The 144,179-nt window shown below is 39.7% G+C and overlaps 5 protein-coding genes across 5 annotated transcripts; 2 read left to right on the forward strand and 3 right to left on the reverse strand.

Annotated features, from left to right (window-relative positions):
* The first annotated feature begins 1,343 nt into the window (after positions 1 to 1,343).
* Positions 1,344 to 11,499, forward strand: LOC124287020 (cell wall protein DAN4-like). Its single transcript, XM_046723479.1, has 3 exons — positions 1,344 to 1,558; positions 3,896 to 4,155; positions 10,290 to 11,499. The coding sequence occupies exons 2-3, from the start codon at positions 4,014 to 4,016 to the stop codon at positions 10,541 to 10,543; spliced, it is 396 nt and encodes a 131-aa protein (XP_046579435.1). The 5' UTR covers positions 1,344 to 1,558; positions 3,896 to 4,013; the 3' UTR covers positions 10,544 to 11,499.
* A 4,093-nt stretch (positions 11,500 to 15,592) lies between these two features.
* On the reverse strand, positions 15,593 to 27,237 carry LOC124287029 (mucin-5AC-like). Its single transcript, XM_046723493.1, has 7 exons — positions 27,170 to 27,237; positions 25,430 to 25,472; positions 23,680 to 23,839; positions 21,669 to 21,886; positions 20,590 to 20,847; positions 19,257 to 20,087; positions 15,593 to 16,268 (listed from the first exon to the last, which is right to left on the reverse strand). The coding sequence occupies exons 1-7, from the start codon at positions 27,224 to 27,226 to the stop codon at positions 16,087 to 16,089; spliced, it is 1,749 nt and encodes a 582-aa protein (XP_046579449.1). The 5' UTR covers positions 27,227 to 27,237; the 3' UTR covers positions 15,593 to 16,086.
* A 13,284-nt stretch (positions 27,238 to 40,521) lies between these two features.
* On the reverse strand, positions 40,522 to 67,385 carry LOC124286964 (putative sodium-coupled neutral amino acid transporter 7). The gene is given in 11 exon segments (XM_046723424.1): positions 40,522 to 41,163; positions 41,166 to 41,246; positions 42,196 to 42,395; positions 43,430 to 43,689; positions 44,734 to 44,791; positions 46,482 to 46,507; positions 46,509 to 46,575; positions 50,569 to 50,710; positions 53,430 to 53,628; positions 56,301 to 56,422; positions 67,124 to 67,385. Coding segments are annotated over 11 exon segments (1,389 nt in total). The 5' UTR covers positions 67,236 to 67,385; the 3' UTR covers positions 40,522 to 41,041.
* A 226-nt stretch (positions 67,386 to 67,611) lies between these two features.
* LOC124286973 (E3 ubiquitin-protein ligase ZNRF2-like) lies at positions 67,612 to 93,513 on the forward strand. The gene is given in 5 exon segments (XM_046723435.1): positions 67,612 to 68,070; positions 85,266 to 85,361; positions 88,437 to 88,459; positions 88,461 to 88,543; positions 90,321 to 93,513. Coding segments are annotated over 5 exon segments (573 nt in total). The 5' UTR covers positions 67,612 to 67,757; the 3' UTR covers positions 90,379 to 93,513.
* Positions 93,514 to 116,137: 22,624 nt separating this feature from the next.
* On the reverse strand, positions 116,138 to 122,759 carry LOC124286980. The gene is made up of 7 exons (XM_046723446.1): positions 122,656 to 122,759; positions 121,932 to 122,044; positions 120,942 to 120,980; positions 120,145 to 120,183; positions 119,253 to 119,405; positions 118,237 to 118,323; positions 116,138 to 116,651 (listed from the first exon to the last, which is right to left on the reverse strand). Exons 5-7 carry the CDS (start codon positions 119,365 to 119,367, stop codon positions 116,341 to 116,343), a joined length of 513 nt encoding a protein of 170 aa, XP_046579402.1. The 5' UTR covers positions 119,368 to 119,405; positions 120,145 to 120,183; positions 120,942 to 120,980; positions 121,932 to 122,044; positions 122,656 to 122,759; the 3' UTR covers positions 116,138 to 116,340.
* Positions 122,760 to 144,179: the final 21,420 nt, after the last annotated feature.

Here is a 144,179-nt window from a genome sequence, read left to right on the forward strand (position 1 = left end):
AGAGTATATTCTTACTCCTTCATCAGGTAAAATGAAAAAATACATGTAAAACCTACAAAAGTGATCATATGAATGGTGAACATGTAACCAAGATACATCGCGTGGATGCAAATTTATCAACTCGATTCTAACGCGATGCTAATGTTAAAACGTCCACATTGGCAAACCGACCTGACTGTGGTATTAGTTTCGCGGCACGCCCCAACTTGCGATATGCGAGACGGGACCCAGCTTACTTCCGGACCAGATTGCCGGTGACATGCGTATATTCATGAACTAGTTCTGGTTCGAAATTGCGCGACCGCCAAATATGACTTTACTAGACCGGACTAAGTGTACAACCATTTTGGCTGTCACAGCTCTTGACAGTCGTAATAATTTGGGGATGGTTAGATCGGAAATTTGTTATTCCTGCAAGGAGTCGGTTCCTTACTGTCAACTGTCAACCATGAGATCATTCGAAAAGGTATAAACCGTTGTTTGTCAGCGAAGTGCCGTGACCTACTTACGGGCCCTATTACTGTATGGTAACCACCTACTACAACTGCAAATTCATTTACATATGAAACGTTATACTCATTCTTGGTTACCCACAGAAACAGACTCCTCCGGGTGTACAGGCAAATGATATCTGTGAAGGTTTTATGAATGGACCACTGAAAATCAGTGATGACACCAGGCGTTTGCCAAAGGGGTCAACATGTCCTGCCCTACCGGTAACATCCGGCATTCACCAAGTTTGCATAAAAACTTAGCATTTCTTGCCTGACGCAGTAGTACCTCTGCCATTCCATGGTTGCCGATAAAGAAACCAGACAATCCAGTTTAATGATTTTTGAACTACGGATGCTGAGTAAGATATTCCGATGCTCATAAGAGGTGATGGAGTGAGTTTAGTTTACGCCACCCTTAACAATATTTCATCAATATCACAGCGGGGACACCAGAAATGGGCTTCATACATTGTACCCATGTGGGGACTCGAACCCGGTCTTCTGCGTGAAGAGCGGCGCTTTACCCACTAGGATACCCCACCACCCTACTCATAAGGGAAAAAAACATATTGGAAATAGATTCATTTCACAACACAGTTGGTGCATGTCAGTATTAACGTCTTCACCATTTGAAACATCTGGCAGATCTGGCCTGGCTCAGCGCACCTGATTGCCACCCCACCTGGGTACAATGTGTGAAGCCCATTTCTGGTGTCCCCCGCCCTGATATTGCTGGAATGTTGCTAAAACGGCGTAATACTACACTCACTCATTGATTGCGATCCTTCACAAGCAGAACATAATCTGAAGTTCCAAAGACGTTTTATGTTTCGTTAATTTCAGGAAAGGACCCATGTGGACCGGACTTCATTACGTCAAGTCGGTAACCGGAGGGGAGTTTCAGTGGTCGGACTGTCAGTCCGTGAATGAGTCTGTACCGTGGTTGACCGGGCAGCCCAGTGACCAGGAAGTATCGAGCTGCGTCACAGTGGGCTGGAAAATGTTCATGACGCGGACACACAACTGCAGCTCTCACTTCGTGTTTGTTTGCCAGAGAATAAACGGTACGGGTTTAGTGCTTTCGTAACTACTCGTGTCATTCCGGCAAGCCGGATGGCGACTCGTACCCCTCCCGTGGCTATGTTCACGACTGGGCCTTGTCTAAGCGCAGACGGGCACGGAGATGAACATATACTATTCACACTTTGCTAAGGATCAAATCATTGATTCAACAGAAAAGTATGATGTCGGGTCTACTTTGGTTTAAATATCTAAGCCATTGTAAGCATGGATCCTAGGTTTCAGTATGTCATTGCATCTTGTGGCTACGATACCTGCTATTGACAGGTGTTGTGTACATGTCAATGACTCGTTCCATGATTTGCAAAATGGTTGATTGGTGCCATGGTTACTCATGGATAAAGTGCATAAGTTTAGGTTAAAGTGGCTGTTTGCCTAAAGAGGGGTTACCATATCATTATTTATCTAGTTTTAAATGGATGCAATTTCAAAATATAAATCTATGTTTAAGTAAAGTTAGGACTTTTTGTGATCCTCAGCAAAGTTTGTGTAGTATAGTCTAGGACTATTTCCAAGGAAGGATAACTCTGAATTTCCAAACATGGCTACTCCTAGAAAACAACAATTAATTTATAATACAACACGAAAGTCACTTTAAGTAAGTTTCTAACAAATATCAGTAACAAGATAATTTTATAGCCACGGAAATAATAATGGGAATTGATAATCGCAAAGAAACCATAACAGTTTCATTATGGTGTATTAGTGAACTATTTTTCTGTTTACTGAATCCAACCCGATGCGCAAACTGAACGGTTTATCCTCACTGTGCACAGGTAGATGGCGACGAATCCCAGTACATGATAGAAGGTGTACTATGTGTAACCTAAATGATATTGGTGACGAATTTCATTATTTATCTATATGTCCCAAATTAGAATTAGGAAGAGAAAAATATATCCAGAAGTATTATTATATTAGACCAAATATGTATAAAATGAATATCCTATTTAACAGCAAGAAACTAGGGACTTTAAGAAAACTTTCAATTTTTTGTACAATAATTATGGCTTTACTTAAGAAATAATTTCAATAACTTAATATGTAACTAGCTCGATGTACATTGCACCTATCATACCGTTTGTATATACTTTTATGTTGTTTATAAATGTAAATATTATTTATGTACCTCTTATGCTGCAGTTTGCAGCCTGAGTGAATAAAAGTTTAAGTTCAGCCTGTAGAGGATTAGGGATTAGTGGTGTTGTTATAAGGAAAGGGATCGTCTCATGAACTCATGGCGAGAGATTCCAAACTGATAGGATTGTCAGACTGATATCAACACACCAATTTTCCATGTTCATTTAATGTCGTTATAACATGTGACCTTGTGTCACATGTTTATACTGATACAGTCCCCAGTAATCCCTTTGTGTTGCTATTTGACATGCCTGATTGCTTCAGTAATTTGTGCATGCACTACGAGGAGACCCAACTGAACGAATGCACATAGCATAATGGATTTTCGATTAATACATCTATTTGTACGGAATCCTAGAGTGAATATTGTCGCGCTTTTGCCCTCACAAAAGCAAAAGAAATACTGTCCAAATTCATCGAACGCGATAATTCGACTTTTTAGGCCATTTCTTGCATTGTAGCGCTTTGAATACTGTTTTATTTAACCCAATAGGTGTGAAAGCGACAACGCGACATTTGCGGAGTAAGCACGTATGAAGAGTTGACGAATTGTCGCCCCACCTAAAATATGTGAAAAAAGGGTCCAAATGCGTGATAACGCGACATATTCATGATAACGCATTGACGCGGTTCAGCTAATGTTGACACTTCTGGTTTGTTTATGCAAAGGAGATGCGACAACGCGACAATGTCCCTTCAAGATTCCATATACAGTGACAGCGACAACGTAATGGTAGGTGTCACTTCCGGTACGAAACTTTGTTTCTGAAATGCGTCGAGAGCATTTATCATGAAGAGAGGTAAAATGAAAATGTGGCTTAGTCGCAAGCACGAAGACTATGGTCATGGGTTCGAATCTCGGTTTGGGATACTGTTTTAAACAGCCTAAACCCGAGCTATCTCAGCCACCTGGTCAAGATCCTGGTTGTACTTCAGCAACCCCATGCTTGTCGGAAGAGGCGACTAACGGGACTGGGTGGTCAGGCACGCTGTCCTGGCTGATGCATGTCATTGGATCCCAATTGCGTAGATCGATGCTCATGATGTTGTTCACTGGATTGTCTGGTCCAGACTCGATTATTAACAGACCACCACCGCCAAATAGCTGGAAGATTGTTGACTGCGGCGTTGACAATGGCAAACAAACAAACAAACCTCATCATCATTTCTGTTGTTTATAGGTGATTGTTCCTACACCGGCTTCAAAGACAAAATTTGTGATACAAGAGAAAAGAAGAGTTATTTTAGAGGGAAAACTCAGCCGAGGCGAATGTATGGACCGGTGCAGCATGGACAAAAATGGTTCCGACCTGTGCTGGAGCCTTCGAGCGAGATAAGACTAGTAGCAATTGCACGTTAATCTTCTCACCGAGTCCATACGTCTGTGAGTCCCAGGTTCCTCAGGATGACACTGAAACTGCAGCCAGAAACTGTTTGGAGTGTAAGTTGACCTCCTTCCCTATAGAAATTATAAAATATATTTATAAAACTAAATAGGGATGTATGGTAAAGATGGCGGTGTGCTGAGACCTTGCTGACTTAGGGCCATCTGATACGCGGTGCTGGTCAATCAGGACTGACTTTCTTCGTTTATATCTGCCCTTTGGATAAGGTAGTCAGGCTTTGGTTGAGCACTCTTGAATGAAGCCTTTGAATGGTATTTAGAAGTGATGCGCATAAAAGATGAGATGAGATTTATGGATGTCAATTTCGTGATTATTAGGAACACGACGTTACGGAGTATATCCTTCATTCACCCAATGAGTGAGTGAGTTTAGTTTTACGCTGTTTTAGCAATATTCCAGCAATTTCACGGCGGGGGACACCAGAAATGGGCTTCATACACATTGTGCCCATGTGGGGACTCGAACCCGGGTCTTCGGTCTGACGAGCCAACGCTTTAACCACTAGGCTACCCCATGAAGGAGTACATGTAAGAATATGTTCCGAAACATAAAGATAAAGAAAATAAAGAACTTGAGAATCCATAAACTTCAATGAGTCTAATTTCTCTTCCGATTAAATATTGTTGTTCCTGAATTTTGTCAAAAGCTGCCTGTATTCTTTTTCTGTGTCCCTCCACCCTAAATGTTTTATATATTTATAAAAATATCTCAAAATATCTCAGTTATCCTGGCTTGTGGAATTTTACAGAAAATATTCCTACCCGCGCGCACACATAAAAAATCAAGTTCATGAATAATTATCTAAAAAAAACCCCTCAACAATTCTTTCCGAAGCAAAGTAACTCATAGATAGCTTAAATGTTTTGACCATTTCATTCAAAACATAAATATTTCATGCAACAAGTTAAACAATTATTGAAAAAACTTTCGTGCTTCCTGGCGTTGAAATGACAAACACATAAAACATACGGATGACTTTAAAAGCACACGTGATAAGTTGCAGGGACAGTGAACATCTTTTCCATTACCACTTTCTTACTGACACTATCGAGAAAATGTAAGAAATAACACATATGTTTCCTTTAAGTATAAAATGAGGAAAATGTTGAATTGCGCTTCCTATTCATTGAGGTGTTGAATGCAGTAAGGGACATACCAGTATTTTCCTTTTTTTAAAATGTAGATTCATTGTTTTGATTAAGAAAATATCTGTTTTGAAGGTGCAGCAGAAAACATATCCACACAAAATCTCATGATCACTTACTGATTTCGTCGTAGCATATGATAATCTGTTCACGTCTCACTTATTGAGACAGTTGTAGCATGTGATAATCTGTTCCTGTCTCACTTATTGGAGACAGCTGTAGCATGTGACAATCTGTTCCTGTCTCACTGAGACAGTTGTAGCATGTGATAATCTGTTCCTGTCTCACTTACAGAGACAACTGTAGCATGTGATCATCTGTTCCTGTCTCACTTACAGAGACAGTTGTAGCATGTGATCATCTGTTCCTGTCTCACTATTTGTGAGACAGTTGTAGCATGTGATCATCTGTTCCTGTCAAAAACTGGAGACAGTTGTAGCAGGCATGTGATCATCTGTTCCTGTCTCACTTATTGAGACAGTTGTAGCATGTGATCATCTGTTCCTGTCTCACTTACTGACACAGTTGTAACATGTGATAATCTGTTCCTGTCGCACTTACTGAGACAGTTGTAGCATGTGATCACCTGTTCATGTCTCACTTACTGAGACATTTGTAGCATGTGATCATCTGTTCCTGTCTCACTTATAGAGACAGTTATAGCATGTGATCATCTGTTCCTGTCTCACTTACAGAGACAGTTGTAGCATGTGATCATCTGTTCCTGACTCACTTACAGAGACAGTTGTAACATGTGATAATCTGTTCCTGTCGCACTTACTGAGACAGTTGTAGCATGTGATCACCTGTTCCTGTCTCACTTACTGAGACATTTGTAGCATGTGATCATCTGTTCCTGTCTCACTTACAGAGACAGTTGTAGCATGTGATCATCTGTTCCTGTCTCACTTATTGAGACAGTTGTAGCATGTGATCATCTGTTCCTGTCTCACTTACTGAGACAGTTGTAGCATGTGATCATCTGTTCCTGTCTCACTTACAGAGACAGTTGTAGCATGTGATCATCTGTTCCTGTCTCACTTACAGAGACAGTTGTAGCATGTGATCATCTGTTCCTGACTCACTTACTGAGACAGTTGTAACATGTGATCATCTGTTCCTGTCTCACTTACTGAGACAGTTGTAACATGTGATAATCTGTTCCTGTCGCACTTACAGAGACAGTTGTAGCATGTGATCATCTGTTCCTGTCTCACTTACAGAGACAGTTGTAGCATGTGATCATCTGTTCCTGACTCACTTACTGAGACAGTTGTAACATGTGATCATCTGTTCCTGTCTCACTTACTGACACAGTTGTAACATGTGATAATCTGTTCCTGTCGCACTTACTGAGACAGTTGTAGCATGTGATCACTTGTTCCTGTCTCACTTACTGAGACATTTGTAGCATGTGATCATCTGTTCCTGTCTCACTTACAGAGACAGTTGTAGCATGTGATCATCTGTTCCTGTCTCACTTACAGAGACAGTTGTAGCATGTGATCATCTGTTCCTGTCTCACTTACAGACACAGTTGTAGCATGTGATCATCTGTTCCTGTCTCACTTACAGAGACAGTTGTAGCATGTGATCATCTGTTCCTGTCTCACTTACAGAGACAGTTGTAGCATGTGATCATCTGTTCCTGTCTCACTTACAGAGACAGTTGTAGCATGTGATCATCTGTTCCTGTCTCACTTACAGAGACAGTTGTAGCATGTGATCATCTGTTCGTAACTCACTTACTGAGACAATTGTAGCATGTGATCATCTGTTCCTGTCTCACTTACAGAGACAGTTGTAGCATGTGATCATCTGTTCCTGTCTCACTTATTGGACAGTTGTAGCATGTGATCATCTGTTCCTGTCTCACTTACTTGGACAGTTGTAGCATGTGATCATCTGTTCCTGTCTCACTTACTGTTACTGAAAAAGTTGTAGCGTGTGATCACCTGTTCCTGTCTCACTTTACTGAAACACTTGTAGCTTGTGATCATCTGTTCCTGACTCACTTACAGAGTCAGTTGTAGCGTGTGATCACCTGTTCCTGTCTCACTTACTGAGACAGTTGTAGCATGTGATCACCTATTCCTGACTCACTTACTGAGACAGTTGTAGCATGTGATCATCTGTTCCTGTCTCACTTATAGAGACAGTTGTAGCATGTGATCATCTGTTCCTGTCTCACTTATTGAGACAGTTGTAGCATGTGATCATCTGTTCGTAACTCACTTACTTGGACAGTTGTAGCATGTGATAATCTGTTCCTGTCTCACTTATTGAGACAGTTGTAGCATGTGATCATCTGTTCCTGTCTCACTTATTGAGACAGTTGTAGCATGTGATCATCTGTTCCTGTCTCACTTATTGAAACATTTGTAGCATGTGATCATCTGTTCCTGTCTGTCTCACTTACTGAGACAGCTGTAGGATGTGATCATCTGTTCCTGTCTCACTTATAGAGACAGTTGTAGCATGTGATCATCTGTTCCTGTCTCACTTACAGAGACATTTGTATCATGTGATCATCTGTTCCTGTCTCACTTATTGAGACAGTTGTAGCATGTGATCATCTGTTCCTGTCTCACTTACTTGGACAGTTGTAGCGTGTGATCATCTGTTCCTGTCTCACTTACTGTTACTGAAAAGTTGTAGCGTGTGATCACCTGTTCCTGTCTCACTTACTGAAAACACTTGTAGCGTGTGATCACCTGTTCCTGTCTCACTTACTGAGACAGTTGTAGCATGTGATCACCTATTCCTGACTCCACTTACTGAGACAGTTGTAGCATGTGATCATCTGTTCCTGTCTCACTTACTTAAACAGTTGTTGCGTGTGATCACCTGTTCCTGTCTCACTTACTGAGACAGTTGTAGCATGTGATCATCTGTTCCTGTCTCACTTACTTGGACAGTTGTAGCATGTGATCATCTGTTCCTGTCTCACTTACTGTTACTGAAAAAGTTGTAGCGTGTGATCACCTGTTCCTGTCTCAATTTACTGAAACACTTGTAGCTTGTGATCATCTGTTCCTGACTCACTTACAGAGTCAGCTTGTAGCGTGTGATCACCTGTTCCTGTCTCACTTACTGAGACAGTTGTAGCATGTGATCACCTGTTCCTGACTCACTTACTGAGACAGTTGTAGCATGTGATCATCTGTTCCTGTCTCACTTATAGAGACAGTTGTAGCATGTGATCATCAGTTCCTGTCTCACTTACAGAGACAGTTGTAGCATGTGATCATCTGTTCCTGTCTCACTTATTGAGACAGTTGTAGCATGTGATCATCTGTTCATGTCTCACTTACTTGGACAGTTGTAGCATGTGATCATCTGTTCCTGTCTCACTTATTGAGACAGTTGTAGCATGTGATCATCTGTTCCTGTCTCACTTACTTGGACAGTTGTAGCATGTGATCATCTGTTCCTGTCTCACTTACAGAGACAGTTGTAGCATGTGATAATCTGTTCCTGTCTCACTTACTGAGACAGTTGTAGCATGTGATCATCTGTTCCTGTCTCACTTACTGAGACAGTTGTAACATGTGATCATCTGTTCCTGTCTCACTTACTTGACAGTTGTAGCGTGTGATCATCTGTTCCTGTCTCACTTACTGGAGACATTTGTAGCATGTGATCATCTGTTCCTGTCTCACTTACAGAGACATTTGTAGCATGTGATCATCTGTTCCTGTCTCACTTTACAGAGACAGTTGTAGCATGTGATCATCTGTTCCTGTCTCACTTACAGAGACAGTTGTAGCATGTGATCATCTGTTCCTGTCTCACTTATTGAGACAGCTGTAGCATGTGATCATCTGTTCCTGTCTCACTTACTTGGACAGTTGTAGCGTGTGATCATCTGTTCCTGTCTCACTTACTGAGACAGTTGTAGCATCATGTGATCATCTGTTCCTGTCTCACTTACTGTTACTGAAAAAGTTGTAGCATGTGATCATCTGTTCCTGTCTCACTTATTGAGACAGTTGTAGCATGTGATCATCTGTTCCTGTCTCACTTATTGAGACAGTTGTAGCATGTGATCATCTGTTCCTGACTCACTTACTTGGACAGTTGTAGCGTGTGATCATCCTGTTCCTGTCTCACTTACTGTTACTGAAAAAAGTTGTAAGCATGATCACCTGTTCCTGTCTCACAGATCTTACTGAAACACTTGTAGGTTGTGATCATCTGTTCCTGACTCACTTACAGAGTCAGTTGTAGCGTGTGATCACCTGTTCCTGTCTCACTTACTGAGACAGTTGTAGCATGTGATCACCTATTCCTGATCTCACTTACTGAGACAGTTGTAGCATGTGATCATCTGTTCCTGTCTCAATTCTACTTAAACAGTTGTTGCGTGTGATCACCTGTTCCTGTCGCACTTACTGAGACAGTTGTAGCATGTGATCATCTGTTCTGTAACCTCTCACTTACAGAGTCAAGTTGTAGCGTGTGATCACCTGTTCCTGTCTCACTTACTAAGACCCTTGTAGCATGTAATCATCTGTTCCTGTTTCACTTACTGAGACAGTTGTAGCGGCGTGTGATACCCTGTTCCTGTCTCACTTTACTAAGACACTTGTAGCATGTAATCATCTGTTCCCTGTTTCACTTACTGAGACAGTTGTAGCGTGTGATCATCTGTTCCTGACTCACTTACAGAGTCAGTTGTAGCGTGTGATCACCTGTTCCTGTCTCACTTACTAAGACACTTGTAGCATGTAATCATCTGTTCCTGTTTCACTTACTGAGACAGTTGTAGCGTGTGATCATCTGTTCCTGACTCACTTACAGAGTCAGTTGTAGCGTGTGATCACCTGTTCCTGTCTCACTTACTAAGACACTTGTAGCATGTAATCATCTGTTCCTGTTTCACTTACTGAGACAGTTGTAGCGTGTGATCATCTGTTCCTGTTTCACTTACTGAGACAGTTGTAGCGTGTGATCAACTGTCCATGTCTCACTTTACTGAGACTGTTGTAGCGTGTCCTCATGGAATTCTTTGTTTGTTGTAGTTTCGGACATCACTGGGAAAAAAGAAAAGATCGTTGAATCAGATGCTCCTGTTTCTGCTTGTGTATCAACCGTCAAAGCAACAACACCTGCAACAACAGCGGCAACTACAACGGAGCCATTAACAACAACATCTATAACAACACCCACTACAACAGAAGCAGATTCAACACAATCAACGACATCGTCAACGGGCGGGGTGGAATCAACTCACACAGAGGCGTCTTTGGTTACAAATAATGACAACAACTTCTGAATCACCTGCCGTGGCGACTGCCGCTACATCTGCAACTACAACTACACCTTCAACTGCAACTACGACTGCAAGTGACACCGACACGCCGGCATCTATCCCCGTTTCTTCAACAATTTCAACGGCTCCATTTTCAAGTAATGCGACCGGAGGAGTCTTCCTCGTCTGCTCTCGACACTTTCCTGTCTCTGTCTTGAAGCAGCTCTAACCAGTTCCAGATCTGCCTCTACCCCGACAGTTACCTCCCCTGGTAGGTATGTCTACGAAGTGTGTGTGGCGGTACAGACGTTCACCGTTGCAGAAAGAAAGAAGCGAACAGACGACATTGTTACTGACCTGACCCTGGACAAGAAGAACCTCCTCCTCGTATCGGAGGAAGAAGTCCAGCGCTGAAGACGAACGCCCGTCTGCCCAGAGCGTGGGCGGAGGCGTAGCCATCATGCTGCTCGTTACGGCAGCTCTCATCATCATCCTGCCTGACTGCGGTAGTATCTTGATGCATCTGGTGCACGTCCACAAGAGGAAGCAGCTTGTCCCTGCACAGCAGTAGGCTTCTGTTCTGAAGGAGGCTCTTCCGAATACAACGCCGGTGTAACTCTCGTAGGGTGTTAACATTTAACCTTCCGACTCAAGTGGGTGTGGATCTCGGTGTAGGTGTTTAAATGTGTTGATGGTCCAAAAATAGTTTTTGGCATAACCTTTCAGACGGAAAATAATTTTTGTAGCGGAGACTAAAAATATTCTTTCAGGAAAAGAAAAAAGGCCAAGGTTATTTGATCATAGTGCTGTTACCACCTGTGCTGTGTAATGGCCTCAAACCATCGAACAACGTTGATGTCTAACTTACATACAGGATACTTTCCTTATATACATGACATCCCATTATATAAACTAAACGAAAAAAAACGTTACCCTCCTTCCTTAATGACGGAGGTACATATCTTCAGCTGGCGTTGTGATGCGTGGACGTCCACTTCTTGGTCTGTCTACGGGGACCCCAGTCTGTCTGAAGCTCTGAATAAGTGTTATAACCGCCGCGATACGGTGGTGGCATCCGAGGGCGTTGGCAAATAGCATTGTATGTCGACCCCATCTGCACCAACCGAATGGCTTTTCTCTCTCCTCAGCTATTACTCATGGCATACTTCTCGTGCTTGTGTATCATATCATCTTTTCTAGGCTCTCTCATACCCTATAGAATTATTCTACATGTGAAAATGGATGCAAATACTGCTTGAATATTTCTGCGTTTTGGCGATTGATATTGCTATGTGTAAACAGAAAATGGAAAAAATGTTACTTTTCAAGCAACAATGTTAACAAAAGATAATTGTAGAAGTTCCTAAACATTTTTCACAGTATCAAAGACACGTTTTACTTGTATTCAAAATGCAAATCAGCAGAAAATGATTTAAAAGACTGAAACCATAGCAATGATTATTTTACAATTTTACACATTCTACAAAGGTTGTTTCTTGTTTTAATAGTTGAAAATGGTGATTTTAAATGGTTTATCTTTGTCCCAAAGCAGAATTTTATTTCATCCTTTCTTTTGGACATCTAAATTACTGTTATTGGTTTATTTCGGCATGGACGAAAATAGGACAATTTAATTCTTTTGAAAAGATGTATTTCACCTATGAGATGAATTTGATAATTTATTTTCGTGATTTGCATAAAGTTGTGTTGTTAAGCTTTCTTGTAAACTTATACCTTCTACCATATCTTAGATAGTTCTTAAGTAATTCATAAAGGTAGAAGGGTAACGTTTCTTTTAGCGTCTAGTGTATACATCTTTATTATTTTCCTGGACAACAAAAACAGAGATACAAAGTGCTTGGCAAAGAAAGATTTACTTCTACGTTTGATGGTAAAATGAAACAGAAATGGATATTCGATGGCGATGTGTTGGACATGGGTATCATAGGCCATGTTACATGCATCATTCTTTTGTACAGCATGATATTTTCTATAACGAACGGCACTTGTAACGATCGGGTGGTCCGGCACGCTGACAGGGTTGCCACAAGTCATCGTAACCCAATTGCATAGATCGATGCTCATGTTGTTGATCCCTGGATTGCCTGTTCCAGACTTGATTATTTACAGACCGCCGCCATATAGTTGGAATATTGCTGAGTGCGGCGTAAAACTAAACTCACTCAATCACTATAACGAGGGAGAATGTGTCGTCAGTAACTAGACACATCATATCGGATGAGCTGGGTTGGTTTGTCGAACCTGGGACTTGAATAGCGTACGCTTTACCCACAAAACTACCCACCGGCAATTTCGTGGATATTTCGTTGTATATACATTCATCGACGTTAATACTGATGTATTAACTGAATCATGTGCTTGTCCTTTATTGCGTTATCTTATTGCGCTTATCAAGCTGTCCACGCTTGTACTACGTGTACTTCAAGTATGCAGGGCAAGTACTCCAAATATGAATGTGAAGTACTCCAACATCTCCATCTCATAAGTCGCTGCCTCCGTGGTGTAGTGGTTAGAGCGTCCGCTCGGAGAGCGGAAGGTCGCGGGTTCGATCCCCAGCTGCGTCATACCAAACAACGTTATATATAGTACTTGTTGGTCTCTGCCTGGCGCTCGGTACAAATGGGTACAACAAGAACTGGTCGGCTCGGAGTCAGTATAATGTGTCTGAGTGGGGTATTCATTCTTAACTGCGGCATGGTATCTCATTGAGCTAGCACTATAGAACCAGCTTAAGTTTGGACTAGTACAAGCAGCCACACATACACACGCATGCACGTCGCCATATGAGCGAAATATTCTTAAGTACGACGTTAAACCCCATTTCACCTCACCTCACCTGATAAGTGCCGTATCAGTGTACACACCATTATGTCTTCTGCATATCATGACTGATGTAATTAAATGCTTCATTCAGAATTAAATAGTGTTTAATTCGCTATTCGACTTGTTTAATATGCAGCAGGCTATACAGTCCCGTTTCTGAATGGTATTATGTATTGACAGTTTTCGGCCATGGGATACGTGGCAACTTACACATGTCAGTGAGTGAGTGAGTTTAGTTTTACGCCGCCCTCAGCACTCAATAATCGAGTCTGGACCAGAGAATCCAGTGGTCAACAGCATGAGAATCGATCTGCGCAATTGGGAACCGATGACAACACATGTCAGAGAGGTACGTACACAAAGTCCGTGATCTAGACAACCACCTTGTCGGACTTCCTTTTGTGGAAGTCGTGGTGGCGGAGTGGGTTAGATTGTTGACTGTGTGCTGGTGATTTGGTGATGTATCGATATAACAGTAATGGAATGTCTTCTATTGGAAACAAACAAAGCAAAACGAAAAATACAGTCGAGTTAAATACCATCATACAAATTATTTATTTATATTATTAGGACCTTGTTTGCTGGCGGTCGTTAACGCAGCTTTGTTCGTGCGTTATATATATCAGATCAGTGAGCATGAAACGTGTTTCTTGTTTTACACCGCACTCGGCAACATTCCAGCTGCATGGCGGCGGTCTGTAAATAATCGGGTCTGGACCAGACAATCCAGTGATCAACAACATGAGCATCGATCTGCGCAATTGGAATACGATGACATGTGTTGACTAAGTCAGCGAGCCGTTAGTCGCCTCTTCCGACAAGCATTGGATGTTGAAGATCATTTCTGACCCCCGGATCTTCACGGGGTGACGCAGCACAGAGAGAAGCAAGAAATTTGCACATCCGTACCAAATGTGTTTCACAACTTGTTTATATGGTAAAGCTGGAACTAAACAGTCAACAGGGAGTGAGTCCGTACGAGAACTATGAGGGAAACCAACAAGCATTATAGAAATGAGATGTACCGTATTTCCTCTATTAAGCGCCGGGCCTCTAATAACCGCCGGGGATAAAGCAGTGCTTTAAGAAATAAGCGCCGGGTCTCTAATAACCGCCGGGTATAGACCTTTGCATTTTTCGCAAATGTATTCTCCCTTGGTCTAAAAAATAAGTATATTAAGGAATGGTCCCATAAATCATAACTTCATGTACTCATCCCCGCTTTTAAAAATACAGGGTATTTTAATAAGCGCCGGGTCTGAGGTCCGTTGAAAAATAAGCGCAGAGGGCGCTTATTAGAGGAAATACGGTAATTAACAATTGTATTCTCAATTTATATGAGGAGCAGTGCCGTTCGTCACCACTCGCCACTTTCCGTAAATTCTAAGAAGATGGCTCATTCGTAACTAACTATCCTCTTCAATGACCTACAAGAAGACTCGTACCTGTATAGTACGCCATTATTGCCAAGAATCGTGGCAAACCAATCAAATCTAAAATAGTAAAATGTGAAATGAGTCAAGTACTAGTTTTTAGTGATTATCGATTTTCATTATTATTTCCGTGAATATAATAACATTATCTTGTTAATGTTATTTGTTAACGACATATATAAGAAACTTACCTGAAGTGACTTTCGTGTTGTATTATAAGTTTCTAGGAGTAGTCATGTTTGGAAATTCTGAGTTATCTTTCCTTGGAAATAGTCCCAGACTCTTTCACCCCATGTGCGTTTAGACAAGATCCAGTCGTGAACATGGCCACGAGCGGGTACGAGTCGCCATCCGGCTTGCCGGAATGACATGAGTAGTTGGAATGGAAGATCGGCATTCGGTTGGTCCCGGAATAACACGAGTTGGTCACGAATGACGATGACATGTGTCAACCAAATCAGCCATCATGACCACATGGATCCCGTTAGTCGCCTCTTACGACAAGCATGGGTTGCTGAAGACCAATTCTAACCCGGATCTGTAAGGGCTCAGCGGTGACTATCGTTACTGTATTTTACCCAAGCGAAATCGTATTCTTTTGTTTGTAAATGTGATGTATTATCTCATAAGAGCTTACATAAAGCTGGTATTGGTAAAATATACAGGGGGCGGTGGGGTAGCCTAGTGGTTAAAGCGTTCGCTGGTCACGCTGAAGACGCGGGTTCGATTCCCCACATGGTTACAGTGTGTGAAGCCCATTTCTGGTGTCCCCGCCGTGATATTGCTAAAAGCGGCGTAAAACAACCATACACTCTCACTAAAATATACAGGGAAGGTTGGGTTCATTATTGTTTGTCTGCAATCTCGACCCAGTCTGATTAAACAAAATCAAACGTTATGTCATATGGGACACAGTCAGGCATGCATGATGGCGAGATTCTCAAACAAACACACACAAAATTAATATAAACATCACAACATTTAGGGTTAAATGGCAAATGTTTGCAACGACCTCTTCCAACCATGTTTCCGGTAGTGCAACACGGGTATCAACTGGGAAAGAACTTGATTTTATGCAATATCATCATTCCATTTCTGCTAACGGAAAAACCCGATTGGAACTGAGTGTCATCATTAAACAGTAAGATGGCGGCGATCACCTTGTGGACCTCTTAGTTGAAGTTTCTACGCAAGGTTTACATTTTAGGCCAGGTACGCAGCTCGAAAACACCCTGGTGAGATCAGCCACAAGGGACGAAAAGAAGGGAAAATATGAGGAGGGTGGCTCCCCTACTCCCAGAGACTTGGCTGATGGGCGGTCATCACCGGCACTTTCATGTTTCCGTCGATACGCCGAGAGGCTCCGTTTGTCCAAGAGAAGGTATTCATAGAGGTCGTTAAAGACTGTACACTTCCGGTTGTGTTGATGCTGAGACACATGCAACTGCATATGGCATTTGCACGTGACGTCACTGAAACAGACGTCAGAGATTATTGAATGCAATAGGTATAAACTATTGACGTAAACAACGCGTCTTATATATTTTGGATGTGTAAAGAAAAATTGGTACATTCACAATAACTTACTTCCTGCCAGTAAAAAAAATGTATGCGTTGAAAAGTTGTTCTGTGACGTCACAATCAAATTGCATCACTAATCTCGGGCACCGAAGTACTCAATACACCAGTTATTTCAGAAATACACGATGACGTTTTAGGGTGCATGCACACTACGTCCGATTTTCTATGCGATGCTTTGCGTTGCGTTTTTCCGCTCACACTGCATGCGTTTTCCTATTGCGTTACTATCGTATACCATTGTACACTAAAATACTCATTATACATAAATAATCCTTCATATTGATCAACATCAATTATTTACATCTGTATGTTTGGCAAAGAAGTTAAACATATTAAACGTATGCTTTCTAAAGAGAAAATGCAACACAAATGTTGTTCTCGGTCATGTTATGAATAGTAGCTGCACCATGTCAATGAAAAAGAATTACGCTAACATTGTCTGTGAAGCGTATATCATTGGGAAATACCCCCAAACTGTAGCAAAATAATGACGACACAAATGAAATCCCATGCGATTTCAATGCGATGCGATGCGATGAAAGTAGGTGCAGCAGCTAATTTCATCGCATCGGATCGTATCGCATTGACGCATCTGTTGTACGCGGTCATAGTAAAATGCACGGTGTGCGTTTTTAACGTATCGCGTGCATCCTTAACGTTATGATATGATACTGTATTTTATTGCACTGTACATGGGGTTAGAGCAAACTGTATATATTTTCTAAGATGTCAAATTTCGTACTTACCGACGAATATTCTAAGGCAGAAAGCAAACAGAAAAACGACGATGCTACCGAGTTAGTTGCCCTGTAGGAGACTGTACTTCTGGCAATGACAACTGACATTCATGTACGTACAACCTATGGGAAGTGATTTTTAAACGCCTGTGATGGTAAACATACTAATTGTATCCGTTTGTTTTAAACACTACAGCTTTGGCGACACCAAGAATGAATAAACTGTGACACATGTTTTGATTGTTACAAACAAAATAGTGATTTTCAGTTGATTTCTACGAATTATACCATGTTTACTGGATGCGTATTTGACTTTTATTCGTGTTTATTCGTCTGCTAAACAAATACAAATCAAAACGACATAAGAAATAGACGATTGGCCATTCTCTCTCAGAATTGATGTTCAATCGAGTTGTAAACGTTGATTGACTCCTGTTGCTTGTGCTTTGATCGCTAATGGGCACTCAGGTCCGATCGTCTGTTACGCTCGGCGAAATTTTGTCTGTAACAACTGATCAGCCTGGCCACCATTAGGGGATATGGGTTTGCGTTTCAAAATGTGAAGTCATTCGTAACTACTCGCCTATTTCCGTGACCTACAAGACACTTGTACCTGTATAGTACGCCATTATTGCCAAGAATCGTGGCAAAACCAATCAAATCGCCCGTAGGAAAATGTAGAAATGAGTCAAATAGTTTCTTTGTGATATTCGATTTTCATTATTGTTTCCGTGATTAACGACATAGGAAAAGTACCTAAAGTGACTTTCTTGTTATATCATACATTTCCATTCGCCACCACTCGCACCTTTCCGTAACCTCCAAGAAGACTCGTTGATTATTAAACCCTCTTCAGATATATGATTGAAAATATAAGGTGAACCTCTGGTAATAATTACGCCAGAATATGTATGTTTTGCTCTGTTGCTCTTTTTAGTTGTACCAAGGAGGTTTAATTCTTTAGAATAAAGCAAAAACACAAACAGCAACACAATGTATGAGTACTTTGCGGTGATATTAAGTGCCATTGGAATCAAACAGGAATAGAGTTATCGTTCCTGTTTGAAAGGAGTTCTGATGTTCCTGCGCCTAAAACACGAGTTGGTCATGAAATCCTTCCAGAAGGGCACGACATTCGTGACCAACTCGTCTTATTCAGGACAAGCCAACGATCTTCTTGGAGGTTACGGAAAGGGGCGAGTGACTGGTGACGATTGAGGGTTAATTTTCTAAATAAGCACGAGTCGCTATTCGGCTTGTCCCGGAATAACACGAGTTGGTCACGAATATGAAATATGGCATTTCTAGCTGTAGCCATCTTTGGAAATTCAGAGTTATCTTTCCTTTGAAATAGTCGTGAACATGGCCACGAGAGGGCTGCGTTATGTCAACAAACGCACGTGCGTGCATTTGAATCTCTCACCGTCAGTCGCATGATTCTTATTAAAAACTTCATAATAGCCAGTGAAAAATCTTTTAGCTACGCGTTCTTTGTACATTCAAAATGACGATATATATTTTCATGATTCTTTAAACAATGCCATAATGCCATAAACGATTTTAAGTATTATTTTATCAAAGCACCGCGCTTCATTTACGCGTTCTGATTGGTTTGTCGTATTTTCGCACATAACAAGTATCGAGTGGGGACGAGTCTCTCTGGAGGTTACGGAAAGGGCGCGAGTGATGACGAATGGAGAGGGTACTATCGCCATCCGGCTTCGCCGGAATGACACGAGGGTTACGAATGAATGAAGTGTCAATTATAACGCCAGAAACAGGGGTAATCATCATGATGTCAAGTCCGTACAGGCAACCGACCGACTATTACTTGAGGGGCGGTGGGTAGCCTTGTGGTTAAAGCGTCCGCTCGTCACGCCGAAGACCCGGGTTTCCGATTCCCATATGGGTACACTATGTGAAGTATACGTTTTGTGTACCCGGCCGTGATATTACTAGAATATTGCTAACAGCAGTGTAAACCCAGCCATGCTCACTCACATTTACTTGTGTAGGTGATGTTTATAAGACGATGACTGCTAACTGGCTGCGTAAAACACACCGTTGAGAATATTAAGTGGTCGATCGATTCATTTCAATACACTATATATTTCAACAAAAACGACAAAACGTAAATCCTACCAGTTTCATTCGGAGCACCTTGAGATACACCAGGAGTAGGCATGCTTGAAAGAACAGTTGTGGTAGGCGTGGAATTCGTGGAACTGGTGGGGGAGGCAGAGAAGGCTGTAGTGCTTGTGTCTGGAGAGGATCTTCCTGTGGTGGTTGTGTCAGAAGATGTTACTGTTGTGCTTGTGTCAGGAGTGGATGTCGTTGTGGTGCTTGTGTCAGAAGAGGATCTTCCTGTGGTGCTTGTGTCAGAAGAGGATGTCGTTGTGGTGGTTGTGTCAGGAGAGGATGTCGTTGTTGTGCTTGTGTCAGGAGAGGATCTTCCTGTGGTGCTTGTGTCAGAAGAGGATGTCGTTGTTGTGCTTGTGTCAGGAGAGGATGTCGTTGTGGTGGTTGTGTCAGGAGAGGATCTCGTTGTGGTGCTTGTCTCAGGAAAGGATCTTCCTGTTGTGCTTGTGTCAGGAGAGGATCTCGTTGTGGTGGTTGTGTCAGGAGAGGATGTCGTTGTTGTGCTTGTGTCAGGAGAGGATCTCGTTGTGGTGCTTGTCTCAGGAAAGGGTCTTCCTGTCGTGCTTGTGTCAGAAGAGGATCTCGTTGTGGTGCTTGTTCTAGGAGCGGAACTGGCTGTAGCGCTTTGGTCAGATATGGAAGTGACCATAGTGCTTGTGTCAGGACTGGACATATATGTAATGGTCGAGAAAGAAGGAGGGGTTGCGATGGTGTCCTTGTCCAAAGACGTAGTGAACGTCGTAGTAGCTGTACCGGATGATGTCGATTCAGGACACGTCAGCAAAGGATCATCGATTTCGCTATCCTCAGCACCTACCAGACTTACTCTACTGACTGAAACAGAATGTAAGTCCAAATAGGTTGACAAAAACCTTTCTTGAACACCGAAGTGATGTGATTGAGAGTGAATTATGGTTTTCGCCGCTTTTAGCAATATTTCATCATTATCACGGCGGGGATGCTAGAAATGAACATCATTCATTGTACGAATCTGAGAAATCGAACCCGTGAGTTCGGTGTGACAGCGAACGCATTAACCACTAGCCTGCTCCACTGCCCCCATAGTCCATGCTGTATGTTATAATGGAAAGAACTGATTTAACGTAATTCCCACACGCATGTTACCGCTGAGGTACCAGATGACTTCCGTGATCACGATAGTGTTAGGCGACACAACTCGCTATGTGGAGTTGCGTCACTTAGTCGTACCAGGATCCGGTGGTTAATCGTGTGTTCTAAAACCAGATTGTGAGGATTACGAAGCCTGGTTTGACTACAACTGTTCTCTTGGAAGTGGAATCGCATCACAAACTGTGTTGAAAGAAGAATAACTTACAATTGAAACATCTTCTTAGTCCTAAGATACATTTCTCATTTCGTTCGACGTCGTTCTCGCAGAAATAAGGATTCGAACCAAATATCAGTTGGCATGTGTTGTAGTCACGGTGGAATATATAGGCCCAACACACATTGCCGCCATTTACTTCTGTATTACACAGTTCCTCACAGTCTACCAATGTTGTCGCATTCACGCTCTTCTTTGGAACATCCAAACTGCATGTCTGTTCTTCTTTCAACTCGTATGTGCACGTCCCTGTAATAAAGTGAGTGAGTTTAGTTTTACGTCGCTTTTAACAACACTCTAGCAATATCAAGCTTTACTAGTGGAGTTTACTGGTGGTGTTTACTAGTGGTGCTTACTGGTGGTGTTTACTAGTGGAGTTTACTGGTGGTGTTTACTAGTGGTGCTTACTGGTGGTGTTTACTAGTGGTGCTTACTGGTGGTGTTTACTAGTGGTGCTTACTGGTGGTGTTTACTAGTGGCGTTTACTGGTGGTGTTTACTAGTGGAGTTTACTGGTGGTGTTTACTAGTGGTGCTTACTGGTGGTGTTTACTAGTGGTGCTTACCGATGGTGTTTACAGGTGTAATGTACCGGTGGTGTTTACTAGTGCAAATTACTGGTGGTGTTTACTAGTGCAAATTACCGGTGGTGTTTACTAGTGCAGTTTACCGGTGTTGTTTACAGCTGTGGTGCTTACTGGTGCTGTTTACTAGTGTTTACTGGTGGTGTTTACGGTGCAAATTACTGGTGGTGTTTACTAAACGCAAATTACCGGTGGTGTTTACTGGTGCTTACTGGTGGTGTTTACTAGTGGGTGTTTGCTGGTGGTGTTTACGTGTTCAAATTACCGGTGGTGTTTACCAGTGGTGTTTACGGGTGCAAATTACAACGGTGGTGCTTTACCGGCGGTAATTACCGGTGATGTTTATCCCGGTACCGGTTTACAGAATAATTATTGTTCTTTATAGTATATATCATTTTCGTGGTAAAACTGAAATATTGGCGCAAATATCCCACTCACTAAATTGATATTATGTTCAAATGAGATAGTAAGAAATGTGACGCTCATACCTTGAGATTTGGCACATAGGATCTCCAGACCCTTCCAGCAACTTTCCGTGTACCATGTGAGGAATCTTTCTGATAACAGCACACATAGTTTGTTACTGGTTGATAACGGTTTCGAGTTCCAGTTGGTCCAATCAGACTGCAGTGGTTGACAATTCGACCAATAGTATCCATTTGTGCTATCCAGGCCCCGTAAATGCAAGCCAATCCACATGTCGCTTCTGTTTCAGAAAGGAAAATTAGTTTAATTTGTAATAACCTTTCAACTGAAAATTACCAGATGTGCTCGAAAGGAAAATTAATCCTTACCATAAGGTCTTGTAACGAGCGAGTTTGGGTTTCATGCCGCTTTAAGCAATATTCCAGCAATGTCACGGCTGGGGACACTAGAAATGGGGCTTCACACATTGTACCCACGTTGGGAATCGAACCCGGGCCATCGGCGTGACGAGCGGACGCTTAACCATTAGGCTACTCCACCTCACCTGGCGCTTGTAACGGCAAATACTAGCTTCAAGGTATATAGTGCATCTGCCAGGGTCTTGGGACTTATTTCATGTAATGGTCTTTTGGGTGTGTCCAGATGTAGGATATACATTGTACTTCGTTTGTTTACACTCGGGGATCAAGAGAACAATTATCCCCTGTGTTTTGTATGACCAGATGCACTGTATACATTGTGCTACGTTTCAAAACCAAACCGAAACATGAGTCTCATGAACTAATTCAGACAGTGACCAACTTTTCAGCTGACCCAAATTTTCTCGTGTGAAAGTGAAAAGAGACTCTACAAACAACTATAGTTGCACGACATTCCAATTCCTTGTTTCATAAGAAAATGGTATCTACAAATTAATTTTAATTGTAATCTTTAAAAAAGTATATATTTTATGACGAGGTTTACGCAGCATGATTTTAACTAAGACGTCACAGACTGTTCCTGTTTGAAGAGGTCTCAAAATGATTCATAATTCATCTGGCTGACTGGTAACACTTATTGTGTGTTCCTTGCGCTTATTGAGTGTATTTTGTAACGAACAAAGTGATTTGATATAATATCAAGGTCGTACAAGACCGTCCAAATTCTCTAGCGGCAGAGCCTCGTTTTGAGATTCCACGATTTCCAGATTTCCGTTTGTCAGAGCACGCTCTACGACAGAGCACGACGTGTTTGCAAGGATTAGAAGGAACGTAGTGGTGAAATATATAAGTGATTAGATGTATCAAATAATACTGATTAATATTTATATATCCAGTTGAATGAGTTAGTCTCAAAATTCTGGACCGGTTATTGTACTAAGTTGCGCAATAGGACGGAACCCAATCAGCAGGAGACTGTTGTGTAATCAATGTTTTGACTTGTTGGGGTGTGTCCAGGTGTACCGTATACATTGTGCTGCGTATATACGTTAAGTCTATTATCTTCTTTGAGAGGAATTTTATAAGTTGTAAAACCCAAGTTCTATGAAGGAAAACCAAGTTCTACGGATAGTCAACTTCTGTATTGCGATGAGTGCGACGTTTCGGTGTAGGTGCTAACACGGAAACGTCGCACTCATTGAAATAAAGAAGTTGACTATCCATAGAACATGGTTTCCCTTCATAGAACTTGGTTTCCCTTCATAGAACTTGGTTTCCCTTCATAGAACTTAGTATCCCTTCATAGAACTTGGTTTCCCTTCATAGAACTTGGTTTCCCCTTCATAGAACTTAGTTTCCCTTCATAGAACTTGGTTTCCCTTCATAGAACTTAGTTTCCCTTCATAGAACTTGGTTTCCCTTCATAGAACTTGATTTCCCTTCATACAACTTAGTTTCCCTTCATACAACTTGGATTTCCTTGTAGGTGCTAACACGGAAACATCACACTCATTGCAATAGAAGTTGACTATCCACAGAACTTGGTTTTCCTTCAAGCCTATTATCCTACATCCAGTTGTCAAAGACGTGCGAGGATATGCCATGTGTCTTTCACACGTTATTAAAACATATCATCATTGTTATCGACACTTACCCGAACTGTAAAACAGAGTGCATCTGAACTAAAACATTCTGCATAGTTTGATCCAGGACGTTGAGAAGGCTCCCGTAGCCCTTCCCACACAGCGCCAAGCCTGTGTTCCACGAGTACTCTTCCTGAATCAGGGTCAATGACGTCATGAACATCGTTGGAGCTGGCGAGTTAAAGACACGGCATCGGTGAAACAGGACGGTGAATATACATCACTGACTCGAAGTGTTCGATATCCTCGAGTTATCCGTAGTACGAGACAAACAGGAACTTGGGGGTTTCTTAGAGACAGAATATGGTACTGTCACTGTGACAATTCAGATACACAGCCCGGGAAGAGAAAGAATACATCCAATTCGTTGTTTGAAATGAAATCTAACATGAAATGGTCGTTCCATAGTGATGTTTTCGATACGGGTATAATTGTTGTATTTTGGACATTGCACTATTTCGGCGTCACTTTTCAGCTTAATATCGTTTGAAATTTTATCTTCATATCCATTTTTCAACCGTATCTTTGTTTCGCCTGTGTGATTATCTAATCTCTGAACGGAAGAGTCAACTACCACAAAACAAATTTTTCAATGGTACTAACGAATCTATTTTTCCAGTAATTTCTGGAACGAAGTGAACTATATAGAGTAGTGAGTGAGTTTAGTTTTACGCCGCACTCAGCAATATTCAAGCTACATGGCGGCGGTCTGTAAATAATCGAGTTTGGACAAGACAATCCAGTGATCAACAGCATGAGCATCGTTCTACGTAATTAGGAAACGATGATATGTGTCAACCAAGTCAGCGAGCCTAACCACCCGATCCCGTTAGTCACCTCTTCCAACAAGCATGGGTTACTGAAGATCAATTCTAACCCGGATCTTCACGGGTCTTATACAAAGTAAACTACGGTTATAACGAAGTCAAAGGGGCTTTATTGCTTTATTACTGTATTTCGTTATACGCATTTCGGCCAGAATATACAACAAGTCGTCGGGAAAAAGTTCGATATATCCGTCAGTTGGCTATGAGAGTGTTCGTTATAAACATAGTTTATGGTATGGGGATAAGTAAGCTATCGAGAACGTTTTGGGCAGCCACGAGGCAACTTCGGGACATAACATCTCTGACATCATCTTCAAATAATGTTTTATTGGTGTGAAACACAGAACTTGTAACTCAAAACCTTTAAAGTGCTTGTCATATTCTAGTTCATTAGGGGCGGTGGGGTAGCCTAGTGGTTAAAGCGTCCGCTCGTCAAGCCGAAGACCCGGGTTCGAATCCCCACATGGGCACAATGTGTGAAGCCCATTTCTGGTGTCCCCCGCCGTGATATTGCTGGAATATTGCTAAAAGCGGCGTAAAACCATACTCACTCACTCACTCTAGTTCATTAACAACGAAGTTCATAAATGCAGTATGCTTTGTTCCACAATGCTGTTGTTATAGCAACGTCTTTGAGTGGCATTATTAGAGTGTATGCTTCACTACTACAGTAAAGGATAAGGATGTGTAAGTTACGCGTTTACATTAGTGAGTGAGTGAGTATGGTTTTCCGCCGCTTTAAGCAATATTCCAGCAATATTACGGCGGGGGACACCAGAAATAGGCTTCGCACATTGATACCCATGTGGGAATCGAACCTGGGTCTTCGGCGTGACGACCGAACGCTTTAACCACTAGGCTACCCCACCGCCCCCTGTATGCCGCCCCTCGTATTTATTAAAGGACGCTGCACGTTACTGTTACCAATAGTTACCTGTGTCGGCACTCCCTGGACACAGGCCGATTAGGAGCACGACCTGCAGGGTAAAATAGTATAGTACAGTATAACGTAAGAGTAATATCATAAACATTCAGAGCCTTATACAAATAGGGGCATGGACGTGTGCTGGGATTTTGTTTAGAGACACAAAACTATCGTTCACTGCTTCAAAACGTTTTGCTCAAAGAAAGTTTCCTGTTTCCAAATAAACAAAATGTGTCTTCGCACAGACAAAAGTTTACTCGAGATAAACAAAATGTGTCTCCAAAGAAATAAAACCTGACGCAAATTCTAAAAAATGTGTCTCCAAATAGGCAAAACGCGTCTCCAAATAACAAAACCTGTCTCCATAAGAAACAAAAATCCAGATTTCACACGTATGGAATGATACTGCTTGTCCCATATTGCATACTACAAAGTGCAGAATACCACATATACCACATACTGCATACGGTGTGCGAATTAGCCACTAGCCTGCTAGCCTGTGGCTAGTAAAAATCCAGTCGGGCCAGTAAATCTCCACCGTGACTGGCCCGACTGGCTAATGAATATTCGTGGGGTCATTTTGTAAATATATCACGCTCTCCGGTCTACGATGCAGCAACATCGGATCCAAAGACTAATTCGTCCCATGCCGGGACGATGTCGCGCAGTTCTGAAAGCCAAATGTGGGCACATAAGGTACTGACTTCAGCGCCACCAAACGTCTGTATGTGACCCACTAACTGACTTTTCTCGAGCTCTAATCAAACAGTGGTACTGTGACATTTCCCAAGTGAAATCTCTTTGAATTACATTTGCCATTAAATTCCATACGATGAATAAAAATAAAGACTAAATTGCAGTCAAAAATCGTGTATGAGTTTCTTTTTTGAGAGAGTATATTTAAACTTTGCCTGATCTTCAATTTTAAGCCTATTAAGTCAAACCTACACCCGTGTGTCGTACAAACCTGTGCTTTATGAGTGCCACTCTGGTATTCAAGATCAAACAGTGAGCCATCCTAATAGTTCCTAACCTAACAGGTGGCAGAGGTCGAAGTCCTCGACAGTATACAACAACACCGTGGTGAGGACAGAGCCTTGTTTCCCGCCATTTGAGATCCTGATTTCGCAGACGGCTCTCCGTCCGACATTACTTCTTATGTCATGACGCGTGAAGCAAATGGATCAGTTTGTGAACTTCGCCGGGCAACCCAGTTTCTAAAATGCGACACACAGTGACTCTTTGTTGATCGTGTCGAATGACTGTTTTCAGAATACCTTTGTCGAATGCCTACGTCAGGTTCCGTTTGGATGTCTCATGTTTGATCTTCGTCGTCTCAGAGCCAAAATCTCTGAAGAAACTCGTCACAGAAGCATTATTTGCTAACGACTGCGCCCTGATAACCCACCAGGAAAATCATCTTCAGACTATTGTCAACCAATTCTAAAAGGCGTCCAGGCTTCCCCTGTACAAAATAACATAAGCCCTTAGACTGTCGTAGGTCCTTGCTAAATTATCAAGTCACGGTCATCTCAGCGCTAAAGTCGCTTTGTACATGGGCACAATGCAGCTGGCCTTTAAGGGTGGAACCGTGACTGAATTGGTAATATTTAAGCAAAATGTGTCTTTAAGAGTACCAGGGAAAACTAGCTTTGGTAAAAATAATTTTTTGACAAGCCTGGCATTGTCTGAATAATACCAAATTGGTAAACACAATATACCCTGGAGGAAGTGATGCTTTTCACTTACCATCAGGGTTTGGTACAGGATAGTGCAGCATGACGATATCGTCCAGCATTTCACCATACTGTCGTATTTCTCAGCTCTGTACTGCCTTCCCACACTGTTTAATCTGACATCCGATGATTAGACTTCTGAGATTCACTTTAATCGATCTCAACATTTATCTTATACCGTAAAGCACCAATTAAACTCCAGATGAATTGATGTATGTCTGGAATACACTGTGTTAACCAAAGCAGAATTCGACCATAACGTCACGCTTTTGATTTTGACAATGAATTCATACACATATATCGTCGAGAAAATAAGATATTGACTCTGAGGTCGTATCAACTGAGAAAACATTCGCAGTCCACAGACTGAGCATCAGAGACAATGCATGGTAAAAAGACATTGTAGGGGACGAGTTGGAATCAATAGGCAGAACGGATGTGTTTTAAACGTATCACGAACTTCAAGTTATGTCAATGTTGATGGAAAATGTTATTTGTCTGCGTAGCTACTGATATCACTGAGTGTTACACACATAAACCATACTGTCGGACGACTCCAAATGTGGATCAATTATTTGCTGATACTTGGTGAAAACCATAGACCACGTTTCAAAATGTAAGATGCCTGCACTTGAACATACGTGCTTTCTGTGAAAATAGTTTGCATGCATTGTAGATATAGATTTGAAATGGTTCGTATGGAATCCTAGAAAGGACATTATCGCGTTGTTGCATTGTTGCATTGTCTCGCTTTGCTTAATGTTGACACTCTTTACTTCTTTTGTCAGGGCAACAATGAGACAAATCGACAATGTCCCTTCTAGGATTCCATAGCTTTGACAAAGTTTTTACACGATACAAGATGGCCGGGATATTGACAGTCATTGCTACAGAAGTCACTTCGCCATGGGAATTCTGAATTAGAATTGGTCCCAAGTATGATTTTCGTAAGAGGCGACATGATGGATCGGGTAGTTCAGCTCGCAGACGTGGGGCGTGGGGCGTATAACAACGCATATACACAAGCAACAACATACACATACAGACAGACAGACAGACCAGGTAATCAGGGGCAGTGGGTGGAATGGGTTATTGCTAAAACGGCGTAAAACCATACTCACTCGCTTTTATGACGTGACATACCTTAAGCCAAAGTCGTCAAGCTCATATCTCTTAAATGCCCCCTATGTCATAGGTAAGGAGTGACGACAGTCGTAGTGTTCAGTCTACTGTAACTCTATGTCATGGGTAAGGAGTGACGACAGTCGTAGTGTTCAGTCTACTGTAACTCTATGTCATAGGTAAGGAGTCACGACAGTCGTAGTGTTCAGTCTACTGTAACTCTATGTCATGGGTAAGGAGTCACGACAGTCGTAGTATTCAGTCTACTGTAACTCCATGTCATAGGTAAGGAGTGACCACAGTCGTAGTGTTCAGTCTACTGTAACTCTATGTCATGGGTAAGGAGTCACGACAGTTGTAGTGTTCAGTCTACTGTAACTCTATGTCATGGGTAAGGAGTCACGACAGTCGTAGTGTTCAGTCTACTGTGACTCTATGTCATAGGTAAGGAGTGACCACAGTCGTAGTGTTCGGTCTACTGTAACTCTATGTCATGGGTAAGGAGTGACGACAGTCGCAGTGTTCAGTCTACTGTAACTCCATGTCGTGGGTAAGGAGTGACCACAGTCGTAGTGTTTAGTCTACTGTAACTCTGTGTCATGGGTAAGGAGTCACGACAGTCGTAGTGTTCAGTCTACTGTAACTCTATGTCATGGGTAAGGAGTCACGACAGTCGTGGTGTTCAGTCTGCTGTGACTCTATGTCATAGGTAAGGAGTCACGACAGTCGTAGTGTTCAGTCTACTGTAACTCTATGTCATGGGTAAGGAGTCACCACAGTCGTAGTGTTCAGTCTACTGTGACTCTATGTCATAGGTAAGGAGTCACGACAGTCGTAGTGTTCAGTCTACTGTAACTCTATGTCATGGTCAAAAGGAGTCACGACAGTCGTAGTATTCAGTCTACTGTAACTCTATGTCATGGGTAAGGAGTGACGACAGTCGTAGTGTTCAGTCTACTGTAACTCTATGTCATGGGTAAGGAGTGACCACAGTCGTAGAGTTCAGTCTACTGTAACTCTATGTCATGGGTAAGGAGTGACCACAGTCGTAGAGTTCAGTCTACTGTAACTCTATGTCATGGGTAAGGAGTCACGACAGTCGTAGTATTCAGTCTACTGTAACTCTATGTCATGGGTAAGGAGTGACGACAGTCGTAGTGTTCAGTCTACTGTAACTCTATGTCATGGGTAAGGAGTGACCACAGTCGTAGAGTTCAGTCTACTGTAACTCTATGTCATGGGTAAGGAGTCACGACAGTCGTAGTGTTCAGTCTACTGTAACTCTATGTCATGGGTAAGGAGTCACGACAGTCGTGGTGTTCAGTCTGCTGTAACTCTATGTCATGGGTAAGGAGTGACGACAGTCGTAGTGTTTAGTCTACTGTAACTCCATGTCATAGGTAAGGAGTCACGACAGTCGTAGTGTTCAGTCTACTGTAACTCCATGTCATAGGTAAGGAGTCACGACAGTCGTAGTGTTCAGTCTACTGTAACTCTATGTCATGGGTAAGGAGTCACGACAGTCGTAGTGTTCAGTCTACTGTAACTCTATGTCATGGGTAAGGAGTGACGACAGTCGTAGTGTTTAGTCTACTGTAACTCCATGTCATAGGTAAGGAGTCACGACAGTCGTAGTGTTCAGTCTACTGTAACTCCATGTCATAGGTAAGGAGTCACGACAGTCGTAGTGTTCAGTCTACTGTAACTCCATGTTATAGGTAAGGGGTGACCACAGTCGTAGTGTTTAGCCTCACGTAACTCTACGTTATAAGTAAGGTGTTACTACAAGTCTAAGTAATGCTGGGAGGTTATTTTAAACAAGGCTTTTTCCCGTTTCGACCACATTCCCAGGTAACCTTTATATGTTTGGTCTATTCCTATTCCATTATGCTTTAATTATAAATGAATTATAATCCATTTCCCATTGAAAGTAAGAATTACAGTATTATTTACTCTGATCAATGTTAACTTTACAAAATGTTTTGCGTCATTGCGAGGTTGAGCTTATAATTCCTTCATCTTTATATTCCCAGTAAATGTATGAATACCTTCTCCATCGGCAGTCGTAGTGTTCAGTCTACTGTAACTCTATGTCATGTTCAAACAGTGACCACAGTCGTAGTGTTCGTTCTACTGTAACTCTATGTCATGTTCAAAGAGTGACCACAGTCGTAGTGTTCAGTCTACTGTAACTCTGTGTCATGTTCAAAGAGTGACCACAGTCGTAGTGTTCGGTCTACTGTAACTCTATGTCATGTTCAAACAGTGACCACAGTCGTAGTGTTCGGTCTACTGTAACTCTATGTCATGTTCAAACAGTGACCACAGTCGTAGTGTTCGTTCTACTGTAACTCTATGTCATGTTCAAAGAGTGACCACAGTTGTAGTGTTCGGTCTACTGTAACTCTATGTCATGTTCAAACAGTGACCACAGTCGTAGTGTTAATAGTCTGTTTGCAGTGAAAACGTACCGATGAATTTCACTTTAAACAAAAAAGTATGTGCATGACAATTTGAAACTATGATCGTTTGTTAAACAACTTTTATCCTAAGTTGAATAAAATTCTGAGATTTTAATGCTCAATTGGCAAGGTAAAGTCATGAGGATTCGCAATCTTAATTTCACTTTATTTGATTTACCTTTTTTGTTTAAAATGAAATTCATCGGTATGTTTTCACAGACTATAGCATGAGTGACTCTATGTCATGGTTAAGGCGTGACGACAGTCGTAGATTGTAACTCCTGCATCTTTATGCATACCTTCCTGATTGGAGCTAGCCTGGTGTTATCTGAAATAACAGTTTACTAATTTTTACAGCATGACGCTGTCATGAATTTTTAATTAAAAAAATGATTTAAGTAGAATTTACACGTTGGTGTTGCACAACGTCATTTTGTCAATATTCAAAAGAGCAGATATTAAATAACGGTTAGCGTTCAATGCTCACAATAATACATGTCTATTCTAGTGGTAAATTTACAAAAGTTCACGTAGCTGTATTCCAGATTCCTCACCGATCTGGAAAAGTCTTCAGTTTCGATGTAGTGTTCAATAAATATTTGCTCGCAGAAGATGCTATTTCAGATTTGAAGTGTGGAAGTGTACATCCCACTTGGGTGTTGCATCAATCGATACGTTTCTCATGAAATCACCTTCTTCCAACTTCTGATACTGAGTTGGTAAGTATTTGTCTATTAATACTATGGCTACAGATACACAGTGTGGTAAAAACGGAGAGTAAAAACAGTTTCGATTTTTGCTGAACCTGTGGTATACGTGTCACAGGCAATATTTGTTGGGATTAGGTTCAGGCAATATTTGTTGGGTGTAGGTTCAGGCAATATTTGTTGGGATTAGGTTCAGGCAATATTTGTTGGGATTAGGTTCAGGCAATATTTGTTGGGTGTAGGTTCAGGCAATATTTGTTGGGATTAGGTTCAGGCAATATTTGTTGGGATTAGGTTCAGGCAATATTTGTTGGGATTAGGTTCAGGCAATATTTGTTGGGTGTAGGTTCAGGCAATATTTGTTGGGATTAGGTTCAGGCAATATTTGTTGGGATTAGGTTCAGGCAATATTTGTTGGGTGTAGGTTCAGGCAATATTTGTTGGGAGTAGGTTCAGGCAATATTTGTTGTGAGTAGGTTCAGGCAATATTTGTTGTGAGTAGGTTCAGGCAATATTTGTTGTGAGTAGGTTCAGGCAATATTTGTTGGGATTAGGTTCAGGCAATATTTGTTGGGATTAGGTTCAGGCAATATTTGTTGGGAGTAGGTTCAGGCAATATTTGTTGGGATTAGGTTCAGGCAATATTTGTTGGGATTAGGTTCAGGCAATATTTGTTGGGTGTAGGTTCAGGCAATATTTGTTGGGAGTAGGTTCAGGCAATATTTGTTGGGAGTAGGTTCAGGCAATATTTGTGGGAGTAGGTTCAGGCAATATTTGTTGTGAGTAGGTTCAGGCAATATTTGTTGGGAGTAGGTTCAGGCAATATTTGTTGGGAGTAGGTTCAGGCAATATTTGTTGGGAGTAGGTTCAGGCAATATTTGTTGGGTGTAGGTTCAGGCAATATTTGTTGGGATTAGGTTCAGGCAATATTTGTTGGGATTAGGTTCAGGCAATATTTGTTGGGATTAGGTTCAGGCAATATTTGTAGGAATGTTTGTAGGAGTTAGGTTCAGGCAATATGTTGTTGTGTGTAGGTTCAGGCAATATTTGTTGGGATTAGGTTCAGGCAATATTTGTTGTGAGTAGGTTCAGGCAATATTTGTTGGGATTAGGTTCAGGCAATATTTGTTGTAGGTTCAGGCAATATTTGTATTAGGTTCAGGCAATATTTGTTGTGTAGGTTCAGGCAATATTTGTTGGGTGTAGGTTCAGGCAATATTTGTTGGGATGTAGGTTCAGGCAATATTTGTGGGATTAGGTTCAATATTTGGCAATATTTGTTAGGGAGTTAGGTTCAGGCAATATTTGTAGGGTGTAGAGTAGGTTCAGGCGATATTTGTTGTGAGGGTGTAGGTTAGGTTCAGGCAATATTTGTTGGGATTAGGTTCAGGCAATATTTGTTGGCAATGATTAGGTTCAGGCAATATTTGTTGGGATTAGGTTCAGGCAATATTTGTTGGGTGTAGGTTCAGGCAATATTTGTTTGGAGTAGGTTCAGGCAATATTTGTTGTGAGTAGGTTCAGGCAATATTTGCTGGGAGTAGGTTTAGGCAATATTTGTAGGGAGTAGGTTCAGGCAATATTTGTTGGGTGTAGGTTCAGGCAATATTTGTAGGGAGTAGGTTCAGGCAATATTTGTAGGGAGTAGGTTTAGGCAATATTTGTAGGGAGTAGGTTCAGGCAATATTTGTAGGGATTAGGTTCAGGCAATATTTGTTGGGAGTAGGTTCAGGCAATATTTGCTGGGATTAGGTTTAGGCAATATTTGTAGGGAGTAGGTTCAAGCAATTTTGTTGGGAATAGGTTCAGGTTCAGGTTCTTTTATGCAATGTGCCCCACACTGACTTCCCAAATCACCACTTGTCACTTTCCGTAACCTCAAAGAAGACTCTCGATGCTTGTTATGTGCGAAAATGCGACAAACCAATCATAACGCGCGTACTGATTGCGGTGTTTGGGTAAAAATAATCCCGAGTATTTAAATCGTTTATGGTATTATGTCATTGTTATGTCAAAACATGAAAAATATATATCGTCATATTGAAAGTACAAAGAACGTAGCTAACAGAACTGTGGTCTCACCTTAGACAAATGAGTTTGTTCAAAATTGCCTATGTTCACCCAGCAGAAAATGGGTACCCGGTGGGATGAGTCATGTGACTATAACCTTCTAGCGCCTAACAGACAGCTTGGGTTATCTGGGGTAATAATGTGCTGTTCTATTCATTGTTAGCGCTATGAGCATACCTGGTGTGGAGTTTGGCGCTATATAAATGGACACACTAATATTATTATGAGTAGTAGTAGTAGTCTTTAGTGAGGATGATGCCATAGACGGGGATGGATTCAAATACACGAATGTGCGTTTGTTTACATAACGGCTCTCAAGGGTCCAATTGAGTGTATTTCTGACGATTTTGCGGGCTTGTTTTGGAGATTGTACGTGCGCTTTCAAACATTTTTAGGAAATATGTACTCTTAAAAACTTTAGGGGAACTTCATTTACAAATTATGATTGAAAAAATTGGGAGATATATCGGTGAGGTGAGGTGGAATTGGGTTTAACGTCGTGCTTGAGAATATTTCGCTCATATGACGACGTGCATGCGTGTGTATGTGCGGCTGCTTGTACTAGCCCAGACTGAAGCTGGTTTTATAGTGCTAGCCCACTGAGATACCATGCCGCAGTGAAGCATGAATACCCCACTCAGACACATTATACTGACTCCGAGCCGACCAGTCCTTGTAGTACTCATTAATGCCAAGCGCCAGGCAGGGACTAACAAGTACCATATTTTACGGTCTTTTGGTATGACGCGGTCGGGGATCGAACCCGCGACCTTCCGCTCTCCGGGCGGACGCTCTAACCACTACACCACGGAGGCGGTCCGGGAGATATATCAGAGTAAAACAATGTTGATATGATAATAATGAATCTTTTGATAGTGGATCACCACTTGCACTCTTAAAATATGAGTGGTGTATGATGTGAAATTTGCATGTGTACGATTTTCATTCAGTGATTCCACCACGAAGGGTCAGACATTCATTCAGACGAAGAGGCATACTGCGAGTCTGTTCCATTCTTCATGAAGAGCACGGCCAAGTTCATCCAGCGAAGTCGGCGGCCTTTGACGTTGACGCAAACGTCTCCCTATCATATCCCAGACGTTTTCCATGAGGGATAAATCAGGGCTCATTGCTTGCCATGGCAAACGATAGATGTTGTGTTGCTGGAGGTGATTATTAGCGACACGTGCACGGTGAGCACGGGCGTTGTCATCCTGAAAGAAGAAATGACGACCGAAATGCCTAGCAAATGGGACAACAAAGGGTGTCAGTATGTTGCCCCGGTAGTACTGCCCTGTGACCCTTCCGTGTACAACATGAAGAGGGAGGGGTTCGGTCATTTGAACTGTTGTTCTCGACCATGAATGGCTATTAAGTTTAGTTTTGGTTGTCTGGTGTTTTTACTCAAAACATTTTCATTAGGTTCTACAAGAAAACAACGTGTTTGCTAGGAATATTGGATATTCTGAAAAACGTATGACTTTTTCAGTTTTTTTGCTATTACACAAAGTATTGATAAGGGTTATGCGAGTATGTGTAAAATGATTCAGGTCAAAGACCTGGTTTCCGGATGTTGGTAGATGTAGAGTTGTATTTTTAGCGTGTTTGTATAGTAAAAGTAGCTGAATCTTAGACCTGCGTTTCTAGGACGGATGTGGGTATATGTGAAAGTACGTGAACCTTAGACCTGTGTTTCTAGGACGGATGTGGGTATATGTGAAAGTACGTGAATCTTAGACCTGTGTTTCTAGGACGGATGTGGGTATATGTGAAAGTACGTGAACCTTAGACCTGTGTTTCTAGGGCGGATGTGGGTATATGTGAAAGTACGTGAACCTTAGACCTGTTTCTAGGACGGATGTGGGTATATGTGAAAGTACGTGAATCTTAGACCTGTGTTTCGAGGACGGATGTGGGTATATGTGAAAGTACGTGAACCTTAGACCTGTGTTTTGTAGGACGGATGTGGGTATATGTGAAAGTACGTGAATCTTAGACCTGTGTTTCGAGGACGGATGTGGGTATATGTGAAAGTACGTGAATCTTAGACCTGTGTTTCTAGGGTGCATGTGTATATACCTCGGTATGTGAAAGTACTGGGATCGTAGACCTCCGTTTTGTGTGTGAGTGTGGGTATATGTGAAAATACGTGGGTCGTTGACCTGCCTCTCTAGGGTGGATGTGTATATACCCCGGTATGTGAAAGTACTGGGATCGTAGACCTCCGTTTTGTGTGTGAGTGTGGGTATATGTGAAAGTACGTGGGTCGTTGACCTGCCTCTCTAGGGTGGATGTGTATATACCCCGGTATGTGAAAGTACTGGGATCGTAGACCTCCGGTTTTTGTGTGTGAGTGTGGGTATATGTGAAAGTACGTGGGTCGTTGACCTGGGGTGCATGTGTATATACCCCGGTATGTGAAAGTACTTGGATCGTAGACCTCCGTTTTGTGTGTGAGTGTGGGTATATGTGAAAATACGTGGGTCGTTGACCTGCCTCTCTCTAGGGTGGATGTGTATATACCCCGGTATGTGAAAGTACTGGGATCGTAGACCTCCGTTTTGTGTGTGAGTGTGGGTATACGTGAAAGTACGTGGGTCGTTGACCTGCCTCTCTAGGGTGGATGTGTATATACCCCGGTATGTGAAAGTACTGGGATCGTAGACCTCCGTTTTGTGTGTGAGTGTGGGTATATGTGAAAGTTCGTGGGTCGTTGACCTGCCTCTCTAGGGTGGATGTGTATATACCCCGGTATGTGAAAGTACTGGGATCGTAGACCTCCGTTTTGTGTGTGAGTGTGGGTATATGTGAAAGTACGTGGGTCGTTGACCTGCCTCTCTAGGGTACATGTGTATATACCCCGGTATGTGAAAGTACTGGGATCGTAGACCTCCGTTTTGTGTGTGAGTGTGGGTATATGTGAAAGTACGTGGGTCGATGACCTGCCTCTCTAGGGTGGATGTGTATATACCCCGGTATGTGAAAGTACTAGGATCGTAGACCTCCGTTTTGTGTGTGAGTGTGGGTATATGTGAAAGTACGTGGGTCGTTGACCTGCCTCTCTAGGGTGCATGTGTATATACCCCGGTATGTGAAAGTACTGGCATCGTAGACCTGCGTTTCTTGAGTGAATGCCGGTATTTGCGAAAGTACGTGAATCTCTAGGGCGGAATAGGGTATATGTGGGATGTGGGTATATGTGAAAGTACGTGGAAAATAGATCTGTGTTTCTATGATGGATGTTGGCCCAGGTCAGGAGAAACCCAACTGAAGAATGGTGTAAGTAGCGAATGCTGAACGTGTTTGGTGTGCCGTATTCGCTCCATTAAATGCTGACCTCTGTGCATAACAGGGACGTTTTCTTGCAAAATACCCGTTGTGTGACTTGAACTTAAGAGTAGATAAGGTAATACGATGCCTTTGCCACTGTACCAACGTTAAACAGAACATGTACAGATGCCATGCTTGCGCAAAATTAAGACATCCTGGAACAAATATGGTACGTCACTTTAAACTGTGATTTAGCGCCGTCATCAAGGTTACACTGAATATGGAACTGGTGGAACAACTAATACAAACAGTAAAAGAAACATATAAAAAGAGTATTTTATTTCGAGACATCATGGTATAAATATGTAAATAGAAACAAAAATGTTAACCTCTGGACTCAGTCGCTGGATTGCCAGATGGACGTTACCATGTTGCAAGCGCCAGTTTAGGTAGAAGGTACTGTACGCTTGTGTGTTGAGAGGACACGAGAGAACTCTTCGTTATAGATTTTATTGGTACACCGAACACGCGCCAATCCGCGCAACCAGGCCAAACAAAAAGGGAGAGTTAGGAAGGGGAGATAATTCTCTTTCTCATAACACTGCCAAGCAAACCTGCATGGGCGAAGGCTGGACGTAGTGAGGTGTTATTGCGAGACCATGACACCCAATGATAGCGCATGATTATAATCATATGTGAGAAGATGACTGCTGTGTCCATTCAATTTGCATGACTCAGTGAGTGAGTGAGTAGTTTGGCTTTTTGAAAGCAATATTCCAGCAACATCGCGGCGGGGGACACCAGAAATGCCTTCAAATGGGCTTCCATGTGGGGAATCGAACCCAGGTCTTTGACACAAGGAACGCTTTAACCACTAGGCTTCCCTAACGCTCTGAGGCTATTCCAATGAGACAAGCAATATTTGGCTGGGGACTTTTGATTTTCGATCCACTATTTATCAAACAATGTTTAAATCAAATCTGAACATACTTCTAGATAGGCAGGTAACATCACACTCAAAAGACCTGAAACTAATCGGTTTTATGTTAATTAAAAGGACAAGTATACAATAGGTACATCAAGATAGCTGAGGCAATATTTCAATAATAAATGATGTTGTGTAAACTGATGTGAATTAAACAAAATGATTTGAAGGTGTATATTCTGTGACAGATAATCTATGTACATATTGAGTATTGCAGTATAATCTCTTGAGCCTGAACAAACAACAAAAAGCTACATACTATCATTCTTTTGATAGGATATTATCATCTGTCAGTAATAAACACAACATGTCAAGTCAAGTGTATTTCTAAATATGACATCTGAATATCCCCAGAAAAAGTTGAATACAAAATATCAAGCAAGATTCTTGCAGATATAGACAGGAAGAATCAGTTCCTCTCACAGAAAACAGAAACAAATCCTGAAATTTTCTCAGTATGAGGTTTATTTGTTTATGCAACTCATATGAAAAATGGTAATGACTTTGTAGCTTCCGAACAAAAAATATTTTTAAGGTTTTATTATGAGTCTCGGGTACTGAAGTGATTTTATGAATGGATGCTTTGGGTTGACAATGCTTTTGATGGGTATTTTAGTTATGTCACTGAGCTTTGGTTTGAAGTTGTGATGTAGGTCAGCAATGTTAACCATTTTGCTGCAACCAACAAGCATGAAAAGACAACGAAATACAAGGAGGAATATGTGCAATAACCCTTATAGCAGAGATGGTGGAACTGACTAAGGGAGGTAACTCTGCACTGTGGATATGGACTGCATACTGTTAATGCAGAAGATGGCTTTTAAAGGATCAATACAGACATATCACAGCATCTAAAACTATTTGCCATTCTATTTATATATCACAAAATGTACGGAAAATCTGCCATTATCCAATTTCTCAGATTTCAGAGTGAGTAGAACACCCACTGTTGTCAACAGTTCCAGTTATATCACAGAATGTCAAACTTGATATGGAAGAAACGACTAAAGTGATGCACTTCTCAGATGCTTACTGAATATGTTGCTTCCAAACATAGAAAATTAATGAGGCAGAAGTGGGATTCGAACCATGAATCATAGATTTCAAGGGAGGCAACTCTGTATAGCGATAGAGCTTCATACATGTTATGCATGTGCCTATAATTTCCATAAACGTTATTCTGCCAAATAAGGCTTGAAACAACATGTTAATCTTGCTAGTGTTGGGAATGGGTTAAAATCTCATAATTGATGATTGCTTCATTACAACCGATCAATCATCGAAAATAATTGGTTAGCGTCATTTATGAATTTTTCCTGGTTATTTTTGTTAATGCACAAAAACATAAAGAAAAAAACATGTAGTTCTTTGGAGGTTTTTTGGGCAATTTTCACATCTTTAAAGGATGACTAGTATGTTAGGAACATAAACTTCCTGATGTCAAGATAAATTCAATCATGACTTGGAACAAGCTTTTGAAATGTAACTGACAAAACCAACCTAGTGAAAAATATTGTTAATGCTAAAAGTGTTCCAGAATTGTTTGTGTTCGATTATGAGAAAACATGATCGATTGCTTGGTCGTTTAGTCACTGCGACCAATTTCGATTATTTCAATTAATCGGACCACCACTAAATCTTGCTTCATGTAACAATTGTTATACATTGAGAATTCATACTTCCACATAAATTGGCAACAACAATTGTGTTCGTTATTTGTTACCATGGTAATCTGGATTAAAAATGTGTCTATCACACTGAGATCAATGGCTAAAGGTTGACTTTAAATACACCAGATAACTCCATATATTCCACATCTAAACTGATATTCAAAAGAAAGTACACACCTCATTCTTTGGTAAAATATTTTAAAAATTATTAAAAACAGCATTAATATTTAAAAAGTGTTTTGATTCTGCCTACATTCTGCAAACATTGTGCAAGTGTTTCCAAAAAAACACAATATTGTACCTAATTACAACACTGCTTGCAAAATATTAATGTTTTGGGGGGTATAGTAGCAAAACACCAGGTGTGTACACTCTTATGTAGGTCAGTATATTTAGTGAGTCGAGTTGAACCATCTTATACAATGTATTTCAGTAATATTATTGTGTGTCCTAGGTTATTTTTTAAGGAAAACCTGAAGTCATGCAGGTCTGCGACTTTTACCACAGTGGTGAAACCCTTGAGCACTGTGAGACTGAAGCTGACAAAACAAGTAGCATGATTTATATAATCAGGCATTCCATTGCAGGTTCCAGTCTCTCTAAGGGAAGTAACTCTGCACAACAAACAACAGTAGCTTGAAGGACTGTGCCCTCCAGAATCCCATCCACCAACCACAACCTCAACACCATATCTATTGCTACCCGTGAAGGTCTGGGTTAGAATGAATCTTCAGTAACCCATGCATGTTGTAAGAGGCGACTAATCGGTGGTCAGGCTCACTGACTTGGTTGACACATGTCATCGGACTGTCTGGTCCAGACTCCATTATTTACAGTGAGTGAGTGAGTGAGTGAGTGAGTGAGTTTAATTTTACGCCACACTCAGCAATATTCCAGCTATATGGCGGCGATCTGTAAATAATAAGAGTCTGGACCAGACAATCCAGTGATCAACAGTATGAGCATCGATCTGCGCAACTGGGAACCGATGACATGTGTCAACCAAGTCAGCGAGCCTGACCACCCGATCCCGTTAGTCGCCTCTTACGACAAGCATAATTGCCTTTTGTGGCAAGCATGGGTTGCTGAAGACCTATTCTACCCCGGATCTTCTTCTTCACGGGTCCGATGTTTACAGACCTCTGCCAAATAGATGGACTATTGCTGAGTGTGGTGTAAAACTAAACTCAATCACCCATATCTATTGCTTGGCTTGTCTGTAGATATAGCTGTGTTACTGCATGCATCTACGTCCAATTTTTGTCCTTAGCACTCAACACAAACTGGCAAGGCAGAATTTCTGACTTGTTTACATGGCCATACTGGTGATTCTACAAGCATTCGTAGGAGATCCATTTCATACTTTGGAATAACTACCATTAATGGCAACATGATGGGTCGAAGTTTTCTCTTTGAGAAGGTCAACACCTGATGACTTCTGAAGGTCAACGCTTGATGACCTCTGAAGGTCAAAGCTTGATGACCTCTGAAGGGCAACACGTGAACTTTGATTTGTCAGGCTTTATACCACCAGGGGCAAGGTCCTTCATTAGGGCCTGAGTAAAGGTCAAACCAAAGATAAATGCTGACCTCAGAAGGTCAACATGTGAACTTTGATTTGTCAGGCTTTATGCCACCAGGGGCAAGGTCCTTCATTAGGGCCTGAGTAAAGGTCAAACCAAAGATAAATGCTCCCAAGGTGATGAAAAAGCAGGAAAAGTATAGGAAAACTTGTACTTCCGCTGTTCTTCAACTGATGTAGACTCTGCTAGTCGACTATGTGATGTCTTCAACAGGCACATTCCTGAAAACAGACATGATAATTTTAATCCATGTAAAGGAATTTGAATTACCAGCAATATTCTCAAAGTTAAATTCAGAAATGATTCACACAAAATGCACCTGATCCTACTCTGACCATAATTACAGTTTTTGCTGAAATACCAGGTTTTCTGACAATAACAATGAGGTTCTTTGAGAGTCATTTTAGAAGTTGTGAAGATGAAGGAAAACCAAGTTCTATGGATAGTCAACATTTTTACTGCAATGAGTGTGACATGTCAGTGTAGGTACTTACACCGTTATCAAGCAAGTTGTCATCACTTGATTGATAACGGTGTTAAAAGCTACACGAAAACTGTCGTTGCAATAAACAAGTTGACTGTCCATAGAACTTGGTTTTCCTTCAATAACAATGAGATTTGACGCATCTTTCAAGCAGAACATTTATAAATTTTACAGGCGAAGAAAGTCTGACCATGCCATTCTCAAAAGTCAGCTCTGAAACATGGATACACTGGGAACACTTATTCCTTATATCACCACGATACTGTTTTCAAGTTGCTGCAATTATTTAAGGTATTCTTAACATCTTTCGCAAAATAAAATAAACAAGCCATAATTTATGGATAACTTCTTCACGATACTGTGATAGAAATATTTTGGACAGATCCTTACAAGCACTTCTCTGGACATTCCCTGGGACATCAGGAAATGTCTCCTTAAGCATCCTGTTTATATGGGCCATAACATGATTAGCTGCCCTACCTGGGTATATACTGATTATGTGTACTCTGAGCATCTGTATAGCCACTCTAATGTTGGGTATAAATGATATCATCAACATAGTATGTCATGATGCCCTACCTGGGAATATAAAGATGAAGACTGCTGGCAGAGCTCCGAGCATCTGTATAGCCACTCCGATGTTGGGTATAAATGATATATCAACATAGTATGTCATGATGCCCTACCTGGGAATATAAAGATGAAGACTGCTGCCAGAGCTCCGAGCATCTGTATAACCACTCCAATGTTGGGTATAAGTACAGCGAGCACTACCGTCAACACGAACCAGATAACAGTCGTAATGATGCGTCGCATTCTCTCCCCTTGAGCAAGATCTTCTGGAGGTATTTTTCTGACACAGATCCAGATGGACTCAAATGCTGCCCTGCAAATAAAATACAATCAATCAGTTCCTATTCCGATACAAAACAGTTTGCCACACCATTTTAGTTTTTATATTTTCACTGCTCGATTGTTAATGTTGTGATTTCAGGCCAACATATACATAGCATAGACCATGATACTATGTACATATACACCAATATATCAATGCCTGGCAAGTACAGTGAAATACCACTGTGTCAGTGTTGAAGGGACCGTCATAATACTTTGATTTATACGAGAGCTGACAAAACTGAAAAACAAACTTATCATACATTTACCAATAGACATGAAAATTAATAATATAGAACATATGTGATAAACAAATAACACGAAATTGACATAAATGATCAATATTATTTGTATGATGGATCATTAGAGTGAGACTTAATCGCAACTCATTCCATGTCTGCCAGTGGTGTCCTTCCATGTCTGAACTCAAAGTAGTGGTACCTGTGAAGGTTCGTGTTAGAATTGATCTTCAGTAACCCATGCTTGCCGTAAGAGGCGACTAACGGGATCGGGTGGTCAGGCTCGCTGACTTGGTTGACACATGTCATCGGTTCCCAATTGTGCAGATCGATGCTCATACTGTTGATCACTGGACTGCCTGGTCCAGACTCTATTATTTACAGACCGCCGCCATATAGCTGGAATATTGCTGGGTGCGGCATAAAACTAAACTCACTCACTCACTAAAAGTAGTTGAGATGTCTGGATTGTGTAGCAGGTTAACTGAATTGGGATGAATGATGAGTCAAGGCAAGATTGTCTTCAGTTTAACTACATGTTTGAGACACTACAGCAATATTCTAGCTATATGGCGGCGGTCTGTAAATAATCGAGTCTGGACCAGACAATCCAGTGATTGGGAACCGATGACATGTGTCAGCCAAGTCAGCGAGCCTGGACACCCGATCCCATTAGTCGCCTTTTACGACAAGTGGGTTGATATAAAGAAATGCTATGCCTAAATGGCTAGTTGACTGTCATCAGCTGAATGTTTCATATCAGGCTACGATAAGTGATGATGCAAACCTTCCACAAAACAGTAGAATCGGATATGTTGTGTAGGTCTTAATGGCTATGAACACCACCGCAACAATCACGGGTATATCAGGCTTGAAGGACAGCAATATGTCGCTGGTGACGCTCTGACCAAACTGGAGGTATCCTAGTGCCGCTGTCACTGTATAGCTGATCACGCAGAGTAACATCGCCACGGAGATGGTCTTTGCGAACTCCTTCACATTTCTCTTCTCCATACAGGAGTAAATAGGTATAATACTGACATGGCACTGTGAAGAGTAAGAAATTTCAATTACATATCCAGTGTTGGAAACACATAATAAACGTCAAGAATCTTTGACTAATGGGGAAAGTTACATATCTGAGGACTCTAAAACCCTCCAAGGCCCACTTGCACAAAACAGTCTTAGTGCTACAATTATTGTGAATTCAAAAGAGTGATGTTAGGCTTTGTCTACAATCACCATCCACCTGCACAAAGTGATTGTAGGCTAAGATCATTGCAAGTTACAATTGAGAGTTAAATTAGTTACAATTTGCCTGGACCAAACTACAGTTGTCAGAATTGTCTGTGAATAATTTTGAAAAAATGAAGTTCACATCAGGGTCTGTTTCACAAAAATAATGTAATTGCTTGTATATTTTGTTAAAACTGTATGATTTGCATAACACTTTAACAATATGGAGAATGCATCACAGATTTAATGTAAGAAACATTAATTACCAATTGCAGCAGACTGAGTTTGGTTTTACGCCGCTTTTAGCAATATTTCAGCAACATCACAGCGGGGGGCACCAGAAATGGGCTTCACACATTGTACTCATGTGGGGATTCGAACCCGGGTCTTCGGCGTGACGAGCCAACGCTTTGACCACAAGGCTACCCCACAGCCCCCAACTGCAGCAGAGAACCACGTACCTATTGAGAGGATTACCATGAGTACCATTCCTATGGAAGAAGTATGAAACAACGTACCTTCTGGAGTTTAGAAAAATCTCACCCAAATTGATACGCATTAAACAATGTGCCACTGACAACCATTGCCAGATTATACATATACATGCTATAGGGAAATATTATTACTGGGTTACTTTTTATATTTTTCATAAATATCATGTCACTAAATCTAGAACCAAATTAAGGAATGTATTATTCATATTTCAATATTTTCATGGAAGGGTAGGTATTTCCCTGGTTGTAACATCAAACTCACAGTTCCGAAGTTACGACAGGAAGATGAGTCCCTAGAATGTGACATCTAAGGGGAGATAACTTTTCCTGTACTAATCAACTGTTCTGAGGTTTGACTTACCTGATATGCAAAACATATAGTTGGTACAACAAGGAAGACGTCCATCCAGGAATCAGGTCTGTAAAAAAGGACCACATACAATTTCTTTAATACAACTGTTCGATTACAAGTAATCGATTGAATGTTTTAACAGATGTCACTGTAATATGCAGCTACATCAATGCAGTTTAAACAAGCATTGTCACTAAGGTGACATAATCCCCCGCCGCAAATGATCAAATCAAACTTATAAAGTAATGAAAGTTTAAGTTAAATGTCAACAAAAACATGACCAGTCAACCTCTCTTGATATCATGCTCTTTAGGTGTTCAAACACACACATATTTTCAAGACTGACTTTGACCATGACATGAATGTCATAGTGTATGAAATATGCAAAAATAGTACTAAAGAAATTGCTTTTTGAAAAACATTTAAGGGAAGTCTTTGAAGAAAATCCAGTGAACCGTTCTTGAAATATCTTGCTGACAATTCAGATCAACATGCTGAAATCTTCAAAGTGTTTCTGTGACCTTGAAAATTAAGTGAAGGTCACCAAAATTGACTTGGCCCTGCGCCTTCCCTGGATGACGCTTGGTGTCAAATATGAAGAAACTCGAGCGAATGGTTCTTGAGGTATCTCATTGACAAGCATAAGCTGTAGGTTAATATGCTGAAATCTTCAAAATGTATCTGTGACCTTGAAAATTAAGTGAAGGTCACCAAACTTGACTGGGCCCTGCGCCTTTCCTAGATAAAGCTTGGTTTTAAATATGAAGACAATCCAGGGAACGGTTCTTGAGATAGCTTAACATGCAGGTAAAACGTTACAGTCCCCTTGTGACCTTGAAATGAAGGTCAAGGTCACCGAACCTGACTTGAACCTTTCTTATACTGTGATGAACCTAGGTACCAAATATGAAAAGAATCTAGTGAACGGTTCTTAAGATATTCCAATTCGTACGTATGTTACGGACAGACGGACTGAGCCTATTACTATATCCCCTGCTTCACGCTAAATGTGTGGCGGGGGATAATAAGTGAATCTGCGTCAGACAAATAAGGCACTGAATATGAGCAGGAACACACTCCCTCAGGGATGAATTTGACCACTAAATTCTCCTTGATAACAAACTATGACCAGCAACATGGTGCTCAAAGGGTTTCGGACATGTGAACACAACTCTACACTATATTACATGATGCCCTGTGTTAAACAAAATAGACATCCCTTACACAGGACTTTATCATAAAATGGATTGTTTGAACTGACAATGTCTATTTTTAGCCAGTGGTCTATGCATTTAAAAGGATTCAAGAGTTATCTCCCTTTTGCATTTCATATGTTGTTACTTCCAGTGTCTATTCAAGATGCAACTTTCACCTTGCACCTTGCATAGAAAATGGGAGGTTCTCCAAACACTGAAAAAATACAAGAACTGATATATTATGACCAGTGGGTAATATCCCTGTGTACAGTAACTAATAATTATGCAGTCAATTTTCCCACAATGCCCTCTTCCCATTTACATCAGTGTATGAAATATGCCAAAAAAGCCAGCCAGACATCAGGGCTGGTAACTTCAAAATGTTACCAGCCCAAAATGGATTTAACCAGACCAAAAAGTGAATTTAATCAGATGTATGGGACATGTAAAAATTTTACCTTGCCATCGGACTGGCTAGCTGTAAATTTAGACCGTCCGTCAGAAATCTAGACTGCTCTGACGTGCCTTATTTCATACACTGCTTACATATAAAATACTTACGTTGTCTTCACGCTCTCAGGGGGGATCATGAGGGAGAAAGTACTTCACGGTTACCATGACAACAACATAAACAATCCCAACTACGCCAACAAAACTGAAACAGATAAATAGAAGATGTAATAGTTTTCAACCAGCATTAGTCTATAGTATAGTAGGATAATAGATGTTATTACCGGTAATTATAGTCTATAGTGACAGTAACACTGCAATCCAATAAATATCATCATGATCTGGGAATCTGGGACCCAAACATGGATAAAATGAACAATAATCCTCAGGCTGTTGAGTAACTTGTGCACAAAACCTATTCATACAGTACCAATATGAAACTGGTTCAAAAAACACATGAACTTTGTATTGACTTTGTTTGGACAAAAACAAGCAGTTTCCAATCCAAGGCTATGTCTGAATTTGTATCATGATTTAAATATATTCATGAACAAGAATGGCATTCAGAACTGTCCGAACCGCCTCCGTGGTGTAGTGGTTAGAGCGTCCGCCCAGAGAGTGGAAGGTCGCGGGTTCGATCCCCGACCGCGTCATACCAAAAGACGTTAAACTATGGTACTTGTTGGTCCCTGCCTGGCGCTCGGCATTAATGGGTACAACAAGGACTGGTCGGCTCGGGGTCAGTCACAATGTGCCTGAGTGGGGTATTCATGCTTCACTGCAGCATGGTATCTCAGTGGGCTAGCACTATAAAACCAGCCTAAGTCTGGGCTAGTACAAGCAGCCGCACATACACATACACACGCATGCACGTCGTCATATGAGCGAAATATTCTCAAGCACGACGATAAACCCAATTTCACCTCACCTCAGAACTGTCCAAAAATTTAACTTTTGAGTTGAACTATAAATATTAACAATGACATAATATACTGCACTCTCCCGTGACGGCTGCAGTTCTCTTACACTCGATAATAATTGGGAAGATATAATATTCCTCTGTAACAAGGATATATTGAGAACAAATACCATTTTCTGTAAATTTGTAAGTTATAATAATCTAAGGCATAAAAATGTATGTAGAAGATAGTATGTACATCTAACATTGTCTGAGTTTAACCTATTGTTGTCATCACGCCATGCTGAAACCATGAACAAACTTAAAACCTTTTGCTGTTTACATTCCCTGCCATGAATGTAAGAAGCAGAGTAATATCATCTGTGGTCCAGAGTCCCGATCCACAAAGTGTTTGTAGCTACGACATTCATAAGCCTATGGTAAACAATAGAGTTACGACAGGTAGAAACATTACAAACCCTTTGTGGATAGGGATCCTGTATATTTAAAGGTACAATGGGTCAATGGCCATAAGTATGTAATTAATAATAACAAATATTGATATGGTAATGACAGTGAGCGAGTTTAGTTTAATCCCACTTTGAACCATATTTCAGATATCTCGCATTAATGACATGATAGTGGGACCTGAAGTGATCCTAGACACTACCATTTTCATGAAACTCACAAATATGGTGCGACAACCACACAAACAAAACTTGGGTGAACTGGGTTTCGAACCAGTGATCATGGATTTCTAGCACACTTTCTGGCACACTTTAAAAAACAATGGGTACAATGTATGAAGCCCATTTCTGGTGTCCCCCGCCGTGATGTTGCCGGAATATTGCTAAAAGCGGCGTAAAACCAAACTCAGTCAGTTAAAAAACAAAGGTACACAATTCATATAAAGTATACATTCATTTGGGAAATGATTTCAAATGAGGCAATTCAAGGAGAATAGTATTGCAATAGTTGGTCGCAATAGGCTATCGTTATCACAATAGTTGTTTCCTCCACAATGGTCACCACTACAATCCAGTGTAACAAATGACTAGTACCTCATTTCTTGTGTCCCCCACCTCGCTAAATGAGGCGTTAAACTAAACTCACTCACAATCATATCTTAAGAACCACATAATTGTATTTTCAGCAAAATTCCTACAACAAAAGTGTTTGAAACCAAAGTAAGAAGCAAAGACAAGAGGACCTGGCAATCAAAATGGTTGTAAATCAAAGATGTTATTTGGATGGGTGGGAATTTGGAGAAAACTGTAATTCGTTTAATTTTATTTGGTGAAAATTGTTAGTGGGTGATTATAAATTCAATTGTTGATCTGGGAGTGTGCTGGCCTGAACACATTCACAATTACTAGTAACTGCAGTGTACAAGGTATCTTCCCATAAGTCTCAGACCTCCCAAAAGACAGACCGCTTGAAACAACACATTTTATGGTTGGTTGCATAAGGCTTAATTAAGCTGTACCCTTGATAATAATGGTATGTGCCCAGATAAAAAAAGATAACATTAGGTATTAACTATAGTTTTATCAATTCATGTAATGAATTATGTTTTTTTACATTAAGACATATTGCATCAACATATATGTACATCAACATATACTTGCCAGATCGTATTTACTTGTGAATATTATCAAAAACAATAATTTATATACATGTACCTATCAAACATATGAGACCAAGCCGTAAGTCCCAAAACATCAAAGTCAATTTAGCTCTACAAAACTTTTAATCGTAGTATATTTGTTATTTTTAATAATGGCTAAGACTCAGCATAATCGCCAGCAGCTGAAGGGATGGTGTAAATCCATCTACAGTCCGTTTGAGTCAGAAACGGACCGATAAATTGCAAATTTTATCATTGTACAAAATTGCCACATAAATATAAATAGTACACATGAAAGGGACAGCCAGGTGTGCGAGAAAGGATGGAGACGGCACAGCACAGGCTAATGAATCAATAACTTGGTGGGCACTTGTGCAATGATGCTTCTCTAACACCTGGCTGTCCCTTTCTCTGCACTCCTCCCTCATAACAAATAGTGAACTGTGTCAAAATTTTAATGATAGTTTCTTAAAGAACTTTTTTGGTGGAGTCCGGAAAATTTTCAATTATATGAAAGCTGTTGGGTATTAGTAAATGATAAACATGTGTACTATTTATATTTATGTGGCAATTTTGTACAATGAACAAATTTGCAATTTATCGGTCCGTTTCTGACTCAAACGGACTGTAGGGTCCATGCAGGTAGCAAAAGTACTGTACACATGTATGTCCCATGGACCTAGTATGGTGATCTACCTTCATTTGTTGGTGATCTGATTTTATTTTGTACTGCCTATACTGATTTAATTTTATGATAGCGTACTAGTGTTAAATATATATCTGTGATGCTCTAGTATTTTTACTGTCCTTCAATGACAGCTTTTTATGCTCTAAATTTATTGATTTTAATATTGATATAAATTAACTTGTTCTCGTCACGATATGGCTGAAATATCGCCGATGTGACGCTAAATATTAACTCACTCATTCACTATGAGACCAAGCACCATATTATTTTACATCACATGTTTGTCAGTGCACAGACAAGAAATACTCTAGAAGTACCTGGGACGCACGTTTCTATACTCTGCTCTTCTTAGGCCAGCTCATTAATTAAATAGGGGTGGACAGCATGGCTCAGCTAATTATTGTACTCATTGAGTCTGTCTTATGGGAGGTCTGTCTTATGGGAGGTCTGTCTTTTGGGAGGTCTGTCACTTTGGAGTGAACCGTGTACAACCTAATTAACACAGCAATTAATTAGGCTATATGAGCCTGCTGGTGTCACCACCTACCTACCTGATATTGATATGTACTACTCTGCCTCAAAATGTCATACAAATTTATTATCAAAATATTCTGAATTTAGCTAAGACACATTTCATCCCACAAAAATTGTTAAGAAATTGTTAGCTCTGTTTTTGCATGTTTATTTCTGTGATTTTGGAAAACAATGAAAAATGCCGGCCATCTTGAAAATGTCTGCCAAAATTACATTTAGCTGTACATGTGGGATGTCCATCACATGATTTCATGTAGTATGAACATCAGGCGATTTGAAAATCAGAATAGAAAATTGTCCCTCGATTTGGTAGTCAAACATATAAATCAACGGTGTGGCTCATGGACTATTACCCTAATCTGCCAACTATGATCTGCTTTCTGTTCGGTAGATTGGTAACATACACCTATGAGTGTATGACTACAACAAACACAAAAAAACTGCAGCATACCTGGCATATTTGAGAAAGTCGATCCTCCGGGGGAAACAGAGGGGAAGGATGAATAGGAATGACGTAACAACAACACAGAAAATTCTGTTCATGTAGATTGGCTGCTCTTCACAGTATAGTTCCTTGGCAACGAAAAGGAAAACTGAAAGAGAAGAGAGTGATCTCCCCTTAGCACACATACCTTTGGTCTGTTTCCTTTAATGAACTATTCAACATGAACAGTGTGCATCATGCTTTTTTACATCTGATACATGGAGATTTCTACAAGTGCTTTTGCTCATTAGATAATTTATTAAACAACTCGTAAGATATTGGTATCCTTCCTACAGGCATGTCTGCAGTAATAGATACAGATAATAAAACTGCATCATTTCAGCAATGAATCAACATATTTTTTGTCTGTTTCATGATCACAGTGGTGCAATAATACATAACACAATGTCCATTTGTGACGTTATCCTGCCTACTGCTTACAACTCATAACTAGTGCGACCCTCCACATAAATGTTTCCGTCATACCTGTAGACTATCTAGTTCGTGAATTTTTAATAGAAACTAGATAACACCTAACATTGATAAAAAACTCCAAAAAGATAACATTCGACATACATGTGAGTTTGACCGCAGCACGCATTAAACTTATCAATAAATTACATTCAGGTAAGTAGTCTTATCTAATCTGATCTGAGGTCATCAACATAGAGTGACCAATCACAGACCTGGAATTCAATTTCAATGTTAAATACTGGTTATCTCACATCGGTTTCTCACCCACAGGTTTGTAAGAAAACTACATCTGAAGAATGTGAATCAAATGTATCAACCAACATTTCGTCCAACAAGTCAATTTTAATCAGAGAGAAACCTTCTCCTACACACACATTGATCAACCTTGTGATGACCAGAGTTACCTCTTTTTAATTTACATTTTTCATCAGGGCTCGAAAAATTAAAAACTCTGCACTCCCCCTGTAGGGCAAGTAATATGAACTTTCCACTCGTCCTTCTAAAATTGTACTTTCCCTATAGATCATGCATCACAATGAATATAAATTTAATTTATTTTATTTCAAAATGTTTGCTTGGAAAAAAACTACAATAAACATTACTTACTTTGCCTTCTGTACAAAATCTTTGACCAAATTGAATTCATTCACCATTTAAGACAGCTGAACTTCAAGGAAAAAGAAAATGTTACCTCTGGGTCAGAAAAGGTACTCGTGCTCTACTGGACAGGGGCAGTAGGTCCTCTAGGGCGAAAGCATATTATATTTTTCACTTGCCAATGAGAAACACATTTTACTCGTCAATCACTGAGCAGAGTCTACTGAGTGGAATTTTTTTTCAGCCCTGCTCATGTTCCAGGTGAACTTTTATGATCACGGAATCACTCCATCCCCCAGCACATACACATGAACTCCACCTCCCCCTCTCCTACTGCCCTCATATTTTTATTCATTACCTACGAGGGCGAAAAATATAGGGGTTAATATTTTCCATACAATGCCCTTGGGCAAAATATTACTTTGTCATGGTGACAATGCTATGACGTCACTTTTCTTCTATGACGTTCTGTTCTACATGCCGCGACCGCGGGTAGCCAGCCTATGTTTGAAAGTAGATTTGGGTTTATTTTGCTCAATTTGACGACTTCGGTAATAAATAGAACATTATATTCATGCCCATATCACACTAGGGCCTAAATATCAGTATATCCCTTGCTCTCGCTTGGGAAATACCAACATTTAGGCACTCGTGTTCATAAACATAGTATGACATGGGCACTCATATAATATCCTCTATATCTTGACACAGGTAGAGTGAAGAGTAGAGATTTATCTCCTTCATATATACAGTCTTCCAACTGGCAGCCTTTCATAAACAGAAAGTTATCTTCCTTGTACATTCAAAGGCAGCATCCTTGTGGTTATCTGATAAACTTGGTATCCAAATCTGATAAATATGCAAATTAGGTCAATACACGAACTTATTGACACTTTCACAAAACTCCATACACGCCATGCAAATCCTAAAACGTTAATACTTCATTAATGATGTTGTTGCGAGTTTAAAGGTGGTTTCCAATGCATGGACGAACATGATGCATGAATGACCTTCACCTTGTTGCACCGCTAAGTATTCTTACACGAATGCTCGATTCTCTTCATATAAATTCATGAACGATTTGCATCTTTTTTTTAAAGTAATTTTAAGAATGACATATAATAAAGAGATTATTTACCTTATCTGTTTGGAAACACACTCGGTTAATAATCTCTATGTAAACATTTATACCCAATTCACTAAAGTACTGTCAGGAATAGACAGTTGTTACTCTGTATCCCTAAAATTTACACAATTGCAAATAGCATATGATGAAATATCCCACATAAACCTAACTCGGTGTTCAGTGGGATGAGTAATAGCATCAATGACATCCCCCCTTTCAAATAATTTTTAAACCACGTTTTTAAACGTTTCCATGTACAACATTATCGACAACCAACCAAATATTTGTTGCTGTGTATGCTCGTTTCTTAGATAATGCAATCAAATGTACAATGTATTTAAAACAACAGTATGACATATCCCATCAAGAAAACGGCACATTGCAGAATGGACCTGTCCTAAGATATGATTCTGTATTCAGATTTTGGCTCAGGTACTATTCTGTATACAGGGCCTTGATTTTGGAAGCTCTCTTAGCGCCAAGATAGGCGTAAATTAACATTAACTTAAGACTATCTTAGCACTAAGAGGGCTTAGAAAACCTTGGCCAAGAAATGTACCTGGGCTACATTGCTCTGCTGAAGACGATGACCCCATCAGCTATACTGAGAGTTACCGCCCCTTGCACTTACATTCCTCCCACTGGTCTCCTATGATGATGAGGAAAGTGATGCAAGTCCCGAAACAGTACACCAGCAGCGTAAAGGCGGACGCTAGTTGTGCTTTCCTTCCACATGCTGACAGCATGACGTCCTGGTATGTGGCGCTGTGATTCAGGTCCGAGATGTATGCCAGGACAAAGATGGCCATCACAACAAATGCCATCATTATCTGAAATGAACAGTGAGTGAGTAAGTGTGAGTGAGTGAGTGAGTAAATGTGAGTGGGCGAGTGAGTAAATGTGAGTGGGTGAGTGAGTGAGGTTTCATGCTTCCCCATGTCTCCCCAATTATCGTCATTTGAATATGAAAATTTAGCAACCTTTCTATAAACTATTGTATAATAATATTAAATAATAATAATTATTGATTTGTATAACGCCTTCCTTCCAACTTGTGCTCCTCAGTGGCGCTTAAAAGTTTCTGATCAGTATACCAACTTTGGATTAAAAATTGAAGTTGTAGGCATCATTGAAGAGGAAAGTTTTCAAAAGGCTACAAATGATGAGTAGGTCTCTGCACTCTTGATCTGTTCTGGCAGGTGATTCCACAAAGTGGAGCCTTCACAGAGAATGCTCTGTCACCCATTTTGCTGTTTGTGTGTGTATAGTGTCCAAAGTGAAACCCTTAGATGCAAATCTATTCTAAATAAATCACAAGCAGGTTGCACCCATGTCCCATTGATGCACAAACTTGTTTGATCAATAACATCTCAGATCAGGTTGAGTCACGATTTTAATTACTCCATGAAGTACATCTGTAAAACATAAACGTAACATGTGCGTACCTAAGTACCTCCAGGTTGATGTCAAGCCCAAGAAGCATGACAAATTACACGTATCACAGCACTTACATATATGCTGGAGTAAAGGTTAGAGGTAGTGAGTGTATTTAAAGATCACTGTTGTGTGGAAAACTAACATAACATATGAAATTGGGATTACACTTTTTTAGTAAAGTACATATTCTTGTACTGTTTGGGTTGAGTCCCATCCAGGATTTGAGCCCACACCCAGAGTCAGGCACCTCATCGCCAGCACACAAAGTCAGCTGCCTAACCCGCTCAGCCACCACAACTTCCACAAAAATGGAAGTCAGACAACTGGTAGTCTAGACTGCGGACTTTGTCTACCCTTCTGATAAGTGTAAACATCTGAATTTTGTTTACATGCACTTTTCAAAAATTTCTTGTAGTGCAGTATTGCATGTAAACATATCTATGTCAATCTCTGAAGGTATATCTTAAATATCAACAAAGGGTATTATATTTGGGATTACACTTTCTCAGTCAAGTACAGATTCTAGTACATTTGACCACTTTCTAAATGTCAGTGTGTATTCATAGCTTTCGGCTGTGGGAGACGTGGAAATTTACACTTATCAGAGGGGTAGACTAAGTCTGTGGTCTACACTACCTGTTGTCCGACTTCCATTTTTGTGGAAGTCGCGGTGGCTGAATGGGTTAGATGGCTGACTTTGTGCGCTGACGATAAGGTGTCTGACTCTGAGGGTGGGGGTTCGAATCACGGATGGGACTCAACCTGATAAAAACACTAGAATCTGTACTTTACTGAGAAAGTGTAATCCCAAATATAACACGTGCTACATTTGACTACTTTCTAAATGGCATTGTGTATTCATCAACAAAGGGTTCTAAAATTGTATATAGTTAGAAGTTTACTGACCAGAGCACAGTTTCTTCCTTATTCAGCTTTTTAAATTTAGGCTGACCTTGTCTTTGTGCAGCGTTTGGAATACTTGCCTGCCTGATCGCCCAGGACGGGTTATTTTAAACACGGACTGCCCAATTCTCAAATTCACCTGTCGACGGTTGGGGTTAAAATTTGGACATGCATATGTTGTGGGAAGGTAAGTTTTGGTCAGGGCTGGCAAGTTTTACATCTAACCATCCCTGTGGTCTGGCTGACATTTTTGGGAGTTTCATACCCTGCTTTGCAAGGCTCCATTATTCACTGTCCAATACTTACTGTCTGGATAATGATGGCAATGAGGACACCTCTGCTCCCCAATACTTACTGTCTGGATAATGATGGCATTGATACCCCCAGCTCCCCAATACTTACTGTCTGGATAATGATGGCAATGAGGACGCCCCAGCTCCCCAATACTTACTGTCTGGATACTCCCAATACTTACTGTCTGGATAATGATGGCAATGAGGACGCCCCAGCTCCCCCCAGCTCCCAATACTTACTGTCTGGATAATGATGGCAATGAGGACACCCCAGCTCCCCAATACTTACTGTCTGGATAATGATGGCAATGAGGACACCCCAGCTCCCCAATACTTACTGTCTGGATAATGATGGCAATGAGGACGCCCCAGCTCCCCAATACTTACTGTCTGGATAATGATGGCAATGAGGACACCCCAGCTCCCCAATACTTACTGTCTGGATAATGATGGCAATGAGGACACCCCAGCTCCCCAATACTTACTGTCTGGATAATGATGGCAATGAGGACACCCCAGCTCCCCAATACTTACTGTCTGGATAATGATGGCAATGAGGACACCCAGCTCCCCAATACTTACTGTCTGGATAATGATGGCAATGAGGACACCCCAGCTCCCCAATACTTACTGTCTGGATAATGATGGCAATGAGGACGTAGCTCCCAATACTTACTGTCTGGATAATGATGGCAATGAGGGACCCCAGCTCCCCAATACTTACTGTCTGGATAATGATGGCAATGAGGACGCCCCAGCTCCCCAATACTTACTGTCTGGATAATGATGGCAATGAGGATGCCCAGCTCCCCAATACTTACTGTCTGGATAATGATGGCAATGAGGATGCCCAGCTCCCCAATACTTACTGTCTGGATAATGATGGCAATGAGGACGCCCCCGGCCTGGTCATACGCCTGAGGGAAGTTGAGCAGTCCCGCCCCCAAGGCTGCATTGACCACCAGGAACGCAGAGGAAAACCAGGACGACCCTGAGAAGAAACCAAAATAGAGTAAACATTTCTTTAGCATACATCTAACATTTCCAGTTCCTTGCCAACTAAGACAAAATTTTTACATACTTACTATTCATAACTGAAATCTAGAATGCTTCATTTAGACAATATACACGTCAGATATTGTCAAAATTTCCATGCTTGATGTTTATTGAATGACAGTATATGTAATATTCTACTGCAGTCGGTAATTATGTTAATAAAAAGTATGTGGATTTTAAAGAACTTTTCTCTGAAGCTATTGCAACGGATATGAATTATTCATACAATATATATCTGGTTGGTTGATCAGTAATGAAAACAATGGTTTGGAATATCAAAGGGTTACAGCATCAATGTGGTTCAGTCCTTTACAATATCACACGCTTCACTGGTTCAGTGAGATACTTGTTACAGGGAAAACTTGACATGTGCTGTGGAGTAGAGTGAACCCTCATCATTCTGGACACCAGTCTTCCCAATGAAATCATCAGGATTAATTAATTTTGGATAAAGGAATCAAGGTATGTAGGTGTCGCTTTGTGTTTTGGGGAAGTAATGCCACACTAAGCAATATTCTAGACGATCTAGTATTCGAGATTGTGAGCAACGATCCTTCACGGTATTATAATAATTGGACACTCATATAGTGCTTAACTCCACACCACAGGGACATGTTCTAAGCATGGTACAACCTGACGGACATTTTTCCCCCAGATAACCCAAGCTGCCTGTGAGGTGCTAGAAGGTTAATAGTCTTATGACTTATACCACCGGGTACCCATTTTCTGCAATGATCAAAGGCAATGGTATGACATGCATTCATCCACGGAACCAAAGTGACAACATCATCGATATTTCTTCCTTTTTTACGACATTCCCAACATATCTAAAAATTGGGAATTCCAGATTAACAGGTGTCCAGACTAGTGCTGTTCCACTGTAACTCCTTGTTTCTCACCTCTCACTTCCAGCTTAATTTGCTGGGGGCCTATTCTAACCCAAAGTCCCTTTACTAGCATTCCCAGCAATTCATGCCTAGAATTTAGTGGAAAGTGGGTATTCCAGATTACTGGGTGTCCTGACTAATGAGGTTCACTGTTATAAAAGGGAGGTTCTGTTTTCTGAAGCATCGCTGCCAATCAGTGAGGGAGATTGTGACTGAAGTGAACGAGTGAGTGAGTATAATGTGCTAGTGTAGGAAAGAGTGAGTAAGTTTAGTTTTACGCCACACTCAGCAATATTCCAGCTATATGGCGGCAGTCTGTAAATAATCGAGTCTGGACCAGACAATCCAGTGATCAACAGTGTAGGAAAGAAGAAAACCAAACTCTTGGCCTGAATTAATCACTTATATTAAACTAATTAATTTTTCTTGCTTAGACCTGCAACTTCTTCAATTAACAAATGAAAAGAAATCATAATGTTTATGAATAATAATGTTAACTTGAAATGCTTGTAATTATCAACTGCATGTATCATCATACTGCATGTATTATCATACTGCACGTAACCATTAACTGAATATATGTTGTCATACCAACAATCGCTGATTTATATCAAACTGAAACACAAGCCAAACAAATGGACAGCTTACTGGACTATAAACATCACATTAAGGACAGACCATCATTGCAATAACCTGTGCATATATAATAAATGACTCATAAATCGCTCTTGCATAGTGAGTGAGTGAGGGAGTGAGCATAGTTTTATGCCGCTTTTAGCAATATTCCAGCAATATTACGGCAGGGACACCAGAAATGGGCTTCACACATTGTACCCATGTGGGGAATCAAACACGGTCTTCAGCGTGACGAGCAATAGCTTTAACGACTAGGCTACCCCACCGCCCCTCAAAATATATCTCTATTGCATAGGTATGGTGCTGACAGGCCCAGAAACATAATCTGGGTGAATCAGATTCAAACCCCAGGTTATTGGTTACTGGCATGCCAAAGGGAGGTAACCCTGCACAGCAAATCAGGGAGCTTTAGTTGTTACTAAGAGTTCACTTGTGCACCAACATACTGACTGAATGTACTGATAGTGAATGAATGATAAATACTGAACATGAAAGGATGAACATTAGAACATATCGTGATCAAGTCATTTCCATAAAAAAAAAGGATTTACCTGATATATATCATTATCAGAGACCGGGGTGGTAGGGTAGTCTAGTGGTTAAAACATTCACTTGTCATGCCAGAGACCTGGGTTCAATTCCCCACATGGGTATAATGTGTTAAGCCCATTTCTGGTGTCCCCCGCTGTAATGTTGCTAAAAGCAGCGTAAATCCACCCTCACTCACTCATCAGAGAACGTATTATCAGCATAGTATATACAAATATTAAAAAATTTGTCAAAAGCAGCTGCACGTCAGTTACAATTCATATTCAGGCATGGATGAGTATGGATAATTGGGGTTGGCTAAACATGCTAAAAAGTTCCTCAATTGGAAAAATAGTCAATGGGAAGAATTATTAATGACTATTGACATGAAAGTTTGTGTCATAGACAGGGTTTTACATGACGCGATTCCTGCGTATTTGACGCAACAGTTTGGTAAAAGACTCTCAAAATATTATCATACGAGTGAAGCTTCACACAAGTTTTATGAGTGACCCTCAGAATTCAGTTCAATAAAATCTATTTGATAAGCAAACAATGATAGTTTTAAGGCCGAGAGACGCGTATATGGGGCAAATTAATCAGCTCCTCACAGCAAGTGACGTGTTTATGGGGCAGGTAGTTGGCAGTTTCTCACAGTGAGAGCCACATATATCCATCAACAGAAAGCACCTCTTATTCAGCGAGAGACGCACATGTGTGTTGTACTTTTAAAAATCGCACTGTACCTATTATATCAACCAATTTAGTACCACTGAGCAAATATCAGTTTTTTCTTACGAGAGATGCTACCTTTAGTGTCAATCAGAAGAAGTATTTAAATTGTTTTGATAACAATGCTAATCATTATCATAGGCTTGTACAGCGTTTGGCCAATGAACACATGTCGGCAAGAAAGGGGATTATGATGTTTTTACAGAGGTAAGTGTCTGGTACTCTTCATTGGGAATGGATACTAAAATACTTCGTGTGCACATTGATTGAATTAGATGTAATGGTTTAGAGGTCACTGAAGATTATATTTTCTTCAACTTCCTAATAAATAGGAAACAATATACGAAATTTCAAGGACATACAAAAAATACAAACACAATAGAATAGTTTGAATTTACTTTTTAGGTATTATTACGTTGTCATGTTTCATATACTGAAACATAATGTATAAACACAAGTAATTATACATCCAAGCTCGAATAGAGTAGACATAATTTAACTTACTAACTTAAAGCTTGCTGAATTGTAACTAGTTATTTTCCATAATCTAAAGTTGATTATGTTACCTAATGGAATATAAAGTGATAAGTCACGCCTTTGCATCGAATATATATAAATGTCAATGTTATTACAACAATGAAATCTTTTACTACGTTTGTTATAAAACACAGTAAGTTGGTAATTCAAAAAATTCTCACACATGGACAGAAGTAATATCATAAGTTATTACATCTAAACCATACAAAGGTATTTCAAGCATTTTTGTTCAAGCTGTTGAAAGTTTCATGTTGATTTGAATTGTCAGTTTTCTATGCAATTTACATGAGCATTGTGTAAAACGTTTGTATTTGATCTCTGTAATTATCAAATCCGGTGTAATTATCACGTGTATCAATGAACTCAGTCTCTATTGATCCATCGTCAATAAAAGCAGGATAGTATATCAGTTACGGTATCGATACACATGCGTATAATCATTCAATCAGATTACAGTAATGAGATAATTGAACACCTCTTTCAGCCTTGAAATAACAGCCTCCGGTAGAATGCATATGTAGTTACGTCCTTGTTGAAAGGTTTGTCCCGTGACAAGTGTAAAAAAACAGATGCGCTGTTATATCATTGGACAACTTGCTTTATGGAGTCATGCCCCTCTCGGTAATGTTTATGCATGCATGCACATCTGTAATCTCATGAACCTCGTTTGCATTCAGCATAAATATAGGCACCTTCATAAATATTTGGGGTGTGGGTGTGTGTGTGTGTCAACTGCAAGTTTATACACTATAATAATTCAGTATAGTGTCATTTCGTGAATTCTGTAATACATGTACTTTAGTTTGTACATTCGTATCAAGGTGAAGATTATATTTACATGTACAGCAAATCATTATGTTTAATGTACTAGTTGTGTGCATAAAATGTATATGAAAATAAATACTATCTCTACTCAATGGTTGGATTTCACACGCTTTGTTTTACTTATCGAAAAACACTAAAATGAGGACAAATAAACTCACCAAAGTGTCTATCTACTCCTATTTGTCTTATGTGTATATTTCAAACATCGTTACCGGTGTGTGTGTTTAAAATACACAAACTGTTACATGATAGCTTGAGTTGATAAAGCCGAAACCCAGCATATCGACTGGTCAAAGATATAGCCAATAATCAATCTCCATCCAAGCTGTTGAGTAACCAAACGTGCTCTTCAGAAATTTCGCCCATGCCCCATTACCTGTCCTTTCCTCTGTGACAGGTATCTCATGATACGATTGGTCACCGATAACATATGACCAGCCACTATATTGAACAGTTGAGATACCGAACGTTCTATTCGGGAAATTTGATGAGACCCTATCACGTGACTCTTTGTCTTATGTCTATACATTCTTTTATATGTATGTTTGTATGGTCACGTATGTTTTCTGCATTAAATCTAGATGGAACAAAGTGCCAAGCTATGAATGTGCTCTATGTTAGTCACAGACTAGCATAATAGTACTTTCATTAAAATAATTCGTATGCACTCGGCAAAAACGCTATTTTCGTCGAAGATTATAAAGTATGTAAGTAAATCCTCTCTACAGAATGTCATTGTCATAGATGTTTTGTAAAATTAAACCTCACACAATGATATGAGAGAGAGAATTTGTTTATGTGTGTCTAATCTCTTACATACAAAGAACACATGCATATGTTGATAAAATATAAATGTACAAGCCGCCAAAGGTCTATAAGAGAAACTTGCAATAAAATTACATAAAACTTTGCAATACAGATATGTATTCACACCTGCTTTCTTTCAACATATATCTTTACGACACAATTAAACAATCAGGACTTGTTTGTACGACTAGACAGTTTCCTGTCATCCCGAATCGGTGTCCTCCCATTACGCAGACAGCCAGTTCACAGACACCTTAAAACAACAACATTTACGGTTCAGTGAACAGATTATCTACTACCAGTTACCTACATGTTATAATGGAATAGTCCAAATATAAACACATGAACAAACTGAAGCTATATTATTTATTTTGAAAGATGGACGAAAAGACAGTAATTTGAATTTTTATTGCTGCAATATAAAAACAGTTTATTTATTAACAGGTTATTTATTTTCATAAACATTTCGGTTTAACCTTCTAGTCTAACGGGAGTCGGCATCATCATTTTGAAAACATTAGCTTAGCTATTAGAAATTGCGACACTGTTGTATCGTATAAATCAAATATAGATAAATGTGAACCGAAAAATATTATTCATTTGGAATAAAGAAGTTATATGTTTGGCACACAATATTAAGATATATGACGAAAGTGCACTTAGTTACGATTTATTTAGAATAAATATTTAAAATATGTCAATGTGGCCATGGATGTGAGAATGTTTTTCATTACCTTCTTGACTGTCCATTGTATACTACTCAAAGACATAAAGTGTTACAATCTTTAGAAAGTATTGTTGAAATTAGAACACTGATTGGTATTAATCATTATCTAACATGGCAATGCAGGTGTCTCATTTACTGCAAATAAGAATGTTTTCAAATATGTACATATCTATATTTCTCCAACAAAACGTTTTCTCAGTTATCTTCTGTTGTACATATGCTATTATTGGGAGGGGACTCTATCAATAAACACAATCAAACCTCTCAGTGACAAACCTGTTTTTATATTAGATAGTAATTGATAGTAAAATCAATTTTGAGAAGAGAAATCATTTAATCACAACAAAGTTCTATTTACCCACAATCAAATTTGTCAGTAACGAACCTGTTTCAGGCTCACCCTGCTCTACTCACTAGACAGTGGACTGTTCCATTATACCCGTAGGTGTTACCCTAATTAACCTTCTAGTTCAGTGTCTGTCAATTGGGTGTCTGTCCAATGGGTGTCTGTCAAATGGGAGATAACCGGGAAATCAGGTGTGATTAGCACTAATTAGTCTCGGCACAGCGAGTGGGCAATCAGCGAGGGGTTCCAGGGGTTGAGTAGTGAGATGGTTCTCGGGCTTAATGAGTTAAATTAGATATTTCTTTCAATTCATGGTAATAACTGTATGCTACAATGAATAAATAACAAGCACGATTATTTGTTCAGCTAATAATAATAACACTGGATTTTGTTATGACTGAATTGAACATTGAAAAAAATACTATTTATTAACTACCAGTAGCATTTAAATGCAATACAATACAACACAAACCAACAAAGGGTTGCTTTTTGAGATCACTCAAAACTCTTTTTTGTTCAGACTACCAAATATTGAAAATGACTCCCCAAAATAAACACTGTGAGTCACCGTGACGCTCTTTTTTTCAAAGTCTGTGTAAAACCCTATATAGATGATAACTTACTTGAACTATTGTAATGAAATAAGGTTTTAATTTACCAAAACAGTTTTGTGCCAAGGCGGAATACAATTATTGCTTTGTAATCCAAGCACAAGCGTGTCACTGCTCACCAGTGACGTGAAACATATTGATTTCTTTAGCACATTTTTTAATTTCTGCTCAAAGTTACTTTCCAGTTTGTATAAATAATCGATGATATTTTTATAATGTTTATAGAGAATAGTGAGTGAGTATGATATTACCGCTTTTAGCAATATTCCTGCAATATCAAGGCAGGGGACACCAGAAATGGGCTTTACACATTGTGCCCGTGTGGGGAATCGGGTGACCGGACAAAATCCAAACTGACAAAATCCACCCCCAAATTGCCACCCCGGACAAAATCCACCCCAAAATTGCCACCCCGGACAAAATCCACCCCAAAATTGCCACCCCGGACAAAATCCACCTCTTCTTAACCAAAAAATGGACAAAATCCACCCTTCTCAAATTGCTATTGTTAAAAGTTTTAGTGTGTCCTGATCTTTGATCAAGTTGTTTTTCTCAAGCATTGCAAGCATTGTTTTGATAGCATTTACGTTTTCCTAATTGGCTGTTGTTCCTAGATGTTGTTTCAAACATTAAAGGCTTCTCCATTTGTCACATTTTGATCACCGTCTCCGAGGACCTTGAGCCACTGGTTGACTACTTCGACAAGACGTACGTCACAGGCACCTACCGCCAGATTCACCACCCAGGACAGGCGTCACTGCGTTTCCGCCGCATCAAGCCGATGTATCCTCCACAAGTTTGGAACGTCCATGAGATCACTCTTGAGGGTGGTTCTCGAACAAACAATGTGTGCGAAGGTTGGAACCAGCGTTTAAGAAACTGATAGGACAATCCCACCCTACTCCCCCGTGACTCATCGACTGTCTGAGAAAAGACAACGGTCTTGCGTGTACAGCCATCTACAGGTCCGAAAGAGGCCAGCCCCCTAAGAAGAGAACCAGAACAACCACCAAACGTCTCCAAGAACGCCTTGAAGGTCTGTGCAAGACCTACGCAGCGAAGGAAAGACACTCGAGGACTTTCTCCACGGCGTCGGCCGTTGTTTGCGTTGTTGAAATGTGGCAAGATGTTTAGTCATAGATATGTCTGAATGTGTGAAAATATAAGCTGTTGTAATATTTATATATGTATTGATGCATGAATGATCCATAAATGTGAAATGTGAAAATGTGCAATTGTCATATTGATATATGCAAAAATGTGCTTACATATGTATTTTGGTTGTTTTTGTTATCGATTATGAATGACTGATATGAATAAAATTAATTTCTGTGACTAAACATGTCATTAGTTTGTTTTTTCTTAGGGTGGAATTTATTAGGGGTGGATTTGTCCTAGGTTGCAATTTTGGGGTGGATTTTGTCCGGGTGGATTTTGTCCTGGATTCGGGGAATCGAACCCGGGTCTTCGGCGTGACGAGCGGACACTTGAACCACTAGGCTACCCCATCACACCTAAAAGATAATAAAACCAGATACAACAAGCCAATGAAAACCGAATATCATGAATCATTCAGTCTAACAGTGTATACTGTATTAAAGGTTGTGATCACAACTAATTTGAAGAATCATGCAAGAACTATTCTTTTAACCTGCCATATATTAACAAAACAATAACATCATCAACATTTGCTGACTGAAATAAAGTATGTAACTTCAAAAAACAATTCTGTTACAGTCATTTGAAAATATTAATGTGAAACTGTGCACAAAGAAATATGTTGCATCAAATATGGCCAATATAAAGAATTAGAATTATTTGGGATGAAAACAGTCAGATACACGCAAGTACTGAGTGAAAGAGAGAACTTACAAAAAACCTCTCTGTGTTTATTTGAAGATTAAAAATATTTGGGTGTTGAAAGTTTCAAGATGAATAATATAGGCTTTCTAAAAATATGATTTCTTGAAATAAAATTGTAGAACAAGTTAAAAATTTCTAATTTGTATTCTCACTAGTAAGGGTTTGTTTTTTTCTTCACACAAACAATGGTAAAATATATTTCTTTTCATACCTCATTGAAACGTCAGTTTGAACGAGAAGGACAATTTGACACATGCCTTCATTTTGACAGTGTTGTTCACATAGCTCTGCTGTCCTGGTTTTTACAAGCAGCTTTTCAAGACATAGTTGGTAGATGAATTGTTCTCTAAATTCATCATTATCATTGATAACTTTCATCTACTGATAAAATTATGTGATCACAGTTACTTTTGTGTTGGAGAATATTTCTCAGTGCTCAGCCAGTAATGGCTGCTTTATCTAAACTCAGGGTTAAAATCCTTATCAACTGGTTCACCAGGTCAACAATTTTATCAGAATGTCATATTACTCTCTCATAATACAGCTCGCTGTATATCGCTGTGCAGGACATTTGCATATGCCACACTGTAGTGTAAATAGCTCTTGAAGGACATATATATCATCCATTATAAAACATATTTTAAAACATTCCGCAAGGAAGATAATGGGTAAATAATATCGCAATATTTTGAAGTGTCATGATATTCTAACACCAACACCACTTGTGTAAGCATGTTACACATACAAAAATGTTTCAACGCTTATTTCACAAATAGCATAACCATGACAAACGACACAAATCTCACATATTTTAAAAAGAGATACTTATGCTTTTTGATGATTATCCTAGTAGATGCTTCACTTATAGGTGAGGTGTCCTGAACTACACTTATGAATAAGTTCCTTCATATTAATCCAGGAAACAGCTATCTCTAACCAGTGTATGAAATAAGGCCCGTCCGAACGCCTGAGACGGGCTAGATTTTTTTTGGATTTTTTTGGGATTTTCCATATTTCATGTACAGGCAAACATGTATGGATAAGTTTCATAATAATACAATGGTATATGTATACATGTATGAAAATGTACAGACAGTCTGGATTATCTTCCAAGTAATAGATGTAATGTTGACCAATGTTGAAAAAACAATTGATGTTTCTGAGGGACAGTCTAAATTTACAGCTAGCCAGTCCAATGGTCTGGTAAAAAATTAGATGTTCCATACATCTGAGTAAATTCACAATATCTTGGTGTCTGGTCTGGTTAAATCCATTTCGGCTGGTAACATTTTGAAGTTACCAGCCCTGATGTCTGGCTGGGTTTGGGGCTTATTTCATACACTGCTCTAACCCTTCAATGATGATCAATCAGGTTTAAGATTGAACGTATTGTCTCAGTACAAAATATATTAACTACATAAGGTCCATGTTCACTATGTATAGTCTATTACCTGTCCGGTAACAACTACTGAACTAGACAAGTATGTATGCTGTTGAGTCTTTTATGACTAGCATATCTATTCAAACAAGTATAATTTATTATATTGTAATGGGTGTTTATACAGCTATGAAAATATTTATTCCATTACAACTCAGTCTCTCTTTTGTGTGGCATATTTGAAACAAATCAGCTAGAAATCTGAGAAAAGTTCAGCCAAATTGAGCATGGTTTAAAAATGAATGTGAACAAGGTGATTACTTCCCTTACACTGATAGTTATGCTAAATGCGTGATGAAGAAAGATGGGAGATGTATATGGGCGAAGGACTTTGTGCTTTGGTCATATGAAACACAACTGCTGGACTTTCCATTTGGATAATTAAAAAAAATAAAATTTCATAAAGCTTGGAAAATTTACCATGCTTGGAATCAGCTTCTGTTGAAATTAAACATTCATTACTAAGCAATGTACTCAATGTAGATCTAACAAGTAAGATGTAAACATGATAAATTAACCAATACCTTAAATAAATAAAAATTTAGAATATAATATATATTTCTGTATTTAGAGTTAATTGTTTGTCTCTGTCCAAGTGTGACACGAACGAACGGTAGTTTAATTGAAATCCCGTCTACATGATCTACATACACATTCGTATTATCTGTAATGCTTGTTACAACATGAACAAAACTAAACCTTTGATAATTGCAGGTGCATCTTTCCCCTTTCTTCCCGTCAGCAACCCAACTTCTTCCTCGTCTTGGGAAACGACTAGTTCGTCAGCTATATCAGATGCTTGGAGAGACATGGTTAGGCTATTCAAAAACCGAAATATTACGTTCACAATTGTTAAACCTTAATCATAAACATAAAATGTCAAATCCATCATGTTTATGTTTTGCATGGCGTAGAATGTTGCATCCGCCATGATTAAGTCATGTGACTGAAAGTGTAAGCGATAAATATTTTAGTTGAAAAGAACCAATAAAATAATAAAATATCCTATGAAACAGCCTAAACATATTCATAGTAATGTTAAGGTGATATAATTTCCATCAAAGATGCAGATTTTTATCAGATAACAGTCATTTGAAACAGACATCATTTATGCCCTTGTGTTGTCTTTCAATGGTTTACATAGGTCACATGACAAAACTACGTCACTTTTGTGTTGGTTCCCTGACGCAAAACAAGGAAGAAAAGATGGCGGATAGAAATAGAAAGAGATCAAATCATGTATTTATGTTGCAAGTTTAGAGTTTTGCCAGTCGCAATCTTTGATTCCAACCCATGAAATTTGAAGACGGAAGTGTCAGTGTATTGAAAAACCATGGGCCTGAAGCTTAGTACGCACAATCAGCCCCGTATGAGAACATACTCTGGGAGCAGCCCTGCTGGCACCAGTTCGGCCACAGGGGATTTAGCCATGGGTCGATCAGGGGGTGCTGCCGCCCGTGCCCGTGCCAGAAGTCTCGGAAGCTTCCAATCCCCTGGTCATTCGGGTGCTTTGACTATACCAACATCAAACGGCGCCGCTCACAGAAGCAATTCGCCCGATTCTGATTCTAGCTCACCTGAAGAAGGGGGACCCTTCGGCCGCGCGTTTGCTCACTCCCTACCCGTGCATTTGTTTGCTTTACAAGGTATGTATACCCCATTTGTGTTTAGTTTCTGTTATAAAATGTGCTGTTTTAGTTTCATGACAACTGCAGCTGTGGGTAAACCTTTAACTTTAACGCGCACCTGTCGAGGAAACACCAGGTTTGACTATGTAATTTGTGCTTGATCATTGTATGAACTCACGTCAGGATTGTTTACATGAATGTTTTTGTCCCGCGATCAGCCACGTGGATCAAAGGTCATGTGATGACAACACGCCACCGAGGGTAGCAGAATATGGAGCTGACTTTACCCACCTCTGCAACCGCATCAGATGTGATGCATATTTATTTCTGTCACAGCTGATCAGCTGATCTCCCCACGTGTTCAAAACAAACAGTGTTATTGCACTTCTGTTTAGTGTGTAATATAGAATTTGTGCAAAATATTGACATGAAAACAGTCTTAGAAGTTTTTAGAATATGGGTCATTTTTGGGGAAGGCAAATTAAGTCATCGTTATCTTTATACAGTTAATTATATGCTACAATATCATAATTACTATCACTATTATGTCATTCGTTGGTTTCACTGGGTACAATGTGTTAAGCCCATTTCTGGTGTCCCCCGCCGTGATATTGCTGGAATATTGCTAAAAGCGGCGTAAAACTAAACTCAGTCAGTCAGTCGTTGGTTTAGAGTGCATTTACACTATCGATAAACATACGACCGAACCGGAAACATGCCAGTGGATATCTTTCAGTTTCACACGCTCTGCGCATGCGCACAGCGAGTTGAAAAGTAATGTGAAACCAACGAATGCTGATAACTTGTATAATTCTTGATACATTGTCGGCTCATGACTTGTATGGCAAAGTGTTTGACGGATTCATTTTTCACTGATTAGTAGCCAATACATTGCTTATGGATTTGATACTAATGATAGGAACATGACGAAAGCTTGAACTCTGTACGCTATTACACAACGTCCCCTATAGCTTGGTTGGAACTGCTTTGAATTGCTTATGATGATACATGAAGGGAAGATTCCCATGTTTGTTTGCTAATGAATGAACCATTCGTTATCTTTGCATCTTTGAGGTCTTGGATTGGTGCCAGATCTAATGGTGATGTGATTGACTGCAGAATACCCCCACCATCAGTCACTTCCACATGCAGTGGAAATTGTTGAATGAACAGGGCTCGAAAATTCCACTCGTCCGCTTGTATTCACGAGTAAAATTTATTTCGGGCAAGTGAAAAACATAATTTGCTTGTCCTAGAGGACGAGTACGTTTTCTGACCCAAAAGTAACATTTTTCTATTTCCTTGAAGTTAGCTATCTTAAATGGTGAAAGAATTCAATTTGGTCAAAGATTTTGTACGGAAGACAAAATAAGTAATGTTTATTGTAGTTTTATTCCAAGCAAACATTTTGAAATAAAATAATTTAAAATTATATTCATTGTGATGCATGATCTATAGGGCAAATACAATTCTAGAAGGATGAGTGGAAAGTTCATTTAACTCGGCCTATAGGGCGAGTGCAGATTTTTGAATTTTTCGAGCCCTGATGAAGACCCTGGCCAAGCTTGATTATGGTTTGAATATTTTAGATTGATAGTGCCCAAAACTCAGTGTATTTCCACATACAGCAGAATCTTCTCAAGACAAGATACTGACCATTCTGTCTTTCTGTTATGACCAAAACAAGTTCGTGGTCTTGAATGCTATGTAAATATTTTATGCTTGTCAGAAGAGGCAACTCATCTTGACAGTCTCAACTACCCAGATAGCATTCGGATGTTGGCCCAACGTTGGCAATGTTGGTAAAACCATTGCCAATGTTGGGCCAACGTGTGAATGCTATCTTGGTAACAGAATTGGTTTTGCTGTCTTGGTTGCTGCATGTTGATCCATGGATCGATGCTCATGATGTCAATCAGTTGATTGTCTGGTCCAAGACTCTATTATTTACAGACCACCGTCATATGAGTGGAATATTGCTGAGTGCAGTGTTAAACAATAGAACTGCAACGATTCACCCAGACCTCGATTCATTTCGATTTTCGATAATGGACCCTTTCGATAATTTTCCATTCGATTCTTCATACAAGTAAAAACATTCGATTTCATTTAACTCTTAGAGTCAGCTTTTTTAGCGTGAAATCCATCGTCAACTTGGCGATGCCTACCAACAACAGTTTGTATTGGATAATTAGCCCGATGTCAACCAATCACATTTCGCCTTATTTCAGTGCTCGAAACTGCTCAAATTGGAGTCAAAATTACGTTCTGGCTGTGTGGAAATAATTTAAATAGGTATTCAAATATTGAATCGAAATAGTGATAATGGTTATCGAAAATCAAAACTAAGGTGTCAGATTCGATTTTCAGTGAATCGAACCGAATCGTTGAAGCCCTATTTAACAAGAAGCTGGCGAAGATTGACATTTTCCTGCTATTACATTTATGAAGTGGGATCACATGTGATTTTTAAGAGAAATATAAATACTATTATTACCCATTGGGTTAGAAATAACAAAACTATAAAGGATATTTATCATAGTAGAGTGGGAAATTCTGAATGTGTCTGTAAACAACAAATACCGGTAAACAAGCAAACAATAAGATAACTTTCACACCCACAAATCTTCAAAACAGTTTCATTGTAACACAACTTTCACACCCATAAATCTTCAAAACAGTTTCATAGTAACACAACTTTCACACCCACAAATCTTCAAAACAGTTTCATTGTAACACAACTTTCACACCAAAACACAAATCTTCAAAACAGTTTCATTGTAACACAACTTTCACAGTAAAAATCTTCAAAACAGTTTCATTGTAACACAACTTTCACATCTTCAAAACAGTTTCATTGTAACACAACTTTCACACTCATTCACAACTTTCAGTTTATATTCAAAACAGTTCCAGTTTATTGCCATTTTTGTCCTTTCACACTGTCTTTCATTCACCTTAAAAGGACCACAAAGACTAAGAAAAAACTATAAATACACTATGCCATTCAACTGAGAATAAGGTTTTATGCTTTCAGCCTTTGCTACTGACTCTTCCATTGGTTGATAACACATTCATATGACATGACTGGAGTAGGTTGTGTGATATTCAGTGTCAACCACAGCTTTAACTCACTCCATGATCCTTTCCTCCCCACTGACACATCTCCTCAGGTGGGACATGATCCACCAGTAACAGCAGGCTGTACTCATCCATAATCTGAAATCTGCTGAGTGAAGGTTTTTCCTCTTCCAGTTCCACTTGTGAGAGATAAATATTTCTAACTGATGGAGGACGTTTTTTTTTCAGTAATCTGCATTAGTAACACATGATTAATTTTTCTGAATTGAATATCAATGTAGGTACCATACAGATGAATAAATGGCCATCAACAACCTGGGCATGTTTTAAGATGAAAGTTCTCACAAGATCAGCCAAATGTTACATTTGGCAGGACGGTTCATTCATATTGGTCCCTTCTAGTAAGTCGTAACTACTTGCTTCAGTTTGGTCCCTCTTCCAATAAGTCGTAATTGGCTTGAGATGAGTTCTTCTTAAATTCGGTGGGGTAGCTAAGTGGTTACAGTATTCGCAGTGACCACATTACTGTCATGTCAAATATGTAAGAGTTGACTGTTTTCCTGTCTGACTTGGATATATTCCGTTTTGCAAATCTCACTTTGGTAGATAACACCCCAATTACAGTAAAACACTCCTATTTGAAGGGGGCAGGGTAAAACTAAAGTCACTCACTCACTCACTCATTTACTCCTTTATATAAAGTCACATACATGTATATTTGATTCAAGTGATAGAAAATAATGAATTGAATTCATGAAGGGATCTGGTACAATTCACGGAATATGCAAGTGATTTGTAACTGCCCTATTCAATTATGGTTGTATTTGACATATTCAGCTCCGAAAGTATGGAAAACACATAGGAGTGTAACGATACGGCGATATAGTATCGTATCCCGATACAAGGCCCCGATACATCGACTTGAAGGACATGTATCGCAATACATACGATACATTATAAATAATCTTTAAGTTCCATGGATAGGCGGGCGGGGAAACACTATGAACATGATGAACAGGAAGTAAATCTCTAATCTTATAAAGAAATCTTTAACCTTGTTTTCAGTTTGTGTGTTGCCTGTTGGAGCAAGTCTGAAGTATAGCGAATTCATCCAATTTAACCACGTTCCAATTTAATATCAATCATAATGATCATTATCCTGAAGAATCACAGGTGGCCCAGTTGTCCAAGTTGCTGTAGTTTGCTATACAGAGTTGCCTCCCTTTGACAAGCCATGCACCTAAAGGGTTCATGGGTTCCAATCCTTGTTTTCTCAAGTCATGTTTCTAGTTTTGTCAGGACCATACATTTGCTCATGGCTTTCAAACACTTAGGACATAAACATACTGATTTGGAAAATCAGAGGTATATATCATAATTATGCTAGCTGTAAATTTTATGTAAAACTGAACATGTAGCGTGAGATTTTGAGTAAAAAGTTTAGAGCTATTATGATTTCGTTATATACCTCTGATTTTCCAACACAGTATGTTTATTTCCATTCTACCATAACTGCATGATTAAGAATAAAAAAAAGAATAAAAAAATACATACTGTGTTGGAAAATCAGAGGTATATAACGTGATTATATACCTCTGAATGACTTTGATTAACCAATCACAATCCAGTATTTACTGAAATCATGGTAGAATGGTAAATAAACATGAGCCCTTCATCACTTCTGGTTTTCCACAATATAACGTATAAATAACAGCAGCATTTAACCTCTGTTCGATGTTTAATACTTATAGTAGGACTGCATGGTATTACTTGTATATCACACTACGCCTTTCAAATGATACCTGTTACAATGTATTTTCTCAGAACTGGTATATAGGGTAATAAAAATATATGAAATTTTGTGATTATCTCTAAAGTTTAAGTTAACATCTACACAGACTTTCATTCACACTAAAGTTTTTCCATTGTAATTAATTGACAGAACAGTATACTTTACATACCAGGGATAGAAATACTTTTTTTTCTAAGTGTGCCTTAGGGCACCAGGTAAATATTTTAGGTGTGCCTTTCAGAAATCAGGTGTGCACACATGTTTTTAGAATAAATGACTGTAGCAAAGATGATGATCTTTTGAAATTTATTGTCAGAAAACAACAAATGTAACCAGTTTTCGGTTATCACTGATATGTCTTCTGTTTAAGATGGCTTTCTTATGTTTCATTTGTTCTGCTTTCCCAGCACCTTTAATTGCTAAGAATTGTGTGAGAGGTTCACTTTTTTCAATATATCTAACATACACAATTTCCTCTTCAATAACTGAACTATCAGTACTCCCAACACTCTAAATGAAAAAACAACCAGATTTCTTTACATGAACCATCATAATTCCAGTGATTTCCTGGGCGATAAAGTCAATAAATGATTTTACTTGGTTGTCATTTGCATAAGTGTTTCTGTTTGGTTATTAAGTGACTAAAGGTGTGTTATGTCTTAGGCGTGCCATAAGGACCCTGAGAACATTTTTTATCCGTGCCATTTCGATATTTACCGTGCCATGGCATGCTAATATATGGGGTATTTCGAACCCTGCATACAATATATTTTATGAAAAAGAAAATGCAATACCCCAAAATGAAATCTTAATTTGAGATTTCTGATATCACAACCATGAATCGATGACATTTACTTTCAGGGCTTTAGCATGTAGAAAATAGGCTCTGCATGTACAATCAATGTCACTCACTGTCAATCACTTTAGCTCCCACCCAATATATCACAATACTTATGATCTCAGTAGCGCAATGTATTGCAATATGACTTATTTGCCAATAGCCCTGATAACATTTACATTGGAATGTACATTGGAATGTAATCTTTGAAACATAAAAACAGGAAACATATTGATATTGCACTTACTTTTTTCCCCCCTGGTATGTGAGATGCGTCATCCCTGGTATGGTCTTGTAGTAGCACTTCCATCGTCTTCCCCTCCATTCTGAGGATCAGGACGTCACAAGTATCCCCATAAGTGTCAACATGATATTAGACCCACTTTGCAAACTCTGTTCAATTTTAAAACAGCAGACAGTCTGGTAAAAAATTTACGGAAAACTGCTGATGTTGAGGCACAGTGATTTGTTTGAAGTGGTACAAGAACTTGTTGGACGTAATTTACATGTCTCATTTTATCACCCTTGCATATTCTCTAGATAAACACACTTGTCATCGATTCCCAATTGCGTAGATCGATGCTCATACTTTTAATCACTCGATTGTCTGGTCAAGACTCGATTATTGACAGACCACCTCTATATAGCTGGAATGTTGCTGACTGTGATTTTAACCAACATCCAAACCAATCCAAACCATAGATTAACTGATATTTAAATTGCATTGATTTCTCGTCACTTGTTTGCATATGACACGGCACAAGACCATTGAGTGACGTGTGTTAATTACACTCGACACTGTAGGGATTTGTCATGGACTTCCCTCACCTGTGGGATCTCACCACAGGTAAATAGCGACTGTTCACAAGAAACAGTCCTTATTACGTCCACATGTAGATGAGAGACTTCTGTAGCACACATCTGTAGTGCATAAATAACCATGAGCACATTTTATTCTCTTGTAAAGTCGTCACAAACATATGGTAATTTGACAGACCTGTGATTAAAGTACCATGTTTTTTAAGATTTCAAAAGAGACAAAATGGATGGAACTGAACAGATGCCGAAAAGGTATAACAGTAAAATTTCAACAATAACTGAAATGCCAGAATGAAATGCCACACAGTAATGCGATACTATGGACATTATGATTCAACCGCATTGAGATAAGACCTTTCACTCCACTATCAATGATGAATCCTTTCCTCATCAAGTCAAAATGAAACATATGTAATATTTGGGATTACACTTTCTTAGTAAGGTACAGATTCTTGTACTTTTTGAGTTGAGTCCAATCCGGGATTCGAACCCACGCCCTCAGAGTCAGGCACCTAATTGCCAGCATACAAAGTCAGCCGGCTAACCCGCTCTGCCACCGCGACTCCCACAAAAATGGAAGTTAGACAACTGGTAGTCTAGACACTCTGATAAGTGTAAATTGGCTCGGCTCCCACGGCCAAAAGCTATGATTAAACAATGTCATTTAGAAAGTGGTCAAATGTAACATATGTTATATTTGGTATTACACTTTCTTAGTAAAGTACAGATTCTTGTTTCGATTCTTGTGGGATGGGACGGGACTGAACCCAAAAGTACAAGAATCTGTACTTTACTAAGAAAGTGTAATACCAAATATAACATATGTTACATTTGACCACTTTCTAAATGACCTTGTGTAATCAAGTCAAAATAAAGATGAGCAAATTTGCAGGACCTCCTTTCAGAAATCTATATCTTTTCAAAAGGAAACCCACTTTGACATACCCTTTATCGTGGAAAGGATGAACCTCAGTAAACCAATATACCATTAATACATATTGTGGAAAGAGTGAACCTCAATAAACCAATATACCGATAATATGTATTGCGGAAAGAGTGAACCTCAATAAACCAATATACCATTAATACATATTGTAGAAAGAATGAACCTCAATAAACCAATATACCGATAATACGTATTGCGGAAAGAATGAACCTCAGTAAACCAATATACCATTAATACATATTGCGGAAAGAGTGAACCAATATACCGATAATATGTATTGCGGAAAGAGTGAACCAATATACCGATAATATGTATTGCGGAAAGAGTGAACCTCAGTAAACCAATATACCATTACTACATATTGTAGAAAGAGTGAACCTCAATAAACCAATATACCGATAATATGTATTGTGGAAAGAATGAACCTCAGTAAACCAATATACCGATAATACATATTGTGGAAAGAGTGAACCTCAATAAACCAATATACCCATAATACATATTGCGGAAAGAATGAACCTCAATAAACCAATATACCCATAATACATATTGTGGAAAGAGTGAACCTCAGTAAACCAATATACCATTAATACATATTGCGGAAAGAATGAACCTCAGTAAACCAATATACCATTAATACATATTGCGGAAAGAATGAACCTCAATAAACCAATATACCATTAATACAAATTGTAGAAAGAGTGAACCTCAATAAACCAATATACCCATAATACGTATTGTGGAAAGAATGAACCTCAGTAAACCAATATACCGATAATACGTATTGTTGAAAGAGTGAACCTCAATAAACCAATATACCCATAATACGTATTGCGGAAAGAATGAACCTCAGTAAACCAATATACCATTACTACATATTGCGGAAAGAGTGAACCTCAATAAACCAATATACCGATAATATGTATTGTGGAATGAATGAACCTCAGTAAACCAATATACCATTACTACATATAGTGGAAAGAGTGAACCTCAATAAACCAATATACCGATAATATGTATTGTGGAAAGAATGAACCTCAGTAAACCAATACAGTGAAGCCTCGTTAATCCGGACGGTTGCGTTTCTCAGTAAATTCTACTGGACTACTGAATCAAGACCCAAGTTGATTCCCTAAGAATTACAAAAACGACACGAATCTGGATAAAACAAATAAGCATTTAATGTAAAGCTTAATTCATCACATCAATAATTTTACCGAGTGACATCCGCATGTTGATCCCACGTGTCTGATCACGTCCTTCCTCAGCACAGGTGAGGTAATGTCTAACAAGCGATCTATTGTAGTATGCCTTGAATGTCCGAATTATTCCTGCATCCATCGGTTGAATATGAGACGTGGTATTTGGTCACATTTCTCAAAGTTAGCGAAGCACACTTGTGACTTGCAGCATTGTCGTGAAAAGCAAAATCACTTTTAGTCCACGTGACCGATCTGTCTGTCAAAGTACATTAACCAATCACAAAACAGCTCACTTGTCATCCACGCCTCTGTATTGTGGTGTCAATCAAAGTGTAAATGTACAGTATCTTCAGTCGGGAGCTTTTATGTCTAATTAAAACAACAACCCAGTTGGCCAGTTAATTAAAGTAAACATCGCCGGGCGGTGTTGTTACGGTTCGTGAACACGACTTATAGCGTCCGGACTGTGAAGCAATTTACTGTTTATTTTACTGATTGGTGACAGCTACTTACCGTCCGGTTCCGGAAACCGAATTTCCGGATTATCGAGGCAAATTATATAGGCATAGATTGGTAACAAGCTGAAATCGCCCGGGAGGCGAGACATCCGGATTATCGGAGTCCAGACTAACGGGGCTTCACTGTATATCATTACTACATATAGTGGAAAGAGTGAACCTCAATAAACCAATATACCATTACTACATATAGTGGAAAGAGTGAACCTCAATAAACCAATATACCGATAATATGTATTGTGGAAAGAATGAACCTCAGTAAACCAATATACCATTACTACATATAGTGGAAAGAGTGAACCTCAATAAACTAATATACTGATAATACGTATTGTGGAAAGAATGAACCTCAGTAAACCAATCAATATACCGATAATACGTATTGTGGAAAGAATGAACCTCAGTAAACCAATATACCGATAATACGTATTGTGGAAAGAATGAACCTCAGTAAACCAATATACTGATAATACGTATTGTGGTAAGAATGAACCTCAATAAACCAATATACTGATAATACTGCACACCCTTTATGATCTAGAGATAATGACTGAAGAATATACTGTGTTTCTATGACGTATTGTTGAACATTTCATAAGGACCAAGCCTCTGTATTTGACGGAAGGTTTTGTCCTTAGGAAATGTTGAGCTGTGTATCATCTCATGAATCAGGGGTGGCAATAACTTTAAAATTGCTTTAAAATCGGTTATATTTTTGGTAAATAAACGTCAACCAATCAAATGTCATGGTATCAATTGCACTATAATCTGAAGTACCTATGTAATTTTGCCTAACCGGTCTGTTGTACTTGGCAGACATGTCATTCACCACTCAAACGCGTCAATAACAACCAAGTTCTTCCACATAATTATATTTCATCTGAAATTACAGCTTTGCTACCCAAATCTGAAAGAATCACCAAATCTTTAACTTATGTATGGTAGTAGATCAGGTCTTTATAAACTAATGTAAGGAAATCTGTGTTGCAATTTGGGGAATATGCTAACCTCTCATATTGATACGCTGTGCGATACGGTATATATCCTGCTACCCAGTTCACGCAATGTTTTGCATGAAATCCTAGCAGGAAGATGTTGCTCTGATTCAGCAGATGTTTAACTTGCATGAGTAACGTTAGTTAATGATTTTATGCAGTCAAAAAAATCAGTTTGTTTCATGATATGCTGTAAGATCAAGCTGCTGCTAGTACATGCAGTTGTCAGTTATGTACCGCAAAAAGTATAATTAATATTAGCTACAAATAATGTACTGTGCCGATGTGAAAGTGAAGCTTGGGATACGAGTCTGAGTGGAGCCGGCTTTGGTGCAGATCTTGTTGGTAGTAGCAAATATTCAAATAATACTAATCGATGCAAAATTAATGAATTCATGAATCAGTACATCAGAGAATCATGGTAACACAATTAGCAATAGTTAGCTACCTTTGTTGGTAGCCCAAAGCGTGGGTCGTGTTGAAGTTAATCCCATGATCAGTGAAGTTATGTCACCATGAATGATATTTCTGAATATTTAACTAGAATGGTGTGTTTGTGCTGACACATATTTGCTTTTAAGTATTCATTGCTATTTGTCGTCCCTTCAGGTGTGAATAGATCAAAGATGATATGTAAATTCTGATTAGTAATTCATAAACTTGATAAATACACTTGAATGAATTATTCCCATAGTAGTAATATTTTAAAGGATTGGAAGACATTAGCGTAAGGATTTGAAGCTGATATATGTTGTATGACTCACTATGGTGAGTGAGTGAGTTGGGTTTCATTGCTTTTTACGCCGCTTTTAGCAATATTCCGGCTATTTCATGGCGGGGACACCAGAAATGGGCTTCAAACATTGTACCCTTGTAGGAAATCGAACCCGGGTCTTTGGCGTGAGGAGTGAGGAGTGGCTTTACAGGGATTTACATGGAGTCCTGTATTTGAGGCTCCCTGGGACTCATACTCGTAATTTTCAGGGGTCCTGGACAACAAAATCGGGGTCCCAGACACTTAAATATTATTATTAATACTGTTATTGTATTGTGTATCATGATCATCACATTGTTACAGTAATTAAATTGCAAAATACCATTACCCAGCTAGTAGCAAACTCAGTGATAACTTATTGTCACTTGATTGGAAATTTTACAAACAGTACTTGGACTTTTTCTGAGTCCCTGTGGATGCGCTAATAAATTTTGTTGCGTCCATTGTCAATTTTTTATGTGTATGGGATGCAGGAATTCACATCCTGTGAACCCCTGGCTTTAACCATTAGGCTACTCCACCGCCCTCACAATTATCATGATTATATGATAGTGTGTCAGCTTGATCATGTTGATGTGCTGAGACAACATCAACTGAGGCTTGCGCAGATCGATGCTCATGGTGTTGATCACTGGATTGTCTGGTCTAGACTCGATTCTTTACACACCGCCGCCATATAGCTAAAATATTGCTAAGTAAAACAAAACTCACTCACTCACTCACTCAACTGATGCAGTTTTCAGACATGTCTGGGTTTGGTGAAGCTCATGAGCAAACAAAGAAGTTGAAACAGAATTCGAACCAGAATCATGGGTACCTAGCATATATATGTAAATTATATGCATCCTTCTTCAATTCATTTGAGTATAAATGTGGTATTTTGTATACAGTATATTCCTTGTTGTGTCAGTTGATTGTCGATACTGCTGTTGCTAGGATATGATGGTTTAGGGTTCCCTATTCATGACTATTTTTGTCTGACACGTCTTTTTCAATGTGGAGCATCACATCTTGTGTCTTACAAGTCTAAATCATGCCGAGTTTCATTAGTCTTTCTGTCTTGAACGTGCTTAACAACTTCGGAGGTAGCTTAGTTTGCTTAGCAGTAGAAACATTTGTTTGACAGGCATGTGAAAGACCCATTTGGATTTTTAAGGAGAGAGATTTCATTGGAAAAAGTATGTTGTCCTCAATAAAAGAAATTTTGAAAGTAGTTTTAAAAGAAAATAATGTGTCTGTCATCAAATACACATTATTGTAAGCTGGTATTTTTTATGATATTTAGTCTCATAGTTTTGTTGTTGTTTTTATAAATCTGGTTTTTACAGGTATAGATGAATAAAACATCTTGTATCCATACAAAGTGTGTAAACAAGTGGATAACACTAAGATATTGCTTTAAAACTATAGGATAGATACACTTCTCTGATATGGGAATATAAGGACTGCACAGTATTACCGATATACTGATATATCGCAATACGCTTTTCAAACGATACGTATTGCAATATTTTTTCTGAGAACCGGTATAGCAGGCCATTTCTTCCCCGGTCTAAACTTTCCCCGATGAGAATCTGGCATAGGCTAAACTTTCCCCTGGGAGGTTTTGTCCTAGGATATTCTTACCCCGGGGAAAGTTTGGGCTAGGCTAAAGTTTTCCCTCCTAGGCCAAACTTTCCCCCCTGTTTAAACTAGGATATTTTGTTCTGTTTTCTATGAAAAGTGGGAATATTCTGGCCTACCTAGGCCACTTCTTCCCCACCTTTGTTTTTATATCAAAAGGGGGAGATTCTGGCCTACCTAGGCTACTTCTTCCCCACCCTTGTTCTCATATCAAAGGGGGAGATTCTGGCTTAGCTAGGCTACTTCTTCCCCACCCTTGTTCTCATATCAAAGGGGGAGATTCTGGCTTAGCTAGGCTACTTCTTCCCCACCCTTGTTCTCATATCAAAGGGGGAGATTCTGGCTTAGCTAGGCTACTATCACCCTTGTTTCCATATCAAAGGGGAGATTCTGGCTTAGCTAGGCTACTTCTTCCCCACCCTTGTTTCCTTATCAAAAGGGGGAGATTCTGGCTTAGCTAGGCTACTTTTCCCCACCCTTGTTTCCATATCAAAAGGGGGAGATTCTGGCCTAGCTAGGCTACTTCTTCCCCACCCTTGTTTCCATATCAAAAGGGGGAGATTCTGGCCTACCTAGGCTAATTCTTCCCCACCCTTGTTTCCATATCAAAAGGGGGAGATTCTGGCCTAGCTAGGCTACTTCTTCCCCACCTTGCTCTTATAAACCGACAGAAGTCTTGATTTATATTTTGGTACACATTTTTACCAAATAGTCCATTTTTGCCTCTGACTTGGGTGTAGTGGTTTGAATGCATACATGTTTGAACTGCATTTACCTCTAAATCCATCCGGCTCCTGCTCCTGCCTATGAAGACACATTACATTAGTTCTTTATCTGTCCAAATCATGTCACCATAGATGAAAACATTCAATCGCATATTTGATAGGTAAAAAAGATGTAATATACACAGGTTGCTTGCTCTCTTATCATGCTGTTTATTATCTAATATTTGTTTTATTTATGTATAAATGTAATGGAACATTATTCACATAAGCTTGTTTACTAATCCATAATCACTTTTGGTGAATGAAATATGATTCAGATATCCAAGGGCCCAGTATACCCCTTATCAAACCTGGGTATTTAGTTCCGAATATAGTAATGATTTTGAGATAAGCCAATTTGGAGTAAGTGGGGATAAGTAAATTATTGAAATATAAAAATAAGTAAATGATAATACAAAACAATAGTAATGATATAATATCTTTGCTTTTATGCTTGCTTTTCTGTTTCATCTCACCATATATAAGGGTATTGTAACAAAATGTGAACCATGTACATGTCATGTATGAAGATGAAGATTACCTGTAAATTGTTAATGGAACGTGACATCAACATGAATATCTTATCAATGTGTTCACGTAAATAGCAATGTGTTGTTTTTGTTTCTGACTTTTTCAAGACTAACATAAACATGCAAACAAGGTTGGGGAAGAAATAGCCCAGCTTGGCCAGAATCTCCCCTTTTGAAATAAGAACAAGGGTTTGAAACAAGTAGCCTTTAAAGTTGATTCAAGGGTGGGGAAAGTTTGGCCTAGGACAAACTTTCCCGTGGAAGATTAAGCCTGTTTAAATTAACGGGTGTCCAGGGGAAAGTTTGGCCTGTTACACGGTATATTTGGTAAAGAAGATATGTTTTTTTGTGATTATCTTTATGGTTTAAATTAAAATATACACACTTTTCTTCACAACAAATGCTTTCCTTCGTTATTCGATTGCAAAATGGCATACTGTAATGCAATAATTTGTATAAAAAGGAAAATAGAATCCATGACTAATCAACCTAATTTTGAGATTGCTGTTATCAGAACCATAAGATGTATGTTTAGGAACTTATGATGTAGAAAATAGGATTGACATGTACCATTAGTGTCACTTACTGTCAAATACTTTAGTTCCCAATATATTGCAATATGTATCACAATACGGATTCCTGAATCGCAATATATTGCAATACAGTTTATTTGTCAATACACAGCCCTAGTGACTATATGTGGTACTGAATTGACTGTACAATTGAATGAAGTCATCCGACATTTCCTGCTTCCTTCCTGGTAACTCTGTTTCGCATTGTATCTCAGTGGTAATGGAAGCTGTGAAACTGGGGCATTCTGCCTGTAGTCTTGTGTCCAGTGGTGAAACTACGATACACATGTTCACATCATATCACGAGGAAACTTCTTGATTGTATATGTAAATAGAGCAGGTACTAAACGAAATGCTAGTTCTTGGCACATGTTCATAGCGGCCATTTTGGAAGCAGACGTGAAACTCTAATTTCTGGTATTTGACTGACAAAATGCTGGGATATCATGTATTATATCGTTGTTGTTATAAACTAACAATACACTGGTATATCATTTCTCTTCTAATCTCATCCACCAATCTGTTGGTGAGCTGTTGTGTGATTTGTGACCCGTTCATACACAGGAACGTGTGTCAACACTCTAAACCTATAACTACACCCATTTTTAACTGAGAGTATAAAATGTATGACAATATCGTTAATAGTCAATAGACTTTATTACCTGTCAAAAGATAAATATTGTTAATATCTCGTCAAATAAAAAATTAATTGTAAATGTAGATTTACAAGATCCTAGATGAGTATTGTTAGACATTTATTTCCCCGTCCAGAGGTACAGATAAGCTGCGTATCTGTGTGAATTACGCAAATATTTATGTGAAAACTCAATTCCTATTAAGTCTATTGCGTACAAGTACGCTTGAATTTTTGTAAATACTCAATAAATGTGATCTTACATGCGTACACACAAAAATGTCAAATGTTAGTTTGACTAACATTTAAACTTTATTATATTTAAAAAATTAATGGAAAATGGCAAAATACCCAATTGAGTTTGAGTGAGGTGAGTACAATTTATTTGGTTACTCAAAAGAAAAATAGGATACCCAATTGAGATGACTGACTGACTGAGTTTAGTTTTACGCCGCTTTTAGCAATATTCCAGCAATATCACGGCGGGGGACACCAGAAATGGGCTTAACACATTGTGCCCATGTGGGGAATCGAACCCGGGTCTTCGGCGTGACGAGCCAACGCTTTAACCACTTGGCTACCCCACCGCCCCAATTGAGATGAACACAAGCGAGTACATAACTCAATGACCCAAAAAGTTATCTGTAGCTCTGCCCATCAGTTGACAAGGAAATAGATGGACATTTGATAATTTGAACAAAACGGAGTGATAAATATGAAAATAAATCTATCAAAGCCACTGTACCTTTACGTTTGGGAATATCCTGAACCGTGTTCATTTTTAAAACAGACCTCCTTGTTTCATGAAAATCTTTCTTTGTTATATAGCCTTATGTATATAAATGGTGATAACATGTGTGATATGTTTCAGATTTTGCTTGTAGTGTTCAGTATCATGGTTACCATGGAGACCATTATTTATAAACATGAACACTGGTAATGACACAGGGCCAAATGACAAAAGTGATCCTCGTCATGTTCAATTACACTGAATAATGCATTTGCTCTGTGAACATGCTGATCAAGTAAACAAGAACTTTTTTCTGTGTTATTGAGTAAATAGTAGATTTTATCTGTATGATGAATGAATAGATTTAGATTATTTATGATTTATTTATGTATAGAATATATTTTTGCATAAAATATATTGCATATGTTGACATGATCAGTGTGAAATGTGATATGCAGTTATCTGTGAGTATTTCTGCTACCTTTTTGTGTTTGAAAAACAATACCCACTTACCATATATTATGGTTGTCATTTTCTCTTGTTCGTTCAGGATGGTGGGGTAGCCTGTTAAAGCATTAGCTCATCATGCTGAAGACCCAGGTTAATTTCCCCACATGGGTACAATGTCTGAATCCCAATCCTGGGGTCTCCTGCCTTGATATAGCAGGAATATTGCTAAAAGTGGCATAATACCATACTCACTCACTATTCTCTATAAACGTTATATTATTGTTTGTTAAAACTAAATGCACTTACCCTTACAGCCACATTAGTTCTAACTATATTTATATATTTATATAGGGGGCGGTTCCATTTGGGAATTTTTGTTGAAAATTGCTGCAAAATTTGAGCCTGACTATCAGTCCTCTGAGCAAACCTAGATCATAAGCCTGTGCACCATTAATGTACAGTAAACGTATGCAGGAACAGCTAATTTATGTGCTATATAAATACTCTTATTAATTAATTAATTGTGATCAGTGGAGTGATGCCCACGATGTTTTACTCTGATAGAGGCATTAGGTCATTGTATCATAATCCACAGACCTGGGCCCCGTTTCACAAAGCTGTCGTAGGCCTAAGATCTCGTAACTTTTCTCGTAGCATTCGTACTTCCTATGTTACAGTAAAGCAGGTACCAATGCTACGAGTAACGTTACGAGATATTAGGCCTAATGAGAGCTTTGAAACGGGCCCTGGTTCCGATCCACAAAGTGTTCGTAAGTCTATAATTTATCGTAGGCTTACGAATGTCATATCTCTCGGGACCCTGGACTACAGGGAGCTTGTTGAGCATGGTAGAATCTCATAAAAGTATACAAGTGACTATGGAATTTCATTTGAAACCTTAACTAAACGGAATGGGAATTACTTAGTTTGATTTTGTTTTGCAGGAATCAAGTGCCCAGTGTGCTCCAAGTTCATTCCTCCAGATGATATTGAGTGTCATCTTGTCATCTGCCTCACCAAGCCAAGAATAACCTACAATGGTAAGACAACCACTTGTCCTTGACCTCTTTATTGGCATGTTTATCAGAGCCATCTTAGCTCTAAGGTGATCATACAGGGCTCCAGATAAGGGCCGTATCGGTGTATGTACGGATAAAAAATATGCACGAGACGGTAGGAAATAATTTAGAAAACGTAGCAGATATGCACGACAGCAATGGTGTATGGTCTTAAAATCATTTACAGACATATTTATCTGAAAAAGTTTTGTTTTATTGTTTATTGACCTCTTTACACAAGAGTAGCAATGTTGTGGTGCATATATGATATGAAACAAAACACAAGATTGCTGATACTCCATTAAATTCCATTCAGTACTCTAAATGTACACTTTTAGGTTTTCCAGTACTCCTATTTTGAAAAAATAAGGAGTACATACTCCAGGGCCTAGATTTTCGAAGCTCTCTTAACGCTAAGATCGTCGTAAGTTACTGTTAATGTATGCCGTAAGTGCCATACATTAACAGTAACTTACGACGATCTTAGCGCTAAGAGAGCTTTCGAAAATTGAGGCCCTGATGTTGAAAATTTTTCTGGAGCCGTGTCGTAACCCTCCAACTTTAACATAAGCTTACGATCATTATATAGCTACAATCACTCTGTGCAGCCTGGCCCTAGGCACAATTCCACAAAGCAGTTTTACAGCTGCAACTGCCATCAGTGTATGTTAAAGAAAGGGTGTTACGATCACTTTAAAGCTACAATCTGTTGTAAAACTGGTTTAGAGCATGGGAGTTACGGTCTTCCCAGAGCTATGACTGCTTCAAGTGTATGTCAAAGTATGGGAGTTACGATCACCTTGGATCTGCAACTGCTGTGAGTCTCTGTGAAAGTATGTAAGTTACGGTCTTCCTAGAGCTATGACTGCTACAAGTGTATGTCAATGTATGGAGTTACGATCACCTTGGATTTACAACTCTTGTGAATGTCTGTGAAAGTATGTGAGTTACGGTCTTCCTAGTGCTATGACTATTTAAGTGTATGTCAACGTATGGGAGTTACGATCACCTTGGATCTACAACTCTTGTGAATGTCTGTGAAAGTATGTGAGTTACGGTCTTCCTAGAGCTATGACCGCTTCAAGTGTATGTCAAAGTATGGGAGTTCACGATCACCTTGGATCTACAACTCTTGTGAATGTCTGTGGAAGTATGTGAGTTACGGTCTTCCTAGAACTATGACTGCTTCAAGTGTATGTCAAAGTATGGGAGTTACGATCACCTTGGATCTACAACTCTTGTGAATGTCTGTGGAAGTATGTGAGTTACGGTCTTCCTAGAGCTATGACTGCTTCAAGTGTATGTCAAAGTATGGGAGTTACGATCACCTTGGATCTACAACTTTTGTGAATGTCTGTGGAAGTATGTGAGTTACGGTCTTCCTAGAGCTATGACTACTTTAAGTGTATGTCAAAGTATGGGAGTTACGATCCTAGATGCACAACAACAACCACTCCCAATATTTACCTGAGATAGTTGTTTATATACCTGACAAGGTGTGAAATGTGTACTTTCTCCACCTCTCTGTCATCTCAGCACCTGGGTATCCATCTGGTTAATCAAAGATTGAAATTGAGCATAAAAGTCAAGGGTCAAAACCCCAATGTTTAAAGTTGATGATTTTGTGGGTCACCTGATTCAATATCAGCCAGACCCCCAGAACCTCCCTTGATTAAGGCCCCCTTTAAAATACTGTCTGTTTATGCACTTGGGTATAATTTTCCCCACATTCTTCTAATATGTGGAGCATCACATACATACCAATAGAGCCTAGCATTCTTTATTTTTACATGAAGCTGAAATACTGCTGCATGCTGTGTTAAACATCAGACATGATGGCTGTAGTAATGCTGTGCTGTGTAAAGCAACATTGACTCAATATCACCTATTATCATCACGTAGCTAGTGATGGGTGACGCTCATATTGTCATCACTTGGCTAGCGATGGATGACGACACACAAACGCTTCACCTCTGCTTTCCATGTGGGGATTCTTGGCTGGGTTTGGGTTCAAGTACTAATGCTAATACTATTTACGAAAGTCAATTATAAGATCCCAAAACTGGCTAATTGTCACCATACTGCAACAGCATGGATCGGTGGCTATGCAGTCAGACTGCATTACCGGTTTATATCTATAATCCTTGAATATTTGTGTTTGTAGTCATGTTATTTGTCTTGGAGACTTAAATATAAATAATTTATTGAGTTGTAATACTGTTATTTTTAACCCAGGCCCCAATCCACAAAGCATTCGGAGCATACAACCTTTGTAACTATATAGTTTACGAATGTCATAGTGATACCAAGACTTTTTGGATCGAGACACTGATCAGCTTACAGTATATAGATATAGTAATAATAATAATAATAATATTAATAATGTATTTATAAAGCACCTAATATCCACCATAGAGATGCTCAGTGGCGCTGTGACAATATTGGGGAAGGAAATAGTTCATATAACTTTACAGAAAGGCAGCAGTGAATAGATTGGTCTTTAGCAGAGATTTAAAAGTTTCTTTCGATGAAGTGTTCCTGATTTCCTTTGGAAGAGTGTTCCACAGTACCCTGCGGCATCCTTCTGGATCTGTATCCGAATCCACAAAGCGTTTGTAACGTTACGACCTATCGTAACTCTATGCTTAGGAGATAAACATACTGTGTTGGAAAATCAGAGGTATATTATGAAATTATAATAGCTTCTGAATTTGATTTAAACTGAACGTGTAGCTTGAGGATTTAAATAGAAAATTTAGATTATTATAATTTTGTTATGTACCTCTGATTTTCTATCACAGTATGTTCATCTCCATTCTACCATAACCGCGTTATTAAGATTTAAAAAAAATACATACTGTGTTGGAAAATCAGAGGTATATAACGTGATTATATTAACCAATCACAATCCAGTATTTACTGAAGTCATGGTAGATTACGAATGGCATAGTGCTACTAACGCTTTGTGGAGCAGGACCCTAGAATCATTTAGTGTTGCAGACCATGGAAGTAAATGACATTCACTCACTCACACACTGTTGTGTTGCTATGTTACAGAGGATGTGTTGCCAGATGACAAGGGGGGAGTGTGTCATATGTTTTGAAGACCTGCAGAAAGGGGATACCATTGCCAGACTACCATGCTTGTGTATATATCACAAAGCGTAAGTTCTATAAAACAATTTCTGATTCATTTTACGATTCATTTGAAGGATTTTGTGTGCACAGTGTAGCTATGTCAACATAAAGCATGTAGTTCCGTTACAATCATGGTACTGAGGTAGCCTAGTGGTTAGAACATAGTGTCACGGGTTTGATTCCCTACAAATCGGCATTATGGGTGAAGCCCTTTTCATGTGTCGCCAACCACAATATTGCTAGAATAATGCTTAAACTGGTTAAACATCATATGCAAACACTCACTCCGTCACAATAATATTTATGTGAAACATGAATTTGTGAACAGTATGCTTGTCATATTTTACCGTTATGTTCCATTTTATTTTTGCAATGGTTTGGCCAAATGGTAAATATATTTGTTCTTTAGGCTTGAATCCCACGTTTGAATCCCCACATTGTTTCAATACATTAAGCCCATTTCTTGTGGGGGTGTGAGGTAGCCTAGTTGTTACTTAAAGTGTCTGCTGATCACGCCGAAGACATGGGTTCGATTCCTCGCATTGGTACAATGTATGAAACCATTTCTGGTGTCCTTGCCGTGATATTGCTTGAATAGTGCTAAAAGCGGCGTAAACCTAAACTCACTCACTCTTTCTTGTGAACCCCGCCGAAAAGCAGTGGGTAAAACATACTTAATTGCTCACTCAATTACATTTTCTTGTGAACCCTGCTAAAACCTGCATGTAAAACATACTTAATTGCTACCTTAATGAAATATTTTTGGAACGCTGAAAAAGGTGGCATGTAAAACATAATTTATTGCTCATTCTATTATATTGTACCACTTGATTCACCAGTAATTGTGTCATGAAGGGGCATTTAGCCCAGTGGTTTCCGCCGGGTTCGATTCCCCACATGGGTACTGGAAGCCCTTTTCTGAGGTGTTTCCTAGCTGCGATATTGCTGGAATATTGCTAAAACGCGTAAAACCATACTCACTCACTTACTCAATTATGTCATGAACATGTCGGATCTCTGTTACTGGGAGAGACTTTGTCCCCAGATAGAAATTGTGGTCTTGGTCAGTTAAACCTAGAAAAAAAGAGACTAATCCTCCATTTCAAAGAAAAGTCTTAATGGTATGTTACTGATACTTGTTTTTTGGCTTTTCTTAAGAACACATGAATATCAAAACATATCTTTACAAAACAACATTCCATATAAAAGGCCAATACATAGTGCACTTGGTAAGGTCAAGTCTTATCAAAGCAAAACTGGGATTATATTTGGTTGATGCATGTCAGCATGTTCAAATTTGCATATATCGATGCTCATGATGTCAATCACAGGATCGTCTTGTTTAGATTTGATTATTTACAGACCACAGTCATATAGATGTAATATTGCTGAGTGCGGTGTTAAGTAACTAAACACCCGTGAAGGTCCGGGTTAGAATATCGATCTTCAGTAAGCCATGCTTTTCGTAAGAGGTGACTTACGGGATCGGGTGGTCAGGCTTGCTGACTTGGTTGACACATGTCATCGGTTCCCAGTTGCGCAGATCGATGCTCATGCTGTTGATCACTGGATTGTCTGGTCCAGACTCGATTATTTACAGACTGCTGCCATATAGCTGGAATATTGCTGAGTGCGGCGTAAAAAAACTAAACTCACTCAGTAACAAAAAATGCATATGGTCAGTTTTTCATTTTTTGCCTTGATAGGGCAAAAATATTGCTCCCTTTTTTAAAAATGTCATAAGAATTCACTCACTCTTAACAGTGTAAACTGATCAACTGACACAGTTCATTTGCTTTGTAGGTGTATAGACAAATGGTTTGAAGTGAACCGTTCTTGTCCGGAACATCCAGCTGATTAGAGATGCAAGGAGCTTTGATGTGAGGACAGTGTCAGGAGTTCACAGCAGATGCAAAATGGTGGACAAAAAAACCCAATGGTGCATGAATTTTGTGATATCAAACCTTCAATTACCATATTTTGCTTGCACAGAGAAATTGCACAGCTGCCCTTATTGTGGTGGTAGTTGTTAATTGCAGAGCAATTTTGTTTGTGCCAATCTGATAACTTTTCCCTCAGATGACACAAGCAATCAATTCTGGGATCAATAAGCCAGTTTCTATAGATAGTCACAGTTATTTATGGATCGTCAAGACTTGGTTTGGATACATGATTTAGTTAAAGTCTTCAGCCAGCTATCAGTTGACCTCAAGAATAATCAATCAGAATGTGAAACAAATCAATGACTAACTTAGACTGATGGCTGCCAGTTGTCACTAGAAAGGATGACGTCACAAATCATTGCCAATCTCTCTTTGACTCCGACTGTGGCAGCAGAACTGGACTGTATATTCTATTGATTGTCAAGGTGTAACAAGCAGGACTTGATGGAGTTTCCTGTTTTGTCTAATCTCGGATTTGTTTGATCCGTGTTGATTTTGTTGCAATGCTTCAAAAGTGAAAGGGACATTGCCATGAAAACAGTTATTGCTACTTTTATTTGACCTTTTAAAATGTGATCATTTATGATCCATAGGATGGAATGAGAAGTGCATATGCTAGGCTGGTTACCTAGGGAATGCTTTTACACACCAAAATAATTAACTCTTTTAGTACAGATCCCACCTTGAGGGCAAGTGGTACATACATCTGTCATTAAAGGGGTGAGGGCCTGTTTTAGTTAAAAACTGATAATAACTGTGTATATGTGCTAGAGTTTCGTGTGTACAGTGTTTGGTTGGTTAAAGCTTGCATTTAACCCAGTGGATGGCAGTGTGTTCAGTATTTTGACACTATGTTTTTATGAGTGCAGTCTCCATGGAGACGATGACACTGACTTGATGGATATATTCTGTGTGATAAAAGAATTGAAGTGGTTTAACTGGTGTATCACAACACTCCCGCTTGGAAGACACACTCAAGGATGGTATAAATGTGGAATCACGATACTTGACAATGGAGGGATGGAGTGTCTCATCAGTGTTTTATAAAAAAAATTCTCAGAGGTTCTCAAGTTGCCACAAGTCACCTGTTGGTAAAAACAACTTCAGTGGAAGGAGAGTGAAATTGTGATAGGATATATTCATGCCAGTGCCACATCCATATTTGATGAAGTTCGGTGTATTCATTTAAGGATGTTTCTGACGAAATATGCATTCAACTCTTGAAGGCGGGTGTAGTAGTGATTGATGTGGACACTGCACAAGCTGTCCCTTGGGCACTTGCCAAGCTGGACAGTCGTTCACAGTGTGTACAGTACAACCACCGCCATCTCTACTTGTATCAGTCATTTATGTCAATATTAAGCCAGTCTACAAGTGGTGTCAGTTCAACAACAGTCAGCCATCACGAAGCTAAACAGACTGTCAGCCACACCCAGACGTCAACTTTGTACAGATTTGTCAACATTGTACAGATTTGTCAACTTTGTACAGATTTGTCAACATTGCCCGGACATTTCAACATTAAACAGATTCTCAAGGTTACTCCAATGTGTCAACATTAATAGGTTTGTCAACATTACCAAGATTTGTCAACATGATATGGTCTTTTCAACAGTGCCCATATTCTGTCAATAATCAACTGATTTTGTCCACGGAAGGATATTTGTGAGTGTACCCAGATTGTCAACTGCACTGATTTGTCAATTATTCATCGTGGGTAGGGTCAATCCTGTTCTTGTTTCAGCAATGCCTGATCTTGTCAACGGTCAGGTTCTGAAAACAGTGCTCATGTTTGTGAACTACTGGGTCTTGTCAGTGGTGCCAAGGTATGTTGTCAAGGAGATGAGCACTTATCGATGGTGCCAAGAATTGTCAGATGAGACTTGTTAGTGGTGGCCAGGCTCGAAGTGAAGGAGACAAGACTTGTCAGTGGTATCGAGAGTTGTTTTCAGTGGTGCCAAGACCTATTGTCAAAGGTGCCAAAACTGTTGTCAGCTGTGCCCAGGCTTGTTGTAAATGGAGACAACACTTGTCAATGGTCCCAAGACTTGTTGTCATTGGTGCCAAAGCTGTTGTCAGCGGTGCCCAGCCTTGTTGTCAATGGAAACAAGGCTTGTCAATGGTGCCAAGACTCGTTGTCAATGGTGCCCACCCCTGTTTGTCAGTAGTGACAAGACTTGTCAACAGTGTACAGACACTTAGCCAAATGAACCTATTGTGTGATATAAACTTTTTGTAAGATTGTATACATACATGTACAGCATGTTGCTGCCGCCATGGACGTGACCTGATATTATACATATATATGTTGTATCTGTCACTGCTTCTTGTAACCCAATGACTTTTGTGCATGTGGCTAGAATTGGACTCTATGCTCTGTATGTTTGGTCAAGGTTGTCGCATGTGATAGTGATGGAAACATGTAAAGTTAACAAACTATTATGTACTTTCCCCACAATGCAACCTTCATTGCCTATGTTAATTAGACTATGCTGATCTTAATTCAGATTTGTGGGGTAGCCTAGGCGTTAAAGCGTCCGCTCGTCATGCCGAAGACCCGTGTGATTCCCCACATGGGTACAATGTGTGAAGCCCATTTCTGGTGTCCCCCGCCTTGATATTGCTGGAATATTGCTAAAAGCGGCATAAAACCATACTGAGTGACTCACTAATTCAGATTTGTCTGTTTAACATGTTAAAAGGTAAGGACGTGCTTCAGCAGAAACTATAGAGCATTTTTAAATGTAATTGTAACATTATATGTACATCAGGTTTATATTTATTATGGATCTCAAGGTAACTGAACAAACATATTACAAAATTCCCTGTCACAATTCTGAACAATCAAAGTCATATGAATGATCAATATTGGTAAAATCAGCATAAAACCAAATTTCTCACTCACACTTTGTACTATAATGAAGTAACAATCAAACTGAGAATTGTTTAACTCAGTAATATTGTGAACTGGGAGAATTTTTCTAGTCTGAACTTGTTAAAAAGTTGTCAACAATTGTGTAATTTAACTGAAGGTAGTAAAGATTGAAGTTGTTTGTACCCACATTCTATTAGAAGAAATAGAGACATTTTCGACTCCCTCACACAGATTATACAGATCTTTTACCTACTCACAAAATCCTTGGAGTTTAGGAATCCATGTCTGGAGTCTCGAGGTCCAGGCCTGGAGTCTGGGAGTTCAGGCTAAGGAGTGAAGGCAGACCACATTCTTGGGTCTGACTCAAGAAATCTGTGTCCATGTCTTGGAGTTTAAGTCTAGATTATTGGCGTCAAGGCAGTCCAAATTCTAGGACTCTTGATCCAAAGTCTTGGATTTTGGGCTAGGGTCTCAAGGGAGTCCAAAGTCTCTATGCGTCAGAGTTCAAAGTCAAGGATTCTTACCTGACAAGTTCAGAATCCAAGTGTCCGAAGTGTCCAGAGTGAAGGACACTGGAGTCAAGGAGTCCAGTTCTAGAGCCAACCTCCACAAGACTTCCCTGAAGATACTATGTGAAGCAGCAACAATAGCATCATCAACCTGATACTGGTCTCTGGTAGTCCTTGTGCTCCCCAGCCAAGAGGTGGGGCACTGTAGCTCACCTATGTTGAACATGTATGACTGTGTGCATGAGTAAGTGGAGTACATGTTGGCGGTGGACAGATATATCAATCATGAATATGTCATTTTGGCAAAACACAAGTAATTGTTGGGTTTTCGTCACATTCATATCCTGTTTGAAATTTGTTTGGATCATGTTCATACATCAGTAGGATTAAAAAGCTCCCCTTACTCTTCATGGTCAGTTGGTGATATTTGGATTGTATGATTTCTGGAACATGTTATTTGCTCAAAGGCAAAAGTAACTGTGATCATAACAATTTATTGCTGACTATGCAGTATTAGTCCATGTGATGCAGTTTTTGATTGGTCAGTTCTCTGTGACAACCAGAGCTTGATTTAACAATATAACATACATAAATGGAAGCAGATATTGAAAAATGCTGCCTATCTGCAGACATCTCTACATGAAAAGAAATTTGCATCCAAAATATTTTTTAACTTCATCTGTTAGAGACAACAACGTCTGTCAAACACACAAAACTTGACTGGCTGAATTTTTAGGGTTTGGGGTTGTTGTTTTTTGGATCACACTTTAATATTGTTTTTAAATGAAAACTTTTGAAGGTCAGTGGATTCCATCTAAAGCCCAACTGCACATCAATAATCATGAAAGGAAAATTATATTTTTCAGTTATGGGTTATGTAAAGTAGCAACTAAGGGGATCGGGTGGTCAATCTTTCTGACTTGGTTGACACATGTCATCGTATCCCAGTTGCTTAGATCAATGCTCATGTTGTTGATCACTAGATTGTCTGATCCAGATTCAATTATTTTCAGGCCATCGTCATATAGCTGGAATATCACAGTTTGGGTGTTAAACAACAAACAAACAGTTATGGGTTAGAACTTGTCAGAATGTCAGTGTAATAAATAGACAAAATGTGAACACAGCTACTTTTTTTTGTACATTTGACCATGATGGGTATTGGCTGGTTTTAATCCTGTTCACATGTTTGGAGAAGGCTTGCATGGATTCATACACATATTTGATGAAAACTTGATTTTGAAGATGTACTGCTTTGTAATTTCTGGCACATGTATTGTCTGAACACAACTATTCGATTTTCAGATGGGAGTGGTTGAGGGAATGTTAGGAATTGCAGCCAGTTTTTTTTAGGACATTTTACTCATGCCTTGGAAGGGGCAGTGGGGTAGCCTAGTGGTTAAAGCGTTGGCTTGTCACGCCATAGACCCAGGTTCGAATCCCCACATGGGTACAATGTGTGAAGCCCATTTCTGGTGTCCCCTGCCGTGATGTTGCTGGAATATTGCTAAAAGCGGCATAAAACCAAACTCAGTCAGTCATGCCTTGGAAAAAAATGATGGCCCCTTTTGGTCCCAGACTAAAAGTGTTTATTGAATGCAGTATTATTTCTGTTTATTTGAAACATAAGTGAGCACTTGGTTAGTTTGGAATAGATCATTGCGTTTTTAAATATATGTTGATCTGAAAGCAAACTCCGACAGCTCATCTGAAAATGAAATTGTTGCTCCTCATGATTATAGCCATGATCTCATGAAACAAAATCAGGTCTAAGGGTCATTAACAGGTCTGATTGTAAGTCCAGTGGAGGGTAGTGGCATAACTGGAGGAAGGAAAATATAGCATCAAATGTTTTTGTCTTCAATGTAGACTTAAATTAACCTTTGGCGCTTGTCATTTTCATCCAAAACCTGTGTTGATACAAGTGTTATACTAAATATTGCCTTAATTAAACATGTACAAGAGGAAAACAATAGACCAAAATACATACTACACTGCATTGAAGATGCTTATTGTTGTCACAGTGGCAGAAAGGGCTTGAATGTTTTGTTGAAACTGCTCATTGGGCAGAGACTGAATGAGGTAGAATGCATGATGTGATTGTTAGTTGACATATGTTGATGTAATTAACATGTCAATGATGAGGGGGACCTAGTCTGTGATTCATCATAATATATTCATGAATATTCATGAGAAAACAACAAAGTTGTTGATCAGGCAAGAATTTCATTGTCAGGGGAGATAACTCCCTGAGGTATTGTTTCACCTTTCGATTAAGACCCAGTCTGTGTTTATTGCCTGTAGCCTGTATTAAACCATATCTCTCTCAGCACTTTGTTTTCATGTTAGTTGGTTGCCAAATCTTTGTCTTAATATTCAAATATAAAAATGTAAAATCAACTTCCAGATTTGTACTGTAACTAATGAATGAATGTTTAAAATATTTTAACATGGCAAGATGTCGAAATATGGTTGGAATTTTTTATAAGGAGTTTTTTAATTGTGTTACTGTTTATAGAAATCCCTTTTTTATTTCATCCAGTTGTAAAACATGAAGCAAAGATCTTTTGTCAAAAGTCATTCTCTTTTTTGTGTCCGTCTAATAAAGCGCTTCAACAAAAATGAAAGGTCAAAACATTAATTGTCCATTTACCATTGTTTACCTGTGTAGATTCCAAACTCCATTAACCTGTCGGTAATAACTTTCAATTGTGTTTGTTCTTAAGACTCGAGGAAACCCACTGTGATATTGCTAGGATATTGCTCAAAGCAGCGTAAAACTAAACTCACTCACTCTTGGAAACACTCAAACAACCCTGATCCTTTGAGGCAAATTAAAGAGTTCAGAGAGATCCAGGAATGAACTTACTCTCAGTCATCAGTAAATACCCATAATAAGAAAAATCCAGGTTGATGCTCAGGTGACATTTTCACCAAAACTCTGCTATTTCAGGTGGGTTTTTTTAAAATATGTTGAAATTTTGTTCAAACTGAATTTAATTTGAAGGCCTCATCATTTCTGAATTTGCTGATTCCTCGTCTGTCTGAAGAACTTTAACACCAGTAAAATATTATCTGTTCTTACAAAAGAAAAATCAAATGGAGTTATTCTCTTGATCCAAATGATGAATAATTATCGCTATGTCTAAATTATAATTGTTATATTTTGTTTAGGGCTGATATGCCGATATTTGGAAAATAGTTTTAAGTTTTTTATGTGTAAATATCCTTGTCCAAGAGGTCTGTAGTAAATATGAAAGTTTTATGAGTTTTAATATCTTTCGTTTCCATCACCATGGATAACCTGGTTTTAAACCATGTTGTATGAAGTCCAAGATATTTTTATGGATTAAACTTCTTTTTTAATTTCTCACGACGTTTCGAGACCATTCCAGGTCCCTTCATCAGGTGAACTGGCAGTTAGGACTATGACGTCGTCACTATGACGTCATAACTAATTAACTTTTGATGAACTTTAGATAAAAGAAAAAACGAGTCTACTATTCTTTTTGGTAACCTTTGTGTAATTAGCAGTTGTTGTGTATTGACAATTCAACTTTCAACTCTATTATTTAGCATGAATTTTCATCATTATGTAATTAACTCTTCAAACTCACTTATACAGTACTCTCCCTAGTGTACTGTGATGTCACTTGCATTGTGACGTCATAACTTAGTTATGATCATAGTGATGACGTCATAGTCCTAACTGCCAGTTCACCTGATGAAGGGACCTGGAATGGTCTCGAAACGTCATGAGAAATTAAAAAAGAAGTTTAATCCATAAAAATATCTTGGACATCAATGTACAACTTCTAAATGCCACTGAAAGACATCATGTTGTATGAAGTTGGACTTTAAATTCATTTTTAGGATTCCTAGATAAGTACTGTCTGTTGTGTCCCATACATTTTACATCAATTGAAGATTTTATTGAGGTGGTCAGCAGGTAATTTAGCTTTAGTATCATCAATCAAATTCTCAATTTTCTTATCTTCATTGTGCATTGCACATATCAAAGCTGAAGAAACGATTCAATCATGAAGAAGATAAAGACAAAAAAGGATATCAAATATTGTATTATTGTGGCATACTTTTCTATGTCATCAAAAATCACACCTTACGAATTGGTTTAAAAAAACAGGGAAAAGGCTGTTTGACCTTTAATACAAAATGTCTCATGAATGCATTGGAACTGTGTTTTTATCATGTTAATCAAAAAGGTCATTGAAAATTTTCATACACAGGTATGAGAGTCCAGTTTGTCCATTGCCTTCATCTCATGGTCATGTCCCCACGGGCTGTTACCATGTTGTCATGACAACATCAGGCCTGCAGTAAATGCTGTGTTGGACACTATTAACCTATTCATTATGACAAGTATATGGAAGACCATTCAAAGATCCATTGTTCTGTCTATCAACTTGTATTTTAGAAGATGATAAGACTTGGTGTTATTGTTATCAAAGGGAGGTAACTCTGATGTCACTTGAGTTTCTATGCTTATAATGGTCATTGTCTTGATCATAATCATTTGAAAGATATTTTAACCCATCACTGCTTGACTGTAAGATTACGTTTCAGTTTGAATCATATTTGTTGGTGACAAATAAATTCATTTTATCACAACTTCAAAGAATTGTCATAATTTTAGTTCTTTGGTGACATAGTTTCATCATTTTTATGAGAATTTCAAAGTTTTGCTTTACTTTTTGTACTAATATAAAAATGACAACAGTGATTTTTTCATTGGGTATAAATGCATCATGAGTTATATCTGTTTGTCACTGCAGTGTGTAACGACTAATCTTGTGTCTTATATTGGAATGGAAGTGCTAACTAAATCAGTCATTTATGCTTCTATTATCAACATGGATAAAATGCATGTATTCATTTGTTCATGAGTATGCTGGTCACAATTTCATTTTTGTTGGGTTAAATGATTTATTTGTATATTCATGCTGCCTGTATCTCATTGCATATTTTGTACAGCTGTTTCACCAGAAATCCTTTTAAAGAAGATTATGTACAGTTAAACACATGGATCATGTTAAAACCACTTTTTTAATAGATCCACCATCTCAAGTTGTCATGCCTTTTAACCCAAAGTTTGTAAAATTCTGCAATGATGACATGGAGGGTTTATGAAGACAAGTGTCTGAGAAATAAACCCCTGAATCAAGAGGATGATGTGAGTGTGTGAGTCAGTACAGAACTGGATGTATGCTAATGTATAATAGTCATGTATATATGCAACACCATTTATAAGTTGTGCATTTTGTTAAAATAATGTATTTTGTAGTAAAAGGATACTAGTTCATGAGATGTACTGTTACCATGGTTACAAATTCAATGCTTTCAGTTTGTGTCACAGCACTCTGTCTTACTCCACAGGTAGATTTGGTGATAGTAACTTTATATATTGATATGTATTTAGTATTTAGTAGAGGTGGAACAATACACTGGAGTCACGATACACCATCAGTTAAAATTTGTGTTCATATGGTACATGATATTGAGTACATGAAGAAATAATTTCGATCCTTGATGACGACAGCTCTCTATTGCATCAATCAGTTTTTTAAATTATCATGCTGTTTTAAACTTGATGTCCGTAATCAACTGTTATGTACATGTTAAACGTTAATCTACAAAATCGGAAAACCATATGGTGTAGGTTTCTTATTCACCAAATATTCGAACATTATGAATCCTATATTTGTAATAGTTATCATAAGCTTATTAGTATCACAGAGTATATATGGTTAACTTTAGTTAACCTGGATTCCTGATTTGTTTTCGAGGAATAGTCGGATTAATAAAATGAAATGTAATAGTCACACATAGCAGTGCCTGGGGGCAGATCCACAAAGCGTTCAGAGAACTAAGTCATTCGTAACTGATGATAAACTATTTATAGTTCGTATAGTGCGTGGGCTTACGGTTGATTCGACATTAATTGGCTTTCGACTGGCAGATATTCTGGGTCAAACAAGTCAAAGCAACCCGAATTCCCGCTTTTAATAGCGGTAATATTGGCTTTCTTGTTGGTGCTAACCTTAACAATTGCACTATTAGGGCTGTTGATGGACCAAAACCGAACACTGACATAGTTTGACATGTTGCAGGCTATGGTCTTGTCAAAGGCCAAGGTCGAATATCGTCACTTTCTATAGTGACGTCACTTGAATTGTTCGATGACGTAACTGCATTCGGGGAGTCAACCCCGTCAGAAGTTGGTTTTGAGTAAACTTACAGTCAAATTCCTTCATTGTTTCCTTTTTCTTTTCTACACAAATTCCATGTTTTTTAGCAATAATAACGGTAATGCTATTTTTGAGGGCATTATCATTTGCCTTTGTCGGGCAGTTAATGGAAGACTTCGGGCTTCTGCAAATGATAAAGCCCTCAAAAATAGCATTACCCTTATAGTAATTCCTCATTAACCTATGCTTGTGGTATGAGGTCACTAATGAATCAGGTGGACAGGGTAGTTGACCGCTTACAATGGTACCTCTGTGGTACCTCTGTGATATGGAATGTTACTCATAATATCAACCACCGGCTTGTCTGGTCCAGACTCAGCTTCACCTCCATCAGCAGTAAATTGTTGAATGCACCATGAGCATAATGAAACTGGATGGCCTAGATTCCTTCAGTGTTCTTTCAGAGACTGTGGTAGGGGCCCATGTGTGACTGTTAAAGTATCAATCTTCACATTACTTAGGCCACATGAAAATAATTTCTTGTTTCTCAGGAGTGGTGGGGTAGCCTAGTGGTTAAAGTGTTGGCTCGTCAGGCCGAAGACCAGGGTTCGAATCCCCACAAGGGTACAATGTGTGAAGCCCATTTCTGGTATTCCCCGCTGTGATGTTGCTGGAATATTGCTAAAAGTCGCGTAAAACCAAACTCAGTCAGTCAGTCTTGTTTCTCATTACAGCCCAACCTTGAAACTTTGCCCGACCTTCATTTTTTATTTCTTTCTTTGCACTTGTAAATTTGTGTGTATAAAGCCGGCAAACTTCCGAAATCAGTCTCAGACATTCCAAGTTTTCAACTAACATTGTATAGAAAATCAGGAAAAAAAATAAATATATAATCCGCCCAATCTACCCATTTTTAAAAAAAAAAAGGGATGAGAAACAAGAAATTTATTTTATGTGGCCCTAATAGGAGTTCCAATAAACCTACAGTGTAATCCCCTTTGGTTGATTTAAATTGTACTGTAAAAAAGTCAAGGACCACCTTAGTCTTTCTGATTTCTAAGAGTTAATTTGTGTGAAGCCGATTACTGGTGTCCCCTGCCTTGACATTGCTGGAATATTGCTTAAAGTGTAAAACTAAACTCACTCCTATAGTGAATTAATCATGCAATGTCTTGTTGTTCCCTGCTGGAATATTACTGAAAGCAGCTTAAGCTAAACTCTCTCATTCAATATCATGTACTGAATGATGTATCGTGGAGCTAGACTGAGATTAACACTTCTAGGCACCAGCTCTGTTGCCTATGATCTTATGGGTGTAGCAGAACGGTGTATTGGAGTCTGGGTAGGAATGTACCAGACGAGCAAGTCATGTCAAAGTCTTTCAGATTTGTGTGTAACCAGGACAGATTGTGAGCTTGTTGTGTACGAAGGCTGAAGAAAGTCTTAGAATGCTTAATGGTTCAGTTCATGTTGACATTTGTAATTCTCTCAACACTAACCAGATGGGTGTTGGTGTTCCTCATTGTGTTCAGTGTACAAATGCAGACAAGAGGAGGGCAGTTTTATGGATTTTATTCCAATGTAATTATTAAAAGGACAAACCCACAGGTCATCTGAATCTGTAATGAGATTCAGTAACCTTCATACATGCTTTAGAACCATTGTAGCAAAGATGTTTCCACACAAGTAATCACTGTGGATAGCTATGATGATGCAGGGGTGGAAATAAGTTTAAAATTGCTAGTGTACTCCGGAACAGTGGCACATGTAAAGCCACTTGCCCAGATAATTTTTCCACTATACCGACCGTTTTCTTGTTGATTTTTTAAATAAACAACATAATTAACATTGGAAAGTCATCTGGACACCGGTACAGTGTGATATACAAATTTGCTTGCCCGACAGAAAAAACACTGGACTCGGACGTCGGGCAATGGGTTATTTCCACTCCTGTGATGCATTCATTATTGCAAATTGGAAACATTGTGGATACTTGTTCAACTTTGATAGTACTGTGTTATGTAATACCAGTGATAAGAGCAAGGTTTTGTAAATGTCTTTTTTGATATTTTCAACCAGTTGAGAACATGTGTAGGTGAGCAACAGTACAGGGGGCTCTATTTTTTGTTACGATGTTTTACAAATGAAAATTGGGGTGGTAGGGTATCCAAGTGGTTAAGGCATTTGCTCGTCCAACGAAGTTTGATTCCCCATATGGGCACAGTGTGTGAAGCCCATTTCTGGTGTCCCCAGCCATGATATTGCTGGAATATTGCTAAAAGCAATGTAAAACTAAACTCACTCGCTCACTAATGAGGATTTATGAATTGTTCGAAAGTTATGAAACTACTCTCCTCTTGTTTAGGTTGGGTCATTACCAGTACTATGTATGTAAATGAGATATTGTGGTAATGTTGACACAACATGATTTTAATATTTACAACATAGGTCTTTTGTCAGCTTCATTTTTGTTGAACATTTTAAGCAATTTTGAGATTATTTTCTTTGCTAAAACATTACCCTCAGTTCCATGTAGGATGCAAGTGAGATATACAAGGTCAGATCAATGTTAGTTCTTGTTCCATAGATTCCACTGGCCAATATGTCAAGATTCTGATGAAAAACTAGTAGTGGGATGGTTATTTATGTTAAAATTAGCCTGGTTTATACTAAACAAATATACTTGGGAAATAGCTCTCAAGATACATTTCATGAAATTGTGTTTGACTCTTTCTTCTCTGCAAAAACATATCCTGAAAAACGTTTTTTACAGCATTAAACAAATGACAGTAGATGCTTTATATTCAGTATTTAGAAATATGCCTGGTTATTTATATACATACCAATTTACCAGGAGAAGGTAGAAGTAAGTATGTTTACCATCATGCATGATGTATTTTTGTCATTTGATATATTCTGGACTCCTTATAAATTATTGGAACCCATTTTGACCTAAAGGACTTTCCATACTTAAAGACAGACAACTTTTATATTCTGGGAGTGTCTGCGATTTTAGAGACAGTTATATTTATCTTAATAAAAGAGTTGGATACCTTTCTTTTTATTCATCCACTGTGTCCAGAGAACAGTTTTTGTAAAATCAGAGGCGAAATATTTTATCTCAAGTTTATTCTGGAGCAAATCATCAATTTTTATCTCAAGCTTATTCTGGAGCAAACTATCAATTTTTATCTCAAGCTTATTCTGGAGCAAACTATCAATTTTTATCTCAAGCTTATTCTGGAGCAAACTATCAATTTTAAAACCAAAAAATCCATGTCCCACCCAGAATGCTAGATGGTACGTACCATTCACTATAGTTTAAAACAACTTTATGAAATATGCACCACTTTATGAAATATCCACCAATTATGGACCAGATATGTGGCAATCAAATATTTACTCCATTCCAATAATTAGTGTATTCTGCCAAACTGGAGCATGCTCAGACTTGAATAATAACTCATTGGATAACTTGGCTATAATTTACAGATAGAACATAGCATCAGTGTTTCAGAACTATTCTTGTCTTCAGTGTTTGACTGAACAACGGCCAACATGTTTTGTTAGTCGTGAACAGGTGTATTACATGGAGTAGATTTATGGGTTGTATGTGTACATGGGCGGGGAAGTAAAACCATCATAATAATACCTCCAGTGGCTAAGACACTTCCTTGCTGCATTATTTCCACAGTGTCTGGTGCTCGTGATTAGTATGGACGTGTGGTCACCAGGCGGCCACTGCAGTGCTGTGTTCGACCTTGAACATGACCTTGATTCTACATGTGCTTAATGTAACGGCTCCGTGCAGAGCTGGAATAAGTGCATGTTTTATTCCATCTTTTTCATGTACTGACTTTGCATTTCAATGGAACTGTGGACAATATGAATAAACGATATTGATAAATAAGCCTTTTGTTGTTTGGTGGCAGTGTCATTAAAGTCAAATCTTTGATTGCCACATATGCCGTGGCTCTCTGAGTGAATATCTGAGAACGTTTTACTGAAACCGACCTTTTCTCGTAACACATGATAATTTCACTGAACAAACGCTCAAAATTTAGAATCATACATTGGACTTAAATATTTGAGTCTTATGTTTGTTTGCTGCTTAATCTACACTCTTCGGCAATATTGCAGCTTCGAGGTCGGTCTGTAAATAATCGAGTCTGGACCAAACAACCTAAACATTGACATCATGATCGATCTTTCGTGATACTGGTGGAACATTGTTGAAAGCGGCGTAAAACCATACTCACTCACTATCGATCTTTGGCAACTGGGATACGATGACGAGTCGAACCTGACCACTCGATCCCTTTAGTGACCGCTTATGAAAAGGCATGTGTTGCTGACTTCACGGGTCTCTGAGTCATGAGCCAATCGGCGCCGAGGCATCTATATTCTCGGCACCAAGAAGCATTGCATTCATTTCTGTATAGGACTCAAAGTCAGCCAGTCACTGCTAGTTCGATAGGCGCATCACCATTATAATATTGTGAAGCGCAATGACATCTACACCCAAAATGGATGCTATCGAAGGGCTGTTTGTGTTCTGTGTGGAATTATATTGTTAAAACAGAAGTGAAATGGGGTTTAACGTCGTACTTAAGATTATTTCGCTCATATGACGACGTGCATGCGTGTGTATGTGTGGCTGCTTGTACTAGCCCAGGCTTAGGCTGTTTTTATAGTGCTAGCTCACTGAGATACCATGCCGCAGTGAAGCATGAATACCCCACTCAGACACATTATACTGACTCCGAGCCGACCAGGCCTTCTTGTAACCATCAATGCAGAGCGTCAGACAGGGACCAGTGTTTTAAAGTCTTATGGTATGACGCGGCCGGGGATCGAACCCGCGACCTTCAGCTCTCCGAGCGGACGCTCTAACCACTACACCACGGAGGCGGTGTGTTTAAACAGAGACGGTAAGGATATGAAACGGAATCCTATTATAAAGCAGACATATCAAAAAGACACTTCCTCTTGTTTAAAATAATTATTATACGATATTTATATAGCGCACATATCCAGGCAACTAGTGCTTGCTCAAGGCGCTGGTATTTTTTCCCTCGATCATTGGATGTCAATCTCAACGGCACATCGTGTTATCAATCTCAACTCCCTGGGGAGTATGCAACTCCTGCAGCTACTAGGCGCACCGAGTTATTGTGGCTTTCTCATCCTAACGAGGTACCCATTCACAGCTAGGTGGACTGGGACACATAGTCACAGTACTTTGTCCGAGTTCACTGCACGTTGCTGTACCCGCAACTAGGTGTTTGCACGTATTCATGTGGCCACCATCTGGTCATATACCAACGGATTCGTGGGTTCTTTTAAGTGCACGGGGTTGTGACAACACTGAAAGAGTCTGCACACAATAGTTGACTCCAAGTTTTTTATACCCGGTCACAGGTGGGCTCGATCCCGACACCTCAACCTCGCTGGATCATTAGCCTGGCGACTTAGCCAGCTCGCCCACCGCGCCCCAAATAAGATTGTTCACCGGACTTTATGTCAGACTTGAATGGGATTGACGTTTGGTAGGTTTTGATGTTGGTAGTGTTGTTGCATGCGAGTTCTGTAAGAATGAATGCATTAAGCCAAGGGATCGAATGTTTTATTCTCAATTACCACAATCAGAACGCGCGTAATGGTTGCAGGGCTTTGATAAAAATAATCACCACTACTTAAATTGTTTATGGTATTATGGTATTGTTTAAAAAATCATGAAAAATATATATCGTCATATTGAAAGTACTAAGAACGTAGCTAACAGAATTGGGCTGTCAAATGTGAAGTTTCTTATAAGAAACATGCGATTGACGGTGAGAGATTCAAATACACGAACGTGCGTTTGTTGACATAACGGCTCTCACTGGTCCAACAGTGTATTTCTGACGATCTTGCGGGTATGTTATGGTGATTTTTACGTGCGCTTCCAACAGTTTTAGGAAATGTAATTATAAATTACTACGAGTTTCAAAACAATAATATTATATCTGTATGTATCTAACCAACTTTAATCTTTAACATTGGGCATATATTTCACATCTCTGAGAATATTTTAGTCTAACCCTTTTTTTGGTCATTCATATATTTTTCAGCGAATTCATTTAAAATTCCACTTGGGGTATGACAGCGCGTTCTGATTGGTTTGTCGTATATTCACACATAACAAGCATCGATAGGGGGACGAGTCTTCTTGGAGGTTACGGAAAGAGGCGAGTGGTGACGAATGCTCGTGTTTACGACTGGGCCCTGTCTAAGCGCAAACGGGCATGGAGATGAAAATAGTCTAGTACTATATTACCTTATATATATTTGTTTTACTTACCTTAACGCTGGCGTCTTTCCATCACTGAAGTCGCAACTTAGTTGTATGCGACTTAAAATCGATGACGGATCAGAGGTTGGTGGTTGTGTGTGTGGCGATTTCCAGAGGGTGGGTGGGGGGGTGGTTGGCCTTGTCTTGTATCTCGGGTGAAAATGAAGTGTGCACCCTTCCTTTTCTCAAAAGTGTGTACCACCATATAACAGAACCAAAAGTAGTGGATTTTGCTGTTTGCGGATTTGGGGCATTTTTTCTTTCGATTTCCATGGAAACGATTTGGCCTAAGTCACCAAAGGGACCCCTCGTGGGGAATCGAACCCGGACCTTCGATGTAACGAGCGACTGCTTTAACCACAGGCTACCCAACCAAGCTAACGTTACTGTACGATCGCTCGTCACATCGAAGGTCCGGGTTCGATTCCCCACATGAGCACAATGTGTGAAGCAAATTTTGGTGTCCCCCGTGATAATGCTTGAATATTGCTAAAAGCGGCGTAAAACTAAACCCACTCACTCACTAACGTTACTATAGAAGTCAATGGAAAATATTTTGTTTTGTGTAACCTACAGCGTTGTCTGTTCACGTTAGCTCTAGCCTGACCGTTGTTGCAGTGTGGTGTTCACACAATACTGGCAGAGATGAACCGAGTACCTGACGCCCTTACGTGAAATATTTAAGTTGATGATCATCTCACGCAGTCTAAATCGATGTCAAACGATTTATCTAGACCACCTCAATGGTGAAGTAGATAAAGCTGAGATGTGATGTTCAGTGGTTAGATACTATGGCCGAGTGATTCCAAGAGACACTTGGCACTTGTTTTCCCCTGCCCAGAGATCGGAATTTTGTGGATATACCCATCACTACAAAACCTGTAGCATGGTACTATATGTATACAGTAGGCTAGTACTGTTATACCGGAGTCTGTATCCTGTTGACCCGTGAAGGTCCAGGTTAGAATGACCCTTCAGTAACCCATGCTTGTCGTAAGAGGCGACTAACGGGATCGGGTGGTCAGGCTCGCGGACTTGGTTGACACATGTCATCGGTTCCCAGTTGCGCAGATCGATGCTCATGCTGGTGATCACAGGATTGTCTGGTCCAGACTCGATTATTTACAGACCGCCACTGAGTGCAGCGTAAAACTAAACTCACTCACTCACTGACTTATCCTGTTGAGATCCGGGGTAGAATTGGTCTTCAGCAACCAATGCTTGTTGTAAGAGGCGGCTAACATGATCGGGTGGTCAGGTCCGCTGATTTAGTTGACGCATGTTGTATCCCAATCGATTGTCAATCACTGGATTGTCTGGTTCGGACTCGATTATTTACGGACCACCGTCATATTGCTGGAATATTGCCGAGCGCGGCGTAAAACAACAAACAGACAAACAGGAACGGGTTTACCATATCGGTTGGCTTGCTTCGCTGACGATCTTGAAATCGACGTTAAAAAACCCATTTCATCTCACTCATCAACAGCGCTACGTATTAGGAGAACGTACTCGTTTAACTCATCGTGAAGATGCAACCGTGTTCTTGTTACAAGGCCCTGCAATCTCTCGGCCATTTACAAAAAGAGACTATTTTTTCATCACCCGTGGAACCTTAAAGTCAACTGGATTACTTCTGTTCCGGTTTTCGACTTCCGAAATTAGACTTTATTAAGTATTTTGTAAGTCTTTTTGATTGTTTTGTTGTTTAACGCTCTTTAACGACTTGTACGATAAGCATGGATTGCCGGCGACCATTCAACCCCCAGTCACATAAGCAGATATTGCTTGGAATCCTGACCCATAATTCCCACAGGTACGCAAGCACAGACTGTGGACGATCATTCTGACGTCAAACAATACCTTTCATTATTTATTTACTAACAACAGCCACACTAACACGCACTTTATTTATATTTTGTTTCATTTAGTGCTGGTGTGAAATTACGTTCGAACGCTTTGGAAATCGATAAGTCTCAAACTTAATTTAACCTTCCAATATATGTTTTTCTGTAATATAACAGATAACGAACTTCATACCTTGGCTCGCTTGTCTTGCGACTCAAATACAACAACGACGGAGTGTATATACAAGTATTGCTATTATTTTGCATCCATGTACAAGCATGTAGGTTTATATGTGAGTATATGAAATAACATTGATCAAATGTGACAGGTGTTTGCAAATAAGACACGTGAGCAAGTATACAGAACCCATCCTGATTTCAGCCTACGAACACCGATGTGTGCACGTCGGTCTGCTGACAGGGATCCACGCTACAAACTAAACTTTCTGATTAATACAATTGTCGTCGTTTAGTTGATTTCACCTGCATGGGCTGTTTTGTAGCATAGAATGTTCTTCTGTAAGTAATTTATAGACATCACTGCTGTTTCAGATGTGTTAGCTAATGGTATGTACACGAAAATTCTTTCCCAAATCCAGGTTACATGTTCGATACAAATTTCCCGCTTCCTTTAAACCCAGGGGCACAGTGATGAATAGTTCAAAGACAGTTAGACAAGCATTTGCAGTGTTTGACATATTCTGGCACTTATAACAAGGTAGTGACTGCAGAGCTCCAGATAAGATTTAGCTCATGTGGGTAAACTAGCAGTCAATGGAAAACGAGGCGGTAATCAAAACCTACTTAAATAAGATGGAAATGATCTATACTGACAGTACAACACTTGTCCTATACTAAAAGTACAACTTGACAGCAATCGATGTCTTTTTCATTACGCAAGCGATTTTTGTAAATATATTCCGTACGCATTTGTTTTAAACTTTCTGCGTATCTAACATTTTAAATGCGTAATTGGTACGCAACAATTATTTTTCAATGCGTAATTCTATGCGTATTTTACCCGGATACGCAGTTTATCTGGGCCTCGGTTAGTGTAGTAAAGACCATTATACACAAATCCCAAATTCGATGCGCCGAGTTTCTTTTCATTTGATACTTTAACACTACAGCTAATCCTGAGATGAAGATGAATGCAATCTAAATGTTGCTACAAAATATTGCCTTGTGTGAGAGAAAAAACTGCCTGTGTTCATTTACATCTACACAATAAAATAAATGAAGCGCTATATTGAACCGGTAGCAGCATCCCGGGGTAACTGTCCAATCAGAACTCCATAATGTGTGTCACAGAGCTCGTACTTCAAGCGATCTCATTTCGGTAAAATCCGGAACTGAACGAGTGGTCACGACAGGTTATTTTGCCTCCAGTGCCAAGGATAATCGTGACGTGGGGCTGAAAGAGAGAAAGGATATGGTTTAAGTCAGGAATGAAGAACGTGCACAAAACTTTGGTCAGAGCTAGAATCATGGTGTCCCCACTCATCGTGAGTGAGTGAGTATGGTTTTACGCCGCGTTTAGCAATTGTCACGGCGGGGTCACGAATAAATGATATCATCTCAGGTTTTACAAACAAAAATCCAAAAAAACCTCCTGTTCCCTGGACATTTTGGATGAATAAATAGAAAAGTGTTCGGCGAACGCTTGAACAACTATGCTTCTCATAGAACAGACAGTGCACACAGTGTAATACAGTGAGTGACTTGAGTTTTACGCCGCTTTTAGCAAAATTCCAGCAATATTGCAGTGGGGTATACCAGAAATGAGTTTCACACATTTTACCCATGTGGGGAATCGAACCCGAGTAGTCAGCGTGACGAAGTGTATACACGACAGTGACAGTGATATTAAGCTTTCATACAGAAATCATCTACAAATTGTGAGCAGTTATAAGTTCAAATTACCATATAAAAAGAGAGTTTGGTTTAATGTTGATTTCAACAGAAGCACCATAATGAAGACATAATACCGTTTATGTGGAAATCAACCTCTTCAATGATTGTACATAACGGTATTTCAGGCATACTGATTATTTGCCCGGTGTCAGGTGAATGCTGAATAACCGTATTGTTTATAATACACATGTTGACAACAAAGGGGTGACTATGTCCTCCGTGGTCTGCGCCTGAGTGAGCTTAGTTTTACGCCTTTTTAGCAATATTCCAGCCAAATCACGGCGGGTGACACCAGAAATGGGCTTCACACATTGTATCCAAATGGGGAATTGAACCCGGGAAGAGCGAACGCTTTACCCACTAGGCTACGCCACCACGCTAGAAAACGCCTGCTTAAAAACTTCCAAGTTTTACAATGCACTGTAATATAACACCCTTGTGTCGAAGTTGAAACTAACTACGTAAATACTTCGAGTTATCCGAGGTTCGGTACCATCGCAATATGACTGAAAAGGGAATACGATGGGACACAGCTTTTAATTCGAGATAAGAGTAAGTTCGATACAGCAGTGTTTCACTGTAGTATACGTCTTAAGGCAACTGCTTTACAATCGGCCTTACATAAGTAATCCGAGTCGTTGCTTGATTTCTCATGTGGTCTATCTGAAAATACAAAAAGCAAGTTGTACGTTGTATGATATTAGTGAGTGAATTGGTCGTGTGGGATGCTTCATTTAAAAACATGACAACTGTGCCCCTACAAAGGATGCCAATGGTGTATCGAACCCCTGGCGTCATCAGCCAATGCTTTAACTACTGGGCTACCCAACCGAACCCTCAATTTAAGTCTAATGGAAACACAACATGCGGTTATACGATGTAGAGTCTGACTTGAAACATGGCCACGTCTTCCGGTATGCTTATAAATGGTGAGTGAGTGAGTTTAGTTTTACGCTGCACTCAGCAATATTCCAGCTATATGGCGGTGGTCTGTAAATAATCAAGTCTGGACAAGACAATCCAGTGATTAACAACATGAGCATCGATCTGCGCAATTGGGATACCGATGACATGTGACAACCAAGTCAGCAAGCCTGACCACCCGATCCCGTAAGTCGCCTCTTACGACAAGCATTGGGTTGCTGAAGATCAATTCTAAAACGGATCTTCACGGGTGCTTATAAATGGGGAGAACAGTCCTTAATAAGGTAATTCTAAGTTGGGGTTTCGTGCCTTTTCGATTCTACATTTAACAGGTATTGTTCTATAAAAATTCCAATTTGATCTTGTAATACATAACCAAAGATGAACAGGCAGAAATGTAAATGAAAATGTAGTCTGTACATCATAAAATTTATCCTTGATGACAATTCTAACAAACAAGCGTCTTTTCAGTCAACTCCTTGCGCTCCCTAAACAATATCAAATCTATATCCAACCAGTAATGATCTAAAGTAATATACCAATTATCGTCACCTTGTCTAAAATGTACCATACACAGTAATGCTATCATAGATCTCATGCTATTCGAAATGTCAATCGACAGAATGTGTTTCATAATTAAAAATAGCAGCTTCCATCTTTTATGAACTTTTGATAGCATATGTATTCAATACGAATACGTAATTGCCTGATCTGTTTGGCATTTTAGAAGTTGGAGAGTAATAAGAAAGTAAAACACTTTATGGATACCAACTTCTTTAGTATATATGATGTGACGTTTCGGTATAGATTCTTATACCGTTGTCAAGCAAGAGTGTCAAGACTCTTATACCGTTGTCAAGCAAGAGCGTCACGACACTTATACCGTTGTCAAGCAAGAGTGTCAAGACTCTTAAACCGTTGTCAAGTAAGAGCGTCACGACACTTACACCGTTGTCAAGCAAAAGTGAGTGTTGTCAAGCAAAAGTGTCAAGACATTTATACCGTTGTCAAGCAAGAGTGTGTGTTGTCAAGCAAGAGCGTCACGACAGTTATACCGTTGTCAAGCAAGAGTGTGTGTTGTCAAGCAAGAGCGTCAAGACACTTATACCGTTGTGAAGCAAGAGTGTGTGTTGTCAAGCAAGAGAGTCAAGACACTTATACCGTTGTCAAGCAAGAGCGTGTGTTGCCAAGCAAGAGCGTCAAGACACTCATACCGTTGTGAAGCAAGAGCGTCAAGACACTTATACCGTTGTCAAGCAAGAGTGTCAAGACACTTATACCGTTGTCAAGCAAGAGTGTGTGTTATCAAGCAAGAGAGTCAAGACTCTTATACCGTTGTGAAGAAAGAGTGTCAAGACACTTATACCGTTGTGAAGCAAGAGTGTCAAGACACTTATACCGTTGTGACAAGAGTGTGTGTGTCAAGCAAAAGAATCAAGACACTTATACCGTTGTGAAGCAAGAGTGTGTGTTGTCAAGCAAGAGAGTCAAGACTCTTATACCGTTGTCAAGCAAGAGTGTGTGTTGTCAAGCAAGAGAGTCAAGACACTTATACCGTTGTCAAGCAAGAGTGTGTGTTGTCAAGCAAGAGAGTCAAGACACTTATACCGTTGTCAAGCAAGATTGTCAACACTTGTTTGACAACGGTATAAGAATCTTTACCGAAACGTCGCATCATAAAGAAGTTGTTATTACGTAATTCAATGAAATATGTGCCCATGCGGCGACAACGAGAAGAGCTAATGAGCATTTCATAGAGGGGTGGGGAAGTCTCGAGTCTCGGCCCCGCTGGGAGATACCGGGGTTCAGCTATAGCGAGTCCCCTCTGCAGTAGGGCTTAACTGTTAACAATCCTGAGCATCGCCATAAGGGCTGCCTACTAGAAGGATTCTACACAATTCCTTTGATAAACAGCAAGGGACAGTTCGTTCAAATAGATAAACTATTTGTGGTTGAAATGATATGAAGCGTTTTTACATGCCCATGTTGAATTGCGTCAGCGTGCGGATTATCGGGGTGAATAGATCGGATGTTGTCATGCATTGTAAAATCAGAGACCATATACTAGAATCTATTATATGGTCTCTGGTGACATGCATAGTACGTACACAAGAAATGCCCATACATTTGTACGTGGCATGCTAGTGGAAGATGGTGCAAAATAATCAGTTTTGTTTGGACTAAAAGGAAAGTAGATCTTTCGGTTTCGAAACGTTAGACGCGTTCAAGAATCTTTGATGTAGTTTGGAAACTGATAATCTAGTGAAGGCAATATTCAATCAATATTCTAGCTGTGTGACTACGGACTGCAAGCTATTTGGATCACAGAAACAAGTGATTGATATTATGAGCACATTGCATGGGTTACGATAACACGCAATCAACCGATTGGCCAAGTCTAATAGTTTAGGTGCCTCTTACGACTGCTTTGGGTCACTCTAACCCTGAATAACACGGAGATGACGTCACAACCTGTCGGCAGTGAATAAATGGGTCAAATACATAATAACCATGCATGGATAAAATACATTTACTGACCGTATATATTTGATCATGGATATACCATTCAAAAGAAGTAGGGGATATTGGATTTACAGATTGATAAAATGCAAGTGATGAAGCCAAGGAGGAAACAGATGATGTAGAGAAATTAAGGAAAATGTGACAATTTATTCCATTCCTTTGGAAATGTTTCATCTGTATGGAGATATATTACTTTTTTCTCATATGCATTGGCATTGGCTAGTGATATGCTCGCAAAATGGAATATCCCCTACATTTTTGAATGGTATACAATTAACCATGCGATTTTTACTCCGGAACAGAGAAACCGGGAAGAAATTACACAGAACAGAGGAGAAAACAAATTATTTAGAAGGACAATGGTTGTGATGTCATCCAAATCATGGATTCTTGCACGTGAAAAAAGCGTACACGAGCATTGTGCAATTTAGATAATATTGAGGCGTGTAAATTATATTAAAGTAGCAATTGCCTAGTCATTACCATACTGATACGTTATGCACATATATAATTATCATAATTTTAATGTTGTCATGGTATTTGTCGGTTTGTTTTTATGCCACCTGTGCACGGGTATGATGTTGACCAACCCAGGACATCATCGGCGAGAACAGCGATTCCAATCCACCATCATAGTTTTTGGCGTACCCAAGGGAGCCAAATTTTCCCCAACTAAATGCTGCATACTATCATGTTTGTTGTTTAACGCTGCACTCAGCAATATTCCAGCTATATGGCGTTCTGTAAATAATCGAGTCTGGACCAGACAATCCAGTGACCAACATCATGAGCATCGATCTACGCAAATGGGAAACAATGACATGTGTCAACCAAGTCAACGAGCCTGACCACCCGATCCCGTTAGTCGCCTCTTACGACAAGCATGGGTTGCTGAAGATCAATTCTAACCATGATCTTCACGGGTAGCGTTCTGTGTTGTAATTGTTCGCCTATCAAACAGTTAGTGGCAGTTGTTAGTGTACTTGGGTAACATACACTTGCAAAGCGGAACCTTTAGTTCGACAATGGTAATATGCGCTTTGTGAAGTATTTTTAAAATGTAAACATGCAAAAGAGAAAATATACGTACTACTCTGCGATCGGCCCTAAATTTAAGGGAAAGATTTGATAAGTTTGCATTTAGGCATTTAGAAGTTAGCTAAACATGAATACGTGACACGTTTCAAGGATAAAAACGTCTTTTATGCTTCGAGCGACGTTTCAGAGCTAAGTCTTGCTCCTTCATCTAGTAAATGCTGATCATTCATCTGAGCCAGAAAGAGTTCTGAGAATAAAAAGAAGTTGTTATCCATCAAACGTGTCATGTATTCAATACCTTCTTTGTGTCTTGCAGCCATTGGTTTTCCCGCCGTTTCTTAAAACAACAGTGAAATACTGCTGGAACCACGTGTTTTGACGTATTTTCATGACAGTCCGCTCTCCTGACATATTTGATATCGAACTACTCCGGGATCATTCGTCAACACTCGCCCCTTTCCGTAACCTCGCTATTCGGCTTGTCCCGGAATAACACGAGTTGGTCATGAATGGAATGCTCTGGGATCAGCAGGGGAAGTAACTCAGGCGTGGCTACAAAAAGCCAGTTCTGGGCGCAAATAGGCCTTTTGTTGACCAACATTGCCCTTAAATTGTAACACCACCACTACCACACCAGCCAGTCAACATCAAGCAGCTTTGAGACGGATCCCCAATGAAAGCATTCCACTGCTTACGTGTTCATTGATAGGACGTGTACAGGTATGTATCAATGCCAATGGAGGTTATCACAGGTAAGAATACTGACATCGACGGTACGTTTACGGTAGCTCACCTGGGTAGGGTGAGTCGTGGCCTTGACTTGCATGTATCGGGCTTAGGTAGTCTGCTGAAGGACAAATAGGGAAATAATTAGGTACAAACATTATCAAAACAAACATTCCGTAATCATACCTTAGTTATTTAGGGAGTATTGCCCGGTACACAATGCCTGCTTATCTCTAATTAAAATGTCAACTACTAACAATGTGTCATTCGCAAGTCTCCTCCAAAACGTATTCCTCACATCATAAAAACCAAAATGTGATTATAATAACAGGGATAGATCCAGGCTTTTGGGTGCACATAATACATGAATGACCTCATGTGCTCGTGAAAAAGGTAAGCGTCTCCTGCTCTAACGGTCGCTCACACTCACACACGCCATTAAGGAAGTGTGAAAACGTGGATGAAATTGGGATGGCACCACAGGCCCTCGGGTCTTTGCGAGGATGAAAGATTTTTAAAAAATATTTTAAAAAATGAGATGACCCCCGACTCAAAATGCTTCACAGTACAATACATCATGACGTATTGTAATCTTTAATCCTCGCAAAGACACGAGGGCCTGTGGATGGCACAGGGTGGCATCAGATGGCAAAGCTATCAATGGAGATACTACTGCACTATATACACTGTCAGTCTGTACCTTCTCTGGCCATATCGGTGTAGGGCATCGGGTCATCGCCGGGGGCACGAAGAGGGGCCGGGGGGCCCCTGGTCACTGCAATGAAACAATGTAAAAATTTAAGCGTATCTTTAAATCAGTCATGCAGAATGTTGTGTATTGTGTGGGATAAGTTCTGTGATTAGCACTTCCTGAGTCAACTTCTGTTCTGGAATGACATGGAGATGTTGATGTGGTATACAATCATGTCGTAAGAATACAAAAGGTGATTGTGCCCTTAGACCCAAATGTATGACAGATGATTTTCATATGAATATAACCTCACATAAAAAGATGAAGAAAATATGATTGGTCCAAGGAAACAAGGTTGATAACGGATGATTGGACCAAGGAAACAAGGTTGATAACAGATGATTGGTCCAAAGAAACAATGTTGATAACGGATGATTGGTCCAAGGATACACAGTGAAGAACAGATGATTGGTCCAAGGATACAAGGTGAAGAACAGATGATTGGTCCAAGGATACAGTGAAGAACAGATGATTGGTCCAAGGATACACAGTGAAGAACAGATGATTGGTCCAAGGATACAGAGTGGAAAACAGATGATTGGTCCAAGGATACAGTGAAGAACAGATGATTTGTCCAGGATACAGTGAAGAACAGATGATTGGTCCAAGGATACAGTGAAGAACAGATGATTGGTCCAATGATACAGTGAAGAACAGATGATTGGTCCAAGGATACACAGTGAAGAACAGATGATTGGTCCAAGGATACACAGTGAAGAACAAATGATTGGTCCAAGGATACACAGTGAAGAACAGATGATTGGTCCAAGGATACACAGTGAAGAACAGATGATTGGTCCAAGGATACAGTGAAGAACAGATGATTGGTCCAAGGATACAAGGTGAAGAACAGATGATTGGTCCAAGGATACACAGTGAAGAACAGATGATTGGTCCAAGGATACAAGGTGAAGAACAGATGATTGGTCCAAGGATACACAGTGAAGAACATGATTGGTCCAAGGATACACAGTGAAGAACAGATGATTGGTCCAAGGATACAGCAAAGAACAGATGATTGGTTACCAAAGAACAGATGATTGGTCCAAGGATACAGTGAAGAACAGATGATTGGTCCAAGGATACAGGGTGAAGAACAGATGATTGGTCCAAGGATACACAGTGAAGAACAGATGATTGGTCCAAGGATACACAGTTGAAGAACAGATGATTGGTCCAAGGATACACAGTGAAGAACAGATGATTGGTCCAAGGATGCAAGGATACAGGGTGGAAAACAGATGATTGGTCCAAGGATACAAGGTTGATAACAGATTATTGATCCAGTTATACATTCTCATTGTAGGAGTACAGATGTACAATTTGAGTTTAAGTGATATTTTAAAACCGCCGCAATTCTTGAAGTTTATTATACTGAGTGCATAATATATTGAGTCTGGTATATCTCCACTGAACTGTATTTCAGTTTTTTTAGGTTTACCATTTCGATGAAACCCTCTAACTTGAATGTAATACACTCAGAGCGAATCGAAACAAAAGCATGTGATTCAGCATAGACTAAGGGACGCAACTCTTGGCAGCAAATATCAGAGCATCATACGACTGAATTATTTGTTTTCCTACGTAAGTTATGTTGAATCTCAACGTCTGTTTATGGATTTCTTGTGATGATCCAGTGTATCACACAAATAACTTACAAACCATTTCATATTGAGTCCAAGAGAAAGGCTTTGAAATGTTAATTATGTTTCAGACTGTTGGAAAAATATATACTTGTCATAAACAAATGAATGAAGGGATGAATATGTATGCATTTAACACAATACTTAGGGTAACAGTTTTAATATCTGACTTGGCAGATGTAGTTGATAAAAATAACTAGTCTACCTTCAAAATCCCAGAACCAATCCCCCACGCTATCCATCAACACTACAATATCAAACGGACGGTTTAACCACAGGGGTTCGAATCACTGTGTTGACAATAAATTTTAAAAATAAAAATCTAGACATAGTTCGGACATACCCCGATGTCGAGGACTTTTGCAATCGTATATTATTTTTTACATGATATGATTACAAAAGTCTAGATTTTTATTTTTTAAAATTATTGTCCAAGCAGTGATTCAAACCCCTGTGGGTATAACACTCGTGACGGATTAAACCTACCTGGATTATTCATGTCTAAATACGGGTTTCTACTGTGTTGAGTCAGGGCAGGCTCCGACGGACGACGACTCTCACTGCGAACCAAGCCTACAATAACAACGCTTTGTTTCAATTCATTGAATATTTCTTGTAAACATTGCGTGTTATGCTCATTTGGAGATGTCATAAGCGGGCATTGTCAGTCTTCTTTCTCCAAGATTTAGAGTGAATGAGTGAGTTGAGTTTTACGCCGCACTCAGCAATATTCCACATATATGGCGACAGTCTGTAAATAATCGAGTCTGGACCAGACAATCCAGTGATCATCAGCATGAGCATCGACCTGCGCAATTGACATGTGTCAACCAGGCCAGCGAGCCTGACCACCCGATCCCGTTAGTCGTCTCTTACAAACATGGGTACTGAAGGTTCATTCTAACCCGGACCTTCACGGGTTCAACATTTAGAAAACACACAATCGTACAGACATGTAAAAACACAAGTACCATTCATTTTGTTCGTGCTTTGGCTGCAGTTTACTAGCGGCTCAGATGCTAAGATCCCCTTGTCATGATTCCTGTGTGTCTGCGACATATACTTTCTATAAACCCTGTTATCCCTGATCTAACTGAGTTCGGTAACCCTGTTACACCTTACCCAACTGAATTCGAAAACCCCGTAAGACCGTACCCATCAGAATCCAGATGCCCGTAACACCGTACCCAACTAAGTTCGAAAACCCCGTTAGACCAGATGTCCAGACACAGTTAAAACAGAGTCCAGATACCTAGGTACCTTGTATTAATCCAGTCAAGGAAACCCCCGTTATCCGGACAGGTCTGAGTTCAGCAACATCATTACTCCAGATAGGTCTGAGTCAAGGAAAACACATAACACCAGACAGGTCTGATTCAGGGAAATCCCGGTAAGGTAAGGCCACTACCATTACAAACACATACGTCACAAAACATCCGAATATATATTCTGTAAAATGCTGAAATATGCGAACCCCCCTAATTATAACCAGAATTGCTCACCACTTGAGTTGCCAAAACTTGCTCCGCGAGGAGGATTGGGGTGGCTGTTTGTGGAGTAACCTCTCGTCAATTTGTTTCTGTCCGGCAAATATGGTTGCACACATGGTTCGGACATAATCCGATGTCGAGGATGGGAGGGTGGTTGACTTGGCTCTACAAATGAAACTATAGTGTCAGTGTGTCTTCAGGAGATGCGTGAGTGGGCTTTACGCGAGGGGACACCCAAAAATGGGCTTCACACATTGTAACCATATGGGGAATCGAACCCGGGTCTTCAGCGTAACGAGCGAACGCTTTAACCACAAGGCTACCTCACCGCCCTCTTCTGGAGATGAGACGAATGGTACAGGTTAATAGCACACCTAAACTGTCATGGCATACACAAGATTTCTAGGTTGCAGAACGATATGGACCTTACATTATACATGGATAATAAATAGTATTGAGTGTTTAATTGGGTAGAGGACACGTGTGTGTGCGTGCGTGCGTGCGTGTGTGTGTGTGTACTTGAACCATGTCTGTTTTATGGTGTCAGATCTTTCCACTAGCACAAAACCAGTTATGACTGCAGGTCGATGGTAGACGACCGCTCTTCGAACGAAATCAGAATGATAAATATATTTTATCATCTGGTTTCATTTTTGAATCCATTATTCATGTGGTGTTCAGTGATCATGTCAAACCTGTGCACATTTAATCGGATTGGCTGGGGAAACAGCTGGAAACGACGAAGCAAAGGGATGTCGCTTGAGGTTACACTGAGCTAGAAGTTCACTTGTTCGTGGATGTGAAAACAGATTTTTAGTTAGCATGGTTTTATTGGTGTTTTGGCTTTCTTGCAAATACAAGTAATTCTATTTCAATTTCTTTTTAAAATATGTCATATACGAACCTGGAGAGTAGTTGTAGTTCGCAGTTGGATCACTGCCACCTGGAAAAAAACAATGTCGAAACAGCTTAGCTTCACACCCTGGCTGACTCCACACCCTGACTACACACCCTGGCTCCACCTTCTAACTCCACACCCTGGCTCCACCTTCTGACTGACTCCACACCCTAGTTCTACCCTCTGACTGACTTCACACCATGGCTCCACCCTCTGACAGACTAAACACCCTGGCTCCACCTTCTAACTCCACACCCTGGCTCTACCTTCTGACTGACTCCCCCCCACCCTGGCTCCACCTTCTGACTGACTCCACACCCTAGTTCTACCCTCTGGCTCCACCCTCTGACAGACTAAAGACCCTGACGCCACACCCTGGTGTGTGTGCGTGCGTGCGTGCGTTCCTGTGTGTCTACTTGAACCATGTCTGTTTTATGGTGTCAGATCTTTCCACCAGGAGAAAATCAGTTATGACAGTGCAGGTCGATGGTAAGACGACCGCGCTTCAAACGGAATCAGAATGATAAATATATTTTATCATCTGGTTTCATTTTTGAATCCATTATTCATGAGGTGTTCAGTGATCATGTCAAACCTGTGCACATTTAATCGGATTGGCTGGGGAAACAGCTGGAAACGATTAGCAAGGGGATGTTGCTTGAGGTTACACTGAGCAAGTAGTTCACTTGTTCGTGGATGTGAAAACAGATTTTTAGTTAGCAAGGTTTGATTGGTGATTTGGCTTTCTTGCAAATACAAGTAATTCTATTTCAATTTCTTTTTAAAATATGTCATATACGAACCTGGAGAGTAGTTGTAGTTCGCAGTTGGATCACTGCCACCTGGAAAAAACAATGTCGAAACAGCTTAGCTTCACACCCTGGCTGACTCCACACCCTGACTACACACCTTGGCTCCACCTTCTAACTCCACACCCTGGCTCCACCCTCTGACTGACTTCACACCATGGCTCCACCCTCTGACTGACTCCCACACCTGGCTCCACCCTCTGACTGCTACACCACCCTGGCTCCACCCTCTGACAGACTAAATACCCTGGCTCCACCCTCTGACAGACTAAATACCCTGGCTCCACCCTCTGACTTCACACCCTGGCTCCACCATCTGACTCCACACCCTGGCTCCACCCTCTGACAGACTCAACACCCTGGCTCCACCTTCTGACTTCACTAAACCCTGGCTCCACCATCTGACTCCACACCCTGGCTCCACCCTCTGACAGACTAAACACCCTGGCTCCACCCTCTGACAGACTAAATCACCCTGGCTCCACCCTCTGACAGACTCCACACCATGGCTCCACCCTCTGACTGACTCCACACCATGGCTCCACCCTCTGACTGACTCCACATACCCTGGCTCCACCCTCTGACAGACTAAACACCCTGGCTCCACCCTCTGACAGACTAAACACCCTGGCTCCACCCTCTGACAGACTAAACACCCTGGCTCCACCCTCTGACCCCACACCCTGGCTCCACCCTCTGACTCCACACCCTGGCTCAATCCTCTGACAGACTCCACACCCACACCGACTCCACACTCTGCCTGACTGAACACCCAAGCCCGCCTGACTCCACGCCCTGACTCTACACCCTAAATCCACACCTTGAGTGATTCCAGCCAGTGACTAACGCCCTGATTACACTCACGCCCTGCCTGGCTCCACACCGTGTCAATGTTAAAAACCGAATGTACTTGTGACTTCAATAGAAACCAGCGACTAGTCAGAAGCCTGTATACTCAACAAACCCTGACGGCGGACCACCTACTAGATCTGGGCAGGGTCGTGTTCAGCCTCCTGGCCTGCTCGTCCAGCTGGGTGAGGATGTTGTAGGCGTGGGCCGACTGACACGTGATGAAGCCTTCCCCGACCGGGCTGCTCCTGTTCCAACATACGCACCAGGTGTGTTACTGCTACGGGGTATCAACATTACAGGCCACAGCAATTACACCACACATCCACCCGTGAAGATCCGGGTTAGAATTGGTCAGCAACCCATGCTTATCGCAAGAGGCGACTAGGTCAGGCTCGCTGACTTGGTTGACACATGTCATTGTATCCCAATTGCGTAGATTGATAATCATGCTGTTGATCACTGGATTGTCTGGTCCAGACTCGATTGTTAACGAACCGCCATCGTATAGCTAGCTGGAATATTGCTGAATGCGGCGTTAACCAACAAACAAACACTCTGTTCACTCCACCCTACCCCACCCCACCCCACCCTACCCCTATCCCTACTCATTAAGGTTCACCACAATCAAGTCTCCATATTTCATTGTTGGGATAAACAATATGTGTCTCCAACAACAAGTAATGTAATATAATTTCTATCAAATAATAATTCGCCCATCATTTGCTCACGTTTCTCCAAGGTATCTTACGAACAACTGACATCTTGTAAGATTAATACACAGCACATAGCGCAAACAGACAATTGAGAGTATTGATAAACTTCGAAGAGATTTGGCAACTTCTTCAAATGTACCCACCTCCCTGTTTCAATCCAGAATACTAAATCTCTTTCTTCCTGCTTGTATTTGCGGATTGTCGTCAAGGGTATTTTCGACAGGATTTCATCCCCCCTGAATAATTGTCAGATGGCCATCCGCGATGTAAAGACTGACCTCGCCCTTAAACGTGGTGTGCACGGCACTGATGATATTCGCTGGGAACATATCTGTAACAGGTTGTGATGATCAATAGAGTGACTCAACGAAATTACGGATAAAGATTACGACAATGCTGATTATGTAGACGACGTAGTCAACAACAAGGTGTCGACGACGATGGTGATGATGACGATGACGATGGTGATGATGATGTCAAGACAACCACTGACAACTTCATACAAGATCTGTATGACTGGATGATAAACTGCTTTTTACTTTTATCTACTAAGGTGAGGTGAGGTGAAATTGGGTTTAACTTCGTGCTTGAGAATATTTCGCTCATATGACGACATGCATGCATGTGTATGTGTATGTGCGGCTGCTTGTACTAGCCCAGATTTAAGCTGGTTTTATAGTGCTAGCTCACTGAGATACCATGCCGCACTGAAGCATGAATACCCCACTCAGACACATTATAATGACTCCGAGCCGACCAGTCCTTGTTGTACCCATTAATGCCGAGCGCCAGGCAGGGACCATCAAGTACCACATTTTAACGTCTTTTGGTATGACGCGGTCGGGGATCGAACCCGCGACCTTCCGCTCTCCGGGTGGACGCTCTAACCACTACACCACGGAGGCGGTCTATCTACTAAGGATGAAAGCCAAGTTGAAGCTTTGTATTCCTAGGGCCGTTAGTTTTCGAATTTCGAAGGTATCAGAAACTTACCAATTTTTGAATTGACTGCTTTCTGCAGACACGAGAACCATTCTTCAGCACCTGCCTCTGTGGATATATTGATGATATACCATAAGTACAATACCTGCAATGACGTAAAACCAGAGCAAGCTTTAAAATAAAGCCAATTTATTCCAAGATAAGACACAAATGACCCAAACTCTGGTAAGCACTGAATGAAACACAACATCACATCAGACACTTGCTATTAAGTTATGAGCACGTTTTTCCAATACATTTGTCCAAGATTGTCGCTCCTGAATTTAAGCTATAACTTCGACGAATTGTTGAAACATTTATGAAAATTTGAATTTCATTGTCAACTTCGTTTCGGAAAATATACTCATGCCAATAATGGTTGTCACCCCTCCATCCCCCAAACCCCCACCCCACCCCCATTAAGCCCCCCCCACCCTCGAATTGTTAAAATATTTGAAGGGGTGACAAACCATTATTGGCATGAGTATATTATTTCAATAGAGAATATAAATGGAATTTTACAGTTCCTTATTGCTGTGTGTAAATAAAATATTTATACTTGCACGAGACACATATGACATATTGTTGTATATATACGACGGCGGTTCGTTAAAAATCGAATCGGGACCAGACAATCCAGTGATCAACAGCATGAGCATGTGTCAACCAAGTCAACAAGTCTGACCACCCGATCCGTTAGTCGCCCCTTACGACAGGCACGGGTTACTGAAGATCAATTCTAACCCGGATCTTCACGGGTCCTACTGCTGTGTGTAAATAAAATATTTATACTTGTACGAGACACACTGGCATATTGTTGTGTGTATATCTTTATACTTACCCGATATATAGTACCCACTTGCTTTATACATATGATGTTCAACTTACCACAGACATTGTATGCAAACGCAATGTATACTTACCCCAAAACAGTGCACTATTGTGTTATGAATGATATTATACTTACCCAAGACAAAATACCCTATTGTTTTATGTATATTTTTAACATACCCGGGAGATAGTGCTTTATTCGTTTTATGCAAATATTTATACTTACCTCAGTCACAGTGCCCTATTTGATGTATGTATATACTTATATATGCTTTGGAGGTCGCCTTCGCCTGCTGGCATTTCGGCAGGTATGTATATAATATTGTATGCATATATTTATACTTACCGGAGTCACAGGTGAAGTAGATGTCCGTACAAGGTTTGGTCCTGAGGATGATATGAATGGTTCTAGGTTTCCCAGGCTGTTTCTCCACCGTCTCCATGTCGTTGATGAAGTACTCATGGCGGGGCTTCCCTTTCTTGGCGTCCTTCTCATCCAGGTATTTCACAAGGCGGGCTGGAGATATCGTCGTGTTCTCGTGAAGCACAAACCATCGCTTGGACCATGTCTGTCAGCACAGAGCAACAGTTTTAAATATCTCTTTCATGTTTTTTGAGTGTTTTTGTGACGATATTTGACGAATCTCCTATTTCACGCACGTATTTAAAAAATTGGGTTAATTTAAACCATTATTCTCTCTATTTCTTTAATTAATATATTTTTATTTATCTATTTTTTTTCTAATTATTCATTTTATTGTATTTATTTTACTGCCCTTATTCATTTATTTTTATTTATTCATCCATTTATTTATATTTTTATATATATACTAGTACATTGTATATTATATATTTATTTTAACTTTTTTCTTTTCTTCTTCTTTTTTTTTGGGAGGTGTGTGTGTGTGTGTGTGGGGGTGGGGTGTTCTAATTTTCCAGCCGTGGGTATTTGACACCACAATCCTATTTAAAGGTCACATGCAACGTAACGACTTTTCGGGGGAAAACTGGTTTCAACAGCTGGGCTGCAGTGAAATAGGTTCGCGCAACTTGGAAGCGGGCTGTCCGGTGAATACTCGGTGAAGGCTTTGGTGTGAGCTATTTTCCTAATGTTTTGTTGATATCTCACAGGCGCGAGCTTTTTATATGTTATGACAGTAAATTAACTGTTTATGTAATTTCATTTGTCTATTTCACCACACGTTCTTCTTACCGAGAAACTTTCTCAGTTCGATACTTAAAAGCAATGTCACTATTTAGCGTTGACAGAATTTCTAACTGTGATATAGATATGTCGTTGTCACAGACAAAACTCAATGTCTTGTTTTATTGACACCTGTGTGTCTGCCTGCCTGTCTGCTAATGACAATATTCAATACACAACTGCGATCACTGACCACATGCAATTTGAACTTAACACCAATCAGGCTATACACCATAAACAAAACGCATTGATTTATGGCCCGAGTTCGGTCTCTGTCACATTATGTAATTACACAGACAGGCAGGTGTGCTACTTGAACACATGACATGTTATGATGTCTGTTGATTGTAAAATGTTATACACAAAAAATGAGCATGTATTTACAAAACCCAACATCTCTATATATACACACACAATGAGCCGTGAGGGCATCTGCAAATGTTGAACCAGCCGTTACACTTGAGTGCACACCCACCCGCTCTGACTGGGTTCGGTATCCCGGCTGCTTCGTTTCTTGGGAAGTAAACCCAAGTACACAATATTGCACTTTTGATGTGCGATTGTACGCTTATAATTTTGTTTATGTGTTTTTTCATAACCAGCAATGTATATTATGTGTCATGAATAAGAGATAATTGTGTTTTTATTATGTTGCATGTGACCTTTAACAAAATGAACACGGCAAACCGAAACATGAGTCTCATTAACCTATTCAGACAATGACCTACTTTTCAGCTGATCCGAATTTTCTCGTGTGAAAGTGAAAATAGACATCACAAACAACTATGGTTACACTGAATTCCAATTCCTTGTTTCATAAGACAATGGTATTCACAAATGAATTTAATTTTAAACTTTAATAACATCGTATTTCTATATTTTATGGCGAGGTGTAGGCAGCATGACCTTAACTAAGACGTTACAGACTGCCCCTTTTTGATAAGGTCGTAAAATGATTCACAGGCATCTGGCTCACTGGTTACACCTGTTATGTGTTTTTTGCGCTTATTCAATGTAGTTCTGTAGCGCACAATGTGATTGATATAATATCAAGTTCGTACCAGACCGCCAAACGTTTCTAGCGGCAGAGCCTCGTTTTGAGATTTCCCCGATTTCCAGGTTTCTGTTTGTCAGAGCTCGCTGTACGACAGAGCACGCTGCACGACATGTTTGCAAGCATTATAGGAAGCGTAGTGGTTCAATATACAAGTGCTTAGATGTATCAAATAATACTGATTAATATTTATGCATCCAGTTAAATGAATTGGTCTCAAAATTCTGGACTTGTTATTGTACTAAGTTGCGCAATGTAAGTTGTTATGTAATCAATGTTTTGACTTGTTTAATATCTATCCCTTTTATTGAGTACTGACTATTCTTAACACATATGAATATAAATACGAAAATTTACAAAATTTACTGTAGCTGGTTCCACGCCAAGAACCAGAATAACTGGAGTTAATTATACATTTTGCGGAACCAACTCCCACAAGTGGGAAAATTGTCTTTATACATGCGGTCTTTGATTTTGCTTGTCGCTTTTCCGGCTCAATATATACTGTTATTAAATTTATGTCATTCTGTTTTCAAAGAACCCGCAGCATGGAAGTGTTTACTTTAAAACCGAAACCGAAAACACTCCGTGGTCTCTTTAATGACCTTGACCAGCAACTTTATAGCCATGCACTGGGCAGTTAAATTATATACTGACGTACAAAAGAAAGTATACAACAGTATGTCATGGTGGCTAAACTGGCTATTCAGTTGTTATGCATGTGTGGTTTGGTCCTTAGGTCTTGGATTAAGTCTGTTTTCAGCCCTATAAAGTTTGCATTAGGGTTGTCAGTCTGTTCCAGTTATCAAGTGTGTATTAGTTCTAAGTCTGAATTGGTATTATATAGCTCCTAAATCAATTTTAGTTTTGTAACACCGTACCTTGATGCGCCTGCTCTGGACCTCTACATAGCCGACTTTGACTAAATTAGATACTTGATTTGTCGACGCCATTGAGGTGCATCGTGCCTTCCAAGATCAAAGGTCACTTTGTCAGCGTCTGGAAATACAACACTTTCTGAATCAGAAGCATCTTGCATATTTAATAGTTCATATTAACAACTATATGAGATGTAACAGTATATGGAGTAATATACCTAAACTGGTTCCATTTCTTGTTTTCGATAAATGTTCAGCGTTTATATTTTAGTCGTTTAAGAGAAGGTAATAGCGTCCGTTCATGTACTTTCAACGTCTATATGGGTGAAGCTTTAGATGACTGGGATCATGTCTACCTCAAATTGTAGCGCTGAGATTGGAGCGCGTATGAACAGTGGAACCAATTTAGGTTTAGATACTTACGGGATCCGTACTATCTGGGTTTCACTGTACACAACTGAAACGAAGATGGGAATTATGGGTGGATTTTGTTGTTTAATGGCGCACTCTATATTCTAACAATATGCGGTCAGTAAATAATCGAGTCTAGACCAAATAATCCTGTGATCGACAGTATGAGTATCGATCTACGGAAATGAGATACGATGGCATGTGCCAACCAAGTCAGCGAACCTGACCACCCGATCCCGTTACGACAAGTACGGGTTATTAAGACCAATTCTAACTCGAATCTTCATAGTTCGAATTATGGGTGGAAGATGGAAGGTGTTGTATAGTCAAGGAAGAGACAGTTAAATGGCTCGATGTAATACAATATCACTGACAGCCGTCACATGTCCGTTAAACACAGCGGTGCCCATTGGTTAAAGCGGTCGCTTGTCACGCCGATGACCCGGGTTCGATTCCCCACATGGGTACAATGTGCGAAGCCCATTTCTAGTGTCCCCCGCCGTGATATTGCTGGCGTAAAGCCACACTCACTTACTCGTTATAAAATCAGGGAAGACTGTGAACTAGGTCACTAGGTCAGCCTACCAAATATAATCACATTCAGCTTTAGACAACCATATGAGATGTATCTCACTTTTAGCTAAGGTGATCTTAAAATTAGGACCATGCGTCCTCTTACGTGCTCAGGACATTGTGACGAAGTAAGGTATCTCTCTTTTTGTGAGCTTCTATGTAGGAACGGAACACGACACCAACGCCATTGTCACCTGAGATGTTTAGGCTTTTATAAAGTCAGAGCGCATTTGTCAAGGAACTGGGTAGGTAAATCGACCAACGACCTTGAATTTCCATGTTTGTACACGCGGTACCAGGATTTTGGTTATACAATACTGTATATTTCTACTTTTAATGACAGAATAATGGATTATGATAACCATTACTTACTAGAATTCCATAGCATGTAACATGAGGTAAAAAATCTGTATTGACAAATATTTCGGTCTAAAACATATTGTCATTGAAATCAAACGCTACTGTGTGACCATTTAAAATATTCATTTAAAGTGGCCTGCAAAATCAAATTTGAATGGAGCTCATGTGAAACAGTTAAGTCACACGTGTTTATTGACGAAGGATGAAAGTAAAATAGTTCCTAACACTTTTGTGAAACCCACTAGTAGGGAAATTACACCCACAATCCTGGAAACATAACCAGAGTGAATTGGAACCTATGATCATAGGTTACTGGCACGTCAAAGGGACGGAACTCTGCACTACGAACTGAGGCGCCTTAGACAGTGTCACCCGTGCCCCTATATATGGAACGAAGTGCGTATCACGATAGTGCGATGTGGTTTATATGCAAAAGATACGTTGATAGGATTGTCGACGAGGAAAGGTGACGGTCGCTTATAAAGGAACTGGCATAAATAGATACTTGAATATTGCCGTGCGGGAAGGAAAGAGAAGATAAAGTAGCGTCTTCCGTGTTGTCATGACAACATACCATTAGGTCTAGGTTACACAACATCACGTGTGTGCTTGTTGTTCTGCTGCAATATTGAAGCTATATAAGACAGATAAACGAGTCTGGGTCACACAAATACCTACAATATTGCTGCTATATGAGATAGATAAACAAGTCTGGATCACACAAATACCTACAATATTGCAGCTATATGAGATAGATAAACAAGTCTGGATCACACAAATACCTACAATATTGCAGCTATATGAGATAGATAAACAAGTCTGGATCACACAAATACCTACAATATTGCAGCAATATGAGATAGATAAACAAGTCTGGATCACACAAATACCTACAATATTGCAGCTATATGAGATAGATAAACAAGTCTGGATCACACAAATACCTACAATATTGCAGCTATATGAGACAGATAAACAAGTCTGGATCACACAAATACCTACAATATTGCAGCTATATGAGACAGATAAACGAGTCTGGATCACACAAATACCTACAATATTGCTGCTATATGAGACAGATAAACGAGTCTGGATCACACAAATACCTACAATATTGCTGCTATATGAGACAGATAAACGAGTCTGGATCACACAAATACCTACAATATTGCAGCTATATGAGACAGATAAACGAGTCTGGATCACACAAATACCTACAATATTGCAGCTATATGAGACAGATAAACGAGTCTGGATCACACAAATACCTACAATATTGCAGCTATATGAGATAGATAAACGAGTCTGGATCACACAAATACCTACAATATTGCAGCTAGCTATATGAGACAGATAAACGAGTCTGGATCACACAAATACCTACAATATTGCAGCTATATGAGACAGATAAACGAGTCTGGATCACACAAATACCTACAATATTGCTGCTATATGAGACAGATAAACGAGTCTGGATCACACAAATACCTACAATATTGCAGCTAGATGAGACAGATAAACGAGTCTGGATCACACAAATACCTACAATATTGCAGCTATATGAGACAGATAAACGAGTCTGATCACAAAATACCTACAATATTGCTGCTATATGAGACAGATAAACAGTCTGATCACACAAATACCTACAATATTGCTGCTATATGAGACAGATAAACGAGTCTGGATCACACAAATACCTACAATATTGCAGCTATATGAGACAGATAAACGAGTCTGGATCACACAAATACCTACAATATTGCTGCTATATGAGACAGATAAACGAGTCTGGATCACACAAATACCTGCAATATTGCAGCTATATGAGACAGATAAACGAGTCTGGGTCACACAAATACCTACCTGATCAAATATTGCTGCTATATGAGATAGATAAACAAGTCTGGATCACACAAATACCTACAATATTGCAGCTAGATGAGACAGATAAACAAGTCTGATCACACAAATACCTACAATATTGCAGCTATATGAGACAGATAAACGAGTCTGGGTCACACAAATACCTACAATATTGCCTACAATATTGCAGATAAACGAGTCTGATCACACAAATACCTACAATATTGCAGCTATATGAGACAGATAAACGAGTCTGGATCACACAAATACCACGCAATATTGCTGCTATATGAGATAAATAAACAAGTCTGGATCACACAAATACCTACAATATTGCAGCCATATGAGACAGATAAACAAGTCTGATCACACAAATACCTAACAATATTGCAGCCATATGAGACAGATAAACGAGTCTGGATCACACAAATACCTACAATATTGCAGCTATATGAGACAGATAAACGAGTCTGGATCACACAAATACCTACAATATTGCAGCTAGATGAGACAGATAAACGAGTCTGGATCACACAAATACCTACAATATTGCTGCTATATGAGACAGATAAACGAGTCTGGATCACACAAATACCTACAATATTGCTGCTATATGAGACAGATAAACGAGTCTGGATCACACAAATACCTACAATATTGCTGCTATATGAGACAGATAGACGAGTCTGGATCACACAAATACCTACAATATTGCAGCTATATGAGATAGATAAACGAGTCTGGATCACACAAATACCTGCAATATTGCTGCTATATGAGACAGATAAACGAGTCTGGATCACACAAATACCTACAATATTGCAGCTATATGAGACAGATAAACGAGTCTGGGTCACACAAATACCTGCAATATTGCTGCTATATGAGATAAATAAACAAGTCTGGATCACACAAATACCTACAATATTGCAGCTAGATGAGACAGATAAACAAGTCTGGATCACACAAATACCTACAATATTGCAGCTAGATGAGACAGATAAACGAGTCTGGGTCACACAAATACCTACAATATTGCTGCTATATGAGACAGATAAACGAGTCTGATCACACAAAATACCTACAATATTGCAGCTATATGAGACAGATAAACGAGTCTGGGTCACACAAAATACCTGCAATATTGCTGCTATATGAGATAAATAAACAAGTCTGATCACACAAATACCTACAATATTGCAGCTAGATGAGACAGATAAACAAGTCTGATCACACAAATACCTACAATATTGCAGCTATATGAGACAGATAAACGAGTCTGGGTCACACAAATACCTACAATATTGCTGCTATATGAGACAGATAGACGAGTCTGATCACACAAATACCTACATCACTAGATGAGACAGATAAATACCTACAATATTGCTGCTATATGAGACAGATAAACGAGTCTGGATCACACAAATACCTGCAATATTGCAGCTAGATGAGACAGATAAACAAGTCTGGATCACACAAATACCTACAACATTGCTGCTATATGAGACAGATAGACGAGTCTGGATCACACAAATACCTACAATATTGCTGCTATATGAGACAGATAAACGAGTCTGGATCACACAAATACCTACAATATTGCAGCTATATGAGATAGATAAACGAGTCTGGATCACACAAATACCTGCAATATTGCAGCTATATGAGACAGATAAACGAGTCTGGATCACACAAATACCTACAATATTGCAGCTATATGAGACAGATAAACGAGTCTGGATCACACAAATACCTGCAATATTGCTGCTATATGAGATAGATAAACAAGTCTGGATCACACAAATACCTACAATATTGCAGCTAGATGAGACAGATAAACAAGTCTGGATCACACAAATACCTACAATATTGCAGCTATATGAGACAGATAAACGAGTCTGGATCACACAAATACCTACAACATTGCTGAGACAGATAAACGAGTCTGGATCACACAAATACCTACAACATTGCTGCTATGATGAGACAGATAAACGAGTCTGATCACACAAATACCTACAATATTGCTGCTATATGAGACAGATAGACGAGTCTGATCACACAAATACCTACAATATTGCAGCTATATGAGACAGATAAACGAGTCTGGATCACACAAATACCTGCAATATTGCTGCTATATGAGACAGATAAACGAGTCTGGATCACACAAATACCTACAATATTGCAGCTATATGAGACAGATAAACGAGTCTGGATCACACAAATACCTGCAATATTGCTGCTATATGAGATAGATAAACAAGTCTGATCACACAAATACCTACAATATTGCAGCTAGATGAGACAGATAAACAAGTCTGGATCACACAAATACCTACAATATTGCAGCTATATGAGACAGATAAACGAGTCTGGATCACACAAATACCTACAATATTGCAGCTATATGAGATAGATAAACGAGTCTGGGTCACACAAATACCTGCAATATTGCTGCTATATGAGATAGATAAACAAGTCTGGATCACACAAATACCTACAATATTGCAGCTAGATGAGACAGATAAACAAGTCTGGATCACACAAATACCTACAACATTGCTGCTATATGAGACAGATAGACGAGTCTGGATCACACAAATACCTACAATATTGCTGCTATATGAGACAGATAAACGAGTCTGGATCACACAAATACCTACAATATTGCAGCTATATGAGACAGATAAATGAGTCTGGATCACACAAATACCTACAATATTGCTGCTATATGAGATAGATAAACGAGTCTGGATCACACAAATACCTACTCTCAATGGGTTGTAAACTGGGATCAGATGTAAACGATGTCAAACGAATAAATGCTGTATTATTTGATTTCGTGTACTATTTTGTTTGTTTTATATTTAGTTTTTAAATGTTCCAGGATATAATGACGGTGAGCTATACGTCAAAATATTGAATGCATTGGTTAATCCTTCTAATGATTAGTTCACTGATGCCCCAGTGCGGTTATATGAAGAAGACCTGTAATATATTTGACCTCATAATCCAGTGATCTTGTTAGACTACCAGGACGCCCAATCAAACATACCTATTAATCATAACGCATACAAATATATAACTACACCATTTATCTGCATATTTTCATTAGATATAACAATAAACTAACCATTACTGTTCCTCTGAAATTGTTGCCTTTTCATTCCCTTTCATCTTTTATATCGTTTAAAAGGTAGATCTGATTAACAAATTCAGTTATATCGTGAACATCATGCATGAGTCATGAGTGAGTGAGTTTAGGTTTACGCCGCACTGAGCAATATTCCAGCTATATGGCGGCGGTCGGTAAATAATCGAGTCTGGACCAGACTATCCAGTGATCAACAACATGAGCATCGATCTGCGCATTTGGGAACCGATGACATGTGTCAACTAAGTCAGTGAGACTGACCACCCGATCCCGTTAGTCGCCTCTTACGACAAGCATGGGTTACTGAAGGTTCATTCTAACCCGGACCTTCACGGGTAGCATGTGTCATGAAGCCCAATCTCAGGTGAATGTTTAACTACTCACGCCGCTAAAGCGCCCACCTTTATACCACTGAGATACGTCCACCGTTAACGACTCGGTCCTGTGTTGCATCCCGGACGTACATTGAAGTGTTCCCTGTCCAATGGGACGCCGTTGTCAAACTGCCTTTATCTAACACTTCCTTGTTTGTGGAAAGTGCAGATGTATGAATGTGTACCTGTAATAGTATTCAACGCCAGTACCTTTTGTCAGCTCATGTTATGAATATGTAGCTGACACGGAGATACCATACCGCAGTGAAGCATGAATACCCCACTCAGACACATTTTACTGACTCCGAGCCGACCAGTCCTTGTTGTACCCATTAATGCCGAGCGTCAGGCAGGGACCAACAAGTACCATATTTTAACGTCTTTTGGTATGACGCGGTCAGGGATCGAACTCGCGACCTTCCGCTCTCCGGGCGGACGCTCTAACCACTACACCACGGAGGCGGTCCAAACTGTTTCTACATGAATGTGGGTGCCGCGAATATTGAGAACAATTCAGAAATATTAAGACTAGTTTCACGCCCGTACCGAAACATTTCACAAACGGGACAATAGCTTCCGTGTCAAAATGGCGCATTGGATGATATTGTAAAAGAGCCTGGAAGCATGAAACTTGTAATCATGAGGATTCAGGTTATATGTAAGATATCCATTGGTAATCACGATTACAACAGTGTAAACAGTGTTCTGTCACTTGATTTAAGCAGGGATAGTCTACAGCGTCTTCTATTCTCCCTGATGTAAGTGGGAGTGAATAAATAATCAAGTTTGAAATGTTCTATACAGTTATACGATCCCCACGTAACTGGACCGTGTCAGGTTAAAAAGAACATTAGATCAATCATGTATGGTGACGCATGGCTCACGGCATGACTTCCTGGTCCATTTGAACATCAAATAAAAAATATATATCGGGAACTAATCGATATTCACAATAAATGAAAGATCAAATGAAACTTCAGAAAGTATGTTTCTTATTGTAAGGTGTGTTAAATCAGGACTTAAACACCCGTTACTGAAACAGTATCCTGACTCGTAAATCTGCAATGTAAACAACAAACTCGCGTGTCCCAACAGGACGTATCCTCAATCATCTTGATCGTGGTATTCGTCGGTGCCTGTTTTGTTGTACTTGTGTCCCGTTATTGCATACATGAGGTTTGTGATGGTGTTTACGATTACAATCTATTATTGATCGATTACTTGGCTCCGATTATCAGTCTGCATATTGCGCGCCGTCTTTGTTGACGTTTGTTTCGAGGTAGGCTGACTTGGGTTACGCTGTTTTAACATGTCTGCAATAAGTCAGGCAAGAAAAGGTCCAAATAATTATTTCTGGTCGTTCGGTTCTTCGTGAATTGATCCCTTGAACTGAAGTGCATAGAAACACGCACACGAACAGGTAGGAAGGACATCGCACGTCGTGCGCAGGTTGTAGTTCGATCTGGAGAAAGCAGGTTAGAGTTATCTGCCCTTGGTAACATTACGGGGAAGGAAGAAATCTCGTGGTGGGGGCGTTAATAAGTCGCGAGGGGAGGAGCGGGATGGGTGGGCAGAAACAATCATCCCATTTCGGCCTGAGATGTTCTACAAATACACATTGCTAACAAATAGACATACCGCACATATACGTCATCTAACAGAGTAGTGAAGCATGTCGACATTAGATACCGATTCACTTGTTCCCGGTGGAAGCTTCACACCGGTTTAGGACGGTTGTCATCCGACTGATTGCGGGGAGTAATTTTCTTCTGTTTTGGGAAAATTAAAAGCAGTACTTAATGTGAGCGAGTGTATGGTAACAATTATGTGTGGTACATTTAAATGAATAATTTTGATATTATACAGGTCAGTGAGAATTATTTTACGCCGCAAATTGCAGTTATCTCAGTCCTTATATTGAAAAATTACTTGAAGTGACGCACCTTCTCTTTCCTCCCCATACGGCAGCATTCAAGTATCTGTTATTGCCAGTTCCTTTCAAAGCGACCGTCACCTTTGCTCATCGACAATCACATCAACGTTCGTATCTTTGTATAAGTGGCACATTCACTATCTCACAGCGAAAACCACTCAGTCCTCGTTTTCAGCATAAGCATGTACTGACCTAGAATGGCCATGGGGTTTCGGTAATATTCTGTACATAAACATTTATTTGTCACGTGCAGACTCTGATAACCCGTGCTATCTATAACTGTCTGTCCTGGTTGTATGTTACAGGGAGATGTCATCAATGTCAGCACCCTTCTCTCTGATACCAGGGATAATCTACAACAGGGATAGGTTTGTCAGCGAATGTAATCAGCTGTTGAAAATAAACAGGGCTCAATCTTAAAAACTAAGTTGCCGCCATATTGGCTACACTGGTCACGTGACGAGCCGAGGCACACGCTAAGGGACCGTTCATAATTAATGGCTTTTTTATTTATTTATTTTTACAAAAAAAATAATTTATTTATTTATTTATTTTATTTTTTATTTTTATTTTTTTGGGGGGGAGTTAAATGATGATTTTTTTTAGGGGGTCACCCAATTTGTTCTGGGTAGTAAGGAGGGGTCAGCAATTTTGTACACATGTACTGGGGAGGGGGTCAGCAATTTTGTACATAAAAATACTACATTATGCTTAAAAATAAGGGAGTGGGGGTCATTGATTTAGTACACGATATGCAAGGGGAGTCACTTACTTTGTACGTAAATTGTAGGGGGGGGGGGGTGGTGGTCATTCACATTGTACATGCTTCTGAATAAAAATCATCATCAGCCCCCTTGCCATTTTCGAGGAGTGACCACACCCCGGTACTGTTGTTGACAGCCTTGACGCGCTGCAACACGTGAATACAGGCCAGCCTACAACAGATATTCTAACAGACCATCTTAACAAGTATTCGAAGTCGTTACTATCATGGCTATATCGTAGTTCATATGAATAAGCTCGTATTCCAGCCAAGGCATACATCGAGCACACCTTGGTATAGTGCAGAGTCGTCTAGTTATATGCTGGACTAGGCTATATCGGTAATTGTAACTATCTAATCAAGTCGACAGAGAAGTTGAGCGTCCTTGGTTCGCGATATTGAATGTCATGTGATGTAAGCTGCAAGGTGTTCACGCAAGTGATACATTTCGTGGAGATGTTATTGCTTGGAGTGCACATGTCCTTCCTCAGATAAGTTTCCGGCGATGTGCCCTCTCGTCAGTTCAGTGGTTAAACCTTCGCTTACCAAGCCGCACATCCGGGTTCAAGTCTCCGCCGTGATATTGATGGAATATTCCAAAATGTGGCTTAAAACCATACTCGCTCACTGTCGTCAGTTAAAGGTTTATCTATGTCACGGTAACCCACCGACGTGGGACTTCATAACATCAACCACTGGTTTGTCTCCTCCAGATATATACACTGCTGTTTTAAAAACATTCAGTCATCGGATCAACATGATCTGTTGAGGTTATCCCCTTCAAACTAAAAGTGTTGCCAATAAGTTGCTGCCGCTGTGGTTTTACAAGCGGGTCAGTTAACACTATCTGAGTGAGTGAGTGAGTGACTTTAGTTTCACACCGCTTTTAGCAATATTTCAGCAATATCATGACGGGAGACACCTGAATGGGCTTCATACATTGTACCCATGTAGGGGATCGAACTCGGGTCTTCGGCGTGACGAGCGAACACTTTAACCACAAGGCTACCCCACTGCCCCCTATATGATAGTAAAACTGATAATGACATAAGGAGACTATGCGACGTTTCGGTGTAGCTGCTGAAACCGTTATCAAGCAAGCACACGGTGTTAGCAGCAACACCGAAACGTTGCTCACGTTAATAATAGAGTTGTATGTCCACAGAACTCTCCCCGTTGTCCATCACACCAACTTCAAAATGCCACATGAAGTTAGAAGTCATAGCAGTCATGTTAACTAGTCAGTGACACTAACGCGCTTGTTACATAGTATCTGTGACTGTTTAACCCCTGTACCGCATGTGTACTGTTACCGTGACATTGTGTTGTAATAATTTGTATTTTTAGTTTGGTTTTACTGTTATAACACAGATATGTCTTTGGTTACTTCCGGGCTGATGGACGCCTGGAGGTTAAATCGTTCGCCGTCGAAGTATTAATGGGATATTGTCACAGTGACCTCTTACTCACTCATCCGTGAATAAAATTATCGAAGCAATATCGCGTCGAATAACCCGGAACTGAATATGTTGTGTTTTAAAGATTTAAACTGGAAGGTGATTTGTGATGCAAGAAAATATTTCCCACTGATCGCCCAGATGACTAAGAAGAAATTGACCCAGAATAAAGTATAATTTCTGTTATATAACTACTACCCTTATATAACGATAACCCATCAAACTACTTCCTATATACAACGCTTACCCATCAAACTACTATCCTTATACAGCACTTACCCGTCCAACGTCTATCCTTATACAGCACTTACCCGTCCAACGTCTCCCCTTATACAGCACTTACCCCTCCTACTACTACCTTTATACAACACTTACCCGTCCAAATACTACCCTTATACAACACTTACCCCTCCAACTACTACCCTTATACAGCACTTACCCCTCCAACTACTATCCTTATACAGCACTTACCCGTCCAACTACTCCCCTTATACAACACTTACCCCTCCAACTACTACCCTTATACAACACTTACCCATCCAACTACTACCCTTATACAGCACTTACCCCTCCAACTACTACCCTTATACAGCACTTACCCCTCCAACTACTATACCTTATACAACACTTACCCCTCCAACTACTATCCTTATACAGCACTTACCCCTCAAACTCCTACCCTTATGCAGCACTTATCCCTTCAACTACTAACCTTATACAACACTTACTAACATATTACCCTGATACAACACTTAGCACCCTCCAACTACTAACCTTATACAACACTTACCCCTCCAACTACTACCCTTATACAACACTTACCCTCCAACTACTACCCTTATACAGCACTTACCCATCCAACTACTACCCTTATACAACACTTTACCCTCCAACTCTTACCCTTATACAACACTTACCCTCTCCAACTACTACCCTTATACAGCACTTACCCATCCAACTACTACCCTTATACAGCACTTATACAACACCCGTCCAACTACTACCCTTATACAGCACTTACCCTCCAACTACTACCCTTATACAGCACTTACCCCTCCAACTACTTACCACCTATACAACACTTACCCCTCCAACTACTACCCTTATACAGCACTTACTTACCCCTCCAACTACTAAACCTTTATACAGCACTTACCCTCCCCAACTACTTCCCCATACAACACTTCTACACCCTCCATACTACTCTCCCCTTATACAACACTTACCCTCCAACTACTGCCTTATACAACACTTACCCCTCCAACTACTAACCTTATACAGCACTTACCCTCTCCAACTACTACCCTTTATACAACACTTTACCCTCCAACTACTACCCCTTATACAACACTTTACCCTCCAACTACTAACCTTATACAGCACTTACCCTCCAACTACTACCCTTATACAGCACTTACCCCTCCAACTACTACCCTTATACAACACTTACCCCCTCCAACTACTTCACCCTTATACAACACTTACCCCTCCAACTACTAACCTTATACAGCACTTTTTACCCCTCCAACTACTACCCTTATACAGCACTTACCCTCCAACTACTAACCCTTATACAGCACTTACCCTCCAACTACTTACCCGTCCACCCTTATACAGCACTTACCCCTCCAACTACTAACCTTATACAACACTTACCCCTCCAACTACTACCCTTATACAACACTTACCCCGTCCAACTACAACCTTTATACAGCACTTACCCTCCCAACTACTATCCTTATACAACACTTACCCTCCAACTACTTACCCTTATACAACACTTACCTTTCCAACTACTACCTTTATACAGAGCACTTACCTGTCCAACTACTACCCTTATACAACACTTACTCCCACCAACTACTAACCTTATACAGCACTTACCCTCCAACTACTTCTCCTTATACAACACTTACCCCTCCAACTACTAACCCTTATACAACACTTACCCCTCCAACTACTAACCTTATACAACACTTACCCCTCCAAATCTACTACACCCCTTATACAACACTTACTCCTCCAACTACTACCCTTATACAACACTTACCCCTCCAACTACTAACCTTATACAACACTTACCCTCCAACTACTATACAACCCTTATACAGCACTTACCCTCCAACTACTAACCTTTATACAACACTTACCCCTCCAACTACTACCCTTATACAACACTTACCCTCCAACTACTACCCCTTATAACAGTACTTTTACCCTCCAACTACTACTCCTTATACAACACTTACCCTCCAACTACTAACCTTATACAACACTTACCCCCTCCAACTACTACCCTTATACAGCACTTACCCTCCAACTACTACCCTTATACAACACTTACCCCTCCAACTACTAACCTTATACAGCACTTTACCCTCCAACTACTACCCCTTATACAACACTTACCCTCCAACTACTACCCCTTATACAACACTTACCCCTCCAACTACTACCCTTATACAACACTTACCCTCCAACTACTACCCCTTTTATACAACACTTACCCCTCCAACTACTACCCTTATACAGCATTTACCCCTCCAACTACTAACCTTATACAACACTTACCCCTCCAACTACTACCCTTTATACAGCACTTTACCCTCCAACTACTTTATACAACACTTTCCATACATACACCCTCCAACTACTACCCTTATACTTTACCCCTCCAACTACTACCCTTTTATACAACACTTACCCTCTCCAACTACTTCCCTTATACAGCACTTACCCCTCCAACTACTACCCTTATACAGCACTTACCCTCCAACTACTACCCTTTATACAGCACTTACTATACCCTCCAACTACTACCCTTATACAACACTTACCCCTCCAACTACTACTCATCCTTATACAACACTTACCCTCTCCAACTACTACCCTTATACAACACTTACCCTCCAACAACTACTATACCTTATACAACACTTACCCCTCCAACTACTACTCCTTATACAACACTTACCCTCCCAACTACTACTCCTTATACAACACTTACCTGTCCAACTACTACCCTTATACAGCACTTACTACCTCCAACTACTACCCCCTTTATACAACACTTACCCCTCAACTACTTATACAGCACTTCTTACCCTCCAACTACTATATACAACACTTACCCTCCAACTACTACCCTTATACAACACTTACCCTCCAACTACTACCCTTATACAACACTTACCCTCCAACTACTAACCTTTATACAACACTTACCCCTCCAACTACTACTCCTTATACAGCACTTACTCCCTCCAACTACTACACTTACCTTATACAACACTTACCCTCCAACTACTAACCCTTATACAGCACTTACCCCCTCCAACTACTACCTTTATACAACACTTAACCCCTCCAACTACTACCCCTTATACAACACTTACCCCTGTCCAACTACTCCCCCTTATACAGCACTTACCCTCCCAACTACTACCCTTTTTATACAACACTTACCCCTCCAACTACTACCCTTATACAACACTTACCCTCCAACTACTACTCCTTATACAACACTTTACCCTCCAACTACTAACCTTATACAGCACTTACCCCTCCAACTACTACCCTTATACAACACTTACCCCTCCAACTACTACCCTTATACAACACTTACCCCTCCAACTACTACCCTTATACAACACTTACCCTCCAACTACTTCACCCTTATACAACACTTTACCCCTCCAACTACTACCCTTATACAACACTTACCCCTCCAACTACTACCCTTATACAGCACTTACCCCTCCAACTACTACTCCCTTATACAACACTTTACCCTCTCCAACTACTACCCTTATACAACACTTACCCTCCAACTACTACCCTTATACAGCACTTACCCCTCTCCAACTACTACCCTTATACAGCACTTACCCCTCCAACTACTACCCTTATACAACACTTACCCCTCCAACTACTACCCCCTTTATACAACACTTACCCCTCCAACTACTACCCTTATACAACACTTTACCCCTCCAACTACTATCCTTATACAACACTTACCCTCCAACTACTACCCTTATACAACACTTTACTCCCTCCAACTACTACCCTTATACAACACTTACCCTCCAACTACTACCCTTATACAACACTTACCCCTCCAACTACTACCCTTATACAACACTTACCCTCTCCAACTACTACCCTTATACAACACTTACCCTCCAACCCTCCAACTACTACCTTTATACAACACACTTACCCTCCAACTACTATCCTTATACAACACTTACCCCTCCAACTACTAACCTTATACAACATTTACCCTCCAACTACTATCCTTATACAACACTTACCCTCTCCAACTACTACCCTTATACAGCACTTACCTCCCTCCAACTACTACCCTTATACAACACTTACCCCTCCAACTACTACCCTTATACAGCACTTACCCCTCCAACTACTAACCTTATACAGCACTTACCCCTCCAACTACTAACCTTATACAACACTTACCCCTCCAACTACTACCCTTATACAACATTTCTTCCCTCACACTACTACCCTTATACAACACTTTACCCCTCCAACTACTACCATTATACAACATTTACCCCTCCAACTACTACCCTTATACAACACTTACCCCTCCAACTACTACCCAACACTTATACAACACTTTACCCCTCCAACTACTACCCTTATACAGCACTTACCCCTCCAACTACTAACCTTATACAACACTTACCCCTCCAACTACTACCCTTATACAACATTTACCCCTCCAACTACTATCCTTATACAGCATTTACCCCTCCAACTACTAACCTTTTACAGCACTTACCCCTCCAACTACTACCCTTTATACAACACTTACCCCTCCAACTACTATCCTTATACAGCACTTACCCCTCCAACTACTACCCTTATACAGCACTTACCCCTCCAACTACTACCCTTATACAGCACTTACCCCTCCAACTACTAACCTTATACAACACTTACCCCTCCAACTACTACCCTTATACAACATTTACCCCTCCAACTACTAATCCTTATACAACACTTACCCTCCAACTACTACCCCTTATACAACACTTACCCTCCAACTACTACTCCTTTATACAGCACTTACCCCTCCAACTACTACCCTTATACAACACTTACCCTCCAACTACTACCCTTATACAACACTTACCCCCTCCAACTACTACCCTTATACAACATTTACCCTCCAACTACTATCCTTATACAACACTTTACCCTCCAACTACTATCCTTATACAACACTTACCCTCCAACTACTACATACAACACTTCTACCCCTCCAACTACTATCCTTATACAACACTTTACCCCTCCAACTACTACTACAACACTTATACAACATTTACCCCTCCAACAACACTTCCAACTACACACTTACCCTCCAACTACTACTCCTTATACAACACTTACCCCTCCAACTACTACCCTTATACAACACTTATCCCTCTCCACTACTTTACCCTCCAACTACTATAACCTTATACAACACTTACCCCTCCAACTACTACCCTTATACAACATTTACCCTCCAACTACTACCCTTATACAACATTTACCCCTCCAACACTACCATTTACCATTTCCCTCCAACTACTACCCTATACAACACTTACCCCTCCAACTACTACCCTTATACAACACTTACCCCTCCAACTACTTCACCCTTATACAGCATTTACCCTCTCCAACTACTAACCTTATACAACATTTACCCTCCAACTACTACTTTTTATACAACATTTATCCCTCCAACTACTATCCTTATACAGCACTTACCCTTCCAACTACTAACCTTATACAGCACTTACCCC

The sequence above is a fragment of the Haliotis rubra genome, unplaced genomic scaffold (genome assembly GCF_003918875.1).
Source record: "Haliotis rubra isolate DU_JTF1 unplaced genomic scaffold, ASM391887v1 Scf1104, whole genome shotgun sequence".
Lineage (NCBI taxonomy): Eukaryota > Metazoa > Mollusca > Gastropoda > Lepetellida > Haliotidae > Haliotis > Haliotis rubra.

Excerpts from the sequence above, each read along its gene's own strand:
- LOC124287020 (XM_046723479.1), top strand. The coding sequence starts at position 4,014 with ATGGTTCCGACCTGTGCTGGAGCCTTCGAGCGAGATAAGACTAGTAGC. Across the intron at positions 4,156-10,289 it reads AGCCAGAAACTGTTTGGAGT|TTTCGGACATCACTGGGAAA; the intron begins GTAAGTTGACCT and ends TGTTTGTTGTAG.
- LOC124287029 (XM_046723493.1), bottom strand. The coding sequence starts at position 27,226 with ATGGTGAAATGCTGGACGATATCGTCATGCTGCACTATCCTGTACCAA. Across the intron at positions 23,840-25,429 it reads TCCAGGGAGTGCCGACACAG|CTCCAACGATGTTCATGACG; the intron begins GTAACTATTGGT and ends TTAACTCGCCAG. Across the intron at positions 20,088-20,589 it reads ACTAAGAAGATGTTTCAATT|TCAGTAGAGTAAGTCTGGTA; the intron begins GTAAGTTATTCT and ends ATTCTGTTTCAG.
- LOC124286980 (XM_046723446.1), bottom strand. The coding sequence starts at position 119,367 with ATGTCCGAACCATGTGTGCAACCATATTTGCCGGACAGAAACAAATTG. Across the intron at positions 118,324-119,252 it reads AAGTTTTGGCAACTCAAGTG|GCTTGGTTCGCAGTGAGAGT; the intron begins GTGAGCAATTCT and ends TTGTTATTGTAG. Across the intron at positions 116,652-118,236 it reads TTTAGACATGAATAATCCAG|GACCAATCATCTGTTTTCCA; the intron begins GTAGGTTTAATC and ends ACTGTATCCTTG.